Genomic DNA, 112,622 nt, shown 5'->3' on the forward strand with positions numbered 1-112,622 from the left:
TAATCTGTAATTAACATGTCATAGGTATAACTACTTAAAAAAGAAAATGTTTTTGACTAAATTGTTATATATTGAGTGTTATCAAAGCATACCACGTGCAAGCATGAGTCTACAAAAACTGAAAATGTGTTTTATGACTTGTACTATGAACTAAAAGTTTAAGGTAAATGGGTTATGACAGTGTTCAAAAAATTTATATTATGTATTGTTACAGACAAAACAGTGTTGCGAAAATATGGTTTCAAGACTTTGAATTGCCAAAACTGTAAAGATAATTTTGTGTCTTGATTTTATATTAAAAAATAAAGTGGTTGCCATAGGAAAAACTCCCAAATATGAAATACTCAAGTCAGCTGGGTTTTATGGAGATTTTAATGAACACAAATTAAGGAATTAAAGAAAGGGAGAGAGACAGAGTAAGAGGAAATTATAGGAAAAGGGCTTAGGCCTATGCCAATGGCCTAGGCCTTTCTCCTTAAGAGAGAAAAGTCAGTCTCTAATCACTCACCACAAGATCCTTCCAAGCAAAACTCTAGTGTTCAGTTGAACTAAGTTCAGCCACCGAGAGAGCCCCCAGCAGCCTTCTGTGACTCCTGACCTACAATTCAGCTCCAAAGCAGAATTACTTCAGAGGCCTCTGACCTCCTTTTAAAGAGAATTTTCTCCTATGTCACATCCCCTAAATTTTCACATCTACCAACCACAGTAGACATTTTCCAAAGGACTGACCATACCTAATTCACATTTTGTTATCACCTTCTCTGTGTAGACTAAATCCTCACACCTCTTGCTAAGCTTGCTTGACATTTTAGCGATTAATTTGACCTTCATAGGTACTTAGCACCTTTTTGTATTAGATCTAAAAATAGACCTAGCTTAAGGGCTTGGCCTCACTATAAATATGGGTTGGGGACGTTTTCATTGTTCAGTAAGGAGTTTTACAACTTTATCTTCCCCTAAGGTATACCTAAGTATGGGTGGAGTAAGGTTAAGTTCTCAATACATTCCAGATCAATTACCTCCATTGTTTAAATGGGGAATAACCCTAACCTTTTAAGGTAGTGTCTGAGAAATTTTAAGATTCACAGTATAAGGATGATATTGGTTCTCTTCCAAGTCACTAACAAGCTGGAAAAATGATTCTTTTTAGAGTAAACAGAGACTAGGCAAATTGATCAGAAAAAAAAAAGGAATACCATACTAAATCTATACCAACCACACTGGGTTTGAAAGGAACATCACCAAATCCCAGAACTATCAGTTTTTTATAGAATTATATAACATGGGGGTTGAGGTTTTTCCTAATACTGGATCCACACCAAGTCATCAAGCCAGAAGCAACAGACATATGTGACAGAGGACCTTTGTGAACAATGGAGTATGAAGAACACAAATGACCACCCTGAGGACCCAAGTCACAGAACCCATGACTTGGGGACAAGCCATAAGAATAGTGCATATGTCAGAACAATTCCTGGAGTTGGCAAGCCTCCCAAGACTGATGAATCTTAACTAAGCCACTTCTCCATAAAACATTTTCCCAATTTTATGTTAATAAGTGGCTGCCTCACCCTTTGTTTTACCCCAGTCCAACAACTCCAAGGATCCCCACCCATTGCATCTGTAACTGATATCATTCCCCCTCCACAACCCTATTCCTTGTCATTCTTTCAGTACATACTCCTGGTCCCTGGTATTCAGACCCAAATGTCTATACCCTGCTTCCACCTCAGAAAGCAAAAACGTAATCAAGCATTTATTCAGTTTATCCTCCTGTCTAATTTAGGTAAAAAGAGAGATGTAGGAGGCAAAAAACCCGAGACCTTAAAAGCAAAGCTCAGGACGAAGCAGACCCTCAGTAAAACTGAAGCCATAGCTCAGCTAAAGTTAGACATGTAGACTGAGGCTTCAAACCCCTCCTTTTCCACCCCTCCTGCTGTAACAGCATGTTCTTCCAAAAACTACTGATGCAAGCATTCTCTGGCAATCTCAGGTAGGTAGTTACATATTGACATTGATTTATCAGCCTATAGAAAACTGTCTACATTCAGTGAGGTTAATCAAACCCTTTGTACCAAACTTGTACATCATTACCTTCCACTGAGAATATAAGAAGCTCACCCAAGACCTTAGCCTGTTTCAGACTCTCTATATAATGGAAAGCATAATCAATAAACTTTGCCTTTATTAGGTACCAGCTTATCTCTGGCCATCCTGAACCCCAAACCTATTTTCTCATCTCCCCCAACCTGTCCTGGGGTCCCTTCAATTACTTGGTAGAGCTAGTCTCTCTCATCTCTCCACTGTGAATTGTCTGGTGTAGGGTCAGTAAGCTTCTCCAGAGAAAACCTTCCCCACAAAGGTTGCATTTGAAAGGTCTCTCTCCAGTATGAATTCTACTGTGATTACTAAGATCATACTTCCCAGAAAATGCTTTCCCACATACATTGCATTCATGAAGTCTTATTCCTTCATGAGTACTTTTCCGGTGTCCTGAAAGGTGAGAGCTTGACCGGAATGTCTTCCCACATTCACTGCATTCAAAGGGTTTCTCTCCAGTATGAGATCTCTGATGTCGTTTTAGTGTTCCAGCCCTGGAAAAGGCTTTCCCACATTCACTGCATTTGAAAGGTTTCTCTCCAGTATGAATTCTGTAATGTGCTTTAAGAGCCCCCTTTTCCTGGAAGGCCTTTCCACATTCACTGCATTTGTACCGTCTCTCTCTACTCTGACAACGAGAGTAAAGTTCAGCACAAACTGTCTTCCTCCATTTAGTTAGTTCATTACACTTTTTCCCCCTATCAGTTGTCTGGTGTGGACCAAATTCATTAATACGAGGGAATGAATTCCCCCTTTCATGAACTGTCTCTTCAGAAAGAATTCCACGTTTTTTATGCAGCCCAAATCATGGCCCAGCACTTTCTGACATTTTGTAACCTTATTACGACGTTTCTTCCTGGAATGGATTTGATCACTTTGTCCTTGGTTCAAATACATGGTGGAACTCCCTCTCTGGTTATCTCCTTTCTGGCCCTGCATAACTACAGATGCTCCCTGTTGTGGAAAAAGTCCTGGTTCTGGGCTAGAGGTCTGACTGTATTTATCATATGCAGAGCCTCCAGCCTCATTGGGAGATTCTGCTTGGATTATTTTTATTCCTCTAGAAGGTTTCCCCTCCATTCTCTGCTTTCTCTTCAATCTGCCATCACACTCCCAGGCTTTCTCCATCCTGTAGATCCTTGGATCATCCTCCAAGGACTTTTCCTGGGTTAATACTTTCATAAAAATATGCATCTTGGGAGCTGACTCCTTGGTCTGCAGCCTCAATTCCCAACCTGAAAGAAAGAATATGAACACAGTTTTTCCGTGGATGAATCAGCTTTTGTCTAGGCGTCATTTGACCCAATAATCAGGCTGCTACAAACACTGTCCTTGTTTTCATGTAAATGGAAATCAGTTTACGTGTCTTCTAAAATTTCTTTGCATTCACCAAGCTTATCCTTTGATATGGGTGAATAATATTAAATTAGCTGAAGGTGGGAAAACTGATGCAGGGACCTCAGAATCATTACAGGTGGGGATGACTGCTGACTGCCCTACACCATGTATGAACGTAACCTGGAATATATGTGTCTATACATCTTTATGTATACTATTGTTATCCATTATAGACAAAGACATGGACACACAAGACTGCCTCAGAAGCAGTACATAGCAACAATTTAAGACACAAGGGAAAGATTTAAAAAGAAGAGCCCAAGGAAGGGCCGGGTCAGGAAAAGCTCTCAAGGCCAACAAGGAAGGGCTGTAAAAAGACACACACACCTGGCAAAATCTTCACCTGAATTAGACCTCTGGAAGGAGTCATGAGAATATGATCAGGGGGTCTAAGGAAAAGAATTCATGTGTAGCTCTGACACTGAAGAATTCCATTTTGCTTTCCACAAAAGATTAAAAGAACCCAGAGCTCCACCCACAGTGGAATTTCTTTCCCATACTATGAAGGTACCAGCAGAACCTGGTCATTTGTATCCATACCTTGAGGCAAAATGATTCAAAGTGGAGGAGGCAGAAAGGAATTCTATGTGGGGTCTGTGGCAGAGAGAGGAGTTCCTGGCCCAGAAGGTCACTGAGGGGATCACCCAGGAGCCCATTCTCTGTGGGCTGAGAGATGAATGACCAGCAGAGCTGTGTATGGGTTGTTGCGTCCTCACCAGGGTCAGGCACTCATCTACTCCCTCACTCACCTGGCCAGCAGCTTCTTAGGACACCACCAGTTGGAATCCAATGTGGTTCCCCTGACTCCAGCTCAGAGATCCTCACATCCTTGTTTGAATCAGCAAGGCCTAGTCATGGGAAAGGACAAAGAGATGAAGAGGGAGGATGATCTCCCAGGCCCTTAGGAACAAGCTAGTATAGAGCCTGGGTGTCATGGAGGTGCTTAGAGAAAACATCTCAAGGCTACTCTGGTTTGTTTTCCTGGGAAGACACAGGACTGGAACAAGGAATGGAGGGGGGTTCTGAAAGACAAGGGTTCATTTGATCCATTCAATACTGAGGTATTGGGAGCTTGGCTGACTTCAAGTACTTCCCCTGAGCCTTGAGAAGGCCCCTGTGGTCTGAGGGAGCAGAGCTGGGCTGGGACCACACAGTAAAGCCCTTCATTGCTAGACAAACAAAACGAGAGCCTTTCAGCCTGGCTTTTGGCCTGGTTAGCATAAGAAGTGCTCAGGCCATTACAGGCCAGAGAATCCCAGCTGCACCCTGGACAGGGCCCAGGAGAAGGAAGCACATCCCCTTCCATGGGCAGATCCCAAGGCCCAGAGGAGCCCTCCTCACCCAGGCAGACCAGGTTCCTGTAGTTCTCCAGCATCACCTCCCAGAACAGCTCCTTCTGGGGAGGGTCCAGGAGCCTCCACTCCTCCCAGGTGAAGTCCACGGCCACATCCTTGAACGTCACGTAGGCCTGAAACAACATATAAATGGGCTCAGCCCGGGACCACAGCCCAGAGGGCCCTGGGAGGGGAAGGCAAGTGGGCAGGAAGGACAAGGGCTGATTCGGACCCCAGCCTGGGCTCCCACCCTCAGGCTGTCCTGGATGCTGAGTCAGGACACACAGAACAGCCACTGATCAGTCAGCCAGCACTGAGGGAGAGTCTGTCCTGTGCCAGGCTCTGGGCCAAGCCCTGGGCATAAAAAGAAGGGCCAACACAGAGCCTGGCCTCAAGGAGCCCCCAGTCTAATGGGGAGACGCCATGCACATGACTGGTGACAGCCAAGGTCTGGCCAACACTTTTCTCACCACCCCCTCGGGAAGGCAAGTTCTCCTTGTCCCTATTTACAGATGAGCAAACTGAGGCTCAGAAGTGTGGGGGGGATTGTTCATGGTCACACAGACAGGGTCATAGCTGGGCTCCTCCCTGTCTCCAGGTCTCTTCATAGCCCTTCCCAGCAGACTGTGCTGCTTCCCACTCAACAGCTCAGGTTCCCCAGTGGATATCTTCTCCCAAAGGCAGCAGAACCCAGCAATGGGTACTTGTGAGGGGCCAAGCACATGCCAGGCACTGAGGAACTGGATGGGGACACCAAGAAAAAGCCAAACCAGCCTAAGTGGGGAATGGAAAAGGCCTCTTGGAGGAGGTGCCACTTCATCTAAGTCTCAGAGGAAGCCAGAGATGGTGCTAGAGAGGAATTGGGAGTAGGGACTGTTAATGTTAATCTTAGGATTACAGACTGAATATATCAATTATAGGTCACCAAGGATTTCACTTATAAAATCCTAAATGAAACACTCAAGTCAGAATGGAGTTTTATGGAATTTAGTTACAACAGGAGAGGAGATTATTAGGGGGAGAGAGGGAGAGAGAGAGAAGGAAAGAGGTTAACTCAATCTTCTCCAGCTCCAGGATCGAACTGGCGTCTAGCCCTTTCCACAGGAAGTGAGCGAACTCCAGAGGCTGTTCTCTACCTCACTTCCTGTGTCTCACATATACCAATGGTGGCTCAAGCTTGGCTTAGGGGGGCAATTAGTTGTTTCTGATTTGTCATTAGCTAGCACATGCCTATGTAGTGTGGGTGTGCACATTCTTGGGTGCTAGACCAAGCAAGATGGAGGAAATTTAAAAATCACAGGACTCCTGGCCTGGGGGGAAGTCAGGAGGTACAAAGGCATGGATAGATGGCACACCCTGAGGGAGATACATCAAACTGGATAGTAGAGTGTATGGGGATGAGGATCATGAGAAAAGCCTAGAAAAGGGGAGGCTCAGTGGCTCAGGAGTTAGAGCCATGCCCTGAGACAGGAAGTCCTGGATTCCAATCTGGCCACTGACATTTCCTAGCTGTGTGACCCTGGATAGTCCCCTTACTCCCCATTGTCTAGCCCCTCTATATTAATTAAAATTAACATAAATTTCCAGACTGACTTGAGTATATTATTTGGGATTTTTCCCTGGCGACCAATTAATTTACATTTTAGGCCACAATCCTAAAATTATCTTTACACTTGCCACAGGAGGGGGCCCCTGTAACAGTTAAAAGATTGTTTGCCTTAAACTGAGACTGCGGAAATATGGTTTCAAATAAAAAATATAGTGGTCGCCATGGGAAAATTCCCAAATATTAAATATACCCAAGTCAGCTGGGTTTTATGAAGATTTTAATTAATACAAATTAAGGAATTAAGGAAAGGGAGAGAGGAGAGTAAGAGGAAATAATGAGAAAAGGGCTAGTCCAGCCTAGGCCTAAGCCCCAAGAGAGAGATCAGTCAGTCCTTAATCCACTCACCACAAGATTTGTCCCAAGCAAGATTCTAGTGTTCAGAGAGACCCTCCAGTTCAGCTCCTCAGCTCCACTAAGTTCTGCCACCGAGCTCTCCAATTTAGCTTTGGCAAGCTGAACCTCTCAGAGGCCTAAACCTCTTCCTTTTAAAGAACAATTTCTCCTACGTCACCTCCCCTAAGTTCTCACATCTACCAATCACAGCAGCCGCTTTCACAGGACTGACCATTCTTAATTCACATCTTCTTTAGTTCTCAACTTCTCTGGGTAGACTAAAGCTTCTGAGTAATTCACAGCTCTTTGTCCCTTGCAAGTTGCCTGACCTTTTAGTGATTAATTTGACCTTCATAGGTACTTAGCACCTTTTTCTATTAGATCTAAAAATAGACCCAGCTTAAGGGCTTTTGCCTCACAAGAGTACCTTCATTGTTCACTAAGTAGTTCGCAACTTTATCTTCCCCTAGAGTATGCTTAAGTGTGGGCGAAGTAATGTAAAGTTCTCACATTCCTGTCAAGTACCTCCATTGTTTAAATGGGGAATGGTCTTAACCAAATGTTCTAAGGTACAGTCTGATAAGTTTTGACATTCACAAGTCTGAGAAATTTTAAGATTCACACCCCTGAGCAGCCTCTTCCAGGAAGCTCCCAGGATTGTAGGAGGTGCAGGGGAGGAGGGGTTAGATGGTGGCTGGGGAAAAACAGCCAGGACCAACATGGAGACAGGACATGGGGGTCATGGAGGGCCTCTACCAAGACCTGTAGCTACCTGGAAGAATACAAGGGGAGGAGGTGATGGAGGTCTGGCCATGGGGAGGCAGCCAGGCTGTGGAGGCCTGTGAAGGCCCAAAGGAGTCTCTGTTGGGCTGTCAAGAGAACAGAACCCAGGCCGGGGGGGGGGGCACCAGGTCAGGCACCATTGTAGGACGATGACTAGAGCCAGACTGGGCTGGAGCAGCCATGGGGGATCCCTGTCCTCCCCAGAAATGTGTCCTTTGCATCTGCTGAGGAGCCCTTCTTGTTTGTCTCCTCCACTCAGGTCTGGTTCTGGCTTTAAAGGCCTTGATGCCTCCTCACGGTGGGTTGTCCCAGCTGGGCCCTTGGTGGACCCCAGAACCCGGGCCTCAATGGAGGCCTCAGGATGGTCCCTGCTCAGAGTGAGGTGAGATCTGCTGCTCCTGCTTCCTGGACGTCCTCCTTCCTCTGGGCCTGGTCTGAAACCTTCCAACTGGGCCTGGGCATGTGCTGGGCCCAAAAGAGACCCGGAACCTGCCATCCAGATGGGAGAAGCAGCCAACCAGGAAGGAGCTGCAGGTTGTCCTGAAGAAGAGGCCCAGCAGGAGCCCCAGGACGGGGCTTCAGGGAAGGGTTTGAGTTGAAAAAGGGAAACAAAAGTGACTTTGGAGCCCTGGAGAGAGAGGAGCATCTACACCTGGGCCTGAGTCTCCATGTCAGGAGAGAGGAGTGTCTACACCTGGGCCTGAGTCTCCATGTCAGGAGAGAGGAGTGTCTACACCTGGGCCTGAGTCTCCATGTCAGGAGAGAGGAGTGTCTACACCTGGGACTGAGTCTCCATGTCAGGAGAGAGGAGTGTCTACACCTGGGCCTGAGCCTCCATGTCAGGAGTGAGAGGAGCGTCTACACCTGGGCCTGAGCCTCCATGTCAGAGGAGAGGCTGCTGCTGTTTACCTGGGGGGGCCTGCAGGGCTCCAGCACAGCGCCCTCTCCACACTCCTCGACCTGGGCGTCCCAGAAGGCAGAGCTGGAAGGGAAATGGGACCCATGAGGGGGCTCGGCCCCTCTTTCCTGCCACCTCCCAGAATCCCTGCTTGGAAATGTTCTCGGGGGACCAGAAATGGGGGGGGCAGGGGAGAGGCCTGGAGGAAGGGGGGGAGCTTGTGGGGGCAGTCACGTGAGAATAGGGATTTGGGGAGCGGAAGACAGATGGGGGAGGGGATGGGGCGAGGGAAAGGAAGTGAAGGCCAGGAGTGGGAAGAGGGTTTAGGTTCAAGTGGGGGCGGGGCGGTCCCCTTTCTAGGGCCAGCCCACAGGGACAGGGGCCTCCCCTCCTTGGGAACAGGAGAAGCTGCGCTGGAGCCCAGCGCCAGGGGACTCGGTGATTGGAAAGCAAAGGTAAAGAACTGGGAAAAGCCTAGTTTTAAATCCTCAGAGCCTGCCCCCAGCCAAGACCACACCCCCAGGTGGAGCCCCATTTTGCCGCACAAGTCCTGGCCCCGCCCCTTGGTGAGAGAATTTCCTCTCTCTTACCCTGCCCCTCCCCCAGCCCCCCCCCCCACTCCAACTTCCTCCAAGTGCCACCTTCTGGCTCTAGGCTGTGGCTGTTCACGGAGGAGAGGAGGGGCTGCCGGGGGAGTCCCCCGGGGAGCCTCTTAATCTTGGCTTAATAGCTTTAAGTGAAGTGTTTGATTGCAAATTACCAAATACTAAGTAGTATAGTGGTGGTCGTCTCTCGGTGACCGAGAATGACGAGTGTCTTTGTGCAGTTTCACCTACGGTGTACCCTCCTGTGGCTTTGGAGTCCAAAGGCTGAGGCGCACAGTGTGTGGCACGTGGGGCCTGGGACGCCAGTTGTTACGGGAGGTGCGGTTGTGGCCTGGTGTCGGCGTTCACGCACAGCGGCAAGACGTCAACGTCGCTCATCTTCAAAGGTGGTGGCGGCCTGGTGAATGTGGGCTTGCCAGCTGCTTCTGTCAGAGGCAGCGAGTTCTAGTTGCTTTGGAGTCATGCCAGCCCACTTCAAGTTGGACTTTAGCTGATCCTTGAATCTTCTCTTTGGCCGGCCTTGTTTCCTGAGTCCAGCTGACATTTCACCCTAGAATACCTGTCTTGGTACTCGCTGTGGGTCCATGCGGATGACGTGTCCAGACCATCGTAGCTGGGCTTTGAGGACCAGGACTTCGAGGCTGGTGGAGTTGGCTCTGTCGAGGACTTCCTGGTGGGTGATTCGGTCCTGCCATCGGATCATCATGATGGACCGGAGGGAGCGTTGGTGGAATTGCTCCAGCTGTTTCATGTGCTTTCGGTACAGTGTCCGTGTCTCACAGCCGTACAGGAGCGAGCTGAGGACCCTGCGTTGTACACTTTGAGCTTCGTCGCAGTGCTTACACCTCTGTGTTGGGGGACTTTGCAGCGCAGCCGCCTGAGTGCCTGGCTGGCCTTTTGGATCCTGGCATTAATCTCGTGGTCTAGGGACCCGTCGTTGGTGATGGTGCTGCCCAGGTACTTGAAAGTGTTGACGTTAGAAAGCTGCGTGCCTTCGATTGTAATGCATGGCTGGTTAGTTGGCCTCCCTGGTGCAGGTTGGAACAGCACCTCTGTTTTGCTGAGGCTGATAGTCAGGCCAAACAGTTTTGTTGCGGTGGAGAACCTGTCCACAATGGTTTGAAGATGATTTTCGTGGTGGGCCATGAGAGCACAGTCATCTGCGAAGAGAGCTTCCAAGATGAGTCTCTCTGTTGTCTTTGTTTTTGCAGTCAGGCGGCGAAGGTCAAATAGTGAGCCATCCCGTCGGTATTTGATGTAGACGCCCAGGTCTAGATCCATCACAGCATGTGGTAATACTTGGGTGAAAAATAGGTTGAATAGTACCAGAGGGAGGACGCAGCCTTGTTTCACACCATTGGAGATGTTGAAGCGATCGGAAGTCTCTCCACCAGATAGGACTTCCCCTGTCATGTCCACATGAAAGAGCTGGATCAGTTTGACGAATTTTTCTGGGCAACTGAGCTTGCTGAGGATCACCTACAACGCATCCCTGTTCACTGTGTCGAACGCCTTTGTCAGGTCTATGAAGACAATGTAGAGACTCAGGTTCTGCTCAAGGCATTTTTCCTGCATTTGCCTCACCGTGAAGACCATGTCGATGGTGCTACGATCTGGTCGGAAGCCACATTGTGATTCAGGCAGGTTCTGCTCTGAAACAGATGACAGGAGTCTGTTGAGTATAACACAGGTGAGGATCTTTCCAGCAGTGGAGAGTAGTGAGATGCCTCTGTAGTTGTCACAGGCTGCTCGTGAGCCTTTGTTCTTGTATAGGGCTAAGATGGAGGCATCTCTGAGTTCTGGGGGCATGTCTTCCTCTTCCCATATGCTGGTCAGCACTATGTGGAATGCCTGGAGCGCCTTTCCATTTAAGGCCTTGTACACCTCAGTTGGGAATCCTTTCTTTACCAGGTGCCTTGCCTGCACTCATTTGTTAAATGGCTTTTTGGACTTCCTCTATTGAAGGAGGGACGTCAAGTTGTTTAGTGTTGCGAATTTTGGGGATCTGGTCAAGGGCACTTTGGTTGACTGGAGAGGGTTTGTTGAGAAGCTGACTGAAGTGTTCTTTCCACCTGTTGCTGATGCCTTTTTTATCTTTTATGAGAGTGTCATCGTCAGAGGATAGCAAGGGAGTGGTGGTAGGTTTTAATGGCCCATAGACAGTCTTGAGGGCACTGAAAAATTGTTTGTAGTTTTTCATATCAGCAAAACGCTGGATTTCTTCTGCCTTTTTTTTCCACCATCGGTCTTGCATTTTCCTGATCTCACACTGTGCCATGGCTTGGAGAGACTTGAATCTGTCCTTTTTAGGAGCAGAGTTTGGGTTATTTTGCCATTCCATAAAGGCTTTGTTCTTTTTGTTCAATAGGTCTTCAATAGCAGTGTTTTTCTCGTTGAACCAGTCCTGGTGGTTGCGTTGTTGTTTGGGGCCTAAGACTGCCTTTGATGTTTCCTTCACTGTGTCTCTGAACTGGTTCCATTTCTCGGTTGAGCTTCCAGTGAGTGGTCCCTTGGCAGACAGCTTGTTGTCCAGGCAGGACTGGAATGTTTGCAAATAAGATGGATCGCTAAGACGACTCACATTGTAAAATGTAAAATGTCTGGGTGCATTTTGGATGGCGAGGCGCAATGCACATTTGAAGAGTCACTCTAACCAATTGGTGGTCTGTCCAGCATTCAGCTCCTCTCATGGCTCTAGTAATCTGTACATCCTGGAGGTCTCGCCAGCGTACAATGATGTAGTCAATGAGATGCCACTGCTTTTATCGTGGGTGCATCCACGTTGTTTTATATTTGTTCACCATTCTGAACACAGTGTTTGTGATGGTGAGTTCGAACTCTGAGCATTTGCTGAGTAGCAGTAGGCCATTGTTGTTCATTTTGCCCACGCCGTGTTTGCCGAGCACTCCTTTCCATCTTTTATGGTCCTGGCCAACGCGGGTGTTGAAGTCTCCCAGTAGTATCAGCTTGTCATTGGTGGGCACTGAGTGCAGGACGGCACTCAGGTCAGAGTAGAACTGCTCGATGGTCTCCTCTGTGCTGGTCAGTGTTGGGGCATATGCGCTGATGATTGTGGCATACCAGTCTTTGCTGAGAGGCAAACGGATCTTCATGAGGCTCTTGCTGATGCCCACAGGCAAGTCTGGCAGCTGTTTGAGCAAACTGGTCTTGATGGCCAGGCCAACACCGTGGATTCTGTCTTCATTTGTGGCTCTACGTTTCCAGAAGAAGGTGTATCCAGTGGTGGGTTCGCTGAATGATCCCTCTTCTGGTAAGCGTGTTTCACTTAAGGAGGCGATGTCGATGTTATATTGCACCAGTTCTTTACCAATTAGAGCTGTTCTTCTCTCAGGTCTTGGGGTATTCTCTCTATTAAGTAATGTTCTGATGTTCCATGTTCCTAGTAGGAGTTTCTTTGTATTTTGTTTCTTTTGATTTTGACCTCTTAAAGGGATGACCCGCCAGCCGTGGTGAGCTGACCAGGAGTTTGTAGGGCAGGCAATGTTTGGGACACCTTTTCTAGTCCCCTCCCTTGATTAGGGTGAGCAGTGCTGTCCTAGAGAGGGCTGCTCAGTTACTCAGGATGCTGCCAAACTTCCCTGCTGCCCTACAGGGCCAAGCGACCACTGGTCCATGGGCCACCTACGTGCAGGATCGTGACTACAACTGCCAGTGGTCACCTCCACCTGTTGCATCGTCACTCCCCCATCACCACAGGTCTTGAAGAGGGTGGACGGGGTTAGGCTAGATGAGTGTGCACAAAGATACTTGTGCGTGAAAGAGATTTAAGTGGAAAAGTCGGTGCACAGAGACAGTCCCACTCTCGGCGTTGGAAGCCTGGGTCCAGTGGCACGAAAAATTGTTACACCTGGAGACTTCCTCAGCTGCATTGGATGGCCGTGTTGTCTTTTGTGCTCCAGCACACCATGAGCACTCCACAGTGCTTTGCTGCGTCGCCATCTCAGCCGTTGAACCTTCCTATTGGTTTCTTCCGCCTGTTCCTCCGAAGCAGTCTTCACGTGCTGGGTGAGCAAAGCCCTGGTTCACCAGGGGTCAAAACTAAGTAGGAGCATTTCAAATTCTTGATCTGATTAAATTAAAGGTTGCTGATTGATTACATTAGAAATAAACTAAGAGTCTAATTCTCTCTTCACATACCTATATTATCTCATGACACTGATAAAAATTTCATGAAGTCGGGTCTCTTTTGGGCCCTGCACATGCCCAGACCCATCTGGGAGGCTTCAGGCCAGGCTAGGGAAGCCAGAATGGCCAGGCCCAGAGGAAGGAGGATGTCCAGGAAGCAGGAGCAGCAGATCTCACCTCACTGGTCAGGGACCATCCTGAGACCTCCATCGAGGCCCGGGTTCTGGGCTCTACCAAGGGTGCCCCTGGGTCGGCCCACCATGAGGAGGCATCAAGGCCTTCAAAGCCAGAATCAGGCCCAAGTGGAAGAGACAAACAAGAAGGGCTCCTGAGTAGATGCAGAGGAGGGGGATCCCCCATGGCTGCTCCTGCCCAGTCTGGCTCCAGTCATTGTCTTAAAATGGCGCCTGACCCCATGTCCCCCCCAGGCCTGGGTGCTGTTCTCTTGACAGCCCAACAGAGACTCCTTTGGGCCTTCAGAGCCCTCCACAGCCTGGCTGCCTCCCCATGGCCAGGCCTCCATCACCTCCTCCACCCTATATTCTTTCGGGCAGCCCAAGGCCTTGGTGGAAGCTCTCCATGACCCCTATCTCCTGTTTTCATGTTGGTCCTGGTTGTTTTTCCCCTGGTCACCATTAAGCCTCTCCTCCCCTGTACCTCCTGCAATCCTGGGGGATTCCTGGAAGAGGCCACTCAGAAGCCCCCTCCTGTGGGAAGGTGCTTCCAGGCTCCCAGCTGCCTCCTCCAAGAAGGCTTTGTTGCCTCTGGTCATTCTTTTTCCTGGTCTGTGCTGATTGATATGTACAACACCTCCCCTGTTAGGATGGAAGCTTCCTCTTTTTCTTTTCCTTCTGTGAGGCTGTGGAGGAGTCCCTTCACCTCTCTTTGCCTCAGTCTTCTCATCCGTAAATTGGGGATAATAGTAGCCCCAGGCTCAGGGTTACATTATTGCTGTTTCTGCTGGCTGATAAGTTTTCCCCACAGGTGATCATTAGTCTTCTGAGTCCCAATTAAAGACTTGTTTTTCATGTCCTGATGCTACTAATTATGAAGTGGGACCCACAAATAAAGAGGGGGCAACGGAGTGCGGTTCCAGGGGACAAAGAAAGGAGAACCCACCCTGATGGCCACGAGAAGCAGATAAAGATGGTGCACGTGGTCCCCCCTTCTGAGACTTGAATCTCTCCCTGATAGACCCCCATGGCCCACCTGCAACCCTCCCCCAGAGTCACCGTCCTTGAGGTCCAAGCACCTCCCCCAGGAGTCTCGAAGTCACTTGGCCCGTCCCCCTTGGTTTCTGTCCTGAGAAAGCAACACAAACTCAATCTTCTGTTCCCATGGTCGGGAAGATGCCTCCCTGTGCAGGCCGCTGATGAACCTCCTTCGATTGATTGGGATACCTTTGTCCTTCCTTGGTGGAGGATGCCTCAGGAACAGATTATGGCTTCTGGGCTGGGCGCCATCGGGACAATGACTGTTAAAGGAGCCGGAGGGGAGAGTAGGGCCTTCAGAGGGGTTTGTCCTGGTCAGGAGGGCCGAGGGTGGGAGGCAACTGCAAGTCAGACACTCAATACCGGCAATTGCCAGGAAAAGCAGCCCTAGCTAGCTGGAGAGAGCGGGCTCAGGGGCTCCCAAGGAGAAGGCCATCTCCATCTCTGACTGGAGCGAAGAGAACAAGGCTCCATCTCGGACCCAGAAACGTGTGCTGAGGGATGACAGCCTTCTGGCCGAATTCAACCAATAGGCTGGAAAAGTTCCTGAATCAGTGTGCATTATTCGTGCATTAGACCAGAGAGTTCTAATCCTGTCTTGGGCACTTACAGCCTTTGTAACTGGAAGAGTCCCTTGGCTCCTGTCTGCCATGGTTTCCAAATCTGTAGAATGGGGATGAGAGCCGCCATGATGGCGGGTTCCTTCCAGGATTCTAGTCAGGATTAAATGACATCCTCTAGGTTTGATTCTGCCCCTTTCTCAGTATTTCTTGTTAAATGTCCAGCCTTTGTCACCCCAACATCAGTTTGTTATTTTACCTCCTTCTATAACGTAACCTCGTGATCACTTGCTTGGTAACAGATAAGAATCAGAACTTACCTCGGGGAGGCGCATCATTTAGATGCACTTGCAAAGCCTGCCCAGGTCTTCCTTAGCTTTCTTCCAAGTCTCATTTCTCAATCGCCCACAGTCATCCCGGTCTCTTCCCCCCTCACTCCCGATCCCTTGTCTTAGAGGAAAAACAAAGAACCCTCAAGTTCCACAGAAGCGATGAATTGACCAGAAGAGGCTGTTGTGTGAATTCAATGAGGAGTATGACTCTGGGTAAGTCATTCAATCCCTATATGCCTTGTAATAGCACTTACCTCCCAGGATTGTTGTGAAGATCAAATGAAATAATGATAAAGGGCCTGGAACATAGTAAATGCCATGAAATTGTTGGTTATTACCATTATACTAACAGTCCCCAATGGGATGGATTGCATCAGGAGAGAGTGGGTTTTTTTCTCATTGGAGGTTATTATTCAGTCTGTTGCAGTTTCTTTGGCCATAAAATAGGGATCACAGCACCTGCCTTTCGGTCCCAGGATAAGATGGCTGCTTACTCCAGCCACTAAACCTCATTTCCAATGAGCACTAATAAGTGGCCTGGAATGGAGTGTCATCTAGACCCTGTCATAGTCAAAGCCCTAGAGCAGGGGTACCCAAACTTTTTATACAGGGGGTCAATTCACTGTCTCTCAGACTGTTGGAGGGCTGAACTATAAAAAAACAAAACAAAACTATGAACAAATCCCTATGCACACTGCCCATAACTTATTTTAAAGCAAAAACAACAACAACAACAACAACAACAACAAAAACGAACAAATACAATATTTAAAATAAAGAACAAGTAAATTTAAATCAACAAACTGACCAGTATTCCAATGGGAACTATGGGCCTGCTTTTGGCTAATGAAATGGTCAATGTCTGGTTCCATATTTGTCACTGCTAGCTATAACAAGTGATGCAAGTGTGCATAAGTTAGTCTAGATCTGATTGGAGATTTCAGATGTCTCATTCTGGAAAAAGTCTGTTCACAGACATAAGTGCTGCCAAAGATGGTTACCATTTTGAGTGTATGGTTCCTGAGATTAGGATATGTCTCAGAGGGAAGATATGCATACAAATTAGGCAAGCTGCTTGACTTGAATGCATCTTTCAGAGAGTCACAATTCTGCAGTTCAGCCAGTTCCATTTGGTAAATTGTATCCACATTTTCAATGTCAAAAAAATGGATTATGGGAAAAGCTGTATGTTTTGTTCATGAAGATGAAGCTCTTTAAATCTGAATTGGAACTCCTTTTGCAACTTTTCCAATGAATCCACAGATATTTCTTTTGGGAATGCAATCAAGGGTTTTTCCGTTAACATTTTGAGTTCAGGGGAGATAGAAATTTCCTCCTTCACTTCTTTGATAAGAAGGTCTAATTTTACTTCAAATGCTTTCACATATGATTGCATATCACAGATGAGTTTTCCTTTTCCTTGAAGTTGCACATTGAAACTGTTGAGTAGCTCTGTCACATCTGTCAGAAAGGTGAGGTGCCATTTCCATTCTGCATCATTGAGCTCTGGTACTTCTTTGTTTTTTGAAAGCATAAAAGCTGTAATCTGTAGAAGCAAGTCATAGAAATGTCTTATAACTCTCCCTCAATTCAGTCAATGGACTTCTGTGTGGTACAGAACATCTTCAGAGGCAACAGTTAGCTAAGACAGAAATTTCTGAAATTGTCTGTGGTTTAGCGCATTAGCTATAAATGTAGTTAACACAAGATACCACAATTTTCATAACAGAGTCCCACTTAAGTGATTTACTACATAGCAGCACTGGTTAGTGGATGAGGCAGTGTATGGCTATTGGATGAGAATGGTTACATTTGTCCATCTCTTGGTTAATGCAAGCATTTACTCCTTTCTTAGACCCCACCATGCTAGGAGCACCATCAGTTGTCACACTGGCTAGTTTAGCCCAGTCCAGCTCCAAATCCATCATAGTTTGGGAAGCCTTTATATAGATATGGTCTCCTGTAGTTGTTCCTTTGATGCTTTGCAGTGCAGCAAGCTCTTTTGTGACTTTGAAATTGTCATTCGTCCCACAAATAAAAATTAGAAATTGTGCAGAATCACGAACATCATTGCTCTCATCGAGTGCCATGGAAAAATAGGAAAGTTTTCTTGCAAAGTTTTGCAAATGCTGAAGCAAATCGTCTCCCATTTCTTCAATCCTTTGTGTAATTGTAGATTCTGAAAGACTGACCGTACTAAATGACTCTGCCTTTTCTGGCCACATCTCTTTGGCAACAGAAAGATGGCACTCTTTAACAAATTCTCCCTACATGAATGGTCTGCCAGTGCATACTATTAGCTTGGCAATTTAAAAACTTGCTCGCAGTGATGAAATATTTAGCTGCTTCTGCTTCACAAAAATATTTTGCTGAGCTGTCAATGTATTTTCCAGTTTGAATATTTTATCTTTTCTCACATCTCGATATTTATCTTTATGTTGAGTTTGGCAGTATTGATGCAAATTGTATTCTTTGAACACAGACACTATATTCTAGCATATCAAACACACAGCTCTTTCCTTGTACTGCATGAAAAAGTAATCATAAGTCCACTGTTCTTTGACTATCCTACACTCCCGAGTCAATTTTTTTCTTTCGTGACATCATTGTTTCCTAGGGATTCCAAATTGCTATTAGTAAAATACCTACCTACACACACACACACACACACACACACACACACGCACGCACAGCCCTACAAAAACAATACACCAACAATAATTTTACCAATACAAAGGCATACAGACTGCACTGCCCATCAATGCAGTCTAATATGCGTCCATCAATGCAGCCTTCCCAGTCCACATTTCAGCCTCACCTGTGGCCATATTGGTGGAACTCCACTTTTACCTCAGGCTCACACTGGTTTGATACAGGAACCAGCATGATTACAGAGCCAGTTCCTTCACCACTTTTCCAATTCACGCTACCCTGTGCAAACCACACTGAGATCTGTGAACTCACACAGGAATCTGGTCGCATGGGTCTTACCCATGCGATCACATTCCACAGCAGGAAAAATGAAGTGTATGTCCTCTTGTGGCCCATATTTATGGATCTGTAATTATACACTGAAATACAAAAAACACATGCCTCATTCCCCCCATGTTGTACAATGGCAACCATACTCCCCCAGATAATGGCCCCTATTATGTTGTGCATCTGGGGGAGTATGGGGGCCATTGTAGTACCATGTTTCCCCGAAAATAAGACACTGTCTTAGATTAATTTGACCTCCCCAAAACAGGGGGTGTCTTATAAAACACCCAGTAGCTGTAGTGGGCTTCTCACAGTAGAGGCCCACCACTGATGTCACAGGTCAGATCACTGCTATCCGATGCCTGTATACAGTACTGGAGGCGGTGCTGGGCCTGTGACACTGTATATCTGGGATAGCGGAGGCTGCAGCCCTGGCTGGGATGGGCCTGTCCCACCTTGCACAGGCCCATCACTGCCACCACTATACTGAGCAGCAGTATACACATTGCGGAATCCCCTCCCCCATGCTGACATCTTCCATTGTGCAGCCACATAATCCTTTGCATGGCACCTCATTCTTGTTCAGTTACTCTCAGAACAAGGAACCATGCAAAGGATGATGTCACCGGAAGTAGTACAGTGTGTGAGTGACACCACGCTTCGCGGTACCACCACATACAGTGCTCCAGGAGCATCTGCATCCTGTGCTCCTCTCACTGACCACCAATGAAAGAGGTGCCCCTTCTGGAAGTGCAGTGGGGGCCAGATAAACGGCCTCAGGGAGCCACATGTGGCCCACAGGCCATAGTTTGGGGACCCCTGCTCTAGAGGGAGATGCAGAGGGCCCTGAGGAACCTGAAGGTGGAGATCCATGTGGATCAGGACGTACACCTTGGGGATACATCAAAGCCCATTGCTGTCTGCTCCTCCCCACTGCCCTGGGGTTCCAGCCATCTGAGAAAAGGGGCTGCCGGTACCAGGCCCAGATCCCCGCATCGCTGGATCTCTCAGGCCAAAAGCATCCTAGCCTAACTATGGTGGATGCAGGAGGATGAGAGATGTCAAGAGTCTATGAATACAAGACCCCAGCCTCTGCCAAGTCAGAAAAGCAGCCTCTTGGGGACCCAGAACCAAGGCCAGGCTTCGAATCCTGGGGAAAATTGGGTTGTGACTGTGTTATTGACCGGCCAGACACCTAGACTGGCCCAGGCTATGGCTCTGGCCTCCTGTGGCTCCATCCAGGCCTGAGCCAGCCTCTTCCAGGCCCCCATGCTGGTCCCTGGGGGAGGGCATGAGCTGTTGGCCACTGACAGCCAGCCTGAAATTCCCCACGGCCGAGAGCCCAGGGCTGAGGAGGTACGACGTCTCAACCACAAATCCACATGTTGGCCATGCCCCGGGCAGCAGGGGAGGCCACAACTGTGCCCATCCTGATGGAGCCTTCCCAGGCCCTCGGGGCCTCTAGGACCAGGGCGTCTTCTCCGCCTTCTGGTGGCTCAGTTCTCTGCAAGAAGGCCAACAAGGAGCCCTGACCACCCTCCGCTCTTGCCTCTTAGCCTGAGCTGCTCTGCCACCCTGCCAGCCCCCTTGTGGTTTGGGCCCAGACCAAGGAGCCAGCACTCCTCCAGACAGTGACCAAAAAGCAGAAGCTGCTTTGGGCTCGAGTCAAGGAGTGCCTCGCCTGAGCTAGTGCCTCTTGGCTCTGGTAGACCTTCCCCTCTTGCCACCACTGGGTGATGGAAGGCTGCATGGAACCTGCCCTTCCTGCTCCGGCTCCATCCGGGGTAGGGGTGGGGGTTCAAGCTGGCCAACCCCGAGTCTTCTTGGGGAGCCAGAGGAAGGACCAAGGCTTCCTCAGGCTGAGGGCTTGATGAATGACTTGATCTCCTCCAAAGGGGGTTCAGGGGAGGAAAATGGAACCAGGGCATCACCGGCAGCTCACCCTGTCCACGACCAATCCGGCACTGACCCTGGGGGCCAGAAGGGTCAGGAAGCTTGTGCTTAGCTCCCATGCCTGCAGTGGCATTCCACCCTGCTTCCATGCTGGGCTGGGCCTCACTGGGTCTGGGACATGAGCCCAAGAACACTCAGGAACCTCCAAGCCTTGTCGTCCCTCAATCCCTCTAGACCTGCTGGAGGCACGTCCACTGTCCAAACACACAGAAGCACAGGCAGCCCGACAAAGAGCCCGCATTTGGCCAGGCTGTGTCTATCCCACCATGGGTCTGGAAGAGCACTCAGCCAGTCAACAAACATTTATTAAGCGCTCCCTGTGTGCCAGGCACTGAGCTAGGCACTGGGGACACGTGCAGCCCTCAGGGAACTCACATTCTAGAGGAGGAGACAACACATAAGTAACTGGGCCCACGTGGCACCTCTGGAGCAGCCGGGAGGTCATCTTGGAGTCAGGATCTCCCACCCTGACTCTCAGATTCCTATATCTGTGGCCTCCTTGGCCTGACAGCTGGGTAAGGATGAAGGATGATGCCCTGACTGGGGCTGGGCCTTCCCAGAACTCTCTGATGGCTCAGCCCTGACCTGAGGCCCCATCATCCACCCCAAGGTCCCTGGGACCTGACCATGAGAAGGTGGGGGCCCTGGGCCGCTGAGCCCGAGAGCAGGGTGTGTGGCCCCCCTGACCCTCATCCCCCAGCCCCCCACACTGTGTCACCGTCATCATACTGCCACCAGACGACGACTTGGCGTCTGAGGAAGGCCCTGAGGGTGAGACTTCATGGGGGTGCTATCCCCCTGGCAGGCCCTGGCTGTCCCCACCCCATTGGGGAGGTCAGGCCAAAGCTGGGCTCCAGCCCTCCCACAGCTATGAGCTGCAGCTTCACTCAGTCCCTGACCTCAGGACCAAGACAACCACCAAAAAGGAGAAACCGTTTTGGTCCCAGATCGCAGGGCCAAAGAGGTATTTCACCCAAAGCGATGAGCCCAAGGCTCTGGCAGACCTCAGCCATTCGGCCACAACTTCACTGTCCTTGGATTCTGAGGACAAGACTGTGCCTGCCCTGAGCAAGCCTCCCCAAGCCCCATGGAGTGGCCGTTGGGCCACGTTGGGTCTCCAGGCAGAGCCCAGGCCTCCCTTCTCTGTTGCACCGTCCCTTGCTGCTAGCAGGCCATGTGTACACCTGCCCCAGAATAGGTCACAAACTCCAAATCCTGATGGTTCCTTCCCAGAGTTGGGCCTTGGGATGCCCAGACCTGTCTGAGATACCAGCTTCTGCTAGGAAACCTCCCCCAGGATTGAGGCTCGGGAAATCTAGAGAATGGCCTCCCATTGTCCTCCAGACTCACTGGCATTATTCTGGTCTAGTGCTCAGAGGAAGGTTCCTCCCCCCTTCCTTGGTCTATGGCCAGACCTGGGAGCTCGGGGCCACTGACTGGCCACATCTGTGTCCATCAGTCTGGGCTCACCAGACAATGGCCCCAGCAGGTTCCGAGCCCAAAGGTGGGGCCCCAAACCCTCAATTCAGGTGCCTCACTCACTAGTTGGCAGACAGACCTGTGCCACCCTAAATCATGGACCGATGCCTGTGCACCAAGCTTTGCCTCCTTGGACAAGCCCTGAGCTACTCTATAGAGAGCCTGAGAACTCTCCCGTGCAAGGAGCTGGCAGAGGATCTGATGTCCACTGTGCCCCCCCAGAGGCTGCTCTGGGCCTTCTAACACCACCCCAAGGAGCCTGCATTCCTGTACTAGGGCTGGCCTAAGAGGTTCAGACTTGAGAGGAGCAGATCGATGCTTGGGGGCTCTGTTTCCCCCAGCAAGAAGAGAAGAAAAGAGCCCCCAACTCCTCTTCAGAGGACCAACAGCCCACATGTTCACCATGCCCTAATTGTCACCGATGAGGCACCACTAGGCTGAGCTAGTGCTAGGGATGCTGTAGGGTCTGGTTAACAGGCAAGGCCTCATCCAGAATATCAACCTACTGTCACCAGGCTCTGGCCCTGGGGCCCAGCAAGGGTGCAAGTCCCAATTTTATGAAGAGTCCTGGGAGAGAGAGCCCATGCTAGGCCCAAAGAACAAGGCTGCCCCACCCCCACCCTGTCCCCATGTTAAAGAGTCTGAGCTGGGCTGCCAGGAGAAAACACTACCAGCTGCAGGGGCCCCGTTAGCTGATTAAGGGCTCCCAGGTACCCACCTCAAGGCCAGGGCTTACCCTCCCTCCAAACTGTGACCATGAAAATATGGGTTTCAAGACTGTGAATTGCCCAAACTGTAAAGATAATTTTTAGCATCTTGATTTTATATCAAAAATAAGTGGTCACCATGGGAAGAAACTCCCAAATATGAAATACCCAAGTCAGCTGAGTTTTGTGGAGATTTTAATTAATACAAATGAAGGAATTAAGGAAGGGGAGACAGAGTAAGAGGAAATAATAGGAAAAGGGTAGGGCCTAGGCCTTTCTCTTTGAGAAACTAAGGCAGTCTTTAATCACTCACCACAAGATCTTTCCAAGCAAAACTCTAGTGTTCAGAGACCCAGCAGCCTCCTCTGACTACTGACCTCCAATTCAGCTACCAAAGCTGAACTCATTCCAGAGCCCTCCAGCTCCTTCCTTTTAAAGAAAATTTTCTCTTGGGTCACCTCCCCTAATTTTTTACATCTACCAATCACAGTAGACACTTTTCCTAGGACAGCCCATTCTTAGTTTTTAGTTCTCACCTTCTCTGGGTAGATTATATCTTCTGAGTACTTCTCACCTCTTTGCTAAGCTTGCCCTTTGTAAATTGCTTGACCATTTAGTGATTAATTTGATCTTCATAGGTACTTAGCACCCTTTTGTATTAGATCTAAAAAAAAGACCTAGCTTAAGGGCTTGGCCTCATTATAAGTATGGGTTGGGGACTTTTTCTCATTGTTCCATCAGGAGTTTACAACTTTATGTTCCCCTAAAGTATGCCTAAGTATGGGTGGAGTAATGTAAAATTCCCAATACATTCCTGATCAAGTACCGCCACTATTTAAAATAAGGAGTAACCTTAACCATAACCTTAAGAAGATAATGTTCCAAGGTAGAGTCTGAGAAATTTTAAGATTCACAAAACCCATTACAACAAGGCCTTCTTGTAAGGACGAGAAGGCTAATAGTTCTGAAAACTTGGCTTCTGTGGAGTTAAGTGGTTTCAGTCACTGGTGTAGAAAGCCCTCAGGGTCCATTCTAAAGGTGGAAAAGCTGCACCTATTTATGTGAACCAGTCCAAAATAGAGGAAAGAGTCTGAGGTCACCTTACCTTGGGTACCAAAAGCTCAATAAGCAGGATGGTATTCAGAGACTCATCAGATCCTGTAACACCTACTGTGAGCACCAAGGCCCCATGCACCCCAATGTAGGGGAACTGGGCTCAGATTAAAAGTCAATGAGTCCTAGTCCTGCCCCTGCCCCTGTAGCCACAAGCCCAGGCCATGGGGACTACCCTGAGTCATGGAAAAACTTTATCCTTGCTATTAAAATTTAGGATAGTCCTCTGCCATTGACTCTTCAGGACTTCAGGATCAAACATGGAATCAGAGCCACATTCTGCCAGGATAACACTGTAATACCCCCAGCCATGGCTCAGCCTTGCCCAGAACAATGGCAAACATAACTGGCCTTGGGCCCCTACACCTCCCCAGCCTCCTTCAGCCTCTGGCTGGCTTGCCTGATATGAGCCAAGAATTTCCTCAGTGAGATCACTATGGTCTGATCATCAGATCAAGGTAGCTTATTGCCCCTCTAACAGAGCCAAGGACATGCCCTAGTCAGTTGTGTTTTGGTTAATGAGCTGGGGTCACCACTTTATCACCATCATCATACAGTTACCAGACTGAGCTTCTCTAGACCCTCCAAGGCAATGATAAGGCCACAAATACTTAATTCTGGAGCACTTGCTGGGAGGTAGCCAAGATTCCCTCATCCTCCAGCTGTGCTCTGGGTCCTGTGGACAAAGTTGGGTGACCCACCATATCTTGTCTCTTACTATGAACCTGAGACCACACCAGAGATGCAGTTGTTCTTGGGGCCCAGAACTCAAGGCTAATGCTCCCCAATAAGGTGAGCAGGGTGGAAGCATGAAAGCCAAAGGATGACCCAGTATCCTTATACTCAATACCATGTACCAAGGCCCTAGCAGACCCTACCCATCAGGCCACAAATTCACTGCCCTTGGATCCTGGGAACGGGGCTATCTGGTCTTGAACCCCAGATCTTATGTCCCATAAGTCTGACTGGTGGACTGCAGGTTCACTAGGCTTTTATTAATCTGTTAATTTTATTAATCCACAACAATAAAAAAAAAGGGGGAGAAGGGGGGATATTTTGGTCACACTAGAAAAGAATTGAAAGTGTATATTTATGTATATATAAAAAGCTGCTTGGGAAGAGAAGTTTCTCTACTCTTCATAAGGAGAGATTATCATCTCCCATCTGAAGGGTACCTAACTTTTATTAATTTTCTACAGGAAGTTGACATTCAAAGATTACTAAAAGGTATTAATGTACACTAGAGAATAATGCATGATTTTATCCCATACAATATGGTTTCTCTCGAGTGTGGAGTCTCTGATGTGCAGCAAGATGGCCCCTTCGTGTGAAAACTTTTCCACAGTATTTACATTCATAAGGTTTCTCTCCAGTGTGATTTCTCTGATGTTTCCCAAGAGATCCCCTCTCTGTAAAAGCCTTTCCACAGTATTTACATTCATAAGGTTTCTCTCCAGTATGGATTCTCTGATGTGCAGCAAGAGAGCCCCTCTGTGTAAAAGCCTTTCCACATTGTTTACATTCATAAGGTTTCTCTCCAGTGTGGATTCTCTGATGTGTAACAAGATGTCCTCTCCCTATAAAAGCCTTTCCACACTGTTTACATTCATACGGTTTCTCTCCAGTGTGGATTCTCTGATGTGTAGCAAGATTGCCCCTTTCTGTAAAAGCTTTTCCACATTGTTTACATTCATAAGGTTTCTCTCCAGTGTGGATTCCTTGATGTTTAGCAAGAGAGACCTTCAATGTAAAAGCCTTTCCACATTGTTTACATTCAAATGGTTTCTCTCCAGTGTGGACAGTTTGATGTGCAGCAAGATAGTCCCTCCGTATGAAAGCCTTTCCACACTGTTTACATTCATAAGGTTTCTCTCTAGTGTGGATTCTCTGATGTTTAGCAAGAGATCCTCTCTCAGTGAAAGCCTTTCCACATTGTTTACATTCATAAGGTTTCTCTCCAGTGTGGATTCTCTGATGTGCAGCAAGATTTCGTCTCTCTGTAAAAGCCTTTCCACAGTGTTTACATTCATACGGTTTCTCTCCAGTGTGGATTCTCTGATGTATAGCAAGATGACCCCTCTGTGTGAAAGCCTTTCCACAGTATTTACATTCATACGGTTTCTCTCCAGTGTGGATTCTCTGATGTGTAACAAGATGGACCCTCTGTGTGAAAGCCTTTCCACATTGTTTACATTCATAAAGTTTCTCTCTAGTATGGATTCTCTGATGTGCAGCAAGCTCAGAGTTCTGACTGAAAGGTCTCCCACCTTTATCACTCACAGAAACCATCTCAACAGGTTTACTTTTTGGATGTCTAATGAGGTCTAAATTCCTGCCAAAGGCCATTCCCCCCAGGTTACCTTGATACATGGGAATTTCAGGAAGATTCCCATGTGGCTGAATAAGTTGTACTTCTTCAGGAAAGCTTTTCCTATTTTTGCTATCCTGACAACAGTCATTTCCTGAGGTCAATTTCATATACTGATTTAGGACTGAATATTGGCTGAATTTCTTGGCAGTTTCATCAAAGTCACTGTCATTCTTTGGATTATTGATAATAATAGAGCCACAGATTTCTTTCAAAATAAAGTCATGGAAATCCTCAGTCATGCATCTTTTGGGGCCAGATCCTTTCACAAAAAGGCTCAGCTTTGTAGACATCTCCTTCACTTCAAAATTAGTCTTTGCCTCTGAAGACAACAATGCTATAAACACAGAAGGAAGGAGAACAAACTCACAGACACAGAGCAATATAAGTTCTTTCCTCTGATGACAGCAATTAAACTGATTTTTATTCTATTTCCCCAGGCAAAAAGGAATTTTCAAACATAAACTAATAGAACCAGTCTTTGGATACACCATTTGGTCATATCTGTATGATGGATGATTTTATTAAGATTTTCACATACAATAACAATGAAACCTTACAATGGACCTGTGACACAGGCAGGCCCAAGATTTTCAACATACTTCCCAACTCATATCATGAATAAAGAATAGAGAAATGACCTGAACAACTTCATTGCAGCTAGACTACAACTCAAACCCTGTGCATGAGCATGCTTTGTCCACAGTGCACAATCTTTCTCCATTGTCCTTTCTATCTTTCCTAAAAAGTTACTCTCCATTATTCTTATAATTTTGTGAATCTTGGGTAACCTTCCAGATATTCTGTTCTCATCATTTTGAATGCATTATCACACAATAATTTTTTGTAAAATTTTTATGCTAAACAGAGAAACGATTTCATTCTTTTTAACTCTCATGCAGTAATTTTCAAAGAGGAATAGAAGTTTTCTTCTTTTCTCTATGGATGCAAAAATTGTATGCCATTAAGGGTAGGCATACTAAAGATTTATCTTATTTCACAATCTACCATAAATTATGTCTCATGTCCTATACTGAGTCCCTCCTCCATTTCTATAGAAATGAACCGCATGATTCAGCACTGGTCTGCCAGCCTCAATTCATGCATTCCCTTCACTACAACTGATAAAAAGGCTTTTGGGATAACATCTCTTATACACCTGCTTTCTTCTCACTTACCTGGGCAGGAGCTCCTTGGGCCTTTTTGTTCTAGCAGCCATGGTGCTTTCCCTTGCTGAAAACAGGAGATAAAATGTTCCATAGAAACAGGAAGCCCTGGGCATAAGAAGGAAGGGATGAGGAGAGAAAAATATGGTCTTTTTAAAGGAAAGGTGACATGCAAGTAAGGACTACACAATGGCTTTTATTGTATTCACTGTTGGAAGGTTTGCAGGAGGGTAGAGTTCATGGAAACCATTTGCAATCAGAAAATTCCATCTTTATCTCTTGTAATAGACGGATGGGCACATTCCACAATCTGCATTATCTAGAAATTAAAAGCAGCTAGTAGAGAAGGGATGAGATCAGAACTTGGAGTCAGAAAAGCAATTTTAACCCAGCCTCAGAGAGCCAGTAAGTAGGTGTCCCTGGGCAAATTACTTAACCTTTGTTTACCTCAGTTGCTTCAACTATAAATTAAGGACAAGAAGACTATGAAGTTCATAGGGATGTTGTAGAATTAATGATAATTAAGAGCTCCTTTACCTAGTAGAAGTCATAAAGCAGGTATTTAAAAATGCTTATTCCCTTCCTTTCCATTCCTATCATATGGCCTGGGATTTGGGGGGAAAATGAAGTAGGAAAAAGAATAAACTTTCTAGACTAGGCAGAATTAGAGGCTGTTGAGGTTCAGCTTTAGACTTCTTTATATTTATTCCGTTTGTGACAGAGAAAAAGACTTTCTCCTGAGTGTTACCCACTTTTCCTGCTGGTGATTAGAAATCTTTCCCCCCAACATTACCCAATTAAAAAGACTATTGAAGAGGAAACCTGAGAAAGACATTTTAAATCTCTGTCTGGCTTCATTTCAGCTTCTGTTGCCCTGAGTCTGAACTGTGGCCAAGGGATCAAACCCAGGGTGAGTCAACCTGACTTTCTCTCAGGGGGCTCAGGCTGCCAAGGCCTGAGTTTCCCCAAACTAGAGGAGGGTTAGGGTTTAGATAGAGACAGGGACCCCTTTTTCCTACTATCCTTTCTCATTATTTCTCAGGGGTGGGGATTGAGGATTTTTTTTTGGGGGGGGGAAGATTTTCCCCCTTTTGCCTTCCCTCCTTAGGAAACGCTGCTCTTCCAGATTCGCTCTTGTCCCGCTTGTCTCCTCTTCACTACTTGAGACCAAAGGGTCTCCCCTTGATCCATTCACTCACACTTATTCACAGCTTGGGGAACAGATAACTATTTTAATGTCAACTCAATCAGGTAATACAAAAGGAATAACGGGCAGGGAAATAATGAGAAATGATAGTGGGAAAGTTTCCAACCTTCTCTCTTTGGCTTCTCAAGATTGAGAGACCAACTCCTCTACCAGCCAGAGTCTTCCTCCTCCAGATTCCAAACTCTTGCCCTGCCCCCCCCCCCCACTCCCACTCAATGTGATCAGTTTCATACACTCTTCAGCCTGGCACTTTTCTTATGTGCCAACCTCTGTCACACATTCCCATATTGTTATGGAAATAACAATCCCCTTACCTTTACTCTTTGAATGTCTACTTATGTATGTTAAATGTGTTTTTTGTAAACAACATATCATAGGATTCAGGTTTTTAATTCACTCTGCTATCTGCTTCCATTTTGTGGGTGAATTCATCTCATTTACAATTGCAACTATGATTACCATCTCTGTATTCCCTTCCATCTTATTTTCCTCTTTCAATCCTACGATATCTCCTTTCACTGTCTGTCCGCACAGTTCTCCTTTAATCACCACCCCCATTTTCCCTCCCTTATATTATTCCCTTCCCTACACCACCCATATTATTCTCCTCCTACTTCTGTATAGGGTCTTTTAATCATTCCCCCTATTCCATCTCTCTTATATTATTTCCCTCCCTCCACAACTTTTCTTATTTTTCTTCCATAGCTGTATAGAGTAAGATAAGATTCTATACCCCAATGAGTCTATTATTCCCAATGAGAATGTTTTACTGATTGCCTGTCACCTCCCTCATTGTCCCCTCCACTGTAATAGTTTTTCTTCCCATGCCTCTTTATTTAATATAATTTACCCCATGTTATTTCTCTCTTCTTTTTTCTCTCAGTGCTATCCTTTTTTCACCTCTTGATTTTTTTTCATATCTTCCTAAACAGTTTAGTCTATGTATACACACTTTGTCTATGTACACTACTTCTAACTACTATAAGGAGAGCAATTTTAAGAGTTAGAAATATCATCTTTCCACTAGGCATACAAATAATTTGATCTTCTTGAGTTTTATAAATTTTCTCTTTCTTGGATTTGCCTCCTCTATTAATACTTAATAACAAGAAATCTTTTCTAAAGACCAGACCCAGCCCAAAGGGGAAGGAGCTGCCTTGGAAGGTAGAGGGTTCCCATCAATATCCATCTTCACAGAAAAGATTTCTGGGTAGGGTATAAAAAGAATTTGCACACAAATTTCAGGTCTAATTAGCGGCTGAACTAGATGATTTCTGAGATTAGCTTCATGAATGTAAATCTGTAACACTGGTTTAATTTTTCACCTGAAGCTATTGAAAACAGAAGAGAAATAATTTCAAGGGCAAGAAAGTAAAATCCCAGCCTCCTATCACATAATTCAAAGACTTTTAAAATAAAAAGCAGAAAGGAGGGTTCCGTGGGCAGAGATCAGTACATTTCCTTTTTTAATCATTGACAAAGGTTCAAAATCCTGTACATTTGGCTTGGAATGAAGACATTCCCTTAATGGCAGATTCAGAGACAATAGAGAAAATGGTCCTTACCCACAGAGAATAGATTCTGCATGTTCTCCAGCACAACTTCCAGGTACAGCTCTTTTTGAGAATGGTCCAATAGGCACCACTCCTCCTGGGTAAAGTTCACAGCCACATCCTTGAATGTTATTGACCCCTAAATCAGCAAAAACCACAAGATTTAGGGCTGAACCTTCAAATTTCATCCCTTATCCACTGACTGGAGGAAACTGAAACACCCAGGGGATTTACCCAAACTCCTAACCTTGAAGGGTATCAGAGCCAGCACTGAAGACCAGTCATTCAGGTTCCAATGGAATACTGACAAAGGCATTTTGTGAATCATGTTGTGAAGGACAAAACCTGGAGAAGTATCTTTGAAATGCTTTTCCCTGTGGAATCAGGGAGATGAGAAGTACTCTCTGGGTGAAGTATGAGATGCTGTGGAGGAGAAAGAGAGAAGATGATCTAAAATTCCTTCTCATCACAAGAGTCAGAGTTGATCTGATAAGAACAGTTTTTTGAAGAGTTTCTGAGAAGGTAGCATGTACTGTGTATTCTAGGGGGAAATATTACTAGTGATCAATGAGGAAAAAAAACAAAGAAAAAGGAATTCTCTACTTAATTTCCTAAATGGCTGAAATATTCTTATCTAGGTGAAAGCATGAAGAGGATTCCATAGAATTATAAGGATGCAGTCTCTGATTTCAGCTAAGTGAAGAAGAGCAGTCTTGTGTCAAACTGACTTTCCAGAACCACTGGGTATGATCGATCTGTCATAGCCAAAACATTCTGTCTTTGCTTTATGATGCATGCTATTTGTTACTGGAATGTAAAGTATAATATGTTGTTGATAGAGCTAACTCAAAAGAAAGACACTGACAGGGTAATGATTGAATTTGCAAGAGGCACCATTTCTTCATTTTAAATAATTTATTAACTGACTCTTCATTTCATGTGGTCAGTTGACCCTCTCCAAAATCCAAAAGGAAGAAAAACAGGTAAGACAAGCTAATATAATAAAAATGACAATCGTACCTACATTAATTTACGTATTCAGTGCCATCCCTATCAAACTACCAAAAAACTTTTCTAAAGAATTAGAAAAAAAATATAACAAAGTTCATCTGGAAGAAGGAAAATATCAAGAATATTAAGAGAACAAATGGAAAAAAAAAGTGACTGATGGTGGCCTAGCAGTACCAGATCTTAAACTTCACTATAAAGCAGTAATCGTCAAAACAATACATAAATATCCTAAAATCCAAAGTTTAAAATCTTTTGGAGAAATTTTTCAGAAAAGAAACTTGCCAATATCCCAAATCAAGAAAGCAGATCTTTTGGAGAAGGTACCATAAGGTTACCTGCAGAAATCACACGCTGCATCAAAAGATCCACAGTGAACTTTGGGATATAATGAATTGAACTGAAGGGAGTTGAACATACTTATTCTGAATGTAAACTCTTCTGCCAAGGGGGGATGCCCCCTAATTGGTATTTTGTCAATGCATCTATCAATAATTTTTTTTCTTTCTCTTTTCTTTCCCTCTTATTGTTGTAAAGTACAACATGTTATACACCTCTAGCCAGAAGATCTTTAGAGATATAAACTAGTTATGTGAAATGAGGAGACTAGACATGTAAATCTGGGAGATTTCGACATGCTCATCTCCCAATAGAATCACAGGGGGAGATTGTATTAAGGGAATTTTATCCCCTCCCCCTCCTGGATTGTTGGCTGACTGCATCCTGTATTGCGTTCCTACATTGCGTGTTGTGTGATGTGGGGACAGGGAGGAATATAGGAAGGCTGTGGGACATGCTGAGGTCTCTCTACTTCCTTGAACATGGCACACGAGGCAGACAGGGAGCCACGCAGGAGGATCAACATGTGGTTTGACTTAGAGTAGAAAATTAAGACTTTAAGCCTTTATTTCTTGCTTTGTTTCAAATGATTATTAATCAACTATGGAAAATAAGAACCTGGAGCTATTAATTTGAATCTAACAACAATATAGTACTGGCTAAGAAATAGAAGAGTAGGTAAATGGAATGAAGACTATGGGCAAATGACGTAAAAGAAAGAAAAATGACAGTTCTCTCCTCCAGCACAAGTCTTTTGTCTTCATCTCTCTCTTTCTCTGCCTCTTGTTCTTGTCCTTCCCTCTCCCTCTCCCTCTCCCCTGGACATCCCCTGAGATCTCAGACTCATAAATAACCACTGAGGAGGGGGGATTAGGAGATCTCAACTCCTCCCTCATTACTTCATCACAGGAGAAGCAGGTCCTTGTCCATATAAGAAAAGTGTCAGTTCAAGCTTTCCCCGGCCTTGTGGCTGGCCCAGCACACTCTCAGGATATGCCAAGGTTCACCATGGTTTCCTAGCCCTTTTAGCTTAACAAATGAAGGGAGATTCTCCCTTAGTTTCATAACCGGGGAGGAAGAGGACAGCAAACAGGATCTAAGGTAGGCCTGTAACTATGAAAATCTGGGGATTGAAGGTCAAGAGAAGTAGTTAAGGGGCTGACGGAGGAATAACTGCCAAGGCAGAGGCCAGATCTGGCAATATCATACTTCTTGGCAGGGCTCTTCGACTTTTCCAACCTGCTCCATGGAAAACACAGGGTAGACGTGGTCCTGGATATTCTTTCATTTCACCCCTTCCTGCCCCATTCCCTATTTTTCATCCTGGAGCGCCCCATGGACGTCCAGGGGAGAATAGTCTGCGGGAAGGTTGAGTTTCTAAGCATGCAAAAGCACAATTCCCCAGATGCTCAATATGGATAGGACTATTTTGGTAGACTTCTGATGACTCCAGTGCTGGAAGACTGAGCAGCAAATGACGGCCCCAGAGAATGTTCAGTTGATGCCTTTTCCAGGCTGTCTCTGGGTTAAGCCTGATGTGTCAACGGCTGAGACACAAACGGGATACACAGACTCCAATGCCCGGTGGGAATGGGCCAGACATACTGCTGGGAACGCTGCGTGGTGACGTCTTCACAAGCAGAAGGCCTAGAGCACACACGGGCTCCATTCCCAGCAGGGCGAGATAAGTATAAGGCCGAATTCAAATGCAGAGCACTGCTGGGCCTCTGGGGGCCAAGAACGTTCTGGGCGAGGAGGCTCACTGGGAACACAGAGTGTATCTCACGACGCAAAGGAGGTGCCTCTGGCCCACATAGATGGGACTTAACTGACGGGTCGGAATGAGCAAACCCGAGGTAGAGACTGAGGGCGGATCTCTCGTGGCCCTGCACAGAACCTGGGCTGAGGAAGGTCTTGGTGCCCTGGATGGGTGTGTGAACCTGGCCATTCCCTTCACCATCAAGTATCTGAATCAGAGCCAGGACGAAGGGAGGAAAGGCAGAAGAGATGCCCCTTGGCTCAAGTGATCCTTCAGGGTCCTGGATATTATTGGGGTACCCAGAGGGGTCCCATAGAAGTTCAAGGCTAGAAATGAGATCACTGCTGGGGTGGAATCTCTATTCTGGTGGGTAACTGTGTGAACTGGATTGAATTTGCTACAACCCACAGAGATTCATAAACTAATCTACAGAAGCAATCATAGGGTTAACTCAGCACCTGGATGCAAGCAGTTGGGTGACACGGGCTAATAGAATTGCCTCGGACATGACCCTTGGAAAGGAGGAGTTTGTGCTATGATGGGAGGATTGCGCTACGGGTATACACCTAATAATACATCCCCCGAGGGCTGTCACAAGGGTGCTCAGAAAGCTAAGTGGTCTCTCAGGAGAACTGAAGAGACTTTGCCTTTCACCCAAATGTTTCTATTTATTTCTTCAACCTTCAAAGACACGGACTTAATCTCTTCTCTAACAGGTGTTTCATTCACATTATAAATTCTACCCTACGAAGAAGCCATCATTTCTATCTCTTTTTGGATCAGACACATCTATATTTTTCTCTACTGCTGCCATGAGCAGAATGATGTTTAAAACATAGTACTGACCCGGGGGCAGCTGGGTAGCTCAGTGGATGGAGAGCCAGGCCTAGAGACGGGAGGTCCTAGGTTCAAATCTGGCCTCAGCCACTTCCCAGCGGTGTGACCCTGGGCAAGTCACTTGACCCCCATTGCCCAGCCCTGACCACTCTTCTGCCTTGGAGCCAATACACAGTATTGATTCCAAGACGGAAAGTGAGGGTTTAACAAAAAAAGAAAGAAAGAAATGTATTCAATTAGGAATGTCCTGGGTTCCAGAGCCTGTGGGGCGTGTTATTGATAAATGGGGCCCTGGAGCCATTTCCAATTCTTGAAAGTTTCAAAAAACTTAAAAAAGGTGAACAAGACTCTACAAAACCCTCGAGCATCAGCCAAAGGCAGCTCAATCGGTATATCCAGCCATGAACCCAAACAGGCCATTAACAGGAGGTGGACTTGAACTCAAAGGCCTGGCGAGGCTGACCCACTGCCTGACCCAGGAAGCAGCCCCATGGCTGGTCCTCTGGCCTGGAGGAGGAGCCTGGCTGGAGCCCTTCTCAGCAGCCCTTCCAGCCCTGCCCGCCTCACCCAGCGCTTTCCTTGGCCTAAAAACGCTCCTTTTCCCAGCTGTGCCTCACCTGATCTCCCCCAAACTCCTTCCGAAGCCCCCCTGGCAGGCCTGACTGAGCCGCCCAAGCCCGGGGCCTGGAGGGCAGGAGCAGAGCCTGTCCCTGGGCCATCCCTGGAGCTGGGGGACCCCCGGCCACCCCGCTGAGGGAGGGGGTCACACGGGGGGGGGGCGAGGAATGGCAGCGCCTGGGCCTGACTGGTGGAAGCTGGGGGGCTCATCCAGGCAGGGGCTACCAAGGCTGGGAAGAACAGGGTGGATGGGGGGCAGCCAGGGCTGACCCTGGAGCTCCCCCTGAGCACAAGCAGTGACGGCGCCCCTGGAGGCCTGGCAGGGACCCAGCTCTGAGTTCTGCTGGATCCCAGCCTGGCCCGGGGAGGGGCTGCACTCACCTGGGAGGGGGGCCTCGGGGCCCCGGGGGCCATTCCTCTGGCTGCGGGCTCTCTGCGGGGCCACCCTGGGGTCCTTCCGGGGGTGGCAGCCCGGAGCAGGGGAGACTTCCTCCGGGTGCGCCTGGGGGGCGGGCTCAGGAGGGCTCCCAGGCCCTCCCGCATCCCGTCACTGCACCCCCAGCTGCCTCCGGAGTCCGGGGCTGGCGGCCCCTTCTCTCTCCCCTGCGGAAGGGCAAAGCCCCGCCATGGCTCCGGGTGCAGTCAGAGGCCTGAAGCGGGCCCTTCCCAGTTTGTCCCTTTTCTACACTCAGAAACCGAGCCCTACAGAGACAGCCGCCCCCGCCCCCGCCCCCGCCCCGCCCCCAGCATTCACCCCCGGCTCCGGGCTCCAGTCCCGCCTCTCAGCTCAAAAACCCGGAACGGGCCCACCCGGGTCTGCCCCAGGAATTTGGGAAGAGAAAGCCTCAGCGGCACTGCAGGGAGCCCCGAATACGCCGCCCCTCCCCCCTCCCCCAACAAAGGTCCAAGAAGCACAGCTGTGCACCTTCCAACAGCTGAGCCCACCCGCAGGAGGTGCCCAGCAAGCCCGGAGGCGGCCACCGGGAGGAGGGGCCAAGACTAGGGAGGAATCAGGGAACCGGCATTCTGGGAAATGGAGTCGTCCTGCCGGGGCTCCTGGCTGTAGAGGCTTGGTGGGGGAGGGATGTAAAGGAATTGTTCCCCACCCTGGGGGGCTGCAGCCTTCTCCTCCCAACCCCACTTGCCCTTCCTGACCTGCCAGCTGCTTCTTTAGGCTGGAAGCTGCCTAAGGCAAGAGCCTGGCACACAGTAGGTGCCTAATTAGTGTCTACTGATTGACTGACTGACTGACTGACCAATCCATGAATCTCTGCTCCCCAGGGCCGGGGGATATAGTGCTAGGATCCCCCCTTCTGACAGAGAAGGAAACTGCAGAAAGCAGCAGCTGACAGCCCAGGCCCCCCTCCCAGATTCCCCTCCTCCAGGGATCTCTCTGAACATCCTGCTGCTCCTGCTTTGCGAGGACCCCAGGGGCTCCCTCAAAGGAGGGGCCTGTCCTCTCCCCAGGGGGAAGAATGGGGTGACACTCGGGGCTGCCCTCTTGGGCCTGGAATCAAACGTGGCCTCGGACACTGCCCAGCAGGGGGAAGCCTGGCCAAGGCCCTCCCCTGCCTTTGCCTCAGTTTCCCCACTGTGGAATCCAGAGAATCAGAGGCTGAGCCCAGGGGCTGTGGGGAAGCTGGTCCAGAGAGGATCTGGGGGGAAACAGCTGCTTCCTCGGGGTCTCCTGGGCCTCTGGGTCAGCTGAGGAGGGTCTCCCTCAGCACCTTCCCCAGCCCACAAGGCCCAGAGACCCTTCAGAGGCCTGGGGGAGGCCCAGGAACCCCCTCCTGCCCTTGGGGAGGCCACAGAAGGCAGCAGCAGCCCCTGAGCCCAGGCTCTGAGCCCTGATGGACAGAGGACAGTCTGGGGGTGTCTGTGTGTTTGTCTGCAGAGCTGCTGGGTTCAGGCTGTTCAGACCTGGCTGCCTCTTCCCAACCCCTTTAGGGCTTTCTGGGCAGAGGCTGGGCGGCTTTGCCTCTCCTACAGCCCTTTGGACAGGGGAGGAAACTGACTCCAGGCCCTGAGCTCTAGCAGGCCCTGAGGGGCTAAAAGGCCTGGAAGGGCTTCTCTCCCTGGAGGATTCTTCCCTTGCTGGCCTCAGGCCCGGGGCTGCTGCTCTGAATTCCTCTCTGCTGTCTCTGGGGCTCAGGAGGGGAGAATACACAGGCCTGGGCTGGGCATGGCCTGCCCTCCCCTGGGATGGGGGCGTTGGGGGCCCCCCAGGCCCTTCCCTGGACTCCAGCCTCTTCTTCCAGGCTTTGGGCCTGTCCAGGCTGAGCTGGGAGGCAGCCCTAAAGGGAGGCCCAGAGGGGGAGGCAGCAGGGGGGGTCCAGCACCCTGGGGGGGCCCTTCGAGGCCTGCCAGGCCCCAGGAGGACCTCTTTCCTGCAGGCACCCCCCAGAAGCCTGGCTCTGCCCCTCCCCCAGCTCCCCCCTGGGTCTCATCCCAGCTGGGTTTCCCAGCCCGGACCTCCCCGACGAGCCCCGCCACGGCCGCTGGGAAGAAAAAGGGCTTTTTGTGAGCCTCGAAGGCCCTGCTGGGAGTCCCGCAGGGATTCCGCCATTGTGGAGCGCGATCTGGAGTGACGACGCTCAAAGGGCTCGGAGAGCCTCCACAGGCTTCGGGCAGCGACGCCACGCCGGGCTCTGCATCCCGGGCGAGGAAAAGGACGCATCCGGGGATAAAGCGCTCCGCTGCGGCTCGGGGTGGGGGTGAGAGGCCGGGCGGGAGGGTGTCTGCCCCTACGGGGGCCTGGAGGGGTCCGTCCGGCTCTCCTGGAGAGGGGATGCTGGGAGGAAGGACGAGCGGGAGGAATTCTGGGAAACCTGCCACGCCTGAGCCGGTCCGATGCAGAGTGACGGGAGCAGAACCCGCAGAACGTCCGCCACAGCCTCGATACCGTCCCGGGGAGGACCAGGGCCATGATGGAGCTGTTTGGGGGCACTGCAATGGCCCAAACCATCGCACAGGAGTCGGGACGGAAAGGGCCGCCTGCTCGGAGAAGGGCCGGTGGAGGCCGAGGATCCTCCGCGTCACTCGCGTTCTTCCCGTTTCCTCCACAAGGGGGCGGAGGAGGGAAAGGATTCAGGGCTCCGCATTCTTTTTCAGAGTTCTGGAGCTGGAGTCGGGAAGACCCGAGTTCCAACCTCAGATGCTTCCTGGCTGTGTGACCCTGGACAAGTCATTGAATGTATGCTTGCCTCAGTTTCCCCTCCTATGAAATGGGAATACCTCCGTCCCAGGGTTCTGGGGAGAGCCAATGAAATGATCATTGGACATCCCTTGGCACAATAACTGGCACATGATTAGTGCTGTATAAATGCTAGCGATTATTATCAATATGATCACGATTAATGCTGGGGAATTAGCAGCGAGCACCCATGCAGTGGGAGAATGGAGAGGCTAAGGAACCATTTTCTTCAACTGTGAAAGAAAAATACTGAGGGATAACATCATGTGGGGCAGTGAGGGGGATCAATGGTTAGAAAGCCTGGCCTGCAAAAAAGGAGGTCCTGGGTTCAAATCTAGACTCAGACTGCCTTGCTGTGTGACCCTGGGCAAGTCACTTCACCACAATTGCCTCTCCCTTACTGCTCTTAGGTCTTGGATCGGATGCTCGGTAGTGATTTTAAGACAGAAATAAGGCGATCAACAATGTCTAAATTATAAAGGGTGTTGGCCCCACGTGCTCTTGCGTGTACAACTCGCGGGGCACCTTCGGCCCTCTGGTCAGAGCTGGTCTGGGCGTTTCCGTGTCAGGGAAGGAGCATGTGGAACATAAAACAATGAGGTGTTTCTTGTCCCCTCCAGATAGGGAGTGCCACCAAGATGAGCATCCCAATAAGGAGAGGGATCGCCGCCTCCCCACAGTATCACCTTCCTGGATATCGAAGAACCTCTGGGAGCGGCTCTGGCCTTCGGGGCGCCTTTCTTCTCTGTGTTGCCAGCTCTGATTCTTGGGGTGTTTGTGAAGATCCCCCCTAGTGAAAGCCAATAACCGGCCCTCAGCTACACTCTCCTCGTCTTCCTCACCTTGCTTCCTCTGCTCCTGGCTCTTCCTTGGTGGCCCCACTGCAGCCACCTGCCTCCTCCAAGACGCGACATTTGGGCTTGTGTTCCCTGGGGCTGTTTCTTCCGCTTTAGCCCAAAGCCTTCTGGTCATTGTGGCCTCTGAGGCTGCAGCCCCAGGGAGCAGGAGTAAGAGATGGCTACCACCCGGAGCTCCCAGCAGTGCTGTGCTCCTTTGCTCTGGGGCCCAAGTGACTCCCTGTCCCGACACGGACACACATTCCCAACCTGATGAGATCCTCATTGCATGTGATGAGGGCTCTGTCCTGGGTTTCTACCGCGTCTTGGGCTACGTTGGACTCTCAGCCCTGGGGAGCTTCACGGTGGCTTTCCTGGCAGGAGCCGGCCCGACACCATCAGTGAAGCCAGGTTCATTCGTTTCTGCCCTGTGTGGGCCTCCTTCCTGCCCACCTACCTGAGCGCCAAGGGCAAGGCCGTGGTGGTGGGGGAGATCTTCTCCATCCTGGCCTCCGGTGCTGGCTAACTGGGCTGCATCTTCATTCCCAAGTGTTGGGTGATCTTGCTGAGGCCAGATGGGAACACCCAGAAGTGCGGGAAGAATGTCAGAGCGCCAGAGGGGAAAGGCCAAGCCTGTGAGTTTCTCATTCAGCACAAGGCATGTTTCAGCAAAGCTTGCCAGAGGGGCCATCTACCGTTAGTAATGGCATGGCCTGAGGTCACGAATGCCTCCATAATGCCAAATTTGCCAAAAATAACTGGCCAAAGGAGCCAAGCAGTAGGAGGAAGAGGCATTCCTGACCATCTTAAGGGAATTATGGGATTTGTTATGGTTCGTTCCCATAACAAACACTGGGGCATCCGCAGAAGGGGCAGGCATAAGGACCCACTCTTCACGTAAGCCCGGACATTTTCCATGATGCTAAGATAGACTCAGTCCCAGCAGCTCCCCATTTATTATTTGTGGGATCCCTCTCCTGGAATATGGTAAGGATTTTTCCATCGGTCAGCCACTTTCCACTCTCAGCCTTGATTGTGCCCTTGCACCTGCCATAGATGAACTATTTGAACATAATGTAGTTGACTTTCATGAAGGCATCATTGATGGCCTCAATGTCTATTGCTGTGGTGTTGAAAGCATCCAAACTAGCCAAATCCATTGCTGATGACCTTCACCGTCATGTCTCAGCAATGTGACTACAACAGTGGGTTATGGCACTGAGCTTGGAGGAAGAGCAGAGCGCCAGTGATTTCTGGATAAAAGGAGAGCAATACATACTTCTAGTTTCCTCAATGCCGATTCATCCTTGTTAGGAAGCCGGCCCTAGCATCCTGCCTGGAATCCTGGCTTCAGTGTCACCATGACTCCAACTCCTTGGAAGTTCAATGGTGATGACCCCTTGAACGTTAAACTGAGAAGAACAAATGAGACAAAAAAGAAATAGAAACACCCCTGGACAATTTCTCAAAGCCATGGGATAAAAGGAGAGGGAAGAGGGAAACTATTTCTTCTTTCCATTTCAATTCACGGCACCTTCAATGGGGATGAATTACAACTGACCTTCGTCCTCTGGAAATAATGGGAAAGATACTGACTCTCAGTTTGGCATGGAGGCAGCTGGGTGGCTTAGTGGATGGAGAGCCAAGCTTAGAGATGGGAGGTCCTAGGTCCAAATCTGGCCTAAGACACTTCCTAGCTCATTGCCTAGCCCTTACCACATTGTGGCCTTGGAACCAATACACAATCTTAATTCCAAGACAGAAGGTAAGGGTTTAAATTAAAAAATAAAAACAAAAATGACAAAGCATGCTCTGGCTACTCAGCCAGTCAAAGGAGGCCACTTCCACTTGTATCAGGGGAGAATTCAGGATGCAGGGTGCCTCCATGTTAGGTGGTTTCTATCAAATCCACTTCTTGGACTCATTAGGACCCATCCCCTTTTAGGAGAAAGCACAAAGATCTCTCAATAAAGGCCAATATTCCCGTCCCAGGCAGCTGGGATCAAAGGGTCTCCATGGCCGCCACTTCTTACTACAAGGCTCTGAGCTCTAGCATTCCTTCAGGGCAGTTTCCAGGGAGAGAGAACTTAGGGCCATCTCCCAGGTGGGAAAGCTGCATCCCAGGGCGGCCTCCATGCTCATTACCAGAGAAGGAAAAAGGGTCAAAACTTGTCTTTGTCATAATACATGAATTTTCATAGCTCTCAACAAGAGTGCTGTGGCCATTCTACTCAAAGCCTCTCTCGAACCCGCAAGAGCCTGTTCTTTCTTTTCCCATTCTTCTGTCTCTATTTCTGTTTTTCTTCTTATACAGAGCTGGCCTCCTTATAAGCTGACTCTCTGTGTGGGTTCTGCCCCAACACCTGGCCCTCACATTCCAGTCTTTCTTCACCCGACAAGTAAAAATTGCTCACTTTATCTTCTGCAACCCTCCCCCCCCGGGCGGAGGAATTCTTCCCCTCTCATGGCTCCTGATTGTTTGAAGTGATCTCTCATCTCTCAGGCCCGCATCCTGAGGAATGAGTCCTGCTCCTCGGGGAGAGATTCTGGTCCTTCTCGTCCACCCTGTCTGTGGCAAGGACTGAGGGTCTGAGGAAGCGTCTCCTAATCACGCATTCAGCAGGTACAGACGTCTTGGGGTGGTCAAAGGAGGGGCTGAATAATGAGCTCCTCAAAAGATTTGTTCAACTGCCTGAGCAAGATCGGGGTCTCTGGTCATTCCAGAGGGCCGCTGACCTCCCTGTGACTTCATATGGGTGATGCCTGTCTGACCGATAAACTGGCACAATCAATGAACGGAGACTTCCGACCCCAAATCCATCTCGACATTTCAGTATAAGAGCAGGAAGCCCCTGAGGCCGTGTGCGCAGCCCTGTTGGCCCCACTTCTCAGCCCAGCAGATCCCTCCCAGCTCCTGCCATCCTCTACTCTTCCCTGAATATCAGTTTGAATGAAAAAGGAGGCCCCTACAGTGTCTGCGTCCTCTACTGTCTTTCCTAGGACACGTGTGCTCCAAGCAGGAATCCTCACAGCAAAGCCAGCATTTCCACAGGACTGAAGGCTCACACAGCGTCTTACATTCTCTCACAGAATCCACCCCCAACCCTGAGAGGCAGCTGCTCTCAACACCCCATTGTAGACAGGGAAGACCAGAGAGAAGCAGTTAAGTGACTGGCCCAGGGCCACTGAGATGGTCATGGTGAAGCCCTGAGCATGGTACCTGGAACCCAGGAAGTCTTCTCTAAATGTTTGCTCAGCTTGGAGATGGAGTCCAACCCCCTCCTTGGTCTGGAAGAGGAGTGATCCCCTCTGAAGGTGGGGGAGTGGAGGAAGGACCTGCCTGGGGAGGAGGAACAGTGTAGAGGGAGGGGGCAGCTCCCTGAGGATAGGGGCAAAGGGGGCCTGCGGATGCACTCAGAGGAGCTCCAGGGTAGGGGAGAGAGTGGGACACATGGCAGGGGCTGAGGGGAGAAAGGGCAAGGACAGGGAGTCTGGTGAGGGGACCATGAGGAAAGGTATCAGGGAGAGGGCCAGCAGGTCACCCCAAACCCTCCCCTCCTCTGGCTCAGCCCCTGACCCCAGGCTGCTGGTCACTGCCTTGGAGTCTGCTCCTTCCTGGTCCTGAGCAGCCCTGCCCAGCTTGGCCCTCTGTCTACACCCTCCTTTTAGAGCCCAACTTCATTCTATCTCTCTTCTCTCCCGGTTTCAGGAAGCATTTTTGTATGTTTTATTCCACAGGAAAGAAATCATCACAGCCAGCATTTCTAGGGCCCTCAGGGATTCATCACTAGCACCTTGCTGGGTAGATGCACAAATGGGGAAAGTGAGGCAAAGATGAAATGACTTTTCCAAGGTCACATAGCCACCAAGTATCTCAGGGGCGATTCCAACTTGGATCTTGATTCAATCCGTGTTTCCCTTCTAGGGGTTTAGATGCAGTCCCTGAGGACTCCAATTCACTCTTCCTAGTGCAGCAGGGGTTAACCCTGGAAGGGATGTTGGATGTCACCTGGGCTGACTCCTGTGTTTCACAGAACACACTGAGGCCCCAGAAGAGACAGACACGTGTCAGAGGCAGAATCTGAACCCAGGGCCTCTGAAAGAATCCCTCATGGGGAAAAGCAGGGAGGGGAATGCCTGGCCTTCAGGATGACCAGCCACCTCCTTTCCTCCCTCAACAGAGGACCTCAGAGGGGATCTAGGATGAGCCACTTCCTGTGTGACTGTGCCTCAGGATCCCACCCAGGAGGCTGGACTGGGAGGGCTGAGAGAGGAGGGAAAGAGGAGGCAGAGGGGAGAGGATGGGGAAGGGGTCTGGACCTTTTCTGCTTAGAAATCACTGAGGAGATTCTTCCTCATGCCCAGGCCAGAGCTAAGGAAAATACAAACAGCACAGCTACATCCATCCCAAAGTAAGACATTCCCTGTGCTCAGCAGCTGAGCTTCCACAGATGAGAGGTATAGAGGGAGCTTTGGGTGGGAAAAGTTCTTGGTCAAGAGATGGGGGGGGAGGGGGAAGTGCCTGAAGGCAGAGACTGACATCCCTCATCAGGACCAGGATCAAGGTGGTTTGTTCTTAGTTGTGAGCTGATCTGGAGAAAAGAGAGAAAGGGCTGGAGGGCAAAGGAAGCCCAAACCAGTACTGGGCTGGGGAGGTTGGGTGGCAGAAAGGTCCCGAGAGTGGCGAATGAAGTGATGGTTCCTGAGACTTTCCTGCACCAGTGACTTCGGAGATGTGGACACTAGGGAGCCCTGCAGAGTCTCAGGAAGCCAAGGCTGTGGGTAGGACTTCCCTGTAGTTACTTGTCTTCCTAGGTTTGATTAATTTAAGAGAAGACACTTTGCCCTCTGTCTAAAATCCATGGGGGGAGGGGGGAGGAAAGAGGGAGAGACACAAAGACAGACAGAAGGACAAGAGACAGAGAGAGAGACCAGAGGCAGAAAAAGAGAGATAAAGAAAAGAAACGGAAAAACAAGAAACAGAAGAGAGAAAAACAAACGAGAGATAAAGACCAGAAATAAAGACAGAGGAGAGAGATAAAGACAAGAAAGAGATAAAGATCAGAAATGGAGAGATAAAGGGGGGGAGAGTTAGCTCTTAATAATTGGAAATTCTGAATACAAGTTTCAGCATGGACTGAGGCAACTAGATCCCCTGCTATTTGGAATAGAAACAGGGTGTTAGGGAGGCAGTTAGGAGGTTCAGAGGTTTGAGTCAGGCTTACAGGTGGGAAGTCCTGGGTTCAAATCTGTTTTCAGAAACTTCCCAGCTGGATCATCCTGGGCAAGGTACTGAAATTCCATTGTCTAACCCTAATTCTTCTTTTCCCTTGCAATCACTATATAGGATTGATTCTAAAATGGAAAGCAAGTGTTTTGAAAACAAAATAAACACAAACAAATCAAGATGTTAGGTAAAATTACCTCGGTTAACTAACTTTTTAGTCTAACAAAAATATGATAATTCCTTGTATTGGGAAATATTTGGGACCAAATCACAAAGGAAAGGACCATGTGCCTCTCATCTTCTAGTAACGCAATTCTGTAACATCTGCCCAATTTGGGTTATATGTCCTAAATAGACTTTCAAACTTCTTAAACAGCACCATAGGTGCCTCCAAAGGCAGGAGTTTTTTCAATGAATCTCTCAAATCTTGTGGAGAAAAAAGTGTAAGATGTCTAGTATTGACTAATGATCTCATTAATAATAAATGAGAACATCCCTGGGGGAAAGGACTGTATTGGACTTGTCTGGTTCCTGGTGCTTAGCTTGTTGTTTTCGGGAGGGGGCAAGCACAATGTTGGGGTGTGGTGGGGAAGGGGGAGGAGAGGTAGTGAGAGAGGTCCAGGGGAGGAGGGGTTGGGCAGCGAAAGGAGAGAAAGAGAGGGAGAAGTTGGTTAAAGTGGAGGTTGGTCAGGGAGGGGGAGAAACTGGAGAAAGGGGAGAAGGGGAGACTAAGTGGCAGGAGTGGGAGGCTGGGCCGTGGGGAGGGAAAAGCTGGGCAAGGAATGGCACAGGCTGGGCATGGCAAGAGCAAGGGTAGATAGTACATGAGTTAGCCAGTAAGGGGAGGCAAAGAGATGGTACCAAAGGTGGGCTGCCAGGTGAGAGGGGCATGTCGGGGGTGGTAGGGGTGGTGCCGAAGGCGTCAGGATGGCTTGGATCGTGAGATGGAGTAGCCTCTTGTCAGGTGAGAAGCCAGGGGGGTCAGTTTTTTCAGATTTAACCAAGAGGTTATTGCTAGTACTCGGCTTGGTTGAACCATCAAGGTGATATGCCCAGAGCCACAAGTTGGAATATCCTCTGGAATCCTTGCTGCCAATGATTGCTTTCAATTCTTTTAGAATTTTAAAGTCAGAAGAGTCAAAGAGGGGCCTGGTAAAAGGCTTCAGTGTCCAGACTTTGCACAGCCTCTGTTTCCTTCCTTGACATCCAGTGCTTCTTGGGAAATCCTGGTTCATCCCAACTTCTTAGTAATTTATACAATGGCAAGTCCTGGGGAATATTACTTGACTTCTTCATAGCAATATCCCCCATAATATAAGAAGGACTTAGTAGATTATCTGGTCAGAAGTTACTGCTTTTGTTCCCCAAATTGAGAAAAATACCTTGTCTTTCTTCACTATATGTTTGGGGTACCTGCTATGGCTGTTGCTGCTTAGGAAAAGAAACCCTAATTTAGGAGAGGGGGGAGTTAAGTTATGGACCCGGCAGTAGCTATGTGGTCCTGGGCCTAGGGTTCAGCAAGGAGCTCTACAAAATCCAATAATTTAATAGCCAAAACATTTGAATACTTAAATTAAAAATGTAGACACAACTTCCTTTAAGTTTATTTTAAAAGACAACAAAGTTGGACGTTGGTGTTAGGGCTAAATAAGAAATGAATGCAAGGCATTAACTTTTGAAATGATGGATTACAGAACTGGTATATCCAATTAATTAATTTTATGTATTTTATTGATTATATTTAATTTTATTAATTTTTCTTTTATTTAATTTTATGTTTAATTTTTTAAATTTTATTTTGCCTTGTTTATTTATTTTTAACTTGCCTATATTTTTGTTGTTAGCCCGTAGGAGGCAATGTGCTGGCCTGTGGACTCCTTGACCAGGGAGTAGGGTCTCTGAGGACTAGGGGCAGTGATGGGGAGAAAATCTTGTACTGGGGATGACAGTGTAAGCATGAGCAGTGGCCTTGTGGCTTCCCCTTTTGTCTTGGGGCCTCAAAAAAGAGGGATGGAAAGGAAAGAGAGATATGTTACTTTCGTGGTTGCTCCATTTAGCTTGCTATTCTGTGGCCACCATTAGGGCCCCATAGCCATGCTCACAGGGAAGTCTAGCTAGCAACAAAACCAGAAAAGAGCAAAATCCACTCTTGCCTCAGTTTATCAAACATTTTCTTTGCCTACTAATTCCATCACAGCATGTCTCAGGAGGCAACTGTGACTTCCGGTTTTGCCAGGACCACTCAGAGGGGCGGTCCTAGGGGGCAGTACCAGGGGAAATCCCCCTGCCCCATGACTCGACGCCATTGCTGCCTTTTTCCTGCTGGGATTCTATTCTTGTGCACCAATACACTCAATGATTTTCTTCACAGGATCAGAATTTAATGTCTTAATCCATAATAAAAAAATGGGGGGGGGGGTTTGGCCACATTAAAAAAATGAATTAAAGGTGTATATTTATGTATATATTAAAAGTTGCGGGGGCAGCTGGGTAGCTCAGTGGATTGAGAGCTAGCCCTAGAGACGGGAGGTCCTAGGTTCAAATCTGGCCTCAGACACTTCCCAGCTGTGTGACCCTGGGCAAGTCACTTGACCCCCATTGCCTAGCCCTTACCACTCTTCTGCCTTGGAGCCAATACACAGTATTGACTCTAAGACAGAAGGTAAGGGTTTTAAAAAAAAAAAAAGTTGCTTGTGGAGGGGAATTTATCTACTCTTCTTGTCACCCTTCTAAAGGGCACCTAATGATTACTAATTTGTTGCAGGAAGTTGCCAATCAAAAATAACTAATATTAATTAATGTATACTAGAGGATAATGCATGATTTTATCCCATACAATAAGGTTTTTCTCTGGTGTGGATACTCTGATGTTTAGCAACAGATTCCTTCCATGTAAAAGCCTTTCCACACTGATTACATTCATAAGGTTTCTCTCCAGTATGGATTCTCTGATGTGTAGCAAGAGAGCCCCTCTCTGTGAAAGCCTTTGCACATTGTTTACATTCATAAGGTTTCTCTCCTGTGTGGACTGTCTGATGTCTGGCAAGATGGCCCCTCTCTGTGAAAGCTTTTCCACATTGTTTACATTCATAAGGTTTCTCTCCAGTGTGGATTCTCTGATGTGCAGCAAGAGAGCTCCTCTCTGTGAAAGCCTTTCCACATTGATTACATTCATAAGGTTTCTCTCCTGTGTGGATTGTCTGATGTGCAAAAAGATTGCCCCTCTCTGTGAAAGTCTTTGCACATTGTGTACACTCATAAGGTTTCTCTCCTGTGTGAATTGTCTGATGTCTGGCAAGATGGCCCCTCTGTGTGAAAGCCTTTCCACATTGATTACATTCATAAGGTTTCTCTCTAGTGTGGATTCTCTGATGTGCAGCAAGGTGGCCACTCCCTGTAAAAGCTTTTCCACACTGTTTACATTCATAAGGTTTATCTCGAGTGTGGAACCTCTGATGTGCAACAAGATGGGCCCTCTGTGTAAAAGCCTTTGCACATTGCTTACATTCATAAGGTTTCTCCCCAGTGTGGATTCTCTGATGTGCAGCAAGACTGTCACTCTGTGTAAAACCCTTTCCACATTGTTTACATTCATAAGGTTTCTCTCCAGTATGGATTCTCTGGTGTTTAGCAAGATTGCTCCTCACTGTGAAAGCTTTTCCGCAGTGTTCACATTCATAAGGTTTCTCTCCTGTGTGGATTCTCTGATGTATATCAAGATTGCCCCTACGTGTGAAAGCCTTTCCACAGTGTTTACATTCATAAGGTTTCTCTCCAGAGTGGATTCTCTGATGTTTAGCAAGATTGCTCTTCATTGTGAAAGCCTTTCCACAGTGTTTGCATTCATAAGGTTTCTCTCCAGTGTGGACAGTCTGATGTGCAGCAAGATGGCCTCTCCGTTTAAATGCCTTTCCACAGTGTTTACATTCATAAGGTTTCTCTCTAGTGTGGATTCTCTGATGTGCGGCAAGTTCAGAGTTCTGATTCAAAGGTCTCCCACCTTTATCACTTACTGAAACTATCTCAACATGTTTAATTTTTGGATGTCTAATGAGGTTTAAACTCCAGCCAAAGGCCATTCCTCCTAGGTTACCTTGATACGTAGGCATTTCCAGTTCCTTGGGTGACTGAACAAGTTCTACTTCTTCAGGAAAGCTTTTCCTATATTCGCTATCCTGACAACAGTCATTTCCTAAGGTCAATTTCATGTACTGATTTAGGGCTGAATATTGGCTGAATTTCTCAACAGTTTCATCAAATTCATTGTCACTCTTTGGATTTTTATTTACCTTGATATTAGGGGCACAGATTTCTCTCAAAATAAAGTCATGGAGCTCCTTAGTCATGCATCTTTTGGGGCCAGATCCTTTCACAAAAAGGCTCAGCTTTGTAGACATCTCCTTCACTTCAAAATTATTCTCTGCCTCTGAAGAAAAGAAATAATAATATAAGCAAAGAAGGAAGGAACACACAGAGAAATGTAGTTCTTTCCTCTGATGGCAGCAAGTAAACTGATTTTTATTCTATTTTCCCAGGCAAAAAGGAGCTTTTAGAAGAACTAGTCTTTGGATACACCATTTGGTCATATCTGCATGATGGATGATTTTAAAAAGACTTTCATATACAATAAAAATGAATGGTCCACAATGGACCAGTGACATAAGCAGGCCCAAGATTCTCCTCATACTTCCCAAATGTCATAAAAATGGAGAAATGACTTGAACAACTTCCTTGCAGCTAGACTAAAACTCAAACTCTATGCATAAGCATGTTTTGTCCACAGTATTACACAATCTTCCTCCATTGCCTTTCTATCTTTCCTAAAAAGTCACTCGTCCCTCATTCTTCTAATTTTGTGAATCTTGGGTAACCTTCCAGATATTCTGTTCTCATCATTTTGGATGCACTATCACATGGTCATTCTTGATAAATGTTGTATGGTAAGCAGAGAAACAACTTTACTCTTTTTTAACTCTTAGGCAGTAATTTTCAAAGAGGAATAGAAGTTTTCTTCTTTTCTCTATAGCTGCTGTAGCAGCCCAGCTCATAGACGTGATGGGGAAGCAAGGAATGTGAGTGAGCACATGGTCATTATGTGCATGGCAATGAACTTTATTGCCAGCATGGCTGAAGTTTAGGCGCGAAACCTTGCTTTCCTGTGTCCCACTCACCTGAGGAGTAAAACCCCACCTTCACCTTGTCATAGGTTGTATTATCCAATAGGGGTACCCCAGATAACTCATCCATATGTATTGAGGTATCATATAACTGTTCAATATGTATTGAGCTGGCATGACTATAAATAAACCAGCTCCTCTAAGCTCCGCCCACTGGTTCAGGATTCCCGGGTCTGGCAAGTAGCAACTTCTCCCCTGTCCCTCTTCTCTATCTTTCTTACTAAGGCCTGGTCCTTAGACCAGGCCTGCCTTACTAAGGCCTGGTCATTAGTCCAGGCCTGGCCTACTTCCTCTCTTTCTCCTAATGCTATCTAGCATTATCTACCTCTTGTAGTTCCTAGTCTCCTTTCCATCTGCACTAGCTTTATCCTCTGACCTGTACGGTGTTAAAAGAGGATCATTGGGTGGTTTCAGCCTGAATATTCACACCCAGTGGTCGGAGCTTAGAGGAGCTGGTTTATTTATAGTCATGCCAGCTCAATACATATTGAACAGTTATATGATACCTCAATACATATGGATGAGTTATCTGGGGTACCCCTATTGGATAATACAACCTATGACAAGGTGAAGGTGGGGTTTTACTCCTCAGGTGAGTGGGACACAGGAAAGCAAGGTTTCGCGCCTAAACTTCAGCCATGCTGGCAATAAAGTTCATTGCCATGCACATAATGACCATGTGCTCACTCACATTCCTTGCTTCCCCATCACGTCTATGAGCTGGGCTGCTACAGCTGCAAAGATTGCATGCCATTAAGGGCCAACATACTAAAGATTCATCTTTTTTTACAATCTACCATAAATTATGTCTCATGCCATATTCATTGAAGGGTTTCAGTAATGATGAATTATGAAGGTGTTAAAATGTATTCAAAAGCTGATGCCAATGAACAAAGTGTTCCTGGATCAGACTTGTCTGGATATATTGTTAATATTTCACACGGTTGATTTTACTGGATCCTCTAATTTGGTCAAAAGACTTGGCTTGGATTAAAACTTTAAATTTCTATTACCATTCTAGTAGCTGTGCCTGGAGTTGTGAAAGGCTCAGACAGACTGAAAGAAATCACAATAGTTCACCTTTAACATCTGAATTAGTGTTGACCAGGATTCTGGGAAGAGAGAAGTTTTACACTGGTCAGGAAGGAGATTCAAATTACATTTCCCTTGGCACTTGGCTGAACAATTGTGTTACTACCTCTTTCATCATTTTTGTAATTGGACTTGTAATATTATGTAGAACCTTTTGCCTTTTCCTATGTTTGAAGGATATCCTGCAACCCCCAATGATGTAAAATGATGTAATAAACAGATCAGAGACAAACTCACTCACTCTCTCTGACTTGCCACTCTGACACCACACTGCATCTTTCTCCATGTCCTTTGTCTGTCATATACTCTATGCATATCCACTCTTTTTAAAAATTTTATTTAATTAGATGGTTTAGAATAATTTTCCATGGTTACAAGACTCATGTTTCTTCCTTCCCCTCCCCTTACCCCCCTCCCTTATCTGACATGTAATTCCACCGGGTTTAACATGTGCCATTGATCAAGATCCATTTCCTTATTATTAATATTTGTACTAGGATGATCTTTTAGAGTCTACTTTCCCATTCATAGCCCCATTGACCCATGTGATCAAGCAGTTATTTTTCTTGTGTTTCTTTTCCCACACTTCTTCCTCTGGATGTGGATTGCGTTCTTTCTCATATGTCCCTCAGAATTGCTCTGGATCATTGCATTGCTACTAGTAGAGAAGTTGATTTTACTATGTCTCCACTCTTAAACCCCTTCTCATTTGTTTCCCCAGTTTTTGGCTTCCTTCCCTAGGTGATTAGAATCCACATAAGATTTTTGGAGAGGCTGGACCTCTTTAACCACCTTTCAGGAAATGAAAAGCATGATTTAGTATTGGTCTGCCAGTCCCCAAGTCATTCTTCACCACAGATAAAAAGTCTTTTTGAATAACTGCCTTTATACACCTGCTTTCAACTCACTCACCTGCACAGCAGCTCCTTGGGCCTTTTCGATCTAGTAGCCATGCCATACATTCCCTTGCTGAAAACAGGAGATAAAATTTTCTCTAGGAACTGGAAGCCCTGGGCATAAGGAGAAAGGGATCATGAGAGAAAAATAAAAAATAGGGTCCTCTTAAAGGAAAGGGGGCATGCAAGTAAGGCCTACAGAATGGTTTTTGTTGTATTCACTATTGGAATATTTGCAGGAGGGCAGAGATCATGGAAATAATTTGCAATCAGAAAATTCCATCTTTTTTTACTTCTTGTAATAGAAGGATAGAAACATTCCACAACCTCCATTATATAGAAATTAAAGGTAGATGGTAGTGAAGGGATATGAGATCAGAAAAGTAAATTTAATATAACCTTAGAAAGATGGTACATAGGTACCCCTGGGAAAGTTATTTACCATGTTTGCCTCAGTTGACTCAACTATGAATTGAAGACAATAAGATTATCAAACTCACAGGGATGTTGTGAAATTAATGATAATTATGAACTTTACCCAGCAAAGGGCATAGAGTAGGTATTTTGAAATGCTTGTTCCTTTTCTTTCCATTCCTATTATCTAGCCTGGGATTTGAGGAAAGAATGAAGGAGGAATAAGAATAAACTCACAAGACTAGGCAGAATGTGAGGTATAGTTTTAGACTTCTTTTTAAATGTTATTCCCATATTATTGAAATAACAATTACTTTTACCTTTATTCTCTTTATGTCTACTTGTGTATGTCAAATGTGTTTCTTCTAAACAATATACCACAAGATTCAGGTTTTCAATTCACTTTGTTATCTGCTTCCATTTTATGGGTGAGTTCATCTCATTTACAATTGCAATTATGATTACCATTTCTATATTCCCCTTCATCTTGTTTTCCTCTCTTAATCCTACGCTATCTCCTTTCACTGTCTGTCCAAAAGTTCCCCTTTAATCACCCCTCCCCCATTTCCCTTATATTATTGCCCTCCCTCCACCACCTTTCTTATTCTCCTTCTATTTCTCTATAATAGCAGGAGTCCCCAAACTGAAGCCCCCTAAGACCATTTATCTGGCCCCTACCACACTTCCAAAAGGGGCACCTTTTCCATTGGTGGTCAGTGAGAGGAGCACTGTATGTGGTGGTGTCACAAAGCGCAAAACACAGCATTGCTCATGTATAGTACTACTTCTAGCGACATAATCCTTTGTGTGTTGCCTTGTTCTGAGTGACGAAAAGGATTATGTGGCTGCACAATGGAAGACATCAGCTTCGATCTGGGGGAGAGGATTCCACACTGTGTATACTGCTGGCACTGATGGGCCTGTGCAAGGTGTGACAGGCCCATCACAGCCAGCGCTGCAGTCTCCACTATCCCAGATAGTGGTACACAGATTTGTTCAGTTTTTTTTTTAATAGTCCAGCCCTCCAATGGTCTGAGAGACAATGAACTGGCCCCCTGTGTAAAAAGTTTGGGGACCCCTGCTCTATAAAGTAAGATTCTGTACCTCAATGAGTCTGTCTGTTATTCCCAACAAGAATAAGTTATACTGATTGCCTTTCACCACTTCCATCATCCCCTCCACTATCATAGTTTTTCTGCCCATGTCTCTTTGATATAATTTACCCCATGTTACTTCTCTCTTCTTTTTTCTCTCAGTGCTATCCTCTTTTTTTACCCCCTTGGTTTTTGTTTTTGTTTTGCATATCTCCCTAAACACTTTGGTACCATACCTCTTTCTATCATCATTCCACTAGACATATAAACAATTTGACCTCCTTGAGTCTTGTTAATTTTCTTTCTACCTTTTTATGCTTCACTTGAATTGTATATAGGGACATCAACTTTTCTGTTTTGCTCTGCTCTTTTTATCAGGAATACTTGGACAACCCCTTTGTTATTAAATGATGACTTCTGTCCCTGAAAGAATAGTCAGTCTTGATGGGTGGATGATTCATGGCTGTAAACCCTATTTCCTTACTTTCCAGAATATCATATTTCAAACACTTAGATCCTTTCATATAAAAGCTCCCAGATCTTATGTAATCAACACTGGGGCTCCATATTTGAATTGATTCTTTCTGATAATGCAATACTTTCTCCTTAGCATGGGATTTCTACAAATTGGTTAAAAAATTCCTGGGAGTTGTCATTTCGGGATTATTGTAGGAGGTGTGAAAAATAGACTCGAATACAGGACTACAATCCCCATGAGCCTTTGCTCCACTTCCCCAGAATGCCTTGTAATCTCACCTGGGCCGAGATCGAGAAGAGATTTAAGCAAAGGCTTTTGAAGGCTCTTGCCTTTTGGACTTCCGTTTTGGAGCAGGCAGGCTCTTCCATGATGTGAGGTTATTTTGTCTAGGCCTCTGGCCTAGGCACATGTTTCTTACTTGTATGTTCTTTAATCTTTAGCCTTTAATAAACCTCTAAAAAAATATAATACTCCTTGCAGAGAGAAACAAATTTCTACCTGCCTCAGTCTCCCCATCTCCCCATAATTTTAATCTTTACAGAGGTGATCTGTGGATTCTTTCAATCTCTCTTTTAACCTATGACTAAAGAATATTGGCAGTTTTCTTTGATAATTTCTAGTAATATATTAGACTTTTTAAAAAGTCTAATAAACTATTGATTGTCTATTGGATCTATATTCCAGGTTGTTTTTTTCAGTAAGATATTTCATATTTTCTTTTGATTTTGTTTTATTGTTTCTTGATATTTCATGAAGTCATTAGCTTCTATATGCTCAATTCTAATTTAAAAAGAATGATTTCCTTCCATGACCTCTTGATCCTCTTTTTCCATTTGGTCCATTTTACTTCTTCTGCCACTTGACCAATTTTATTTTTTCATGTCTAATTTTCTTTTTGCATTACTTTTATTTCTTTTCCCCATTTTCTTTCCACTTCTCTCATTTGATTTCTCAATTCCTTTTTGAACTCATCTAGTAACTGAGTCCAATTTCCATTATTATTTGAAGATTTGCATATGGAGGCTTTTGTATTCAATCCCCACCTGAATCTGTGCCTTGCTCTTTTTTGCCTCATTAAGTGGAAAGGAAAACTGAATCAAGCTTTGGGCCTTTCTGCCACTCAGGCGGGACAGACAGCAGTGGAATGTTGGAGAGAAGATATTGACAATGATGACAGTTAGAGGGTGGAGGGGCGAGTTGGAGAGTGACAGTTGCTCTGAGGACGCACTCTTTTCTGGCCTGGGACTGGAAGGAGCACTCTCTCCTAGTCTCTGGATAGAAGTACCTCTATTCCTGGATTTTTCCCAACTGTGTACTCTACCTGGATTCCTGTGATTGTGTCATCAAACAAAAGAATTTAAGGGGAACGTTTGAACTGTTACAAGGGAATCACTTTAAAAGACTGATATATATTAATTTAAGGTCGCCAAGGAATCAGCTATGTAATTCCTAAATGAAAAACTCAAGTCAGCCGTCAGCCTTTTTTGGAGTTTAATTACAATAGGAGCAAGAAAGGAATTAGAGATATATATAGAGAGAGAAAGGGGAGAGAAGGGAATAGGGCTTAAATACCCCTTCTGTTTAGGCTGGGCCAAAAGGCCCAAGCCCTTAGATAGCTGGGGCAAAGAAAAGAGATCAGTCCCTTTCACTCACGTGTCCAAAATGGAGAAACAGTCTCAGAGGCCCCCACCTTCAGCTTCCTTCAGAGCAAGCTTCCTCAGAGCCCAGGAACCACCCCGACCAAAAACTCAATCCTCTCTCCTGTCTCCAGACCCTCCTATCTTTAAGGACACCATCCAAGTTGCCTCCCCTCAGTCCTCACATCTACCAATCACTCTTCATCAATTTCCCTGTCAATGGAGGCTCTCGCTTAACCCAGGACCGCCCAGAGGTTTCTGGCTTTTGCACATGTCTGTTGAAGGTCATATTTTTCAAATGATTAAATCTTTACTCTTTTGTTACAGCCCTTTCTAAATCCTGTTAACTTGAGTATGGTAGAGATTGGAATAATTAAATTTTGATCTAGGCTGCAGCCCTTACTCAATCCTATTAGGACTGAATAGGGTGGAGATTTATTCCAAGTATCTCCATTGTATCAATTCTAAATCAATCAAGACTCAAAGAAATTCCTGTTCTATGCTTAAGCATAGGTCAAAGTCCTTTCCATTGTTCAGCAAAGGGTTTCTGTCCTAAAGTAATCTTAAGAAGGGAAGAGAAGGAACCTCCCATGCCAATGGAGTTCCCATTCCAATAGACTATCAGTAAGAAATTTTCCAAGTATGAAATATCCCAATGGTGAAATTTTCAACAATTATAAGTCTAAGGAAATTTGAGGTTTACAATCCCCCCTGATGATCATTGGGAGACTAGTCTCCCCATTGATCATTTAACATAATCATTTTGTAGTTCTAAATTCACTTCTAACTAAAGATATACACAATATTCAATTTTCTAAGAGAAATTAGAATAGTGAGAGAGGAAATAGAAAAGAAAAGAAAGCAAAACCAATGTTTGCTAGGCGCATTGACAGAAAGCCAAATTAGGGGCAGTCCCTTTTGGCATAAATGTTACAATAAATGTTCAATCAAAAGTTCAGTCCAATCAATCACATCCAAAGTTCATTCTTGATCTTCTTGATGAAGTGTAGGTTTTTGGCATCTTTCTGCAACAGTTCATTCTCTGGATATAAAAGTTTCAAACTTCTTTCTTGAAGATCTTTTCTCGAACAAAATCAAAATCTTTGAAAATTTTTTATAACAGTAAAATCTTAAACAAAAGTCTTGGATTTTTATAAAAATAAAATCTCAAACAAAAAAAATTCAAAAATTCTTAGATTTTAAATTAAAATACAATCCCCCCTGAAGTAAGTATTTAAAAAAAAAATATCAAGTTAAGCTCAGAATGCAATGTTCAGGTATGGGGTTGTATGTGTCAATTATCAAAAAAATAGAAAAATAATCAAAAACATAAGAAAAATTCAAAATAGACCTTGTATAGGTTCAGTTTAAAGTAATTTCCATCCCACAAGTATGTAGGACAGAATGCAGTAATATTTCACTTAGCCATTTGTAGCCAAGACTACAGGAAGTTGCCATAATATAAGAAGAAAAGAATTAGAATTCTATTTTGATGGGGAAATGTCATTCCCTTGTCTGATTTTTCCTCAGGGATATAGGGAGCCAGCATGATAGTCAAGCTTTTTACTTGTTTGAGTACTTCGAAAAGAGTGTAGATACAAGGAAGTCCTACGACTTAAACATAAGTTAAGCGTCGCAACCTCGAGTCTCACTTTAATATTTCTAGTGTGCTCTATTGGCACTATTCAGGTTTAGTCTGTGCTCCTTGTTTTTATCCCTTTTCCTGGAATCAGACACAAACATTAATCATAGTCCTATAATATTTTATCAATAAATGGCAGGTTCCCATAGTTTAAAGCTTTTAGGCATATATTGATATTATAGCAAGAGTATATATATTAACTTGTATTACTGCAGGGAAAAAATATTAATATTAATTATGTGTACCTTCAGTACAAAAAATGAGAAAAAAATCAAATATTCTGATAAAAAATAAAAGAAAAGAAATAAGAAAAAATAAGAAAAAAAATCAGTAATTCAATATATTCTTGAAAGAAAAAAAACCGGCATCCATTTGTCTATGGATTATTATCTCCAATTCTTATGATAAGATAGAGTCACAATTCATATGATAGGATAGAGTCAATCAGTCTCAGCAGAAGATGCTTTCTTCACATGTGAGCAGTGAATCCAAGAGTCTCTTTCTCCAATCTTTATAGCTGTTGGAGTAGTTAATAATATTTGGAATGGTCCTTCCCATGAAGGTTCAGTTGCTCCAGTTCGCTTGAAATTCTTGATATAAACTTTATCTCCTGGGTTCAGGTCATGCAGAGAAAAGTCTAATGGTCCAGCTTGTACTGCAGCTCCGGATTCATGAAGTTCACGTAGTTTGTGCTGTAACTCCTGTATATAGGAAGCAATAGTAATATCTCCCCCTAATAGCGATGTATAAGCCGGGGAGAAAGGCTTAGCCTGTATAGGCGGATGTCCAAAAAGCATCTCAAATGGTGAAATATGTAAGTCTCCTCTAGGCCTGCTTCTAAGATAAAATAGGGCCAGAGGGAGAATTTCAGGCCATTTTAAATGGGTCTCAGTGCATAATTTGCCAATCATAGTCTTAAGTTCTTTATTCATCCTCTCCACTTGGCCTGAGCTCTGGGGGTGATATGGAACATGGAATTTTGGAGTTATCCCCAAGCAAGAATATATTTGATTTAAGACAGAATCGGTAAAATGACTCCCTCTATCGGAGTCAATACGTGCTGGTAGGCCAAAACGAGGAATAATTTCTTTTAAAAGTATCTTTGCAACAAAATCTGCTGTGGCTCGGGTCGTAGGAAATGCTTCCGGCCATCTGGTTAGTTGATCTACAATTACTAGACAAAATTTATAACGTCCAGCTTTTGGCATTGTAATGAAATCTATCTGTAGATGTTCAAAAGGTGTGTAAGCCAGAGGACGTCCCCCAAAGGCTTTTCCACGATATGCATGTTGGTTATATGCCTGGCAAATAGGGCAGGCTGAACATACTTTAGAGGCTACAGTAGTTATACCAGGGGCTATCCATACTCTCTTGACAGAGTCCACAATGCCCTGGGTGCCAAAATGACCATTTTTATGAATAGATTGGCAAATTTGGTTATAGAAACTTCTAGGGAGCAGGGGTTTTCCTTCAGATGACACCCATACTCCATTAATTTGTTTTGCTTTAAATTTTTGTTTCCATTTTTCCACTTCCTTTTCATTATAGGAGAGTGATAAATTTAAATTATCAGTGGTTGTTAATGTTAAAATTAATCCAGGTCCTTCTATGGCTGCTAGTTTTGCAGCGGCATCTGCTTGGTCATTTCCTCTAGAGACAGGGTCAGAGCCACCTGTATGGGCAGAGCAATGAACTACAGCTAGGGCTTTAGGCAGTTTGAGAGCAGAAAGAACTTCATTAATAATTTCTGCATTAGCTATGGATTTTCCAGCTGAGGTTAAAAATCCTCTTTGGAGCCATAGCATCCCGACTGAGTGACAAATGCCGAAAGCATATCTAGAATCTGTATAAATTGTTGCCTTTTTATCCTTGGCAATTATACAAGCTTGTTTTAGAGCTATGAGTTCTGCTCCTTGAGCGCTAATGTTAGAAGGTAGTGAAGCTGACCATTCAGTGGCAAATTCTGAGACTACGGCAGCTCCAGTGTAACGTATGCCATCCCTCATAAAAGAGGAACCATCGGTAAATAAAATCAGATCTGCATTGTCTAAGGGAGTGTCCAAGAGATTATCTCGAGGCTTTTCTGCCATGGACACTAATGTTTCACAGTTATGTAGTGGTTCTCCTGAAGTAGGTAAATCTGGAAGCAAGGTGGCAGGGTTAAGAGTTGAACAGCGTTTCAAGGTAATATTTTCACTATTTAATAAGGTTATTTCATACCTTGTAATTCTCTGATCCGAGAATGCCTGTGTTCTATGTTTTACCAATAATGCTTCAATCTCATGTGGGCACATTATTGTTAATGGACATCCCAATACTAAATCAACGGTTTTTGTTACTAGTAAGGCTGTAGCAGCTACTCCTCTAAGGCATGGTGGTGCTCCTGCTGCTACTGGGTCTAGTTGGGCAGAATAATAAGCAATTGGGCGCTGAGAAGGTCCCAAAGTCTGAGTTAACACACCAGAGGCTACTCCTCTTCGCTCATGCACATATAAGGTAAATGGCTTGTTGTAATCTGGGATGCCTAGAGCAGGGGCAGACATGATAGCCTTTTTCAGATCTGTTAGAGCTGACAAGTGTTCAGGCTCTAATTTGAGGGGTTCAGGAACCGAATCCTTTGTTAATGCTATAAGGGGTTTAGTGATTTCCCCATAGCATGGAATCCATTGTCTACAAAACCCTGTTGCTCCTAAAATTGCTCTCAGCTGTTTCTTAGTGGTAGGAGCACTCAATTTTTGAATGTTCTCAATTCGTTTTGGAGAAATGTAACGAGCACCCGCAGTCAAGATGAATCCCAAATATTCTACTTTTTGGAGACACCATTGAACTTTATCCTTAGAGATTTTATGTCCTCTTTTGTGCAATTCCAAAAGAAGGTGTTTGCTATCTTCTTGACATGTTTCTGCATCTGTTGAAGCCAAGAGTAGATCATCTACATATTTGATTAATTTGCTATTTTTAAATGTTATATTGTCTGTGTCTTGGCTCAAAATTTGCTCAAATAAGCTCGGACTTTCGACATAACCCTGTGGCAGCCGACACCAGGTATATTGTGAGCCCTTCCAGGTGAAAGCAAAAATATGCCTGGAGTTTTCATGTATTGGTATGGAAAAGAAAGCTGAACACAAGTCTACTACTGTAAAGTATGTAGCTGTGCTAGGAATAGATGAAATAATAGTATGTATGTTAGAAACTACGGAGTGTCTCTTTATAACGTGATTATTCACTGCCCTTAGATCCTGTACGAATCTATAGATGTGTTTGCCATCGGGTCCTTTTTTTGGTTTTTTAATTGGCAGGATGGGCGTGTTGTATTCAGATTTGCAAGGGATTATTATTCCCTGTTCTATTAATGAGTTAATAACTGGTGTAATACCCTCAATTGCCTCCTTTGAGAGGGGATACTGAGGGATAGAAGGAGGTGGGCTAGATTTAGTTTTTATCTGCACAGGAACAGCAGATTTAAGTAAGCCTACATCAGAAGAAGATGTGGCCCAAAGAGACTCCGGTATATCTTTAGGTATTTCAAAAATGGAAGGTTCTTTTGCCTCCTGGTTTTCCGAGAGAAGTACAGGGAGTAAATTTAAAGATTCCTCTGGTACTTCTAATGATAATGAGCCATCTGGGGAGCAGGTTATTGTGGCTCTGAGTTTGCATAGAAGGTCCCTCCCCAGCAAATTTAAAGGGGAGTCAGGCATCAAAAGGAAGGAGTGTTGTACCTCTAGGGGTCCTACAGACACCATTCTAGGAGGAAGTCTTTTAACTCTTTGGGTTATTCCTGATACTCCCATTACATTCTCTGAGCCAATAGAATAACATTGTAAATCAGGTGTTCTCTTTAATACAGACCAGGAAGCTCCGGTGTCTAATAGACAATCATAATAGGTGTTACCCACTTTTAAGGTAACATGGGGTTCATTAGTATGGGGAGGGCAGTGGATAGGGACAACGGGTAGTAGGACATCAGGGTCTGGGAAATCAAAGGTTGTATCCTCTGATTCCTGTGCCCCAGCCCCCCCCGGGCACCATCATTGTGTTTGGGATATTCCTTGGGCACCCCCCTGAAGGGCACCTCTCTGAGGGTCATTAGTACCTCGAGTAATTTTTGGACGAGCGCCATTTCTCATATATTGTTGAGTATTATCATTAAAATTTTCTTCAATTTGAGCATTATCATTAAATTCCCAATTCCTATTTCTATAATTCTGGTTTCTAAAGTTCTTATTTCTATATTCATTATAGTTATTTCCATAGTCATTATTATAATTTCTAGAATTCTGGTTTCTATAACCATTATCATAATTTCTATAGTTATTATTTCTAAAACCATTATTAAACTGTGTATTCCTTCCAAACATCTTAAGAAAGGTTCTACATTCCATCATTTTGTGGCCCTTCTTCTCACAGAAGTGGCAAGTAATGGATTGATAATTGGATTTCTGGAGAGGGGCAATTGTCGTTGGTTCATTATCATGCCCACTTTCTAATTTAGTTATCCTATCTATTACACATCTCATTTTTTTCTTCATTTCCTCCATGTCATCATTATTCTCTTTCTCCTTTTCTTCGTTTCCCTTAAAAACATATATAGCTGTTTTTCGCAATTCTTCAAGGTCCATATCTGACCATCTTGGGCATTGTGTTTTAAAATAATTTTTAATTACTTTGCAACAATTATTTACAAAGATTCTTCTAACTTGTCTTAAACTATTCTCTTTATTTAAGTCCCAATCTAAGTATCTGTCCCCAAACTCGATAATTCTGTCCATAAATCTGGAGGGTGTTTCGTTTTCCTTTTGCTTAATTTTTTCCAGTTCCATCCACTTATCTGTACTGTCCGCACATTCCTTCATGGCCGTGAGGATGGCCTCTCTACAACGGTATAGTTGTAGATAGTCCTCAGGATTATTATAGTCCCATTCGGGATCCTGAGATGGCCAATGTGCTGCATTACGCCCCCGGGTTTTGTTGACATGAGCAATTATTTTATTTTTTTCACGTTCACTTAAAAAAGCCTGTAGTAAGCTCTCAACGTCCTTGTAAGACGGATTATATTGAAAAAATATGTCTCCCATCTTTTTTGTTACTAGAAAAGGATCTTGTTCATATGTGGGGATATTTCGTGTAAATTCATTTATTTCTTGGGGAGTAAATGGTATCCTATGTCTTAAAGTCACCACATCCCCATTTCGTCCTATTTCAGGTACTTCTCTTAGAGGAAACAGGCCTCTAGTTGAATTTTGCACCTGTGGGTCAGTTTGACAAGGACAGGTTTCTCTAGGAGGACAAGATCTCCCTTGCATTGGAATTTGGTTTTCTGTAGGAGAAGGAACATGAGAAGCTGGGATTGCAGGGGAAGGGTTTTGGGGATTAAATTCAGACAAGATTTGCACTGCACGAGAGAAGCAGTCTGTTAACTGGGCTATAGGGAAGGTGTTTTCCATCTCTATTTCAGGGAAGGAAATTTCCTCATTCAAAGGTTCAGAAACAGGTCTGTTTCTGGTAGAGTGGGTGTTTGCCCATTGATCCTGTAAGAAACATTTTAGATCTTCTAATTGGGCTTGCATTTTTTCCTCAATTTTTCCTATTTTATCTTCCATATCTCCCATTTTATCCTCAATATTTCCTATTTTATTCTCAATATTTCCTATTTTATCCTCAAGTTTTTCTATTTTATTCTCAATATTTCCTATTTTATCCTCAATTTTTTCTATTGTATCCTCAATTTTTTTTATTGTATCCTCAATTTTTTCTATTTTATCCTCAATATTTTCTATTTTATCCTCAATATTTTCTATTTTATCCTCATTTTTTTCTATTTTATCCTCAACATTTTCTATTTTATCCTCAATATTTTCTATTTTATCCTCATTTTGTTTTATTTTATCCTCATTTTGTTTTATTTTATCCTCATTTTGTTTTATTTTATCCTCAATATTTTTTATTTTTTCATCTCTAAATATAGTATTGAGGAGTACAAAAATGACAGTACCTATTAATATAAAAATTTGGAGGTATCCTTCATTCCTCAATGCCCCTGCTTCTTCAGCTGCCATATAATTGTCAAAGAATGTAGTACTCATTTTTATATGTATATTTTGTAATTTCACAAAACACGTGGGGAGCAGGGCAAAGCAACAAACTTTCCACAGGGTTTTTTTTTTCCTAATCCAGGAAGTTGTTCCTTAAGGGAAAGGATATTTAGAAACAGTTCTTCCAGCCAGGACTTTAGAGTCCTGTTGCTGAGATTTAAAAACAGCTGTTTTCTGTCTATCAGAGTCACACAGCTGGGAAGTATCTGAGGTCCGATTTGAACCCAGGACCTTCTGCCTCTAGGGCTGGCTCTCAATCCACTGAGCTACCCAGCTGTCCCTTAAGATTAAAGGGAAGAAAAAGAAAAAACTGCTGATTCCAATTTAACTTAAGGAGAAAAGAGAAAAAGTTTTTTATACTCACGTGTTCTAGCAGCTGTGTCTTTAAGCCAAGTTTTTTTTTTTTTTTAAAAAAAAAAGGACTAAGTGGTGAAACAGTATAGTAAAAAGGCAAGGAAAAAGTTTTATTGAGAGGATTCTTTAGACTCCCGTGTGGTCAGCCACAATGTTACAAGGGAATCACTTTAAAAGACTGATATATATTAATTTAAGGTCGCCAAGGAATCAGCTATGTAATTCCTAAATGAAAAACTCAAGTCAGCCGTCAGCCTTTTTTGGAGTTTAATTACAATAGGAGCAAGAAAGGAATTAGAGATATATATAGAGAGAGAAAGGGGAGAGAAGGGAATAGGGCTTAAATACCCCTTCTGTTTAGGCTGGGCCAAAAGGCCCAAGCCCTTAGATAGCTGGGGCAAAGAAAAGAGATCAGTCCCTTTCACTCACGTGTCCAAAATGGAGAAACAGTCTCAGAGGCCCCCACCTTCAGCTTCCTTCAGAGCAAGCTTCCTCAGAGCCCAGGAACCACCCCGACCAAAAACTCAATCCTCTCTCCTGTCTCCAGACCCTCCTATCTTTAAGGACACCATCCAAGTTGCCTCCCCTCAGTCCTCACATCTACCAATCACTCTTCATCAATTTCCCTGTCAATGGAGGCTCTCGCTTAACCCAGGACCGCCCAGAGGTTTCTGGCTTTTGCACATGTCTGTTGAAGGTCATATTTTTCAAATGATTAAATCTTTACTCTTTTGTTACAGCCCTTTCTAAATCCTGTTAACTTGAGTATGGTAGAGATTGGAATAATTAAATTTTGATCTAGGCTGCAGCCCTTACTCAATCCTATTAGGACTGAATAGGGTGGAGATTTATTCCAAGTATCTCCATTGTATCAATTCTAAATCAATCAAGACTCAAAGAAATTCCTGTTCTATGCTTAAGCATAGGTCAAAGTCCTTTCCATTGTTCAGCAAAGGGTTTCTGTCCTAAAGTAATCTTAAGAAGGGAAGAGAAGGAACCTCCCATGCCAATGGAGTTCCCATTCCAATAGACTATCAGTAAGAAATTTTCCAAGTATGAAATATCCCAATGGTGAAATTTTCAACAATTATAAGTCTAAGGAAATTTGAGGTTTACAGAACTTAAGGCCGGTCTTTAGGGAGCTAGTCTGAAGAGACAGGCCCAACCAGCTCATGAGGTCAGAACCTTTTCTACCTTGTGCTATCTACTGCTAAAGACTTTAAACTTAAGAAAGCTAGCATAGATTAGCATGGTCACGAATAAAACAGCCTGAGGCCTGGCCTCAGCTCAAAAGCTGAGAGAGACTCAAACCCAATCTGGGAAAAAGTATAGAAAACCCCTCTTCCCTCTACCCTGGTACCTCCCCAATCCAAACTTGTTATTAAAGTCATCTTAAGTTAAATAACCTGCAGTCAGAAAAGAGAACTATCATTTCAGGGGAACATAGAGGAAGGACCTAAGGACAGCCATTCAACCATAAATAGTCCTTATCGGACCCCTGGTAGGCGACCTTGGGTGGGTGTGGGGGAGGCTTGTCCCCTCAGGAGGGTTTGTGCTTATCTACCCTGGGGTATCTTCAACATCAATCAATAGAGAAGACATCTCCTCAGGCTATCATAGTTGGCCCATTTCTTGGGAACCCCATTTTTCAAAGATAGCCTCTCAGCAGGGGTTATCTCTCTCCTTTTACCTCACCAGCATCTATATTCCCTCTATCCCTTTAACTCCTCCATTCCCTGTTACAAAACCTTTCTTATTCCTTATACCTCTTCAATCTTAGACAATTTCTTTAACTATTAGACATTTTCTATGGCTAGATGTTTCTTTTGTTATTTGCTCATTTTTCCAGACTTCTTTTTTTTTTTTACACTTTGCCATCTATCTCAGTTCTCAGGGTAGAGGGGGTATTCTCTTAAACTTCAGTTTTTCCTTGCTGCTCCCCTTAGCTATAGTTCTGGTTTTCTGTAACTTTCATTTCTTCCAAGGTAGCACCATGGCCTGTGGGATGGATGCTCTGAAAGCTACTAATTTAGTCTCCTCTAGGGACAGCTGATGGCTTACAGGGCTTAGAGGACTGGGAGCTACTTTGCCCTGGGGCTACAGGCTTTACCATAGGCTTGAACTGGCCAAGTGACTTTGGGACCTCATTCAGCCTTGTGCCAAGTCTTTATATTCCAAGGGGTGGGCTTAGGACATTCTAATAATACAGACTTAAGAAGGGTTCTGGTTCTTTGGCTTCTGTCCAGGTTCTGAACCTGGAGCAATAGATATGGGTTAGATTGTCTGCACTCCTCTGTGTGCAGTTTTACTTCCAGTTCCCCCATTATTTCCCAAAATAGACCCTTTCTGCCCAACTTTCAACTTGTTTTCCTCAGGAGAGCCAATAACCATGTTTGTTCTGTGACTACTCATTTAAAAACACATTTTAAGGTTGCTTTGACATTTTCAGGGCAGGTCTAGTTTTTGCTTCTGCTATGTTGTCTGGGTATAAACAGAGAATTTACACACAAATTTGAAGTCAAATAACTGGATGGACTAGATGACTTCTGAGATTAGTTTGAGGAATATAAATCTGTAACACTGGTTTAAGTTTTCACCTGAAGCTATCTAAAACAGAAGAAACAAATTCAGGGGTAAAAAAAGGAAAGTCCCACATTCAGCACTTCTGCTTTAAAAAAGAAAAAAAGAAAAAACAAACCTTACCTTCCATCTTAGAATCAATATTGGGTATTGGTTCCAAGGCAGAAGATGTTAAGTGACTTGCCTGGGGTCACACAGCTAGGAAGTGTCTGAGGCCAGATTTGAACCTAGGACCTCCCATCTCTGGGCCTGGCTCTCAATTCAAAGCCACCCAGTTGCACCCAGCACTTTTGCTTTTTTAATAATTGACAAAGGTTCAAAATCCTGTGTATCTGCCTTAGAATAAAGACATTCTCTTTATGGCAGATTCAGAGTTAACAGAGGAAATGGTCCTTACCCACAGAGAGTAGATTCTGCACATTCTCCAGCAAGACCTCCAGGTACAGCTCTTTCTGAGAATGGTCCAATAGGCACCACTCTTCCTGGGTGAAGTCCACAGCCACATCCTTGAATGCTATTGACGCCTAAACCAGCAAGAGTCACAAGATTTAGAGCTCAGAATTCATCTGGTACAGCCCTGATCCATTGACTGGGGGAAACTGAAGCACACGAGGGAATTTACCCAAAGTCAGCAGGAAGACTAGTCTCAGAGCACAGTGGAATATTGACAAAGGCATTTTGTATCTAAAGTGAGAATCATGTCGTGAAGAGTAAAACCTGGAGAAATATCTTACTCTTAAATACTTTTCCCTCTGGGGAATCATGGAGATGGGATGTGCTCTCTGAGTGAAGTATGAGATTCTGTGGAGGAGAAAGAGAGAAGGTGATCTGAAACTCCTCCTCATCACAAGGATCAGAGTTGATCTGGTAAGAATATTTTTCTGAAGAGTTTCTGAGAAGGTAGCATGTACTGTGTATTCTAGGGGGAAATATTACCAGTAATCAATGAGGAGAAAACAAAGAAAAAGGAATTCTCTATGTAATTTCCTAAAAGGCTGAAATACTCTTATCTAGATAAAATCATAAAGACGATTCCATACAGTTATATGGGATCAGACTCTGATTTAAGCTGAATGAAGAAAAGCATTCTCATGGTAGATTGAGTTTGGTGAACCACTGGGTATGATGTGCCATAGCCAAAACATTCTATCTTTGCTTTATGATGAACGGAATGGGTGAATGGAACATATTTAGTCATTTTATATTTAGTTACATGGAAAGAAGAATGAGTATGATGAGGAAAAGAAGGGATGTTCCATCTTTTTAAAATATAAAATTTTGGCGATTAAATTAATTCAAAAGAAAGATAATGACAGTGTAATGATTGGAATTCTCAAGAGGCACAATTTTTTCATTTTAAATAATTTATTAATTGGTCAGTTGACACTACAAAATCTAAAAGAAAGAAAAATGGGTAGGGAAAATTAATATAATAAAAATAACAATCTTACCTAAATTAATTTACTTATTCAGTGCTGTACCTATCAAACTACCCCAAAAATGTTTTTATAGAATTAGAAAAAATTATAACAAAGTTCACCTGGAAAAACAAAAGATCAAGAATATCAAAGAAATTAATGAAAAAAAAAGTGAACAATGGTGGCCTAGCAGTACCAGATCTTAAACTGTACAATAAAGCAGTAATCATTAAAATATGATACTGGATAGAAGAGTGGATCAATGGAATAGACTAGGGGTAAATGGCCTATAAGAAAAAAAAAATATGGTAGTTCTCTCCTCCAGCACAGGTTGTTTCTCTCTCTCTCTCTCTCTCTCTCTCTCTTATATATTTTATACTTGGTATTGGATACTCTTCTAATTCACCCCTTCCTGACCCATTCCCTATTGTTCAGCCTGGAAAGCCCCTGAGATATCCAGGGGAAAAATAGTCTGAGGAAAGTCTGAATTTCCAAGCATATGAAGACACAGTTCCTCAGATCCTGAATACAATCTAAAAACTAGAAACTCTAGAAGGACCATTCCATTGTCTTCTTCACCACACAGGGCTATTCTACTCCACTATAATGACTTTCTCCATCCCCAAGGTGACACTATACAGCATATCCTTCAATGGACACCATCATGTCTTGGGAGGAACACGTCTGAGCTACAGTTCTTTGGGCCAGCACCAGTATTCCCTCTCCCACAACTGTAGCAGGGGCAGAAAGCAGTCTCTGCAGCCAGAACTTGCAGGAAGAATTGCTTTTGATACAGCTAAAGGACATTCAGAGAGGAAGGATGAGGTCCAGAGAGAAAGGGCAGCCACCACCTCTAGCAGGGACAGCAAAAAGTTCTCATTCAGATATACTTAGTACCAGAAGGCAGAAAGAATTCCGGCCCAAAGGAAAGCAGAGAAATCTGGGCTCAAAGGGAAGAATGCAGCGAGACTTGTTCTAAGGAAAGAAGGCAGCTTTGTTTGGAACTCATCTACTCTGGGTGGTTCCTGGTAGGCCTCACTGCTTTAAATGCCCTGCCTCTGAAGTCCTAAGATCAATGATGTCCTCAAGTGGCACCCAAGGAGAGGACCTCAGGACCCTGCTTGTCTTTCCACGCTGAGACTTGCCCTCAATTATTTGGAATGCCACTGCCACCAGTTCCTAAGCATCTAAACCACCTCAGGGCTTGATATTCCACCTGGGCAGCCACCTACAAGGCTGGTCACCCTGAGAACTTCCCCCTCACTCTCCTTCCCTCTCCCCTTAGTCCCTCCCATACTCTTTTAGTATCGGAGCAACACTGGGCTCTTTCTAGTTCCTCACAGGAGACTCTCCATCTCCTGACCTAGTTCCGGGACTCCTCTCCCTCCTCCCCAGCTTTCACTACTGTCCACACTAGTCTCTGCCTCCTCAGTGCTGGATTCCTTCAGGTCTGGATGAAAATCTCATCTGCTGCAAGAAACCTTTATTGACCCACCTTTTGTTTGACTTCCTACAATTTATTTCATACATATTGAAGGGAAAATTGTTTTATGGCCTTTATACGATCGATCCGGAAACAAGGGATCACATAGAATCCTTTGGATAAGGAACTGCAAGGACAGTTAAAGAGTTAGACCCGGTTATTCCATTAAGCGTGTACAAGATATCAAGTATAATAGAATGCCGGCCACAGTATCGGGAGGGATGCAGTTTGGTGGGTCATCAGCGTATTACAGCAATGAATGATACTGAAGACTTTCTGTGGGAAGAATAAAAGCTTTAGGTCTGTGCAGTTATCTAGGGAAGCTGAGAGCCAAGCAGAGCAGCTGGGCTCACTGGGACTGGGGAGTCTACAGCTGCCCTGAGGAGATCCCAGGAAAGCAAACTGGGCATGTTCAGGTCCTGTTGGATCCTTTGAAGACCGAGGCCAACTAGAAGCTGCCCAAACCATTGTGGCCCAGAAAGGTTCCTGTGACCCAAGTGGTAGGAAAGTTCTGGAGGATTCGGGAAATTCTCTCCTCTGAAGTTGGGACTTTGAGTCAAAGGCTCCAAACCTTTGTTACCAAACACACTGCGTGTTCCTTAACATCCTCCGTACCTTCTGCTGCTTATGTCAGAAACCCACAGAACACAGTGCTGGACGCCTCTATGGGACCTTTGCTGGGTGGGGTGACGTCTCCAGCTGTCACTGACCACAATTAGGTTTGGATCTTCAGCTCGGAATTATGGCCGGGACATTTCTTTATAGTTTGTCAATGTGAGGAGATTAAGGGAAGGATTCAGGATTCTGAGATCCCTCAGGAAGTTCTGGAGATGCTCAGCAGCTTTTCTTTTAGGGCTCTTTGTTTTCTGACTCCCCATTAAAGACCCACGTTGAGCTGAGCTGTGCCCCATCTCAGGAGGGTGATGTTTCTCGTGGGCTATTTTGTGTGGTCTGGTCTTGTCAGGGTGTAGTGTGGTTCCTGTCCTTTTCTTTACAATTTCTAGTGAGCCAAGAGCACAGTCACAGAGAGAGGCCCACAGGGCTGGTCTTGTGCCCCCACCAGAGTTGGCTGGTCTCTGGCTGTACCCGGGTGCTTTCTATTCCTTCTCAGAGGAGAAAACTTCTGCAGGACCTTCTCCAAGTGTGTCAAGTGTTTGTTTTCATGAGCTGGAAATCATTTGCCTTTGAGGGAAGATTAAAGTTGTTCATTTGATAAAGTTGCCTCAAAAGAAGTCTGTAAATTTCACATTATTCTTATGTAAACTAGCTAGTCCAAAGGATTCACCTTTCTTAAGAAAAAACTCAGGGAGCAGCTGGGTAGCTCAGTGGATTGAGAGCCAAGCCTAGAGATGGGAGGTCCTGGGTTCAAATCTGGCCTTAGGCACTTCCCAGCTGTGTGACCCTGGACAAGTCACTTGGCCCCCATTGCCTAGCCCTTACCACTCTTCTGCCTTGGAACAAATATACAATATTGATTCCAAGACGGAAGGTAAAGGTTTAAAAAAACAACCCAGTTAAGGACTTCGATTTTGATAATATGGAAATTAAATTATCTTAACCACAGGCTACATATATAGGTATATATATTTATAAATACTTACAAACATTTTTAAAAGATGAGCTAGCTTTATGATCCAGTAGTTAGAAATATAGTGTATATAAATTTCCTAATAATTCTCTTAAGGAACAGGAAAGAAACCTTCAGGAATTTCTGCTACTGAGCTGTGAAGCCTGTCATAAATTCCCAAGCCATGAAACAACTGTTTTGGTCAAATACTTCACTTAAAGTGATTAAGCGTTAAAATCTGGGGCTGAATTCCTTGAAATGTCCTCCCACATGGGCTAAAACCACAAAGCTCCATTATCTATTTCAAGTTCTTCTACCTGCCAAAAGCCAGAGCCCATATTCAGCTTTTCAGTCTAAATGAAAGAAACAGTCCTCTAAACGGCTCCCCACAAAAAAGAACGGAGAGAAGACTGCAGCAGATGATCAAGTCCAGCGATTTTGTCCAGAAGAACCGTTTTGGTGAAAAGCTGCTGCTTTTGTTCTGTGTCCTGAAGAGGAGCTTAAGAGACAGGAATCGCAGTGGTGGTGCCGGCTTAACCAATGAGAGCGAATGAAGGGAATGCGCTCATTTACTATAGTTTTTGTGCTTGGTACCAGCATGGTTGAGTATATCTGTCTTATTCATTACTCTTAGCATCTTCCTGGTCTGATTAGCTGTTTTGGCTATTAACAATTAATAAAAATAATAAAAATATCTGCTGGCCACATTAAAAAGACCAGAAACAAGGAAAATATTTATATAAAACTAAATTGAAACTAATCAGATGGCAAGGACAGAAATGCTTAATTTCTCAATTTCTAAGTGGTGTTTATTTCAAAATTACAATGTGTGTTTGTTCTTTTGGAGTAGTATCTTAAATCTTAATTGTGCTAAACTTAATACATTTCCAGATTCTTTTTTTTTTTAATCCTTACCTGTGTATTGGTTCCAAGGCAGAAGAGTGGTAAGGGCTAGGCAATGGAGGTTAAGTGACTTGCCCAGGGTCACACAGCTGGGAAGTGCCTGGAGCCAGATTTGACATCCTGATTCTAAATATGAAATCAGGACTATGTATTTGCAAACTGTCCATCAGATTTTATAGGGATACAGATGCTGCCTGTATTGCTATTATTATACAAGTTTCAATAATGTCATGTCATTGATGATCATAGACTTGGTAAGTATTAAGTATAAAATTATACTTCTTAAATGATTCTTTTGAGGGGTTCTACTTCTAAATTTTTTTTGGTACAAATTATTTTAACTCATTAATTAATTGGATATAATTTGACCTACCTAATTTGGTACTGACCTCAAACATAAAATATTGATGCTCTTCATAGCTTCAAAACACAAGAAGAATTGTTTGATCTTATTAATAGTAAAATATTCACACCTTTTACAATCACCTGCTCTGTTTACTCAATTAATGGAAATGGGCTATATAACTTTTAAAAAACTTTCTTCACTCCTCTCATATCTATATACTTAAAATGACTCTCTAAACAGTTTAGTCCTCCCTTGGAACTTGGATTAAAATCCCTCACTAAACTGCACCTGAATTATCTCTTTCCTATTTAGATCCAAAATTCCTGGTCCCCCCCCCCCCATCATTCCAAATAGTCTGGAAGCCACCCAAACTATCACTAGAATTCCTAATCAATAACCCCAAAGGTTCCAGGCTTTAAAAAAGCCGGAGCCATTTCAACACTGTATCTGAGCATGTTGCTTTATCCAATGGATGTCAGACATTACTTAAGACCATTGTACAAATCAAACAGGGTTTAAATGTTTTCTAACTTGAAAACCCTACCACATCTCTTATCAACAGACTGGATATTTTACTAAAATTACTAAATTAGTAAATTTAATAAAATGATTTAGTTTAGAAAACTTAGAAAATTATTTTAAAAGTTAAAACATGGGTCAAGAATTATTTTAATTCACCAAGAGGGCAACCAATCAAGATATGTTTAAGAATTGAAAACCCTTTTCTAAAAGGCCGGGGTTAACAGATTCTTTGAAGATATTAAGTCTATCAATTTCTGTCTTTTAATTCATTCAACTAAATGTCAACAATAAAAGCATCCCGCACAATACTAAACAAGAGACTTCTTTGGGTAGGTATGAACACACTACATCAAAAAGATAATATTTTTGTATTGGAAGAAATTTCAAATATTTTACCTTTCATCTACTTTTATTTATTTCTTCAACCTTCAAAGGCATAGATTTAATCTCTTCTCTAACAGGTGTAAAATTGAGATTTGAACTCTGGACTCCATTCCCCAGGAGTCCTTGCTAGCTCCCAGAATGCCCTCTAATCTCACTGAATTCTCAAATGGGCCAAGAGCAAAAGGATTATTTAGAGGGTCTCCACCCACGGCAGGCTCTCTTTACTTCCTGTCTCTGCTGGCAAACAGACTCGTCTCATGATGTGAGTGAAATTTTACCACCTGACACCTGGCCTTTTCTTACTTGTATATTCTCAATCCTTAGCCTTTAATAAACCTCTAAAAATATAATACTCCTTGCAGAGAGAAACCAATTTCTACCTGCCTCAGTCTCCCCGAATTTTAATCTTTACACAGGTATTTCATTCATGTTACTAATTCTATCATATGAAGAAACCATCACTTAAATCTCTTTTTGGATCAGACTCCCATTATTTTTCTCTACTTTTGTCATCATCAGATTGATGTTTAAAATAAGAGTAAATAGGAGTGTGATGTGTAACTATGGTCAAGTGTATAGAAAATGCACAATAGTTAAAGTGACTATATAACACTTCCTAAGATAATTAACAGAAAAAATTATTCCTCAACTGCATCAAAACAGAAATTTGAACATAGTACTGACCCAAGAAAGATGATCCGAAATGTAAAATATAATCACAGAATCAGTACAAGTAGGGATGGTAACTGGTAATTATGAGTCAACTTATTAAAAAGCAGGATCTTAAGAAACTCTTGAGAATGTAAAATCAAAATTCTACGAATGAAAATTCAATCTTAGATCATAAAACCTTTTGTAATGCCTGGGAAGGCTTAAGTTTATAAAATTGCCTAGTCTTAGTATGTCACAATTTGCTAGCAAAAGTTGACAAGTTCTAACAATCAAGCATTTTAAGGAATTGATTAAAGAGTTTCAGTGTATTAAAGGCATACACTAGTTTTTCAATGAAATAACAAGGAAACCAGAAAGAGTTTTCAGAGCCATGATTTCTAACAACTGATCCTTATACCAGGATGAATTCTAAATTAAAAAAAATTAAATAAAACTTATGGAATGACATACATTGTCTATGTGTGAATCCTGGAAAATTGCTCTAGCCTGTGATTGGCAAGATTTGCCATTTGAGGTAACAGTTTTGGGGCTGTCACTACTAATATTTTGAGTCTTGAGTTCACTTACAGTTGTATGATGAGTCCTTGGTCATGAAGTTGTAAACCTTAAAATTTCTTAGACTTATAAATGTTGGAAATTTCACCATTGGGAAATTTCATACTTGAAAAATTCCCTATTGATAGTGGGTCTTGGCTATTGGAATGTGAACCCCATTGGCATGGGAGGTTCCTCCTCCTCCCTTCTTAAGATTACTTTAGGACAGAAACCTTTTGCTGAACAATGGAAAGGACTTTGACCTATGCTTAAGCATAGAACAGGAATTTCTTTGAGTCATGATTGATTTTAGAATTGATACAATGGAGATACTTGGAATGACAGAACCAAGTCTTGGAAATTGCAATCTCCACCCTACTCAGGGTAACAGGATTTAGGAAGGGCTGCAGCATAGATCAAAATTTAATTATTCCAATCTCTACCCTACTCAGGGTAACAGGATTTAGGAAGGGCTGTAGCAAAAGATCAAGATTTAATTATTTGAGAATATGACCTCCAACAGACATGTGCAAAGCCACAGACCTCTGGGCGGTCCTGGGTTAAACTAGAGCCACCATTGGCACAGGGGAGACATCAACAGTGATTGGTAGATGTGAGAACTGAGGGGAGGGAACTTGGATGGTTTCCTTAAAGATAGAGGGGTCTGAGGACTGAGGGGGTTGGTTGGAGAGTTTTGGCTCTGAGTGGTTGGAGAGGTGCTCTGAGAAGCTTGCTCTGAAGGAAGCTGGAGGTGGAGGCCTCTGAGACTGTTTCTCCATTTTGGTCATGTGAGTAATAGGGACTGATCTCCTTTCTTTGCCCCAGCTATCTAAGGGCTTGGGCCTTTTGGCCCAGCCTAAACAGAAGGGGTATTTAAGCCCTATTCCCTTTTCTCCCCTTTCTCTCTCTCTCTCTATCTCTAATTCCTTTCTTCTTCCTGTTTGTAATTAAACTCTATAAAAGGTTGACGGCTGACTTGAGTTTTCATTTAGGAATTACATAGCTGAATTCCTTGGCGACCTTAAATTAATATATATCAGTCTTTTAAAGTGATTTCCTTGTCACAAAGTCAATAACCCACCATTCCAGAGAAACGTATTCAACTAGGAACGTCCTGGATTACAGAGCCTGTGGGACATGTTATTGATAAATGGGGCCCTGAAGTCACATTCAATGCTTTAAAGGTTGAAAAAATTTTTAAAAAGAAGAATAAGACTCTCTACAAAACACTTGAGGATCAGCCAAAGGCAGCTCAATCATTATATCCAGCCATGAATCAAAACACACCTTTAATAGAAGAGAAGGGAATGACACTTCCCTATCAAAATAGAATTCTAGTTCTTTTTCCTTCTTATATTATGGCAACTTCCTGTAGTCTTGGCTGCAAATGGATAAGTGAAATATTACTGCATTCTGTCCTACAGACTTGTGGGATACAAATTACTTTAAATTGGACCTATACAAAGGCCTATTTTGAATTTTTTTCCTTATATTTTTTGTTGTTTTTCTCTTCTTTTGATAATTGACTCATACACCCCCATAACTGAACATTGCATCCTGAGCTAAACTGGATGTCTTTTAACACCTACTTCAGGGGGGATTGTATTTTAATTTAAAATGCAAGATTTTTTATTTTTTTGTTTGAGATTGTATTTTTATAAAAATCCAAGATTTTGATTTTGTTCGAGAAAAGATATTCAAGGAAGAAGCTTGTTAACTCCTGAATTCAGAGAATGAATGAACTGTTGCAGAAAGATGCCAGAAAACCTACACAACAGCAAGAAGATCAAGAATGAACTTTGGATATGGTTGATTGAACTGAAGTTTGATTGAACATTTATTGTAAATGTACACATTTATGCCAAAAAGGACTGCCCCTCATTTGGCCTTCTGTCAATGTGCCTAGCAAAACATTGGTTTTGCTTGCTTGCTTTCTTTTCTATTCCTCCCTCACTACTGTAATTTCCTCTTAAGAAAACTGAATATTGCATACATCTGTAGTTAGAAGTGTGTTTAGAACTACAAGATGATGATGTTAAATGATCAATGGGGAGACCAATCTCCAAATGATCATCAGGGGGGATTGTGAATCTTAAACTTTCTCAGACTCTACCTTGGAACAGTTGGTTAAGGCTATTCCCCACTTTAAACAATGGAGGTACTTGATCAGGAATGCATTGGGAACTTTAACATTACTTCCACCCATACTTAGACAGTGCCTTAGGGGAAGATAAAAGTTGTAAACTCCTGATGGAACAATGAAAAAGTCCCTAACTCATACTTATCGTGAGGTCAAAACCTGACGCTAGGTCTATTTTTAGATCTAATACAAAAGGGTGCTAAGTACCTATGAAAGTCAAATTAATCATTAAAAGGTCAAGCAATTTACAAAGGGCAAGCTTAGCAAAGAGGTGTGAAGTACTCAGAAAATATAATCTACCCAGAGAAGGTAAGAACTAAATAGTGGTGAAAACTAAGAATGGGCAGTCCTAGGAAAAGCGTCTACTGTGATTGGTAGATGTGAAAATTTAGGGGACTTGACACAAGAGAAAATTTTCTTTAAAAGGAAGGAGCTTGAGGCCTCTGAACTTAGTTCAGCTTTGGAAGCTGATTTGTAGGTCAGGAGTTCAGAAGTTGAGGGTTTCAGTGAAGGACTGGAGTTTTACTTGGGACAAATCTTGTGGTGAGTTGATAAAAGACTGACTAGTCTCTCTTAAAAGAGAAAGGCCTAGGCCAATGTCCTAGGCCCTTTCTTACTATTTCCTCTTACTCTGTCTCTCTCCCTTCCCTTAATTCCTTCATTTGTATTAATTAAAATCTCCATGAAACCCAGCTGACTTGGGTATTTCATATTTGGGAATTTTTCCCATGACGACCATTTATTTTTGATTTAACTCAAGACACTAAAAATTATCTTTACAGTTTTGGCAATTCAAAGTCTTGAAAACCACATTTTCTCGGTCACATGGATTTGACTCCAAAGTAACATAATCTGACATCATTATTGATTGTGTATTTGTGTTCTGGATCCTGATAAGAGAATGCCTGTCCTGGATTGCACCTATTTCATACTGCTGGGTAAGGAAATTCTCATTGAGGCTCTTCTGAAGGTCTTCTCAACAGGCTGGTCAAGGGGGAATCATTCATCGCCTCCATATCACTGATCATGAACCATGTGATCATGTAGGATCCTTTAGAGAAGTCACCGTGAGGGCCATTTTAGGGAGAGTGAGGCCCAGGTAGGCCACTAACTGTGCCACAGACATCCATTATGATAGTAGAACATGGGCCGTAGTACTGGAAGAGATGGAGTTTGGGGTATCAGAATATTCAACAATTCAGGACATCAAAGACTTCTGTGGAAGGAATCACAGCTCAGGTGTGTGTCCTCATCTGAGGAAGCGGAAGGCCCTGCAGGAGGAGCCGGGCTCCCTGGGAATGGCGGGGGACTCACTGGCCTGAGGAGATCCAGGAAACAAGCTCGGCCCGTCCAGGGGCCCTTTGAGCCTGGCAAGATTCATGCCAACTCCGGGCTCCCCGAGGACTGTGGCCCAGAGAGCCTCCTGTGGCCTCGGGAGTCAGAGAGCTCTGGAGGATTCAGTCCATTTTCTTCTCTTAACCTCCTGCTGAACTCAGGACATGGGATCAAAGGTTCCAACCCTCTGACCAAACCCCAATGCCTGTTTGCTGTGTCCTCAGTGCCTTCCAGCCTGGTAATGACTCTGCTAAAGGTCTGTCAGACACCCAGGAAACTCCTGCCCCACGTCTCCGGGGGATCTTGGCTCTAGGAGGGCTGGGGGGCACCTGCAGCTTCCTCTGATCACAACTAGTTTGGATCTTCAGCTCAGAGACGACTCTGATCCTCACAATATTTTCCATGGAGGGAACAACACAGATGAACTGCAGGATCCCACCAGGCCGGGCAGAGCCAGGGGTCTCCCGGGTCAGATGGCCGCCCTGGCCCTGACGGGCCTTCAGGAACCAGAAGTGCTCTTTGATGCCACCTTCATGCCAGGCTCCTGCCTCACTGGCTCCCCAGCTCCCACCAGGGCCTGCTCTCCTCCCTGGGGCCGCTCTCCTCAGCCAGCCCAGCCCACTCCCCTGGCACCCCTCTGCCCATCCTGATGCCAGCCCTGCCAGGCTCTTTCCTCCTGGGGCTGGGGAAGCCCAATGCTGTCTGTCACCCCCCATTCCCCAGCTCCTCCCACTGAGGCCCTCCTGTGGCCAGGGGGGACGGGCTGTCAGCAGGGCATGTGGGGGAGAAGCTCAGGGCCTGCCCTGGAGGCTGCCTTTGCTGTGAGGACAGAACAAGGTGCTGGATGTGCTCAGCAGTGCCCACCCCTCCCCCACTTCTTCTTACTGTCTAATAAGGCCCAAAGGCCTGGCGAAGGCTGACCCACTGCCTGACCCAGGAAGCAGCCCCATGGCTGGTCCTCTGGCCTGGAGGAGGAGCCTGGCTGGAGCCCTTCTCAGCTGACCTTCCAGCCCTGCCTGCAAGCAGTGAGGGCGCCCCTGGAGGCCTGGCAGGGACCCAGCTCTGAGTTCTGCTGGATTCCAGCCTGGCCCGGGGAGGGGCTGCACTCACCTGGGAGGGGGGCCTCGGGGTCCCGGGGGCCATTCCTCTGGCTGCGGGCTCTCTGCGGGGCCACACGGGGGTCCTTCAGGGGGTGGCAGCCTGAGGGGGAGAGACTTCCTCTGTGTGCGCTTGGGGGGGAAAGAAAGAGGGGGAGGGTCAGAGGGGCTCCCAGGCCCTTCCCTGGCCTCAGGGCAGACTCTCCCCTACAGGGGGCAACAGGGAGCCTCCGGCTGGGAGAGGGCCTCAGACTGGCCAGGAAGAAGCCCCGGCCGGTCTGCCGCCATCTCTGGCCTCATTCCATTCAGAAACTGCACAGGGTGCACTGGGGAAGCCTGCTGGGGGGAGGGGTTACTGGGGAATGGGGGGGCTGGAGGGGGAGAGAAGGGCATCAGGTAAGGGAGGGAGAGAGCGGGCTGGTATTTCTTCAGCACCCAAGACCAGGGCACCTCCCGTGGCATGTAGGCACGGGCAGCTCCCACCCCTAAAGCACCATGACCAGGCTCAGACTGGCTGCTTCTCCCCTTGGCGGGTTAAGACCAGGACATACCCCGGGGGCAGGAGCCGGACTAGCATCTCCCCCATCCTGGGAATGCACCCCCTCCCACAGCTGGTTCCTGGCTCTGGGGCCAGCTGCCCCTTCTCTCCCCTGCGGGAGGAACAAAGTCCCGCTATGGCCCCGGATCCAGTCAGAGCCGCTCAGACTTCCATGTTTGTTCCTTTTTTGTGGGCCTTTAAAGCGAAGGATATACACTGAGACAGCCCCTCCCCCCACTAGGAGCATATACACTGAGGCTCCAGGCTTCAGCCCCGCCTCACGTGTTGCACATGCGCAGATCATAAATGAGGGCCTGGTCCACCGGGGTCTTCCCCAGCCACAGGAGTTTCTGACCAGAAAGTCCTAACTGCCACAGCAGGGAGCCCCGGCCCCGCCCCTCCCCCTCTCACCTAGCAAAGGTCCAAGAAGCAGCTATACACCTTCCGGGAGCTGAGACCACTCAAATGAAGTTCTCAGCATGCCCCGAGGCTGCTACAGGGAGGAGCCAAAAATAGGGAGGAGTCAGGGAACCAGCATTCTGGGAAATGGAGTCATCTACTGAGGAGGGCTAGGGCTTGCATGATGTCATGACAGGGGCATTCTGGGAAATGGAGTCGTCCTACCTGGGCGCCTGGGTGTAGAGGGCTGGTGGGGGAGGGGTATATATATGTATTGTGCCCCATCCTGGGGGCTGCAGCCCTTTTCTCCCACCCTCATTTCGTCTTCCTGCCCTGCCGGCTGCTTTTTTCTTAGCCCAGAATCTGCCTCAGGATGCAGCCTGGCACACAGCAGGTGCCTAATAAGTGTCTCTTGACTGGCTGATCAACCCATGGGTCTCTGCTCCCCAGGGCCTGGGGAGGGGGCGCTAGGATCCCCCCTGATGGCATGGGCATCGTAGCCCCAAACTCAGGCGAAGTGTAAGCAGGGCAGTCCTTGGCTCCCTTCTGTCCTCGTGACTCCTAACCCAGAGCATCTGACAACTCCTGAGAGGACTCTCCTCCTTGGACCCTCCTTTAGATTTGAGATGGGCAGAGAGAAGCACCTCCAGGCTGCACCTCGCCTCCGTCAGACTGTGTCTCAGACATCCATCTGCCCCCTACACTGTGAGGGCGACCCCGATGTCTCCAGGCAGAGCCCTGAGTGTTTACCTCACTGGGGTCACCATGACTCGGCAGCCCTTCTACACTGTTGTAGAGTCTCAAATCCCCAGAACTGATGTCCTCCCCAGGAGCGGCTCCCGCTCTGGCAGCCCACCCTGCTACCCTCCTGGCCATGCGCAACATTACTTTCTAAATTAATAAATTTCTCCTTTTGTTTTTAAGCTAAGTTTCGGCGCTTGCATTCTTGCAAAGGATATCCCTCCTGAACCCCAGCGGTTCAACTTTAGTACCCTAAAACACTGACAGAAAAGGAAACTGAGGCAGAGGGCAGCAACTGACAACCCAGGCCCCCTTCCCACAGGTTCCCCTCCTTCAGGAATCTCTCTGATCATCCTGCTACTCCTGCTTTGGGGAGACCCCAGAGGCTCCCCAAAGGAGGGGCCAAAACTCTCCCTAGGTGGAGGAATGGGGTGACTCAGGGGCTGACCTCCGGGCATGGAACCCCCAAGATCTGTACTCAAACCTGGCCTCAGACACTGTCCAGCAGGGGAAGCCTGGCCAAGAACCTTTCCCAGCCTTTACCTCAGTTTCCCCCATTGTGAGAACCAGAGAATAAGAGCCTGAGCCCAGGGGCTGTGGGGAAGGTGGTCCAGAGAGGATCTGGGGGGAAGCAGATGCTTCCTCGGGGTCTTCTGAGGCTCTGGGATGCTGAGGAGGGTCTCCTTTGGCAGGGGCATGGCAGCCCCAGAAACCCAGGCAAACTATTATTAGGGAAATTCCTTTGTCCTTGGGCCCTGGACTCCAAACCCAAAACATCAGACCTGGAGGATCAGCCCCCCCTGATTGTCCCATGGACTTGTCTCCTTGAGCCCCTCCCCCAGTCCACAAGGCCCAGAGACCCTTTAGAGGGCTGGGGAAGGCCTAGGAACCCCCTCCTGCCCTTTGGGAAGCCACAGAAGGCAGCAGCAGCCCCTGAGCCCAGGCTCTGAGCCCTGATGGACAGAGGACAGTCTGGGGGTGTCTGTGTGTCTCAGGGCGGCTGGGCTCAGGCTGCTCAGGCCTGGCTGCTTCTCCCCTCCTTTGGGGCTTTCTGGGCAGAGGCTGGGAGGCTTTGCCTCTCCTCCTGCAGCCCACTGGACAGGAGAGGAAACTGAGGCAAGCAGGCTAACGTGACTTGTCCAGGGTCCTGCAGGGGGAGATCTCAGGCCTCCCTGACTCCAGGCCCTGAGCTCTAGCAGGCCCTGAGGGGCTAAAAGGCCTGGAAGGGCTTCTCTCCCTGGAGGATTCTTCCCTTGCTGGCCTCAGGCCCGGGGCTGCTGCTCTGAATTCCTCTCTGCTGTCTCTGGGGCTCCGGAGGGGAGAATACACAGGCCTGGGCTGGGCATGGCCTGCCCTCCCCTGGGATGGGGGCGTTGGGGGCCCCCCCAGGCCCTTCCCTGGATTCCAGCCTCTCCTTCCAGGCTTTGGGCCCAACCAGGCTGAGCTGGGAGGCAGCCCTAAAGGGAGGCCCATCGGGGGAGGCAGCAGGGGGGGGTCCAGCACCCTCTGGGGGCCCTCCGAGGCCTGCCAGCCCCCAAGAGCCCAGGAGGAGCTCTTTCCTGCAGGCACCCCAGGCCCGGCCCCCAGAAAAACAGAGCCACCAAGGCAGGCCCCGGGACAGGCCTCGGAGCCTGGGACACCCTGGGGCTGGGGGGAGCCCGTGCCTGGGGATGCCCGCAGAACCGAAGAGCTCGGGCTCTCCTCCCCCGCCTGAGGGAGGAGCAGAGAAAGCGGGGACGGGCGCCCCAGGGGCCCGGCAAAGGGGCTGGGAGAGGCCTCAGTCCCAGAAGAGAAGCCCAGAAACCCGGAGAGGGTCCTTCAGGCGAGCCGGCTCTCCCAGCTCCCTCCTGGGAGCTCGGGGGGACTGGGCGGCCTCGGCTTCCCTCGGGGCCCGGGGCCAGGCTGGGAGCTTCCGGAAGACGAGCTCCCCCGAGAGGAAGCCAGGCCGGCACAGCCCCGTCGGGTCACGGGGATTCTGCCGCGGAACGGAACAGGGGCCAGAAGGCGGGTCCTGGGAAGAGGCTGAGGGGGCCCCCCTTTGCCCACAGCGGGAGGAGTCGAGGCTACCAGGGTACAATTAGCCTCTCTGGCACCCTCCCCACCGGCAGAGGCCGGGACAGCAGCCGGAAGACAGCACTCGGAAGACGGCGCGGTGGAGGCTGGGGCAGGGGCAGGGTAAGAAACCCCAGCATAGGAGCACTCAGCCTGGAGGAACAGCAGAGAAAGAGGGAGGAAATTCTCTCGCCTGGGGCGGGGCCCGTGTCGGTGTGGCAAAACGGGCTCCATCTGGGGGTGTGGCCTGGGCAGGGGGCGGGGCTGGCTTGGGGGCGGGCTCTGAGGATTTTAAACTAGGCTTTTCCGGGTTCTTTACCTTGGCTTTCCCCGTCCCGGATTCCGGTGGCGCTGGGCTCCTGCACAGCTTGTCCTATCCCCAAGGAGGTGAGGCCCCTGTTCCTGTGGGCGGGCTCTGGAAAGGAGCCGCCCCGCCCCCACCCGAACTCTATTCTTTCCACCCCTCCTCCCCTTCACTTCCTCCTTCTCTCCCTCGCTCCATCCCTCTCCCGCTCCCCAAGTCGCTGCTCTCACTTGCCTGCCCCCAGAGAACCACAGTTCCCCCACTTGCCCCTCCCCTAAGCCCCATCCTGTCCCACTCTTCCCTCTCCCTTCCTCCTTCTGTTTCCCGCTCCCCAAATCCTTGTTCTCATGTGGCTACCACCAGGGACTCCCCCTTCCTCCAGACCCCTCCCCTGCCTCCCTACATTTCTGGGGCTTCTCCCCTTGCACAAGAGCCTCTGACGCTAGCACAGTTCAGCTCCTCTTTCCCATGAGCCTCTCTGGCACCCAGAACCCAGAAGGTCACCCTCTGGGCGCTTCAGGGCTTCTGGGGCTGACCTGAGAGCAGGGAGCAAAGGAGCTCCCCCACCCCCATTGGGGGTGGTTCTGGGATCTTCCTGGAAGGAGGGGCTGAGCCCCCTCATCCATATCTTTTCCCTTCCAGCTGCCTTCTGGGAACCCTCCGATCTGTGATGGAGAGCCTGGACGAGTGTGGAGAGGGCACCGGGCTAGAGCCCTGCAAGACCCCCATGTAAGCAGCAGCCTCTCCCCTGGCCTCAGGCCCCAGGTGTAGACACTCCTCTCTCCTGACAAGGAGGCTCAGGCCCCAGGTGTAGACGCTCCTCTCTCTCTAGGGCTCCAAAGTCACTTTCATTTCCCTTTTTGAACTCAAACCCTTCCCTGAAGCCCCCCCTGGGGCTCCTGCTGGGCCTCCTCTTCAGGACAACCTGCAGCTCCTTCCTGGTTGGCCGCATTTTCCCTGTGGATGGCAGGTTCCGCCCCCCCCCCCCCCCTCCCATTCTCCTGGGCCGAGAAGTCGGGTCTCTTTTGGGCCCAGCACGTGCCCAGGCCCAATTGGGAGGCTTCAGGCCAGGCTGGGGAAGCCAGAATGGCGAGGCCCAGAGGAAGGAGGACGTCCAGGAAGCAGGAGCAGCTGATCTCGAGGCCGGGTTCTGGGTTCTGGGCTCCACCGAGGGCCAGGCTAGGACAGCCCACCGTCAGCTGGCATCGAGGCCTTGAAGGCCAGAATCAGGCCCGAGTGCAGGACACGGACAAGAAGGGCTCCTGAGCAGATGCAGAGGACACACTTCCAGGCAGGACGGGATCCCCCATGGCTGCTCCAGCCCACTCTGGCTCCAGCCATTGTCCTAAAATGGCGCCTGACCCCGTGTCCCCCTCAGCCTGGGTTCTGCTCTCTCGACAGCCCAACAGAGACTCCTTTGGGCCTTCACAGGCCTCCACAGCCTGGCTGCCTCCCCATGTCCAGGCCTCCATCACCTCCTCCTCCTGTATTCTTCCAGGCAGCCTGAGGCCTTGGTGGAGGCCCTCCATCACCCCCATGTCCCGTCTCTTGGTGTCCCCATCCGGTTCCTCAGTGCCTGGCATGTGCTTGGCCCCTCACAAGTGCCTGTTGCTGGTTCTGCTGCCTTTGGGAGATGTCCAAAGGGGAAGCTGAGCTGTTGAGTGGGAGGCAGCATGGCCTGCTGGGAAGGGCTGTGGACGGGCCTGGAGTCAGGGAGGGGACCAGCTCTGACCCTGTCTATGTGACCATGAACAACCCCCCCCACCCTTCTGAGCCTCAGTTTGCTCATCTGTAAATAGGGACAAGGAGGACTTGCCTTCCCGAGGGGATGGTGAGAGAAGTGTTGGCCAGACCTTGGCTGTCACCAGTCATGTGCATGGCGTCTCCCCATTAGACTGGGGGCTCCTTGAGGCCAGGCTCTGTGTTGGCCCTTCTTTGTATGCCCAGGGCTTGGCCCAGAGCCTGGCACAGGACAGACTCTCCCTCAGTGCTGGCTGACTAGTCAGTGGCTGTTCTGTGTGTCCTGACTCAGAATCCAGGCCAGCCTGAGGGTGGGAGCCCAGGCTGGGGTCCGAATCAGCCCTTGTCCTTCCTGCCCACTTGCCTTCCCCTCCCAGGGCCCTCTGGGCTGTGGTCCCGGGCTGAGCCCATTTATATGTTGTTTCAGGCCTACGTGACGTTCAAGGATGTGGCCGTGGACTTCACCTGGGAGGAGTGGAGGCTCCTGGACCCTCCCCAGAAGGAACTGTTCTGGGAGGTGATGCTGGAGAACTACAGGAACCTGGTCTGCCTGGGTGAGGAGGGCTCTTCTGGGCCTTGGGATCTGCCCATGGAAGGGGATCTGCTTCCTTCTCCTGGGCCCTGTCCAGGGTGCAGCTGGGATTCTCTGGCCTGTAATGGCCTGAGCACTTCTTATGCTAACCAGGCCAAAAGCCAGGCTGAAAGGCTCTCGTTTTGTTTGTCTAGCAATGTAGGGCTTTACTGCATGGTCCCAGCCCAGCTCTGCTCCCTCAGACCACAGGGACCTTCTCAAGGCTCAGGGGAAGTACTTGAAGTCAGCCAAACTCCCAATACCTCAGTATTGAATGGATCGAATGAGCCCTTGTCTTTCAGAACCCCCCTCCATTCCTTGTTCCAGTCCTGTGTCTTCCCAGGAAAACAAACCAGAGCAGCCTTGAGATGTTTTCTCTAAGCAGCTCCATGGCACCCAGGCTCTATACTAGCTTGTTCCTAAGGGCCTGGGAGATCATCCTCCCTCTTCATCTCTTTGTCCTTTCCCATGACTAGGCCTTGCTGATTCAAACAAGGATGTGATGATGTCTAAGCTGGAGTCAGGGGAACCACATTGGATTCCAACTGGTGGTGTCCTAAGAAGCTGCTGGCCAGGTGAGTGAGGGAGTGGATGAGTGCCTGACCCTGGTGCGGACACAACAACCCATACACAGCTCTGCTGGTCATTCATCTCTCACTCTCACACAGAGAGAATGGGCTCCTGGGTGATCCCCTCAGTGACCTTCTGGGCCAGGAACTCCTCTCTCTGCCACAGATCCCACATAGAATTCCTTCCTGCCTCCTCCACTTTGAATCATTTTGCCTCAAAAGGTATGGATACAAATGACCAGGTTCTGCTGGTACCTTCATAGTATGGGAAAGAAATTCCACTGTGGGTGGAGCTCTGGGTTCTTTTAATCTTTTGTGGAAAGCAAAATGGAATTCTTCAGTGTCAGAGCTACACATGAATTCTTTTCCTTAGACCCCCTGATCATATTCTCATGACTCCTTCCAGAGGTCTAATTCAGGTGAAGATTTTGCCAGGTTTGTGTGTCCTTTTACAGCCCTTCCTTGTTGGCCTTGAGAGCTTTTCCTGACCTGGCCCTTCCTTGGGCTCTTCTTTTTAAATCCTTACCTTGTGTCTTAAATTGTTGCTAAGTACTGCTTCTGAGGCAGTCTTGTGTGTCCATGTCTTTGTCTATAATGGATATAAGCAGTATACATACACATGTATAGACACATATGTTCCAGGTTACGTTCATACATGGTGTAGGGCAGTCAGCAGTCATCCCCACCTGCAGTGATTCTGAGGTCCCTGCATCAGTTTTCCCACCTTCAGCTAATTTAATATTATTGACCCATATCAAAGGATAAGCTTGGTGAATGCAAAGAAATTTTAGAAGACACATCAACTGATTTCCATTTACATGAAAACAAGGACAGTGTTTGTAGCAGCCTGATTATTGGGTCAAATGACGCCTAGACAAAAGCTGATTCATCCAAGGAAAAGCTCTGTTCATATTCTTTCTTTCAGGTTGGGAATCGAGGCTGCAGACCAAGGAGTCAGCTCCCAAGATGAGTATTTCTGTGAAAGTCTTATCCCAGGAAAAGTCCTTGGAGGATGATCTAAGAATCTGCAAGATGGAGAAAGCCTGGGAGTGTGATGGCAGGTTGAAGAAAAAGGAGAGCATGGAGGGGAAACCTTCTAGAAGAATAAAAATAATCCAAGCAGAACCTCCCAATGAGGCTGGAGGCTCTGCATATGATAAATACAGTCAGACCCCTAGCCCAGAGCCAGACCTTTTTCCACAACAGGGAGCATCTGTAGTTATGCAGGGCCAGAAAGGAGATAACCAGAGAGGGCGTTCCACCATGTATTTGAACCAAGGACAAAGAGATCAAATCCATTCCAGGAAGAAACGTCGTAATAAGGTTACAAAATGTCAGAAAGTGCTGGGCCATGATTTGGGCTCCATAAAAAAACGTGGAATTCTTTCTGAAGAGACAGTTCATGAAACGGGGAATTCATTCCCTCGTATTAATGAATGTGGTCCACACCAGACAACCGATAGGAGAAAAAAGTGTAATGAGTTAACTAAATGGAGGAAGACAGTTTGTGCTGAACTTTACTCTCGTTGTCAGAGTAGAGAGAGACGGTACAAATGCAGTGAATGTGGAAAGGCCTTCCAGAAAAAGGAGCATCTTAAAATACATTACAGAATTCATACTGGAGAGAAACCTTTTAAATGCAGTGACTGTGGGAAAGCCTTTTCTAGGAGCACAAGCCTAACTTTACATCAGAGATCTCATACTGGAGAGAAACCATATGCATGCAATGAATGTGGGAAGACATTCCGGTCAAGCTCTCACCTTTCAGGACACAGGAGGAGAACTCATGAAGGATTAAGACTTCATGAATGCAGTGTATGTGGGAAAGCATTCTCTGGGAAGTATGATCTTAGTAATCACAGTAGAATTCATACTGGCGAGAGACCTTTCAAATGCAGTGAATGTGGGAAGGCCTTTTACAGTAACTCAGATCTTACCAGGCATAATAGGATTCATACTAGAAAGAAATCTTTTCAATGTAACATTTGTGGGGAAGGTTTTCTCTGGAGAAGCTGACTGACCCTACACCAGACAATTCACACTGGAGAGATGAGAGAGACTGGCTCTACCAAATAATTGAAGGGACCCCAGGACAGGGTGGGGGAGATGAGAAAATAGGTTTGGGTTAAGGAGGGCCAGAGATAAGCTGGTAGCTAATCAAGGCAAAGTTTATTGATTATGCTTTCCATTATATGGAGAGTCTGAAACAAGCTTAGGTAAGCTTTTCACATTCACAATGGAAGGTAATGATGTACAGGTTTGGTACAAAGGGTTTGGTTTATCTCATTGAATCTAGACAGTTTTCTGTAAGCTGATAAATGTGGCTTAATTAAGTGGCTTAGTTAAGACTCATCAGTCTTGAGGAGGCTTGCCAACTCCAGGAATTGTTCTGACATGAACTGTTCTTTTGGCTTGTCCCCAAGTCATGGATTCTGTGACTTGGGTCCTCAGGGTGGTCCTTTGTGTTCTTCATGCTCCATTGTTCACAAGGGTCCTCTACCACATATGTCTGTTGCTTCTGGCTTGATGACTAGGTGGATCTACAACCCTTCATTTACTGTGTAAATAAAGGGAAAAGCCTCAACCCCCATGTTATATAATTCTATAAAAAACTGATAGTTCTGGGATGGATGATGTTCCTTTCAAATGCAGTATGGTATAGAAATAGAATGGTATTTCTTTTTTTTTTTTCTGATCAGTTTGCCTAGTCTCTGTTTACTCTAAAAAGAATAATTTTCCCAGCTTTGTTAGTGACTTGGAAGAGAACCAACATTATCGTCATAGGTAACATTTTTTTTTACACTGTCATAACCAATTTACCTTAAGCTTTTAGTTCATAGTAAAAATCATAAAACGTATTTTCAGTTTTTGTAGACTCATGCTTGCACAAAGTACATGTTTTGGTAATACTCAATATATTACTAGTTAGTAAAAAATTTTATTTTTTTAAGTAATTATACATATGACACGTGAACTGGAGATTAATCAGAGTCTTGGTGGTCTAAAGTCATTGTTAAAATAGTTTTTGAGTCTGCTTTGTCTAAAAATTTGGAAACGTTTACAATTTGCATTTGGTGTACAGACACATTCTAGATTTTTTCCATGAAATGTATAATCTTTCATTAATGATATTTCTATCTAGGCATTTGAGTAGTTTATTCAATTGCTATTGTTTATTTAAATTATTCTCTTTTATAGATATGTACCATTTTAAAAATATCTATTTACTTTTGGCTTTGGTTGGAGTATTTTTTATACCAGATCAAAATTTTATGAAGCTACCTTAGGTTTTAATTTTCTGTTAACTGTGAAGAACGGATTAATGTTTGTAGAAAATTCTAAGTCTTATAAAGATTAACTCTCCCCTGATTGTGAAAATGAAATTAACTCCCCTGCCCACTTTTAGATTTAATCACCAAAAGTGTAAACACCCTACTTAAAGTTGAGTGGAGATATCTGCCCATTTTTAGACTTAATCACCAAAACTTATAAACATCCTACTTAATCATTTAGTGGGAAAGTCTGAGACCCACGTGTGCAATAGTAGGTGACAAATCAGAATCAAACTGACAGCCCCTGGGCTGTCCTAAAGCAAAGCTTCAGCTGTGATTGGTAGATGTAAAATTAGAGGAAGGCACAGGAAGTAACACAAAAGGAAGTGTCTTTTAAAGGGAGCTATAACTTCCTGTGGAAGAGATTCATCTGAGATTCGAGAGGAGAATGGTCTTGAGATCCTCAGAGAGGACTTCAACTTCTTCTGAGTTCGAGTTAGAGGTTGAAGAAGATTCCACTAAGTGGACCCGAGACCCTGTTCCTGGTGAGGCTGTCCTTCAATCTTTTCTTTTGGACTGACATGTGGTGAGTGAAAAAACTGAATCCTTACCTGGATTTTCTGAAGAGACTAGCCTCAAGAGTGACCCACCTCTTGAGAGAGACATCCCCAGTTCCTCAGGACTAACTCTCCCTGCTTGGGTTGAGGCAGGGACCAGGAGCAAAATACATAGTGCTTAGGCTTAGATATCTTACCCTATCCTCTCTCTCACTTCCTAACTTCATTCTTTCTATATTTTGTAAATAAATCTCTTTGGAATTAATAAAATTCCTGGTGACCTTATTCTCAAATAATTCAGTCCAACCTTTTTTATAAAGTAACTTCTTTCACCCATACAGTCTTTAGCAATATTATCTAAATTTTGTCCTGCTGGTGATTTTATCTTGGCTTCATATCCCAGTTGTAAACATTAAATTTAATGGTTGGACTTAAATTATATGAAATAATATGGTCGCTGAAATTATGAAATCTTAAGTCAGAAATTTATTTACCAAAATAGAGGGGAAACAATGAAGTAGAGAAATGTGAAAGAGGTTAGAGAAAATAGCTATACTAGTCCTCAGCCAGGAGGGCCAGTAGTGAGTAACCACAAGGCCTCCTCCAAGATGGAAGCTAGTCTCTAGGAAGGGAGTCTGCCTTTTTACTCACCCAACAAAGTAGTCCAGGAGCCACAATCTAGGATGAAGTTCCCTTGAAGACTATCTCCAGGAGACTCAACTTCAGGAGACTGCTCCAGCCCAAGGATTTCCTGGCTTTTTTGGTGGTTTCCTGGCCCACAGGGACCAATCACAATTTCCAAATTGTGCAGCCCTGCCTAGGGGCAGTGTCTGTGGTATTGACTTCTCACCTCTAAAGGTGTTACCTCTCCTCCTATGTAGTAGTTAAAGGAATTGTAGAGGATTGAAGAGATACAGGGGATAAGGAATGTTTTTTTAACAGGGAATGGAGGAGTTGAAGGGATAGAGAGAATATGGATACTAGTGAGGTAAAAGGAGAGAAATAGCCCTTGTTGAGAAGCTCTCAGAAAAATGGGATTCCAGAAAATGGGCCAACTATGATAGCTTGAGGGGATGTCTTCTCTATTGATTGATGTTGAAGATACCCCAGGGCAGATAAGCATGGACCTTCCTGAGTGACAAGCTCCCCTCCCCCAAGGTTGCCTAACAGGGGTCCAATAAGGACTGTTTATGGTTGAATGGCTGACCTTAGACTCTGCTCCCTCTATGTCCCCCTGAAATGATAGTTCTCCTCTTATCTGACTGCAGGTTATTTAACTCAAGATGAATTTAATAACAAATTTGGATTGGGAAGGTATCAGTAGAAGGAATAGAATTCACATGTTTCTGAGTTGTCACCCAGTTTGTGGGTTGCAAACCTCCCACCACTTAAGGTTAAGTAGGGGTTAGGGTTTCATGAATCAGGAAGATATTAAAGACGTATTCAATGGCTGACTCTATGGAGCAAAGTGTTCATGGACCACACATGGATATATTTCTAATATTTCATAAGATCGATTTCTGAATCCTTAAATTCACTGGGTATTAAATTTTCCTGAACCTAGAAATCAAGCCTTTACTGTGATCTGCAGTATAATGTCAAAGACCTGTACTCAGCATCTGAATGAGAGGGCGCCAGTGCTCCGAAGGAAGAATGACTTTCAAAGGAGCATTGTGTTGGTATCTGTTCCTTTATCTTGTTGTTGATGGCCAATATGATGCTAATATTACTGCCATGACACCTGTTTGATTGACATGCCGCAACCCCCATTCCTACTTTCCTGAATAAAGGCAGTTCAGCTGAGTCACTCTTGAACCTCTGACCATCTGAGGAGAAGCTGACAGGCTGACCTGATGACACCACACTTATGTCTAGTCTCTGTGTTTCTTGTTTCTCTGATTCTTCTATGTCTCATTCTGTCTAACCTATAAGTTTAATCTGTTACTTTCCAGCTACCAACCTCCTTCCACCCACACAAGAATTCTACGTATGAGCTGGACTCTACGAAAACCAAAATAAGCATATGATTTAAATATAAAAAGTGATATAAGTAAATTAGGGGAACATAAAATAGCTTACTATTTATATCTGTGGAGAAGAGGAGAATAGAGATCATTACAATATGTAAAATGGATAATTTTGATTATCATTATTTTGATAAGTTTTTGTACAAACAACCAATGCAACCAAGATTAGAAGGGAAATATCAAACTGTGGGAACATTATAATTTCTCTGATGAATGTCTCATTTCTCAACTATATAAAGAACTAAGTCAATTTTATAAGAATCTAAATCATTCCTCAGTTGATAATTGATCAAAGGATATAAATAGGCAGTTTTCAGATTAAGAAATCAAAGCTATCAATAATCATATGAAAAAAATGTTTGAAATCCCTCTTGATTTGAGAAATGCAAACTAAAACAACTCTGAAGTACCACCTCACACCTATCAGATTAACCAATATGACAGTGAAGGACAATGATTAATGTTGGAGGGCATGTGGCAAAATTGGGACACTAATACAATGCTGTTGTAGTTGTGAACTGATCCACCATTCTGGAGGACAATTTTGAATTATACCTCCCCAAAAATGAATACTTTTTGATCCAGTCATACCACTAATAGGTTAATATGCCAAAGAGATTTTTTTAAAAAATGGGTGTGTACCAAGTATTTATAGCTGCTCTTTTTGTGATGGCAAAGAATTGAAAACTAAAGCGATGTCCCTCAACTGTGAAATGATTGAAGAAACTGGTATGTGATGGTGATGGAATACTACTGAGCTATAAGGAATGATGAACAGGATGGTTTCAGAAAAAGCTAGGAATACCTAAGTGAAATAAGCAGAACCAGGAGAACATTATACTCAGCAACTTCAATATTATGTTCCAATATCAAATGTGATACTGTGAACTTTAAAATTAATCCACCCTACTTAGACATACTTTAGGGGAAGATAAAGTTCTAATCTCCTGATTGAATAATGAAAGTACTTAGTTCTCACCTTATAGTTGTAAATCTTGAAATCTCTCAGACTTGTGAATGTTAAAAATTTCCCCATCAGGGAATTCTTAATTGGAACAAATTTCCCTACTGAGAAATGTACTTAAGACTGCTTTAGGGGAAAAAAAAACTCCTTGCTAAACAAGGAAAGTACTTGGATCCATGCTTATGGTGGGGCAAGGAGTTCTTTGAGCCAGGCCTGTTTTTAGAATTGATACAATGAGATGCTAGGTACCTAAAAGGGGCGGGCAAGTTTTGTCTTAATGAGATTAGTTGACTCAGCTGTGTTTTCACTGGTTCAGATTTACTGAGGATCTTGGTTGACTTAGCAGGAATTTAGATGGGCAGTCCTTTGGAAAGCGTCTACAGTGATTAGTAGATGTAGGGACTTAGGGGAGGTGACATGGGAGAAAAACCACTATATAAGAAAAAGCAGAATCTCTTGAAGAGAGATATCCTTTTGGAGGATCTCTGATGAGTACCGCTTGGGAAGAATCTCTTGAGAGAGGCTCTGGAGAAGGGAAGCTCTTGGAGGACAATCTCTAAGGAGGTCTCCCTGGAGCTCCTCTAAGGGGACTCTGTCCCTCTGGAGGCTCTGGAGAGAGGCCCTTTGGAACAGTCTCTGGTGGGAAGGTGAAGTCAGCTGAGATGGCACTGGCCTGGTGTCAGTAAAATCCTTGTTTAGTCAGACCTTGTGGTGAGTATTAAAAAACTGACTGATTTCTCTTTTAAGACTCAGGTCTAGGACATATTGACTTGAGGCCCTTCATACTTATTCCTTTCTTACTCTCTCTTTCTTTGATTACTCATTGTATTGTTAATTAAAATCTCTATAAAACCCAATTGACTTGGGTATTTGAATAATTGGGAATATTTCCCTGGTGACCACCTTATATTTGATTTTAAAACCCAAGACACAGTAGTGAAACCTATTTCTGCGGTCAAATTTACTCACCCTCTCTTATATCTATCACAATTTATATCTTCCACTATTTTAATCACTACAGTTTAAGACCTCAACCATTTTTAAATCTCACATAGTGAAGCTAGAACTTTAAGCTAAGTCTATTTTTAGGTCTTAATACAAAAAGGTCTTAAGTAACTATAAAGATAAATTAATTGCAAAAGGTCAAGTATCTTAATACAAAAAAGATGTTAAGTAACTATAAAGTTTAAATTAGTCACAAAAAGTTCAATTAACTAACAAAAGGTGAACTTAACAAAGAAGTGTGAAGTAGCTCAAAAGATATAATCTAATCAAAGAAGATGAGAACTAAAAGTATGGGCAGTCCTGGAGAAATATTTTGATGTGATTGGTAGATATGAACATTTAGAGGTGGAGACACAAGGGTGAATATATTTGGGATTTTTTCGTCTCTGTTTCTCTTTCCCTGATTGGCGGTGAAGAGTTAGTTGAGAGCTGCATGCTGAGCCTTTCGGCATCTTAGCGTGGCTACAAGCTATTGTCCAGTTCGGTGGTGAGTTTCTGGCTGAATTTTCCTCCTTTACTTTTCAACTTTTTCCTCTCAGAAGCCTCTAATCTTCCTCAGAGACCTAGATGCAGGGAGTTTAAAACTCTCCCTGGCATAGGCCAGGTAGGATAAATCCTATATCCTCTTTCCTCTGTATTAATTATATTACCATAAATTTCCAGACTAACTTGGGAATTTTATTAGGCAACCATTTAAATCTAGATTTAAAGTCACAACCCTAAAATTATGTTGACAGTCTGGCTAATCCACAAAGGTTGTGAAAAGGACCCTCAAATTTCTGTGAAATTGCTTTCCTTTCTTTATTACTTACTCAAGTCTGTCTTTTAAACAGTTTGAAACACAGCTGCGAGACCTGGTGAGTATAAAACATTTTTATTTCTCTCGCTTCTCCTTCATTTGAATTGAATGAATGAATATATATATATATGAATACTACATTCTTTGACATTTATATGGCGGTTGAAGAATTAGGGACATTGAGGAATTCAGGATACCTCCAATTTTTTGTTATTAGGTAATGTCATTTTTATACTCCTCAGTAATGTGTTACGAGATACTAACATAAAAAAATTTGAAGCTGAAATGCAAAAATCTGAAGATAAAACACAGGAAAACAAAAAACATGCAAGAGAACATGCAAGCCCAATTAGACATTTTAAAATGCTTATTACAGGATCAATTGGCAAATATCCACCCCACCAAAAACAGGTCTGAACCTGACAGACCTGTTTCTGAACCTCTAAATGAGGAAATTTCCTTCCCTGAAATAGAGATGGAAAACACCTTCCCTATAGCTCAGCTAACAGACTGGATCTCTCATGGTCTGCAAATCTTGGCTGAACTTAATCCCCAAGACCCTTCTCCTGAAATCCCAGTTTCTTATGTTCCTTCTCCTACACAAAACCCAATTCTAGCCCAAAGGTAATCTCGCGTTCTAAAGAAACTCATTCTAGTCAAACTGACCCACAGGTACCAAATTAAACTAGAGGTCTTTTTCCTCTAAGAGATGTACCTGAAATAGGATGCAATGGAGATATGGTGACTCTAAGGCACAATATACCATTTACTCCCAAAGAAATAAATGAATTTACATGAAATATTCCCACATATGAAAAAGATTCCTTCCTGGTAACAAAAAAGATGAAAGATATATTTTTTCAACATAATTTGTCTTACAAAGACGTTGAGAACTTGCTACAGGCTTTTTTAACTGAACATGAGAAAAATAAAATAATTGCTCATGTCAACAAAACCCGGGGGCCCAACGCAGCACACTGGCCACCTGAGGATCCCTAATGGGAATATAACAACTCTGAGGATTATCTACAACTATACTGTTGTAGAGAGATCACCTTACCAGCAAAGAGAGAGTGTGCAGACAGTACAGATATGTGGACAGAATTTGAAAGAAATAAACAAAATGAGGAAGAGACACCCTCCAGATTCATGGACAGAATAATTGAGTTTGGGGGTAGATAACTGGATTTTGACCTATCTAAAGAAAATTGCATAAGATAAGTTAGAAGGCACTTTGTCAATAACTCTTGCAAAGTGATTAGGGATTATTTTAGAACACATTGCCCAAGATGGCTGGAGATGGACCTTGAAGAATTGCGGGAAAAGCTCTATATGTTTCAAAGAGAATCAAAGAAAAAGAGGAAGAAAGTAATATTCTCATGGAGGAAATGAAGAAAAAATTGAGATATTTAAAAGATATGATTACTAAACTGAAGAGTGGGCATGATACTCAACCAATGGCACTTGCCCCTCTCCAGGAATCTAATTATCGGTCTGTTACCTGCCAATTCTGTGAGAAGAAGGGCCACAGAATGGTAGAGTGTAGAACTTTACTCAGGGCACTCAGAAGGAATATGTAGTTTAATAACAACTATAGAAGTGATGGGGTGTATGGGTGCTCAGGGAGGGGTAGTATCTCTGGTATGGAGGGCTTGTTGTGCCCTTCTAGGGCAGCTCTCCAGCCTCTGACCCTCACCTGACACCCAGCTCTCACTGGTGGCTCCTAGTAGTTGCTAGCATGTGGCAGCGGCCACACCCCGGGCAACGGCTTCGACAGGCCGGCTAAACCTTGTGAGGGTAGCCATTGGGTCTTCGACCCCTGGTCAACCAAGGCTTTGCTCACCCAGCATGTGAAGACTGCTTCAGCTGAACAGATGGAAGAAACCAACAAGAAGGTTCAATGGCTGAGAGGGCGACGCAGCAAAGCACTGTGGAGTGCTTAGGGCGTGTTGGAGCACAAAAGACAACACGGCCATCCAATGCAGCTGAGGACATCTCCAGGCGTAACGACCTTTCGTGCCACTGGACTCAGGCTTCCAATGCTAAGAAAGTGGGACTGTCTCTGTGCATCGGTTTTTCCACTTAAATGTCCTTCACGCACAAGTGTCTTTGTGCACACTCACCTGTTGTAACAGTTAAAATTTAGGGGAGACTGAGGCAGGTAGAAATTAGTTTATCTCTGCAAGGAGTATTATATTTTTTAGAGGTTTATTAAGGATTAAGGATTAAAGAATATACAAGTAAGAAACATGTGCCTAGGCCAGAGGCCTAGACAAAATAACCTCACATCATAGAAGAGACGCCTCTGCTCCAAAACGGAAGTCCAAAAAAAGAGAGAGCCTCAAAAGCCTTTGCAATCAGCTTAAGTACCTTCTTGATCTCGCCCACCTCAGATTACAAAGCATTTTGGGGAAGTGGAGCAAAGGTTTGTGGGGATTGTAGTCCTGTATTCGAGTCTATTTTTTACATCCCCCGTTTGATCCTCTGGGAAGAAGTCCTTCCCCAAAGGATCATAAAAACATGATCAATTTAAAGATTACAATAATTTGAGGATAAGAGAAAAAAAAACAAAACCAATAATTACTGGATGCATTGACAGCCAGTTAGGGGGCAGTCCCCTTTGGCATAAAAGCATACATACAAATAAATGTTCAATCAACCATACCCAAAGTTCAATTTTGTGCAACTTGTGGTCTGGAGGCTTCTTCATTGTGGCTTCTCCAACAGTTCAGTTCTGGATTCAGAGAGGTAGCATCTTCTTTACCTAAAATTCTTCTCAAAAGGAATTTAAATGGGTCCAAGTACTTTCATTGTTTAGCAAGGAATTTTCTCCCCTAAAGGAGTCTTAAGTACGGGTGGAGTAGAGGTCCTTCCATTGCAAGGAGTTTTCTCATCAAAATGGGGAATGTTCCCAGTCCAATGGGGAAATTTTTAACATTCACAAGTCTGAGAAATTTCAAGGTTTACACTATACACCATAGATGAAAACGCACAAAGGCAATCGTCATCCTCGGTTACTGAGAGACTACTACTACTACTACAGAAGTGATAATTATAGAAATAACTATAATAATGATAATGGAAACCACAACTTTAAGAATGATAACTATAGGAATAGATATTAGGAAATGATAACTCAAACCAAATGACTACACAACAATATAATTTAAGTGGTGCTCATTCAAAAAGTACTCAGGGTGCTACTGCCCCTCAGGGGGTGCCCTTCAGGGGGGTGCCCAAGGAACTTCCCAAATACAACAAATGTGTCTGGGGGAAGGAGGCTGGGGCACAGGAATCAGAGGATACAACCTTTGATTTTCTGGACCCTGATGTCCTACTATCCATTGTCCCTATCCACTGCCCCCCCTATACTAATGAACCCCATGTTACCTTAAAGGTGGGTAACTCCTATGATTGTCTTTTAGACGCTAGAGCTTCCAGATCTGTATTAAAGAGCACACCTGATTTACATTGTTATTCCGTTGGTTCCGAAAGTGTACTGGGAGTGTCAGGAATACCCCCAAAGAGTTAAAAAACTTTCCCCTAGAATGGCATCTGTAGGACCCCTAGAGGTACAACATTCCTTCCTTTTGATGCCTGTCTCCCCTTTAAATTTGCTGGGGAGGGACCTTCTATGCAAACTTAGAGCCACAATAACTTGTTCCCCAGATGGTTCCTTATCATTGGAAGTACCTGAGGAATCTTTAAATTTACTCCTTATAATTCTCTCAGAGAGTCAGGGGGGGAAAGAGCATCCCACCTTTGTAATACCTGCAGATATACCAGAATCTCTTTGGGCCACATCTTCTTCCAATGCAGGCTTACTTAAGTTGGCTGTTCCTGTGCAGATAAAAACTAAATCTTCCTTCCCACTTCCTTCCATTCCTCAGTATCCCCTCTCAAAAAAGGCAATTGAGGGTATTACCCCAGTAATTAACTCATTAATCGAACAGGGAAAAATAATCCCTTCTAAATCTGAATACAACACGTCCATCCTGTCCGTTAAAAAACAAAAATGGGGCCTGATGGCAAGCACCTCTATAGATTCATACAGGGTCTGAGGGGTGTGAACAACCATGTTATAGACACTCTGTAGTTTCCAACATACATACAAGTATTTCTTCTATTCCTAGAACAGCTACATACCTTTGTAATACTTAAAAATAAATAATATTTCTTGCTACCCAGAGGTAGATATTTTATAAAGTTTATTAGGATGGTTAGACAATAATTCCTAAGTAACCTGGCTGCATGGCGCCTAGTTCCTTTCTCATTTCCCCCTCACCTCCTGCACTGTCCCATCTCCTTAGGCTTCCCTCATGGTCTTCTCGTCCATCTCTTCTTTTCCTCATGAATCTCCCCCATCCTGCCCCAAACCTTAACTTTTATTGATGTACCAAACATACGCCGATGCAAACCTGGTGCAACTGTGGTATGTGTAAGAGTGAAAATAGTTGAGACCATAAACTGTGGCAGATAATAGTGGTTGCCTTAAATTGTGACCACAGAAAATATGGTTTCAAGACTGTCTTGTTTTAAAATCAAATATAAGGTGGTTGCCAGGGAAAAATTTCCAATTATTAAATATACCCAAGTCAACTGGGTTTTATAGATTTTAATTAATACAAAAGAGGAATCAAAGAAAGGGAGAGAGAGAGAGAAAATGAAATAATGAGAAAAGGATAGGTTGGCCCAGGCCAGCCCTGGCCAACCCAGGCCCAAGCCCTAAGAGAAAGATCAGTCAGTCCTTTATCCACTCACCACAAGATCTCTGAAAGGGAGCCCCGAGAGAGACCCTTCAAGGCAGCTTTGGCCAGCTGCCTCCTCCAATTCAGCCTTTCCCAGCTCACTCTCCCAAGAGAGAGACCCCAGAGGGACAGTCTCCTCAGAGGGAGCTCCAGCAAGAGTCCTTGAGCCTCCTTGAGACTGTCTTTCCTCTCCTTTTAAAGGGAATTTTCTCCTATGTCTCCTCCTCTAAGTCCTCATATCTACCAATCACAGTAGACATTTTCCAAAGGACAGACCATTCTTAATTCACACCTAAGAAAGCTAGAACTTTTGATTAAGTTCAGACCTGAAAAAACCTCTGAATAAGTTTCTCACCTCTTTGCTCCTTGTAAATTCACAAGTTGCCTGACCTTTATAGGTACTTAGCACCCTTTTGTATTAGATCTAACAATAGGCACAGCTTAACTTTTGCCTTACTATAAGTATGGGTTTAAGTATTTTTCATTGTTTAGCAAGGAGTTTCTTCCCCCTAAAGCAGGCTTAAGTAGGGGTGGAGTAGACTTCCCACATTCCTGGTCAAGTATCTTCACTGCCCAAATGGGGAATGGTCTTAACTAAAGCTTATGAAGTAGGGTCTGAGAATTTTTAAGGTTCACAAGTCTGAGAAATTTCAAGATTCACATATGTCTGGAATGTTTGAGGGACATGTAAAGTTACTCTGGAAGGGGGAGGGGATAAGCTTCCTTGACACACTTTACAGTAGTAGACTTGTGCTCAGATACATGAGAACTCCAGGCTTATCTTTGCTTTTACCTGGAAGGGCTCAAAGATACATGGAATTGCCTGCCAAAAGGGTTCGTGGAAAGCCCAAGTTTATTTGCACAAATTTTGAGCCAAGGCATAAATAATATAACATTTAAAAATAGTAAATTAATCAAATACATAAATGATCTACTCTTGGCTTCAACAGGTGCACAAGCATATCAGGAAGATAGTAAACACCTTCTTTTGGAATTGCACAAAAGAGGGCATAAGATGTCGAAGGATAAAGTTCAGTGGTGTCTCCCTAAAGTAGAATATTTGGAGTTCATCCTGACTGTGGGTGGCTGCTCTATTTCTCCCAAGCAAAGTGCTCCTAGTATTAAGAAACAGTTGAGAGCAATTTTAGGAGCAACAGGGTTTTGCAGACAATGGATTCCTTCTTGGGGAAATTACTAAACTCCTTATACCACTAACATGGGATTTGGTTCCTGAACCACTGAAATTAGAGCCAGAACATGTCAGCTCTATCAGATCTAAAATAGGCTATCCTGTCTGCCCCTGCTCTAGGCATCCCAGATTACCAGCCATTTATTTTGTATGTACATGAGTGAAAAGGGGTAGTTTCAGGGGTTTTAACTCAGACTTTGGGCCTTCTCAGCACCCAATTGCTTATTATTCTGACCAACTGGACCCAGTAGCATCAGGAGCACCACCATGTCTTAGAGGAGTAGCTGCTACAGCCTTACTAGTGACAAAAACTGTTGATCTAGTATTAGGATGCCCATTAACAATAATGTGCCCACATGAGGTAGAAGCATTGTTGCTAAGGCATAGAACACAGGCATTCTCGAATCAGCAAATTACAAAGTATGAAATAACCTTGTTAAATAGCAAAAACATTACCTTGAAACTCTGTACAACCCTTAACCCTTCCACCTTGCTTCCAGATTTACCATCTTCAGGAGAACCACTACACACTTGTGAAACACTGATGTCCATGGCAGAAAAGCCTCGAGACAATCTCTTGGACATTCCCTTAGACAATCCAGATCTGGTCTTATTTACTGATGGTTCCTCTTTTTGGAGGGATGGCATACGCTACACTGGAGCTGTTTTAGTTACAGAATTTGTCACTGAGTGGTCAGTTTCACTGCTCTCTACTATTAGCATTCAAGGGGCAGAACTCATAGCTCTGAAACATGCCTGTATAATTGCCAAGGATAAAAAGGCAACAATTTATACGGATTCTAGATATGCTTTTGGCATTTGTCACTCGGTCGGGATGCTATGGCCCCAGAGAGGATTTTTAACCTCAGCTGGAAAATCTATAGCTAATGGAGAAATTATTAACGAAGTTCTTTCTGCTCTCCAGCTGCCTGAAGCCCTAGCTGTAGTTCATTGCTCTGCCCATACAGTTGGCACTGACCTTGTCTCTAGGGAAAATGATCAAGCAGATGTTGCTGCAAAGCTAGCAGCCATAGAAGGGTCTGAATTAACTTTAACATTAACAATCACTGATGACTTAAATTTGTCACTTTCCTATAATGAAAAGGAAGTGGGAAAATGGAAGCAAAAATTCAAAGCAAAACAGATTAATGGAGTATGGGTGTCATCTGAAGGAAAAACCCCTGGTCCCTAGAAGTTTCTATCACCAAATTTGCCAATCTATTCATAAAAATGGTCACTTTGGCACTCAGGGCATCATGGACTCTGTTAAGAGAGTATCGATAGCCCCTGGTATAACTACTATAGCCTCTAAAGTGTGTACAGCCTGCTCTACATGTCAAGCATATAACCAACATGCATTTCGTGGAAAAGTCTTTGGTGGGTATCCTCTGGCTTACACACCTTTTGAACACCTACAGATAGATTTCATAACAATGCCTAAGGCTGGACATTATAAATTTTGTCTAGTCATGGTAGATCAACTGACCAGATGGCCAGAAGCATTTCCTGCTACCCCAGCCACAGCGGCTTTTGTTGCTAAGGTACTTTTAAAAGAAATTATTCCTCACTTTGGCCTGCCAGCACATATTGATTTAGATAGAGGAAGTCAATTTACTGATTCTATCCTAAATCAAATTTATTCTTGCTTGGGGATAACTCCCAAATTCCATGTTCCATATCATCCCCAGAGCTCAGGCTAAGTTGAAAGAATGAACAGAGAACTTAAAAATATGATTGGAAAATTCTGCACTGAGACATTTAAAATGGCCTGAAATTCTCCCTCTGGTCCTATTTTATCTTAGAAGCAGGTCTAGAGGAGACCTATGCATCTCACCAATTGAGATGCTTTTTGGACATGTACCTATACAAGCTAAATCTTTCTCCCCTGCATATACCTCAGTATTAGGGGGAGATACTACTATTGCTTCCTATATACAGGAATTACAGCACAAACTGCGTGAACTCCATGAATCCGGAGCTGCAGTACCACCTGGACTACTAGACTTTTCACTTCATGACCTGAACCCCGGAGACAAGGTATATATTAAGAATTTCAAGCATACTGGAGCAACTCAGCCTTCCTGGGAAGGGCCATTCAGAATAATGTTAACGACTCCAACATCTATAAAGATTGGAGAGAAAGACTCTAGGATTCATTGCTCACATGTGAAGAGAGCATCTTCTGTTAAGACCGATTGACTGCATCCTATCACATGCATTGGAGATAATAATCCATAGACAAGTAGATACTATTTTCAGGAACACATTGAATGCCTGATTCCCAAACCCCTTATTTTTATTATTGCTTTCCTTTTATTTTGATTAGAATATTTGATTTCCCCCCTTTATTTTTCTCATTTCTTGAACTAAAGGTACATACAATTAACATTATTTTTCTGCAGTAATATAAGTTTAATACTTGCTATAATATCAATGCATACCTATAAAGTTTTAAACTGTGGAAACCTGCCATTTATTGATAAAATGTTATTGGACTATGATTAATGTTTGTGTCTGATTCCAGGAAATGGAATAAAACAAGGAGTACAGACTTAACCTGAATAGTGCCAAAAAGAGCACACAGAAAAAAAGTAGTGTGACTCGAGGTGGCAACGTTTGACATATGTTAAGTTGTAGGACTTCCTTGTATCTAAACTCTTTGTGAAGTACTCAGGCAAGTACCAAAGTTTGACTATCATCCTGGCTCCCCATATCCCTGAGAATAACAAAAAATAAAACCAGGAAGTGACACTTCCCTATCAAAATAAAATTCTAGTTCCTTTTCTTCATATTTTATGGCAACTTCCTGTAGTCCTGGTTACACATGGGTAAGTGAAATATTACTGCATTCTGTCATACAGACTTGTGGGATAGAAACTACTTTAAATTGGACCTTTACAAGGACCAGTTAGAAATTTATTAAACCCAAATAAGGGCCTATTTTGAATTTTTTTCTTTTTTCTTTAAAATTTTTTCTCTTTCCTTATGTTTTTGGTTGTTATTCTCTACTTTTGATAATTGACTCATATACCCCCATAACTCAACATTGCATCCTGAGCTGAATTGGATGTTTTTAAAAACCCACTTCAGGGGGAGATTGTATTTTAATAAAAATCCAATTTTGAAATTTTTGTTCGAGAAAAGATCTTCAAGGAAGAAGCCTGCTAACTCCTAAATCCAGAGAATGAACTGTTGCAGAAAGATGCCAGAAAAACATACACTACATCATGAAGATCAAGAATGAACTTTGGGTGTGGTTGATTGAACTGAAGTTTGATTGAACATTTATTTGAATGTATATTCTTATGCCAAAAGGGGACTGCCCCCTTATTGGGTTTTGTCAATGCACCTAGCAAACATTGGTTTTGCTGTCTGTCTTTCTTCTATTTCCTTCTTCTATGTAACTATTTTAAATTTCCTCTTAGAAACTGAATATTGTATACATCTGTAGTTAGAAGTGCTTTAGGACTGCAAGATGATTATGTTAAATGATCAATGGGGAGACTAGTCTCCCAATGATCATCAGGGGTGATTTTGAACTTTAAAATTCTCCCTACTTAGACATACTTTAGGGGAAGATAAAGTTTTAATCTCCTGATTGAACAATGAAGGGACTTAGTTCTCACCTTATAGTGAAGCTAGAACTTAAGCTAAGTCTATTTTTAGGTCTTAATACAAAAAGGTCTTAAGTAACTATAAAGATAAATTAATTGCAAAAGGTCAAGTATCTTAATACAAAAAAGATGTTAAGTAACTATAAAGTTTAAATTAGTCACAAAAAGTTCAATTAACTAACAAAAGGTGAACTTAACAAAGAAGTGTGAAGTAGCTCAAAAGATATAATCTAATCAAAGAAGATGAGAACTAAAAGTATGGGCAGTCCTGGAGAAATATTTTGATGTGATTGGTAGATATGAACATTTAGAGGTGGAGACACAAGGGTAAATATATTTGGGATTTTTTTCGTCTCTCTTTCTCTCTCTCTCTCTTTCTCTGATTGGTGGTGAAGAGTTAGTTGAGAGCTGTGTGCTGAGCCTTTCGGCATCTTAGCATGACTACAAGCTATTGTTCGGTTCGGTGGTGAGTTTCTGGCTGAATTTCCCCCCTTTACTTTTCAACTTTTTCCTCCGAGTTAGCTGTTAAAAGGACTGACTGAGTGAAGAGGAAATAGACTAAGAGGCAAGAAAATTCAGGACTTTTTTGTTTTTGTTTTTGAGGGGATTCATTAATGCTTTGTGGTCAGTCAAACTGTCATATGGAAATCACTTTTAAAGACTGATATATATTAATTTATCATTGCCAAGGAATTCACTTATGAAATTCTTAAATGAAACACTCAAGTCAGAATGGATTTTTATGGTAATTTAATTACAATGGGAATAAGAAATTATTAGAGGGAGAGAAGGAAGAGGTTAACTCAATCTCCTGGCCAAGCCAGAGGGAGTTTTAGGCCTTGGAGGGCCAAGGCAAGGAAGGGAGTCAATCCTTTCACTCACGTGATCGATTTGAAGGAAAGCTGTCTGTGGGCCTCCTCCGACCCCGAGCTCCAGGATCAAACTGAGTCTAGCCCCTGTCCACAGGAAGTGATCGAACTCCAGAGGCTGTTCTCTACCTCACTTCCTGTCCCTCACACGTGCCAATGATGGCTCAAGCTTGGCTTAGGGCAGCCCAGGGGGGCAGTTAGTTATTTCTCATTTGTCATTAATTAGCACATTCCCGTGTAGTGTGGGGGTGCACATTCTTGGGTGTGAGACCAAGCAAGATGGAGGAAATTTAAAAATTACACTATACAACGCCAAGTTGTACGAGGTCAAAAAAGACCAAATCTGATTCAAGGAGGATCGTTGAACTTCTATGCCAATACAAAAGGACTTGAACCTAGTGTGCAAATTGAGGTTGTGGCACTTGACATATGTTAAGTTGCAGAACTTCCCTGAACCCCACTTACATGTGCACTTCTTTGAGTCAGGTTGGCTATCATCCTGGCTCCCCTTACGTCTGACAGTGATGGTAAAATCAGACCAGGGAATGAATTTTCCCATTTGGTGCTGAAATTTCGTCCTTTCTCTCTTATAGTTTGGCAATTTTTGGTAATTCCCTCAATTGCCTCTTTTGAGAGGAGATACTGAGGAATGGAAGGAGGTGGGCTACATTTAGTTTTTATCTGCACAGGAACAGCTGACTTGAGTAAGCCTACATTGGAAGAAGATGTGGCCCCAAAAGACTCTGGTATATCTTCACGTATTACAAAGGTGGGATGCTCTTTTTCCACATTACCCTCTGAGAGAATTACAGGGAGTAAATTTAAAGATTCCTCAGGTACTTCCAATGATAAGGAACCATCTGGGGAGCAAATTATTATGGTTCTGAGTTTGCATAGAAGGTCCCCCTCCAGCAAATCTAAAGGGGAGTCAGGCATCAAAAGGAAGGAGTGTTGTACCTCTAGAGGCCCTACAGACACCATCCTAGGGGAAAGTTTTTAAACTCTTTGGGGTATTCCTGACACTCCCAATACACTTTTTGAACCAACAGAATAACAACATAAATCAGTTGTACTCTTTAATACAGACCTAGAAGCTCTAGCATCTAAAAGACAATCATAACAGGTGTTACCCACTTTTAAAGTAACACAGGGTTCATTAGTATGGGGGGTAATGGATAGGAACAACGGGTAGTAGGATATTAGGGTCTGGAAAATCAAAGGTTGTATCCTCTGATTCCTGTGCCCCAGCCCCCCCCTTCATTGTGTTTGCAATGTTCCTTGGGCACCCCCCAGAGGGGCATTAGAACCTCAAGCATTTTTTGGATGAGCACCACTTTAGTTATATTGTTGTGGAATAATTTGGTTTGAGTTATCATTTTCCCAATATCTATTCCTATAGTTGTGGTTTCCATTGTCATAATTATAGTTATTCCTATAATTATCACTTTTGTAGTTGTTATTAAACTGAGTATTCCTTCCAATAATCTTGAGAAAAACTCTACACTCTATCATTCTGTGGCCCTTCTTCTCACAGAAGTGGCAGGTACTGGATCACTAATTATATTTCTGGAAAGGGGCAAGTTATCATGCCCACTTTCTATTTTAGCTATCTTATCTTTTAAACATCTCAATTCTTTCTTTATTTCCTCTATGACATCATTATTTTCTTCCTCCTTTTCTTTGTTTCCCTTAAAAACATATATAGCTGTTTTTCGCAATTCTTCAAGGTCCATCTGTGGTCCTCTTGGATAATGGGTTCTAAAATAATCCTTAATCACTTTGCAAGAGTTTTTGACAAAGATCCTTCTAACTTGTCTTAAGCTATTCTCTTTAGTTAGGTCCCAATCCAGGTATCTACCCCCTAAACTCCATTATTCTATCCATGAATCTGGAGGGTGTTTCTTCCTCATTTTGCTTCATTTTTTCAAGTTCCATCCACTTATCTGTATTGGCTGCACATTCCCTCATTGCTGTTAGGATGGCCTCTCTACACCGGTATAGTTGTAAAAGATCCTCAGATTCATTATAGTCCCATTTGCGATCCTGAGGTGGCCAATGTGCTGCATTGCACCCCTGGGTTTTGTTGACATGAGCAATTATTCTATTTTCCTCGCATTCAGTAAAAAAAAGCCTGTAGCAAGTTTTCAATGTCTTTGTAAGAGAGATTATATTGAAAGAATATGTCTGTCATCTTTTATGTTACCAGAATGGGATCTTGTTCATATGTGGGGATATTTCATGTAAATTCATATATTTCTTGGGGAATAACTGGTATCTTGTGTCTTAAAGTATGAACCTTAAAAATTCCCAGACCCTACTTCATAAGATTGGATTAAGACCATTCCCCATTTGGGCAGTGAACTCTACTTAGATCAAAAATGTGAAGACCTCTACTCCACCCTTACTTAAGCCTGCTTTAGGGGGAAAACTCCTTGCTGAACAATGAAAAGTACTTAAACCCATACTTAAGCCATGTCTATTTTTAGAATGAATACAAAGGGGTGCTAAGTACCTATAAAGGTCAGGCAACTTGTGAACTTACAAGGAGCAAAGGGGTGGAAACTTACTCAGAGCTTTCCTGGTGTAAATTACTCAAAAGATTAGTCTACTCGGTTGTGAGCTAAGAATGGTCTGTCCTTTAAACGTCTACTGTGATTGGTAGATATAAGGACTTAGGGGAGGTGACATAGGAGAAAATGCCGTTTAAAAGGAGACGAAAAGCTCTCTCTACAGACAGTCAGCTGGGAAAGGCTGCCTTGAAGGGTCTCTCTCGAGACTCTTAGGGACATTTCAGATTGAGGATTGAGCTGGTGAAGTCAGCTGAGATGGAGCTGGCCTGGTGTCACTAGAATCCTTGCTTGGACAGATCTTGTGGTGAGTGATTAAGGACTGACTGATCTCTCTCTCTTAAGACTCAGGTCTAGGCCATGTTGGCTTAAGGCCCTTCATACTTACTCCTTTCTTATTCTTTCTCTCTCTCATTAATTCCTCATTTGTATTAATTAAAATCTCTATAAAACCCAGTTGACTTGGGTATATTTGAATAATTGGGAATATTTCCCTGGTGACCACCTTATATTTGATTTAAAAACAAAACACTGTAGTGAAAACATATTTCCTGCGGTCACAACTTACTCATCCACTCTTATATCTATCACAATTTATATCTTCCACTATTTTATTCACTATAGTTTATGACACCAAACCATTTTAATTATTACAGTTTATGGCTCCCACTCTTTTAAATCTTACAAAAGTCACCACATCCCCATTCTGTCCTATTTCAGGTACTTCTCCTAGAAGAAACAGGCCTCTAGTTGAATTGTATAACTGGGTCAGTTTGACTAGGACAAGTTTCTCTAGGAGGATAGGATCTCCTTTGTTCTGGAATTTGGTTTTCTGTAGGAGAGGGAACATGAAAAACTGGGATTGCAGGGGAAGGGTTTGGGGCATTAAATTCAGCCAAAATTTGCAGACCACGATAGGACCAATCTGTTTGCTGAGAGAAGCAGTCTGTTAGCTGAACTATAGGGAAAGTGTTTTCCATCTGTATTTTGGGGAAGAAAATTTCCTCATTCAAAGGTTCAGAAACAAGTCTGTTTCTTGTAGAGTGGATGTTTGCCAATTGATTCTGTAATAAATGTTTTAAATTTTCTAATTAAGCTTGCATGTTCTTTATGTTCTCCTGCTTTTTATTCTCATTTTTTAATGTTAGCATCTCTAAACACAGTATTGAGGAGTACAAAAATGATATTACCTATTAATATAAAAAATTGGAGGTATGCTGTATTCCTGAATGTCCCTAATTCTTCAACCGCCATATAAATGTCAAAGAATGTAGTATTCATTTATATATATATATGTACATATACATACATACATACATATGTGTATCTTGTAATTATTTTTCTAACGGTCTTCACAAAACATGTGGGGAACAGGATGAAGCCAAAACTTTCTACAGGTTTTTTTCCACTCCTAATCTAGGCAGTTGTTCCCTAAGGGAAAGGAGATTTAGAAACAGCTCTCCTCTAGGACCTTAGGGCCCTATTGCTAAGATTTAAAACAGCTGTGTTCTATCTAATTTAAGGAGAGAGGGAGAAAAGAAAATTAAATCCAATTTTACTTACCTTTATAGTTGATGAAAATAAGAAAGTTAAGAAACTTGAGGGTATTTCATCACAACCGACGTGGTAGGCCAAACTGTAAAGGGTGAAATTATGGTTGAGACTGAAAAAAATCTAAATTTAAGTGATTGCCAAGGGAAATCCCAAATAATAAAATACCCAAGTCGGCTGCCAAATTTATGGTGATTTAATTGATATAGTACAGAAGATTTTAAGAAGAAGAAGAAGGAAGGAAGGGGCTAGTGCTGGGCAGGAAGATAGGTGATCTAGAAAGTAAGGTTTTGAGTGTGAAGGAGGAAGGAATCAGCTTGACCTCCAAAGAGGCTTAGCTAAGATGCCTGAACCTGAAATCAGCTCCAGGGAAAAACTCACCTCCCAACACTCCAAGATGTTGGAATGCTTAGCACGCCTTCAGCCAGAGTCGTTTCTCCAGGGAAAGAGAGAGAGGCAGCCCGTGCCGTGTCTTATATGGACGTTTTTACATCACTTTTTTGTGTCTCATCTGTACCAGTGAGGACTTAGCTTGACTTAGGACAGCCTAGAGGCCTGTCCTTTTTTTGCACATGTCTGTTGAAGGCCATCTCTTCAGATAACTAAATCTTGAGTTTGATGCAGACCTTTCAAAATCTTGTTAAATTGAGTAGGGTGAAGAATGTGAGTTTTGAAGACCTGATTCTGTTATTCCAAGTGTCTCCATTGTTATTGATCAGGAAATATCTAAATCAGACCTTCTAAAGAATGGTCTGATTAGGGTGGAATAGTCTTAAAATTCACAGTGAGATGTAAGTCACTTTAATTGGTCCTTGTTACTGATTCAAGAACCTGTTACAATTTAGTTTATTTTTATTTTTTACTCAGAATTTTATACATGTAAGATTTTTATCATATTTTTTATAATTTCACTATTCGTTATTTTTATACAGAATTTAATTTTTACTCTTTTTTTATTTGGAATTTCTTTGGGGATGGTTTATTTTGTTTTCTTTTGACAATTGTTTCATATACCTCATAACCCAGTCATGTACCTCAGTATGATTCTGGTGTTGGTCAACACCCTCCACAGGGGGGATTGTATAATTATCCTGAAAATTCAAGGTTTAAAGTTTTTTGGAGAAATTTCAGGAAAGGAAACTTGCCAACACTCAAAATCAAGAAAGTAGATCCTTTTGGAGAAGGTGCTATAAAGATGCCTGAAGAAGCTACACATTGCATCAAAAGATCCAGAATGAACTTTGGGATATAATGAACTGAATTAAAGGGGGTTGAACATACTTATTCTGAATGTAAACTCTTATGCCAAAGGGGACTGCCCCCTCCTTGGCATTTTGTCAATGCGCCTATCAATCAGTTTTTGTATTTTACTCCCATCTCTAACTATTGTAACTCCCTCTTAGAAAAATACAATAACAGGGGCAGCTGGGTAGCTCAGTGGATTGAGAGCCAGGCCTAGAGATGGGAAGTCCTAGGTTCAAATTTGGCCTCAGACACTTCCCAGCTGTGTGACCCTGGGCAAGTCACTTGACCCCCATTACCTAGCCCTTACCACTCTTCTGCCTTGGAGCCAATATTGACAGTATTGATTCCAAGACAGAAGGTAAGGGTTTAAAAAAATGCAATATTGTATGTACTTTTAGCTAGAAGGTATTTAGAGTTACAAGATAGTTATATTTAAATGATCCATTGGGGAGATGGATCTCCCAAAGAATCACAGGGGGGTTGGTGTCGAAGAATCCCCTCCCCCTTTCTCAGTAACTTTACATGTCTATCAAACATTCCTGACATACCACAGTTGCACCAGGGTTGTGTTGGTGTAGGTTCTGAAGGTCAATAAAAGTTAAGGTTTGGGGCAGAACCTGGGGAAGAATGAGAAGACCATGAGGAAACCAAAGGAGAAGAGACAGAGTAGGAGGTGAGGGGGAACAAGGAAGAAACTGGTAGGCTAGGAAGCATGTAGCCAGGTTACTTAGGAATGATTGTCTAGCCTCACACCCTACACCCTACACCAAGACAAGATTCACAGAAGGGAAAGATTTTAAAACCAAGCAAGACTTAGAAAGAGTCACAAAATGCAAAATAAATAATTTGGAATACATCAAATTAAAAAGGTTTTGTACAAACAAAACCAATGTAACTAAAATCAGAAGGAAAGCAACAAATTGGGAAGCAATCTTCACAAAAACCTCTGACAAAGGTTTAATTACTCAAATTTACAAGGAGCTAAATCAATGGTACAAAAAATCAAGCCATTCTCCAATTGATAAATGGGCAAGGGACAAGAACAGGCAGTTCTCAGCCAAAGAAATCAAAACTATTAATAAGCACATGAAAAAGTGTTCTAAATCTCTTATAATCAGAGGGATGCAAATCAAAACAACTCTGAGGTATCACCTCACACCTAGCAGATTGGCTAACATGACAGCTATGGAAAGTAATGAATGCTGGAGGGGATGCGGCAAAGTAGGGACATTCATGCATTGCTGGTGGAGTTGTGAATTGATCCAACCATTCTGGAGGGCAATTTGGAACTATGCCCAAAGGGCAATAAGAGACCCTTTGATCCAACCATAGCACTGCTGGGTCTGTACCCCAAAGAGATAATAAGGAAAAAAATCGTGTACAAGAATAGTCATAGCTGTGCTCTTTGTGGTGGCCAAAAATTGGAAAATGAGGGAATGCCCTTCCATTGGGGAATGGCTGAGCAAATTGTGGTATATGTTGGTGATGGAATACTATTGTGCTCAAAGGAATAATAAAGTGGAGAAGTTCCATGGAGACTGGAACAACCTCCAGGAAGTGATGCAGAGCGAGAGGAGCAGAACCAGGAGAACATTGTACACAGAGACTGATACACTGTGGTATAATCGAACGTAATGGACTTTTCCATTAGTGGCGGTGTAATGTCCCTGAACAACTTGCAGGGATCTAAAAAACACTATCCACAAGCAGAGGATAAACTGAGAGTAAAAACACTGATGAAAAGCAACTGCTTGACTACAGGGGTGGAGGGGATATCACTGAGGAGAGACTCTAAATGAACACTCTAATGCAAATACCAACAACAGGGAAATGGGTTCCAGTCAAGAAAACATGTGATACCCAGTGGAATTGCATGTGGGCTATGGGAGAGGTGTTGGGAGGGGGTGGGCAGGAAAAGAAAATGATTTTTGTTTCCAACGAATAATGTTTGGAAATGACCAATTAAAATAATGTTTTTTAAAAAAAGAAATAATGAAGAGGATGATTTCAAAAAAACCTAGGAAGACTGGTATGAACTGATGCAGAGTGAAATTAGCAGAACCAAGAGAACAAACTAAATGAAATAGAAAGGACCTCTTTCCTAAGACAATTATTTTAACTCCTTTGTAGAAATACAATGGAGAGAATTCTTGGAAAGAGATTTTATTGGCTTCTTGAGAGAGCTAAATGTTTCCAGAATTGAGAATTAGTAGAATATTCTTGCTCTGTGATCCTTCTTAGAGCTAACATAGTAAACATTTATTATCATTAGATACATTGTAAACAATTACTTATATCATTATTTTATTGTTTGTTGCAGGTAATAAAAAACAGGGACCTGTGAGAAAATTTATTCTTGCTTTCTCAAAATTTTGTATACATAGATTTTTGATATTTTTATACTTCTTTTGAATTCTTCTTTAATATATATATATATATAACGGATTATTTTTTCCCTTTTTTGATTTTGTTTTTGTTTTTGTTTTCCTTTTGGATTAACTCACACACCTCCATAACTAAACCCTGCATCCTCTGATGGACTCGGTGTTTTTTCAACACTTTCTTCTGGGGGGAAATGTGGCCTCAGACACTGCCCACCAGGGAATCCTGGCCAAAAACCTTATCCAGCCTTTACCTCAGTTTCCCCCATTGTGAGAACCAGAGAATAAGAGCCTGAGCCCAGGGGCTGTGGGGAAGGTGGTCCAGAGAGGATCTGGGGGGAAGCAGATGCTTCCTCGGGGTCTTCTGAGGCTCTGGGATGCTGAGGAGGGTCTCCTTTGGCAGGGGCATGGCAGCCCCAGAAACCCAGGCAAACTATTATTAGGGAAATTCCTTTGTCCTTGGGCCCTGGACTCCAAACCCAAAACATCAGACCTGGAGGATCAGCCCCCCCTGATTGTCCCATGGACTTGTCTCCTTGAGCCCCTCCCCCAGTCCACAAGGCCCAGAGACCCTTTAGATGGCTGGGGAAGGCCTAGGAACCCCCTCCTGCCCTTTGGGAGGCCACAGAAGGCAGCAGCAGCCCCTGAGCCCAGGCTCTGAGCCCTGATGGACAGAGGACAGTCTGGGGGTGTCTGTGTGTCTGTCTGCAGAGCTGCTGGGCTCAGGCTGCTTCTCCCCTCCTTTGGGGCTTTCTGGGCAGAGGCTGGGAGGCTTTGCCTCTCCTCCTGCAGCCCACTGGACAGGGGAGGAAACTGAGGCAAGCACCAGGGTCCTGCAGGGGGAGATCTCAGGCCTCCCTGACTCCAGACCCTGAGCTCTAGCAGGCCCTGAGGGGCTAAAAGCCCTGGAAGGGCTTCTCTCCATGGAGGATCCTTCCCTTGCTGGCCTCAGGCCCGGGGCTGCTGCTCTGAATTCCTCTCTGCTGTCTCTGGGGCTCGGGAGGGGAGAACACACAGGCCTGGGCTGGGCATGGCCTGCCCTCCCCTGGGATGGGGGCGTTGGGGGCCCCCCAGGCCCTTCCCTGGATTCCAGCCTCTCCTTCCAGGCTTTGGGCCTGTCCAGGCTGAGCTGAGAGGGAGCCTGAAAGGGGGGCCAAAAGGGGGAGGCAGCAGGGGGGGGTCCAGCACCCTCTGGGGGGCCCTCCTAGGCCTGCCAGCCCCCAGGAGCCCAGGAGGAGCTCTTTCCTGCAGGCATCCCCAGGCCCGGTCCCCAGAAGCCTGGCTCTGCCCTCCCCCAGCAGGGGCTCCAGGATAGAGCATTCTGCTCCAGCTCTGAGGCCAGGAGACAGCTGGGAGGAGGGCGGGAATTCCCTGAGGGGTGAAGGAGAAGCAGGGAGGGGCAGCCCCAAAGC

General features: G+C 44.7%; 2 protein-coding genes and 1 long non-coding RNA gene across 10 annotated transcripts in view; 1 reads left to right on the forward strand and 2 right to left on the reverse strand.

Annotated features, from left to right (window-relative positions):
• Positions 1 to 5,085, reverse strand: part of LOC103104576 (uncharacterized) — a 5,207-nt gene extending 122 nt beyond the window's left edge. Inside the window, exons 1-3 of the long non-coding RNA XR_008913077.1 lie at positions 4,840 to 5,085; positions 4,248 to 4,346; positions 1 to 3,335 (exon numbers count right to left, since the gene is read on the reverse strand). The exon at positions 1 to 3,335 is cut by the window's left edge and continues 122 nt beyond it. This is a non-coding gene — a long non-coding RNA (uncharacterized LOC103104576). The remainder of the gene's footprint in view (positions 3,336 to 4,247; positions 4,347 to 4,839) is intronic.
• A 38,749-nt stretch (positions 5,086 to 43,834) lies between these two features.
• Positions 43,835 to 82,244, reverse strand: LOC130453516 (zinc finger protein OZF-like). Of its 8 annotated transcripts, none has more exons than XM_056803543.1 (5): positions 81,558 to 82,244; positions 77,522 to 77,640; positions 65,505 to 65,631; positions 50,833 to 50,930; positions 43,835 to 48,077 (listed from the first exon to the last, which is right to left on the reverse strand). In XM_056803543.1, the coding sequence occupies exons 4-5, from the start codon at positions 50,876 to 50,878 to the stop codon at positions 46,477 to 46,479; spliced, it is 1,647 nt and encodes a 548-aa protein (XP_056659521.1). In that variant the 5' UTR covers positions 50,879 to 50,930; positions 65,505 to 65,631; positions 77,522 to 77,640; positions 81,558 to 82,244; the 3' UTR covers positions 43,835 to 46,476. The 8 variants fall into 8 exon arrangements, 6 of the variants coding, with proteins under 6 accessions (XP_056659521.1, XP_056659519.1, XP_056659520.1 ...); XM_056803541.1 differs by lacking the exon at positions 81,558 to 82,244 and adding an exon at positions 78,458 to 78,942; XM_056803542.1 differs by lacking the exon at positions 81,558 to 82,244 and adding an exon at positions 78,060 to 78,409.
• On the forward strand, positions 80,675 to 90,115 carry LOC103106644 (zinc finger protein 391-like). Its single transcript, XM_056803546.1, has 6 exons — positions 80,675 to 81,361; positions 82,185 to 82,271; positions 83,710 to 83,836; positions 84,330 to 84,428; positions 84,522 to 84,644; positions 85,348 to 90,115. The coding sequence occupies exons 3-6, from the start codon at positions 83,803 to 83,805 to the stop codon at positions 86,436 to 86,438; spliced, it is 1,347 nt and encodes a 448-aa protein (XP_056659524.1). The 5' UTR covers positions 80,675 to 81,361; positions 82,185 to 82,271; positions 83,710 to 83,802; the 3' UTR covers positions 86,439 to 90,115.
• Positions 90,116 to 112,622: the final 22,507 nt, after the last annotated feature.

The sequence above is a fragment of the Monodelphis domestica genome, chromosome 6 (genome assembly GCF_027887165.1).
Source record: "Monodelphis domestica isolate mMonDom1 chromosome 6, mMonDom1.pri, whole genome shotgun sequence".
NCBI lineage: Eukaryota > Metazoa > Chordata > Mammalia > Didelphimorphia > Didelphidae > Monodelphis > Monodelphis domestica.

Coding starts and splice junctions, on each gene's coding strand:
- LOC130453516 (XM_056803540.1), bottom strand. CDS start 62,164: ATGAGTACTACATTCTTTGACAATTATATGGCAGCTGAAGAAGCAGGG.
- LOC103106644 (XM_056803546.1), top strand. CDS start 83,803: ATGCTGGAGAACTACAGGAACCTGGTCTGCCTGG. Junction 83,837..84,329: donor CAGGAACCTGGTCTGCCTGG/GTGAGGAGGGCT, acceptor TCCCATGACTAG/GCCTTGCTGATTCAAACAAG. Junction 84,645..85,347: donor GAATCATTTTGCCTCAAAAG/GTATGGATACAA, acceptor TCTTTCTTTCAG/GTTGGGAATCGAGGCTGCAG.